At 39.4% G+C, this 124,664-nt stretch overlaps 3 protein-coding genes and 1 non-coding gene across 7 annotated transcripts; 3 read left to right on the top strand and 1 right to left on the bottom strand.

Annotated features, from left to right (window-relative positions):
* The first annotated feature begins 11,973 nt into the window (after window positions 1-11,973).
* Window positions 11,974-12,083, top strand: LOC114218560 (U6 spliceosomal RNA). Its single transcript, XR_003611214.1, has one exon. It is a non-coding gene; the product is annotated as a U6 spliceosomal RNA (small nuclear RNA).
* A 5,224-nt stretch (window positions 12,084-17,307) lies between these two features.
* On the bottom strand, window positions 17,308-90,544 carry XPNPEP3 (X-prolyl aminopeptidase 3). 3 transcript variants are annotated; one of them, XM_028115373.2, is made up of 10 exons: window positions 90,410-90,544; window positions 74,124-74,240; window positions 61,267-61,674; window positions 58,927-59,129; window positions 41,636-41,698; window positions 40,702-40,815; window positions 31,821-31,906; window positions 23,656-23,836; window positions 22,467-22,587; window positions 17,308-21,022 (listed from the first exon to the last, which is right to left on the bottom strand). In XM_028115373.2, exons 1-10 carry the CDS (start codon window positions 90,471-90,473, stop codon window positions 20,856-20,858), a joined length of 1,524 nt encoding a protein of 507 aa, XP_027971174.1. In that variant the 5' UTR covers window positions 90,474-90,544; the 3' UTR covers window positions 17,308-20,855. The 3 variants fall into 3 exon arrangements, with proteins under 3 accessions (XP_027971174.1, XP_027971175.1, XP_087881512.1); XM_028115374.2 differs by lacking the exon at window positions 90,410-90,544 and adding an exon at window positions 73,089-73,236 and having other exon boundaries at window positions 74,124-74,213; XM_088025386.1 differs by lacking the exons at window positions 23,656-23,836; window positions 31,821-31,906.
* Window positions 82,937-83,860, top strand: DNAJB7 (DnaJ heat shock protein family (Hsp40) member B7). Its single transcript, XM_028115375.2, has 2 exons — window positions 82,937-83,498; window positions 83,781-83,860. The coding sequence occupies exons 1-2, from the start codon at window positions 82,937-82,939 to the stop codon at window positions 83,858-83,860; spliced, it is 642 nt and encodes a 213-aa protein (XP_027971176.2).
* A 400-nt stretch (window positions 90,545-90,944) lies between the features above and the next one.
* On the top strand, window positions 90,945-121,313 carry ST13 (ST13 Hsp70 interacting protein). 2 transcript variants are annotated; one of them, XM_028115376.2, is made up of 12 exons: window positions 90,945-91,216; window positions 96,959-97,016; window positions 99,487-99,562; window positions 101,288-101,358; window positions 105,261-105,327; window positions 111,756-111,840; window positions 111,973-112,083; window positions 114,826-114,928; window positions 116,164-116,280; window positions 117,756-117,804; window positions 118,543-118,676; window positions 119,239-121,313. In XM_028115376.2, exons 1-12 carry the CDS (start codon window positions 91,107-91,109, stop codon window positions 119,365-119,367), a joined length of 1,110 nt encoding a protein of 369 aa, XP_027971177.1. In that variant the 5' UTR covers window positions 90,945-91,106; the 3' UTR covers window positions 119,368-121,313. The 2 variants fall into 2 exon arrangements, with proteins under 2 accessions (XP_027971177.1, XP_087881511.1); XM_088025385.1 differs by lacking the exon at window positions 90,945-91,216 and adding an exon at window positions 91,346-91,420.
* The last annotated feature ends 3,351 nt before the right edge of the window (window positions 121,314-124,664 follow it).

Genomic DNA, 124,664 nt, shown 5'->3' with positions numbered 1-124,664 from the left:
TCTGCCTTCAGCTCAGGTCATGATCCCAGGGTCCTGGGATAGAGCCTTGCATCAGGCTCCCTGCTCCGCGGGAAGCCTGCTTCTCCCTCTCCCACTCCCCCTGCTTGTGTTCCCTCTCTTGCTGTGTCTCTCTCTGTCAAATAAATAAAATCTTTTTTTAAAAAAAGGAAAAGTGAAGTGAGAGGAATCACTTTTCCTGCTTTCAAGACTTATACAGCTACAGTAATCAAGGCTGTATGATAGTGGTGGAGGAATAGACATATAGATTAATGGACTGAACAGAGAACCTGGGAAAAGATCCACCCAAATATGCCCAACTAAATTTTGACAAAAGTGCAAAAGCAATTCAATAGAGGAAAGAGCATTTTCAATAAATAGTGTTGGAGCAAATGGACATTCATAAACAAACAAAACCTTTGACCTATTCTCACACTTTATACAAAAATTAACTCAACATGTATCATGAACTTAAATGTAAAACATAAAACCATACAACTTTTAGGGACACCAGGGCTCAGTCAGTTGAGTGTCTGACACTGGGTTTTGGCTCAGGTCGTGATCTCATGGGTCCAGCTCCGAGTTCAGTGGGGGGTCTGCTTGAAGATTCTCTCCCTCTGTATATGCTCTCTCGCTCTTAAATGAATGAATGAATCAATCAATCAATCTAAAAAAAAAAAAACAACACCACACATACAACTTCTAGAATAAAACATAGGAGAAAATGTGCATGATTTAGGGCCAGAGTTCTTAGATTTGACACCAAAACACGATCCATAAAAGAAAGAATTGATAAATTGGACTTCATCAGAATTAAAAACTTGCTTTGTAAAAGACTCTGCTAAGAGGATGAAAAGACAAGCTACAGAGTGGGAAAAAGCATCTGCAAACTATTAAAACTCAACAATTAAGAAACAAACAATCCAATTAGAAAATAGTCAAAAGACAGAGATATTTCATCAAAAAGGATGTACAGACAGCAAATAAGCACATGAAGAGATATTCAACATCTAGATAACGCATTAGATGAATGCAGATTAAATTCACAATGAGGGCACCTGGGTGGCTCAGTTGGTTAAGCGACTGCCTTCGGCTCAGGTCATGATCCCAGAGTCCCGGGATGGAGTCCCACATCTGGCTCCCTGCTCAGTGGGGAGTCTGCTTCTCCCTCTGACCCTCTCTCCTCTCATGCTCTCTCTCAATCTCTCTCTCTCTCACATAAATAAATAAAATCTTAAAAAAATAAATTCACAATGAGTCAAGGTGCCTGGCTGGCTCAGTCAGTGGAGCATGTGACTCTTGATCTTGGGGTTGTGAATTCAAGCCCCACATTGGGTACAGAGATTACTTAAAAAAAAAAAATCTTAAAAAAAACCAAACCACAATGAGTTATTACAATACACCTATCAGAACGGCTAAAATTAAAAACTGTGACAACACCAAATGCTGGCAAGAATGCAGAGAAACTGGATCACCCATACATAGCAGGTGGGAATGCAAAATGGTATAGCTACCCTGGAAAACAGTTTGGCAGTTTAAAATGTACACATGCAACTACCATACAACCCAGTGGTTGCATTCCTGGGCACTTATCCAAGAGAAATGAAGACTGCTGTACACATAAAATCCATGAACAGGTCTTAGCAGCTTTATTTATATTAGGCCCAAACTGAAAACATGCAGGTGTCCTCCAATGGGTGAATGGTTAAACTGTGGTATATCTATACCATTCAGTAATAAAAAGGAACAGACTATCAGTATACCCAAGTGGCTGAATTTCCAGATAATTATGCTGAGTGAAAAAAAAAGCAATCCCACAAAGGTTACATACTGTATGATTCTATTTATTTAATATTCTTGAAATGACAAAATTATAGAAATGGAGAACAGATTAGTGCTTGCCAGGAGTTGAGGAAATGGAGGTGGGAAGGAAGAGGGTATAGCTATAAAAGGGCAACACAAGGGATCCTTGTGGTGATGGAAATGTTGGGTATCTGGACCATATCAATGTCAATATCCTGGTTGTGATATTGTACTATAGTTTTGCAAGTTGTTAGCATTGGAGAAAACTTAGTTAAGGGTACACAGGATCTCTTTGTGTTATTTCTTACAACTGCAAGTGGAATTTACAATCATTTCAAAAAAAATTTTTTTTAAAGATTTTATTTATTTTTCAACAGAGAGAGAGAGAGAGACAGCGAGAGAGGGAACACAAGCAGGGGGAGTGGGAGAGGGAGAAGCAGGCTTCCCGCTGAGCGGGGAGCCCGATGTGGGACTCGATCCCAGGACCCTGGGATCATGACCTAAGCTGAAGGCAGACGCTTAACGACTGAGCCACCCAGGCGCCCTACAATCATTTCAAAATAATAAGATTGATTAAAAGAAGACGCCAGCACCATTTTAAACCACAGACAGCACTGAACAAGGAAGATCTTATCTCTGCCTTCAAGGAGCTCACGATCTATCTAATGATGAACTGGGCACATAGCTGCATTTCTCAACACATACATGGTATTCACAGTTGTGGACTTTCCAGCATCCCCTGACCTTGTTTTGAAAGAAATGTTGCGGGGCGCCTGGGTGGCTCAGTTGGTTGGACGACTGCCTTTGGCTCAGGTCATGATCCTGGAGTCCCGGGATCGAGCCCCACATTGGGTTCCCTGCTCGGCGGGGCGTCTGCTTCTCCTTCTGACCCTCCTTCCTCTCATGCTCTCTGTCTCTCATTCGCTCTCTCTCAAGTAAATAAAATCTTAAAAAATAAAAATAAAAAAAAAGAAAGAAAGAAATGTCTCGTGTTCCCCTTTCTCCTCCCTTATCACTCATTCTGTGTGATTAGAACCAGTTGTATAATTTGTAGTACCCTGTGCAAAATAAAAATGAAGGGGTCCTTGCTAAAAGAAATTATTAAGAATTTCAAGACAGTAACAGAAGGGGTCCTTGCTAAAAGAAATTATTAAGAATTTCAAGACAGTAACAATTTCAGCTTTAACCCACATGCAGGGAGGGCCCTTCTGAGCTCAGAGCCCTGTGCTACTGCACAGGTCACACTACGATGATGCTGGCCCTACTTGTGATTCTGGTAGAGTTGCCAGTCAGCATCTCACCTCTCTTGGCAGGAGATGGTCCTAAATTACCCAGGAGTGGTCATTCATAATATCTCATTGCCCTGTTACTTCTTATGAGAACTCTTCCAGGGAAGTACTATTTAATGAAGGTGGGGGAAAGCTCTCTTTCTCCCCTGGGATGAATTATTTCTTGAACAAGTATTTATTTATTTATTTATTTTAAGATTTTATTTATTTATTTGACAGAGAGAGACACAGTGAGAGAGGGAATACAAAGCAGGGGGATTGGGAGAGGGAGAAACAGGCCTTCCACTGAGCAGGGAGCCTGATGCGGGGCTCGATCCCAGGACCCTGAGCCGAAGGCAGATGCCTAACGACTGAGCCACCCAGGCGCCCCACTGAACAAGTATTTATTGAGTACCCACCATATGCCAGGCTCTGTGCTGCATGTTGGAGTTACAATGGTAAGCAAATGTGTATAAGCAAGTCGTGGCCCTCCTGTAGCTTATATTCTACAGGTAGAGGCAGATGTCAGCAATTAATTACAAACTGGGTTAAATGCAAAATAAAAGAATAAGTAAAGATGCTGTGAGCAAAAATAATTGGGGTGGCTAGATATATGCAATTCCTATTCTATAGATGAAGAAAGTGAAGGTAAGAAAAGGTTAAGTAAATTGATTTAAGATCAGAGAGCTGGTAAATGACCAATGACAGATTCTAGCCCAAGTGTGTCTGACACCAACTACACTGAGCCAGTTTGGATAATTGAAAATTGAAGTATTTACTTGCACAAGGATGGGAAGCCGCATCATGTACTATTGTTGTTAAGGGCTCAGGTTCTGAATCCTAGCTAAATTCAAACCCTGACTTGGACAAGTTACTTTAACTTCTGTACATCTTGGTTTTCTCATTTGTAAAATGAAGAGTGTTAAGAATTATTGCTGCAGAGATTAAATGAAATAATGCCTACAGACTGCTCAGCCCAGCACATCACACCTAATAAATGCTCAGTGAGTGTTAGGTTTACAAATCATAGTCTCATATCCTCTGGGAGCCTATTTTCCACATCTGTAAAATGAAGATAATGATGTACCTCATGGGGTCATCCTAAGCATAAATGAGCTATTAATGTGAGTGAAAGTTCTATCCTAATATGGCAGTTTTATTATGAAACTCATGGAGTATCTTCTCTGACCAGTGGTCCTGACTCCCTTCTCAAATGCAGTTCATCCTTTCCTCCCTTGTGCTGCCTCTGTAACTCTATTATGATGTTATACTGCATTATAATGTTTTCCATTCAGTGTCTTGTAGACTAAGGATTCTTTGAGGGCAGGGACTATGTGTTCCTTCTTCAGTCAAAGCTCCGTGAAGTTGAATGAGTGACCACGAGTATGGGCCCAGCCCCTGGGTGTTGGCTGTGTAGGGCACTGGGCTGGAGTACACCTCACCTGGCAGTTCATGTGTCTGCCCAGTCAGCCCTGAGCTGCCCTCACGGATTTCACCCCCAGCAAAATTTCAATCGCAGGCAGGCTTCCTTCTGTTGACTAGCAGTATTCATCTGGACTCCCTCCCTCTTTGGCCAGTTGTTTGTAGAGAATACAAAACCACCTGTGTTATTAAAAAAAAAAAATCTATAGAGTTCTTTGTTGACTCTTCCTATGTTGTTCCCTTTTGTGCTGAGATGTTTATCTATTTAGCATAATTTTGGTATAAATTATTGCATCTGGTAGTTATGTTGCGCTTATGTGTGTTGCTGTGAGATTCTCGGGGCTAAGATCTATCGCAAAGAGAAATGGACACTTCTTCACTGTCTGGAAAAAAGAGGGAGGACTTCAAACCCTCAGTCAACTGCATGTTCTCACTTTCCCTGAGGAGCTGTCTCTTGCATACAGATCTGGGGTTGCCCATACTGGCTCTTGACTTCCGCTCTGTCCTCACCTTTTGCCTAATTCACGTTGGTCAAGGGCTACACATGGGTAGTCATCTTTGGGGAAGTACCAAGAACATCTGCATAGTCTCCTCTCAAGTCCAGAATCAACTTTTTAAAATTAAGAATGATTGTGTCATTCAAAGAGTTTGGGGACAGTTTTGTAAGTAATGTATTGGAAAGTCTGGGAGTAGCTGTCTGGGAATGCAGCTAGACTTTTTATGTTAATTCCTGTAAAAATAATTCCCCTCTTTGATATAATGTGGAGTTTTCCTGGAGTATAATCTTGACATAAAATGATATCATCCCATAAAAAATTCCAAAGTGAAAAATAAGTGAATTGGGGGTGCCTGGGTGGCTCAGTCGTTAAGCGTCTGCCTTCAGCTCAGGTCATGGTCCTAGGGTCCTGGGATTGAGCCCCATATCAGCTCCCTGCTCAGCGGGGAGGCTGCTTCTCCCTCTCCCACTCCCCCTGCTTGTGTTCCCTCTGTTGCTGTGTCTCTCTCTGTCAAATAAATAAATAAAATCTTTAAAAAAAAAGTGAATTGGGAATTGCTTTCTCTTTAGGATTACATATGTCACTAATCCTCTTCATGTGTATTTTTATACATAAATAATTGAAGTGACTCAGAAGATGCCTTTTTGGCTGTATATTATCGGAGAGTGTTTGGTTGTCCACAAGTGATTTAGGTGAATATGGTCAAATTGGTTGCCGAGGACCTGAATTAGATCTAAGATGGATTCTAAATGGTCTCAGAACAAAAAGGGGGGAAGAGACAGAAGGAACTCAATCAAGAGCTTATTTGTAAGTCACTAAGATGGTGACTTAGGAAGACCCTGAACTCACCTCCTCCAGGAACACACCAAATCTATACCTATTTATAGAGCAATTCCTCCTGAAGAAGAACTGAGGGCTGACTGAACAGCATCTGCCCAGCAAAATAAAGAGAGATCACACTGAGAAGGGCAAGAGAGAGAGACACACAGTAACAAAGGGAACCCCCACCCCCAGCACAGAACTGCAGTGGGGAGGGCTAGTACAGAGGGACTAGGAGCAGATTCATCTGCCCTGGGCAGGGTTGGGGGGGCACAGGAAAAAAAGCCATGGTTTATTTATTTTTTAATTTTTTAAAAAGATTTTATTTATTTATTTGACAGAGAGAGACACAGGGAGAGAGGGAACACAGGCAGGGGGAGTGGGAGAGGGAGAAGCTGGCTCCTCGCGGAGCAGGAAGCCCAATGTGGAGTTCCCTGGCTCCATGCCAGGCTCGATCCCAGGACCCTGGGATCATGACCTGAGCCAAAGGCAGATGCTTAACGACTGAGCCACCCAGGCACCCCAAAAGCCATGGTTTAAAAGAGAAACTAGAGGGGCGCTGGGGAGTGCCATGGTTTACACTCTCCCTGCATCTTGAGACAGGAGCTGGGCTCTGGCTACCACAGCTGGCCTGTGGCCTTAGTGAGCCCAGGACACCCAGAGGCACAGAAAAAAAAAAAAGTCATGGTTTAAAACAGCAACTAGAGGGCTGGCTGGCTGGCTTAGTTGGTAGAGCATGGGGCTCTTGATCTCAGTCCTGAGTTCAAGCCCCACCACACTGGGCATGGAGCCTACTTTAAATCAATCAATCAATCAATCAGTCAGCAACTAGGATATAAAAGATCCAGCCCAAGAACCCTACCAACTAGCGGGGGAGATGCTGGAAGTCTCTCTGGGCCAGAGGGGTTGGCCAGTGCTATGGTTTACATTCCCCTCCACCTTGACATTGTGGATGAGACCAGGGTCCTGGCACCCTAGCCAGCCTACTGCCTCAGGGAGCCCTGGGCCCCTAGCCCACACCAGCGCCAGACATCCAGCCAAGGTGGCCCCAGTGCAGTGCACACCGGGACACCCCTGGTCAGTGCTCACTATAGCTCCAGTCATCTTGCCAAGGTGACAAAGGTGCAAAGCACCCTGGAACACTCCAAGCCTGCACCATTTCAGCTCCAGATGACTCGCCTGGGCATTGCTGGAGCAGAGTGCCCTGGGACACCCTGGCCCATGCCTGCCTCCACCCCAGCCTCCCTGCTAGGGTACTCATGCATGGAGTGTCCTGGGACACTCCAGCTTGCACCCACTTCAGCTGCAGCTGTCCTGCCAGTGTGCCCTCTCTGCCCAGAGCCCTGAGACTACCAGGGACCACACCTATTTCAGCTCTGGCCACCCCACCAGGGCAGCCTCAGCACAGAGTGCCCTGAGACCCCCAGCCCACACCAGCCACAGCTCTAGCCAGCCAAAGTCACCAGGCACTTAAAGTCTAAACAGAGGATGACCCTACACAAGATCATTCTGTTAAGTTTAGGAGAAGTAGGTGTTCCACGTGCTTCATAAAAACAAACACAGAAAGTCAAGCAAAATGAGGAGACAGAGGAATATGCTCCAAACGAAAAAATAAAACAGAACGTCAGAACGAGAACTAAATGAAATGGAGATAAACAATCTACCTGACAAAGAGTTCAAAGTAAAAGTCATAAAGATGCTCATGAGACTGGAGAGAAGAGTGGAAGAGCTTAGTGAGAACTTCACGAAGAGACAGAAAATATAAAAAAAAATGCATCAGAGCTGAAAAACACAATAACTGGAATGAAAAACACGCTAGAGGGAATTAACAGTAGATCAGAAAACGTAGAGGAATGGATCAGCAACTTGGAAGACAGGGTGATGGAAAGCACCCAAGCTGAAGAACAAAAAGAAAAAAGAATGAAAAAAGATGAGAGTAGGTTAAGGGATGTCTTGGGCAACATCAGGCAAATAAATACTCACACTATAGGGGTCCCAGAAGGAGAAGGGAGAGAGAAGGGGGCAGAAAACTTCTTTGAAGAAATAACCTGGGGTAGGAAATAGACATTCAGGTTCAGGATGCACAGAGAATTCCAACAAAATGAACCCAAGGAGGTCCACATCACAACACATAATTATAATGCCAAAGATGAAAGATAAAAATGCTGATTCCTCACCTAGAACTATGAAATTAAAAGTTCTGAGAGTAGGCATGAAAATCTGCCTTAAATAGCAAGCCCTCCATTTGAGCTTATTTTTAAAGAGCTACTTGATTTCAGAATGATAGATTTTATAGTCTTTAAGGTTTCTTAATGCCTATACCATTTTTTAATGAAGTGTGTGTGTGTGTGTGTGTGTGTGTGTGTGTGTGTGTGTGTTGGGGTAGGGAGTGATGGATGGAGTAGGAAGAACACTGAAGTTTGATAGACTTGATAGTTTGGGAATTGATGGTTATGGAAATGACAATTTTCTTGAGGGTGGTGATCAGATAAGGTGACAGAGAGGAGGTATATGAACAGGTACTAGAGACAAATGTCTTGTTTATGGGTGCTTGATGGCTACGCTTCACCACATAAGTACCTTTGTGAAATAAACCCTGTTATGGTGATAGTTTGCATGAGAGGGGCACCTGGGTGGTATAGTCGGTTAGGCGTCTGACTCTTGACGTCGGCTCTGGTCACGATCTCAGGATTCTGGGCCCGAGCCCTGTGTTGGGCTCCGCACTCAGCACAGAGTCTGCTTGAGATTCTCTCTCCCTCACCCTCTGCTCCTCCTGCTCATGCTCTCTCACTAAAATAAATAAATCTTAAAAAAAAAAGAACTTATGAAAAATAAACTAGACAAACATATAATGTAGAACATGTATTTACATTTGACCGATTCCTAAGAGATAAAAACTGGTATTTTTAGGAATACAGTATTCTTTTAAAGCCTAAATAGGTTGTGACTCATTATTTTGGATAATTTTTATCACCATCAATCACTCTCAAACCAATATATAACAAACTTAACAAGCTGTAAACACCAGGTGAAACAACTTGAATAAACTAGCAGTTTTTCCAATTTCTTAAATTTCTCATTTTCGGTGCACATTAGTCTTAGAACTTCTCTCTTCAGAGAGAGAAATAAACTTTAAAGATAGATGATACATAGTGAAGGCTTTCTACTCTATTAAAATTTGCCACCAAGGTTAAGCTTATCTATTAAAGAGAATGTTTGTGAGGGGAAAACAAAAAAGATAACGAACATGCGCATCACCCTCAAAAATTTCTTCATGCCCTTAGGGATTCGCTCCCTCTCATCCCCCTTCACCCCCCACTTGGTTCCAGATGACCACGAAAATCTGCTTTGGTCATTGTAGATTAGCTTGCATTTTCCAGGATTTATACAAATAGAACCATACAGTATGTATGTATTCTTGCTTTGGTCTGACTTCTTTCAGGCAGCCTAATTATCTTTTTTTAAAAAAATTATATATATATATTTTAAAGATTTTATTTATTTATTTGAGAGAGAAAGAGCATGAATGGGAGAGGAGGGGCAGAGGGAGAGGGAGAAGCCGACTCACCACTGAGCAGGGAGCCCGATGCAGGGCTCGATCCCGGGACCCTGAGATCATGACCTGAGCCGAGGGAAGACGCTTAACCGACTGAGCCACCCAGGTGCCCAGGCAGCATGATTTTCTTGAGATTTACCTGTGCTGTAGTGTTCATCAATAGCTCATACACTTTTACCACTGAGTTGCATTCCTTCCTATGGCCATATGTTTACATGTTAGTCCATTCACCTGTCTATGGACATTCTGATTGATTGTTTCCAGTTTTGGGCTATTACAAATAAAGCTGCCCTGAATATTCCTGAAAGAAAAAAAAAAACACTTCTTTTTCAGGATGACCTTTTTTGCAAGTTAACCTTTAGGAGGTGTGTCGCATCAATTAGCAACCTGATGTAAAACGATAAAATGGCAGAAAAGCTGTCAATTATTACAAGTTACATTTTAGTTAGAATGGTATTGAGCTTTGTGATCTTCTTCTGTATCAGGAGATCTTCAGATTTATACTCTGGTCTCCCCTGTTTAAGAAAAAGAAAAAAAGACACGTGGGTTTTGTTGGACGAGGGTTTATACACTGTGTAACTTTATTATTTGCGCACGCATAAAACGACAAAATCCGTTGGCCTTCAGATATGTTCCTCGCCCTTTCCCTGCTCTGTTTCACGTCTTGGGTTGGGGGCAAGGCTCACCTGGAAGTCACTGTCTGCTGGCTTCTGGTTCAGCCGGAGGGAGGCCCTGGTGGGAGGTGAGGGGCGGAAGGGGGAAGGGGAGGGGTAGAAGGGAGGGGAGGGGAAGGAAGCAGAAGGGAGAGGGGGCGCGGGGAGGGGGGGAGGGAAGGGAAAGAAAGGGTGGGGGGGTAAGGGAAGGGGAAAAGGGAGAGAAGGTTGGGGAGGAGGAGGGAGAGGAGAGATGCGGAGGGGGAAGGGGAAGGGAGAGGAGGAGAAGGGGAGTGGAGGGGCGTGGAGGGGGGAGGGGAGAAAGTTGTGGGGAGGTGCGGAGGAGGGAAGAGGGGCAGGGGAGGGGTGGGCGTGGAGAGACGGGAGTGCGGGTGTTTCCTCCCTCTCCCTTTGGCACCCAGGGCAGGGTGTGCCGTCGCCTCCCGCCAGCAGGCGGGCCTTGGGCGGCGCAGCTTGGGAGCGGGCCCGAGCTCGGGGAGGTGAGAGGGGGCTGGCCGAGGCTCCGCCGCCGTGGCGGGTCTTTAGGACGCCTCAGAGCCCGCGCTCCGGCTCTTTCAGCTCCGGGGAGACCCGTTCCTGATCCTGCACGTTCTGTTTGGAATACTGAGAGTGACTTCTGTCCTCCTGCCTGCCTTCTGGCGGACAAATCTGTGCCTCGGGCTTGCGAGGCTCCGTAGGATCACGTCTTTCGTCAGCCCGGACGCCCTCAGAGCGGCCGCTACTAGCTCCGTAGCGCCGATCCTCTGACTGACTGACGCCCGACGTGCGGCGACGGAAGGGGAGCGGAGGAGCGCGGTCCCGAGAGGTCGAGGGAGGCGCGGCGGGGAGGAGGCGGGAGTCGCGGAGGAGGCGGAGGGCAGCGGGGCGGCGGGAGCGGGTGAAGGAGAGAGCGCGCCCCGAGGGGATACTTGCCCGGAGAATGGAGGGGAACTTCGTGAGCTAATTCTGAGGAGGGGAGGGCACTGAAACGCTGAACACAGTGGAAATGGTTTGCGGTGCGCTGTGGGAATCAGCTCGCCGCCCAGAAAAGCACCGGCTCCGGGCGCTAGGCTTCCCCCTCTTTGGAAACCCGAGCGCCCTCACGGGCTGTGTGCTCCGAGGCGAGTGGCTCCAGCTGTAAGGGGCTTGGACAAAGTCACTAACGGCCTTTTCACCTCTAAAATTCCGATTTTATGAGAACGCTTCCAGCCACCAGTTCGGGTTCCGCGTAATGGAGCAGCATAAAAAGGATGTTCTACGGCACGGCTTCTGGATAGGGGGAGCTAGCCGTCGTGTTTCTTCTCCACCCAAAACAGCCCTGCTCTTTCAGCCACTTTTTTTTTTTTTTTTTAGATTTTATTTATTTATTTGAGAGAGAGAATGAGATAGAGCTTGAGACGGGGGAGGGTCAGAGGGAGAAGCAGGCTCCCTGCTGAGCAGGGAGCCCATACGGCGGGACTCGATCCCGGGACTCGATCCCGGGACTCCAGGACCATGACCTGAGCCGAAGGCAGTCGCTTAACCAACTGAGCCACCCAGGCGCCCCTCTTTCAACCACTTTTTTTTTTAAAGATTTTTTATTTATTTATTTGAGAGAGAGAATGAGATAGAGAGAGAGAGAGAGCACGAGATCCAAGAGGGTCAGAGGGAGAAGCAGACTCCCCGCTGAGCAGGGAGCCCGATGCGGGACTCGATCCTGGGACTCCAGGATCATGACCTGAGCCGAAGGCAGTCGCTTAACCAACTGAGCCACCCAGGCGCCCATCAACCACTTTTTATGACGCTCTTTCCTGGTAACTCTCACCTGGGTAGATGTTTTTTATAAAAATAGGTACCTCAAAATACACATGACACCTCAGACTAGTCTGACTATGGCACAGACCAAGAGATTGCAAACTCCTGTTACTGGGTGATACTGATTTAGCATTTTATTAATTCTTATTTTAATTACTTAAATAGTGCTCCTCCTTTCAGCGGCACGTATACTAAAATGGGAATGATACAGAGAAGATTGGCATGGCCCGTGCACAAGGCTAACACACAAATTCGTGAAGCATTTAATTACTTAAATACTCAGTCTGCCTTTAGTTCCCGTCTTCCCCTTGCCCACATGCTAATGTAGTTCTTTTTCTAGTTAAAATTTCATTGTGCTAAATGTACAGTTTACCATTTCAAACATCTTTAAAGTGTACAGTTCAGTGACTTTAAGTGTATTCTGTCTCCAGAACTTTGTCATCTTCCCTGACCAGATTCTATCCCCATTAGACAATAACTTCCCATTTCCCCCTCCCCCAAGACCCTGGCAACCATCCTTCTGTCTATGAATTTGACTACTCTAGGGTAGTGCATATAAGTGGAATTAATACAGGTCCTTTTTTTTTTGAAGATTTTATTTTTTTAAAGTAATATTACACCCAACGTGGGGCTCGAACTCACAACCCTCAGATCAAGTGTCTTATGTTCCACCGACTGAGCCAGCCAGGCGCCCCAATATTGGTCCTTTTAAAATCTGGCTTATTTCACTTAGCACAATGTTTTACAGGTTCATCCATATTGTAGCATGTATCAGTTACATTTTTTAAAAGTTGAATAGCATCCCATTGTATGTATATATCACATTTTGTTTATTCATTCATCTACTGATGGACATTTGGGTTGTTTCCATCATTTGGCTATTGTGAATAATGCTATGAACGTGATACAAATATTGTTTGAGTTCCTGCTTTCAATTCTTCCTTCCTTCCTTCCACAGACAGAGACAGCAAGAGAGGGAACACAAGCAGGGGGTGATGGGAAAGGGAGAAACAGGCTTCCTGCGGAGCAGGTTGCGGGGCTTGATCCCAGGACCCAGGGCTCATGACCTCAGCCGAAGGCAGACAATTAACGACTGAGCCACCTAGGCGCCCCTGCTTTCAATGTTGAGTACATACTCAGAAGTGGAATTGCTGGAACAAATAGTAACTCTGTTTAATTTTTTGAGGAACCACAGTATTCTTAACATTTTTGTCAAGAGCATACTCTTTCAGGCTTCTGCAGGTGGACTGTATGCCTGTTGTGTTTTATGCAATGTCAAGTACAATTTATTCTGTGTAGTGATTCCTATTGTAGAGTAGAATCAATCACACATAATGTAAAGTCCACCGCCCAGAATATAATTAGTGCAGGAGTTGGCTATAGTTTATTAGAGATTTATTTTTTATTTTTATTTACTTATTTTAAGTAAACTGTGCATCCAGTGTGGGGCTCAAACTCACCATTCTGAGATCAAGAGTCACATGCTCTATTGACTGAGCCAGCCAGGTGCCCCTTTTAGAGACTTTAATCTGTGTACATGTAGATGGCATAGCCAAATACTAAGCATCGAAATACTGAATAACATTTTCAAGATGATTATTTTATTTCTTTATTTATTAATTAAAGATTTTATTTATTTGACAGAGAGAGATACAGTGAGAGAGGGAACACCAGCAGGGGGAGTGGGAAAGGGAGAAGCAGGCTTCCCGCGGAGCAGGGAGCCCGATGCGGGGCTCGATCCCAGGACCCTGAGCCGAAGGCAGATGCTTAACGACTGAGCCACCCAGGCGCCTCTCAAGATGTTTATTTTAAAAACATTTCTGATGTATCACTGCGGGCTTCCCAGTCTCAACTTTCCTAGGAAAAGGAAGACAGCATTTAGTGACAAGCATCCAGAACGACTAGGCTTTACAAACTGGTGGAAAGCTGGATCAATATTTACATAGTGCCACAAATTCTTATGTCCAAGGTAAGCTCCGGGTCAGTATAATTCTAGATTTTACAATTAAATACCCTGAGTGGTGTGCCTTGAAATCAGTGTGTGGGGAGATACTGATCCCCACTGTCTTCGGGATGGCCAGGTGGATGGAACTTGGAGCAGCCAGAGCTCCCTTATCTGTCACCTTACCACCAGGAGTCCTGGACTGCCTGAAATACGGCCAAGGAGGGGGAGGGGCACCTGGATGGCTCAATCGGTTAACTGTCTGCTTCGCTTGTGTCTAACTTGGGCTCAGGTCATGATCTGAGTCCTGGGATCGAGCCCCACCTGGTCACCCACTCTGGCAGCAGCTGCTGAGCTTTCTGTTGCTCATCAAAGACAAGAAGCCATGGCGTTGCTGGAGCCATCTGGTGTTTCAGGGACGTGAGGTGCTGCTAGCCATGCGGATCATGGGGGCTGAAGAGTAGGCCAGGGCTCCCGGCATGTGTAGCTCAAGACAGCCTGGCTTTCTGCTTCATGTATGTGGAATACTTCTGACCTTTGTGGTCAAAGCTAGGGGCAGGGTGACTGTTCTAAAAATGCATGTTCACATTCTGTGAGTTATAGCTTCATCATCTTGAAATATTTGATGTGATTTTACTTTGATTAAAAATCCACATTATAAGAAATTTCACATTTGTCAATGAAAGGAGTTAGATTCTTTAAATTTAATTTCAGTCGTAAATTATTATTTTTTTAAAAGATTTTATTCATTTATTTGACACAGAAAGACAGAGAGGGAACACAAGCAGGGGGAGTGGGAGAGGGAGAAGCAGGCTTCCCACCGAGCAGGGAGCCTGACGTGGGGCTCGATCCCAGGACCCTGGGACCATGACCTGAGCCGAAGGCAGATGCTTAACGACTGAGCCACCCAGCCGCCCCTCAGTCGTAAATTATTGAGATTTAATCCAAATACTGTAAGATTCCCTTTAAGAATATACAACTCAGGGTTTTTTAGTAGGGTCACAGTTGTGCAGCTGCCACCACCTTCTATCTGGAATATTTTCATCACCTAAAAACGAAACTCTGCTAGCAGTCAGTCTCTACTTCCTTCCTACCCTCAGGCCCTTGTAACTACTACTTTCTCTCTCCATGGATTTGTCTATTCTGGACATTTTATATAAATGGAGTCCTATATTATGTGCCTTTGAGTCTGGCTTCTTTCACTTGGCACACTTTTCAAGATTCATCTGTGTTGTAGCAGGTGTCAGTGCTCCATTCCTTTTTATGGCTGCATAATATTTCACATATGAATATATTGCATCTTTTTTATCCATTCATCAGTTGAATCGTAAAATTTTAAATGATTATAACAATGGTTTCAAGTTTTTTGTCACCTCTTTGTACAAATAAATTTGTAGATGGTGATTATGAAGAATGTGAAGATGTTACCGCTAAAAAGTCTGGATTAGGAATTGTGTATAGGGTTTCAGCCTATTATGAAAAAAAAGTCATGTTCCCACAAGTAGGCTGTCTTTTGACATTCTGAAAATCATTTCTTGGAAGTGTTACACAAATTTAAAAGTTTCTATAAAACTTAGTACATGTTAATTTTCTTATCACAATTATATAAAGGATATGGAGTGAATTTTTTTCTCTAAGTCTTATGTATACATTCCTAAGTCCTCTCAAATTTATTCCATTGTGCCATACAAAAAATATCTTTTTATGTGTGCCAGGATGTGAAAAATGTTGGAAGGCACACCTTAGAGAAAGCCTCAGATTTTACTTAAAGGTTTTAATTTTAGGGGCGCTTGGATGGCTCAGCTGAAGTGTCTGCCTTCAGCTCAGGTCATGAGCTTGGGGTCCTGGGATGGAGCCCTGCGTCAGGCTCCCTGCTCAGTGGGGAGTCTGCTTCTCCTCCCTCTGCCCCTCCCCTTTGCTTGTGCTCTCTCTCTCTCTCAAATAAGTAACATCTTAAAAAAAGATTTTAATTTTATTATTTATTTTTTTAAAAGATTTAATTTTTTAAAAACATTTTATTTATTTATTTGACAGGGAGAGTTACAGCGAGAGAGGGAACACAAGCAGGGGGAGTGGGAGAGGGAGAAGCAGGCTCCCCACCGAGCGGGGAGCCTTATGTGGTGCTCGATCCCAGGACCCCGGGATCATGACCTGAGCCAAAGGCGGAAGCTTAACGACTGAGCCACCCAGGCACCCCAAAAGATTTAATTTTTAAGTAATCTCAACACCCAACGTGGGATTCGAACTTACAACCCTGAGATCAAGAGTCACGTGCTCTACCAACTGAGCCAGCCGGGTGCCCCAGAAAGCCTGATTTTAACGAGAATTCCTATTAGAAAGAAATGGCTACACTCATGGCTGTGTATATGGCTCACTGAGAAAGTTCACAAATTTATAATTTTGCAAATTGATCCTACTTCCCTACAAAATTCATCCTTCATAAAATGTTCATGGCCAGAGTTAACAGTCTTGAGTGGTACAGGGGCTGTCTGGAGACCTGTGAGTCAGTTTTGTGGAGTCAACCTTCTCCCCCTAGCTTGCTTGCTTTTTTTAAGATTTTATTTATTTATTTATTTATTTATTTATTTATTTATTTATTTATTTATTTATTATTTAGGAGAGAGAGAACATGAGCGGGGGAAAGGGCAGAGGAAGAAGGACAAGCAGACTCCCCACTCAGGCGGGAGCGCCATGTGGGGCTTGATCCCAGGACTCAGATCATGACCTGAGCCGAAGTCAGACACTTAAGCGAAGTAGACAGTTAACTAATTGAGCCTCCAGGTGCCCCTCCCCCTAGCTTTCTTGAGGCGTAATTAACCAAAATGTAAGATACTTAAAATGTACATGATGATGATTTGATATACATTGTGAAAGGGTGTCCCACCATCTATTTAATTAACACATCTATCAACTCATATATTTATCTCCCCCTGCTTTTTTTTGGTGAGAACATTTAAAGTTCTACTCTCTTAGCAAATTTCTATCATACAACAGAGTGTTACCAACTATAGTCACCATGTTATACATTAGACCCTTGAGCCAATCTTTTAATGGGCCAGATCTAATTCATTCATTTTTTCCCCCTCTATGACTGATAAGATCATCTTAAGTTTGAATCATGATTTTGTGACAGCAGTTAATACTCCGTATAAAATATACGTATATTTTATTTTTTTAAAGATTTCATTTATTTATTTGATAGAGAGAGGGAGAGCATAGAGGGAGAGTGAGAGGGAGAAGCAGACTCCCCGCTGAGCAGAGAGCCCAATGTAGGACTCGATCCCAGGACCCTGAGATCATGATCTGAGCCGAAGGCAGACGCTTAACCGAGTCACCCAGGTGCCCCTAAAATATATATTTTTAAAGATTTATTTATTGAAGTAATCTCTACCCCTAATGTGGGTGCTCGAATTCACAACCCTGAGACCAAGGGTCACATGCTGTTCTGGCTGAGCCAGGCAGGCGCCCCTCTATAAAAAATATTTTGTAGAACAAAATGTTCTCACATTTAAAGCTGTAAAGTCTAGATTTGAAAATAACACACACACACCCCACATACTTTTCTATTGTTTTACAGTTTATTTTTAAAATGATAGTAATAAATGCTTTTCCCTTGTTGGGGAATGACATACCTATTTTCAGTGGATAGAGCCTTAAAAAGTAACAGCGTTTTGTCCAAACTGAACTTATATAATTGCACAAAAGTCATACAAAGCATTAATAAATGCTAACAAAGACTGCAGTTCCCTCAGATCCTCATGAAGCATATACCCCAGGAGGCCTTGATTTCAGTGGGGATCTGAGCCTCAAGTTCCTCAGTGACACACAGGCAGAAGAAGAGCAGCCAGGAAGATGCATGTACTTTGTTACAATGGGCTTCTGCTCTAATTAAATGTCAGCATTTAATGATGTATCACCTTCTCATTATATTAGGAACATTAAACACTTTGGCTTGAATTATATTTTCCCAGGATTAAAACCTAACACTATCAGCTTAAGTTTTAGGTTACAGATCCCACCTTGGGAAACTAAAATTAAAAAAAAATTAACCACACCATAAAAATCTCTTGCAAGCAGTCCTTTATGCTGCCCCCATCCTGGGCCCTCACTTGGTTTCTAACACACACACACACACACACACACACACACACACACACAAATGAGCTCTATTATCGCTCATATGCCAGCTGAGGGATGGCGGACAGGGTCTAACGCAAATCCCAATTTTGTTTTATTGGTAGCAGTTACCGGAAACACAGTGTTACAAAGGACTCTGAGGTCACAGCTGGCCTGGCAGGGCAGTCCCTGTGCTGTCCTTATGATCTCTGACACAGACACAGGAGGAGGCAGCCCTCCTGCATCAGATCTGTAATCTTTCTATTATTGAGAAAGCTAAAGAGGATGTTGGTTATGTCAGCTTTGAAAAATATAACACAGTCCAATTTTTCTATTTTAATGAGTTACATTGTCTTCATGGGATTTTCTTAAACTTCATGGGATTTTCTTATTTTATGGATCTTTATCTCAAATTAAGATATAATGTCTGTGGTAGGAGCTTTCCCCTTCTGACCTTACAAAGACAGTGAAAAAATAAGGGTGTTTTGAAAGAAGACCCAGAGAGAACTTTCAGTCACCATGAGAAGTGCCTTCCTGGCTTGGATACTATGGATGTGGGAAGAGAGGGGTTTCTACTCCAGCAATTGCTACTACTGCGTTTCAAATAAAAAACACAACAGTCTGTTTCCTGATTATGAGGAAAAACACAGATTTCTGATATAAACACACAAAAGTAAGCAGCAGAGGCTATTGAGCTATGCTTCCTTCGTTTACATGGCATCATTAATGACCCAACCATCTCTCTCCACCTGAGGGAGAAAAATCCCAGTGTAACGTCTGAAGGACTTCTGAAGAGTAAGGTTTCCATTAGGAGAGCCTGGTGCATATATAAAGTATTATAGTTAGACATGGAGGAAATGCGGGGCTTGTCTGTGGTATGGCTAAGAATGAACAAGATTTTTGCCCTGTGCACCACTATCTGCTCAACAGGTGCATATATAAAGTATTATAGTTAGACATGGAGGAAATGCGGGGCTTGTCTGTGGTATGGCTAAGAATGAACAAGATTTTTGCCCTGTGCACCACTATCTGCTCAACAAATCCTGAACATGTCAGACAGCCCTGAAACACTATGCCATCCATCTCTTGATGGTTCTGATAGTCTGAGGCAATGCTTAGCTACTGAGGTTAATCCGGGACTCAAAGAACAATGTACTTGGCTCAGGCATTAAAAGTCACTAGAAGAATTCTGCCACAGCCATTCTAAGCAGGACTCACATCTGCAGAACTTGACTAGAATCTAAGCAGAAGTCTGTTTCGTGTCCAGGTGTGCTGCTATACATAAAAGCCACCTAGAATTTTAGCTAGAAAGTTGAAGACCACAAAAAAATGATTTACAGAAAGAAAAGGAAATTTCTTTTTCAGGATTGTAGATGAACTAAGGGCACTCAATCCAAGGAAAGGGTTGTTGGGGCCACAGAACCCCAAAGGGTGAGAAACTAGAGTTACGGATTTTCAGTCCCCTTCTTTTAGAAAGTAGCATGGGACTGAGAAGTTGGAGGGAGGGGGGTTGGACAGGCCCAGGGATAAGACACCACCTGTGTGGCCACCCACTCCCACAGCTGCTGAGCAAAGCCAGAGCACTCAAGGGTGAGTCCTGGCAGGACAGCGTGTGTATCACTCTGCTTTATACCATTATCTTTGTCTCCTGATGAAGTTGCTGCTTGTCTGCTTTTGGCTCTGTACCTTGGGTTTTCCTGGTAAGATGGGCAAACCTCTAGCACTGCAGGGAGTGTTAATCCCCCAGCTCGTTTCTTTCTTAAAATCCCTCGGATTTATGCTCTAACAATCAGCATGTTTTGTACATCCTGGGCCCATATCCAGGTTTAAAGGAGGCGAACACAGTAGTTCTATGACAGAAGCTCCTGAATAAACCATCTGCAATAATCTAGCCCGGTTCACTCTGCAAAGTGAGTTCTTGTATGAATGCAGCCAATGCTGTGTTGAGGGGAAATATGACTCCTTACTACTGCCCTTCCAGTGCTAATATAAGAGAAATAAAAGGATCATAGGATGTTTACAGGTACTGGGTGAGTTCCATATATTGCACTAGACACACTGTAGAATGATAACAGGAGCATCTCACTGAAACCTGGGTGCCGTTCCTCTGACGTCAACAGGGTAAGGAGAGGATCTACCCTTGGCCAGGGCAGCAGCTTCAAGGGTGTGCTATGAGGGTCAGTGCACTAAGAATCTACAAAGAAAGCATGGATACCTGGAAAAGGAATCTTCTTCAGATTGAGAACAGACAGAGGTGTAGATCTATAGCAGATACATATATGCTTTTCTTTCTCTTCCACTTCTTCCTTCATCAAGCACTAAATACTTTCCAGGCCACAAGCAACCAAATAGCAAGAAAAACTCAAAACTGTTTTGTTTAATAGTTAGTGTTGCTAGAATCTGGATTGGAGCTGAATGGTGGGATTGCAGGACACCAGTGCCCACAAGGGCTCATATGGTTCCAGTAGATATACAGGGTCCGGAAGAGATGGATAGGAGTTATGGAAGATGTGTATTGGCCACCCACAGTCACTGACAGGTGGCTTTTAGTATAGGCAGAGACACTGGTGGTTAGCTCAAAATATAAGCTTATGATATTAAGTAGATCTCAGCAAAAGTGTAGAAAGGGAAAGAGTTGGAGAGAAAGAGAAAATTTTCTGTATGTTTAATTGTGTTAACTGGAATGCATGGACATATATAATCAAGATCTTTCTGTACATTTAAAAATTAAACCTGCCTTGGTCATTAATTGTACAGAGTTAATGTTACTAAAGTTGTAGTAACATACTGTTCAACAATTCAATTTTCCAGATTTTTAGCTACTTAAATAAAGATCACATACACAATTTCATACATTCATACAGTTGCCACACTCCCAAATGGAACATGTGTAGAAGCATACACGCACAGATGCGCAGTCGGCACACGTGCACAGATGCGGACGTATACCCTCTCTAAACCTGAGAGGCATGTGGGCTGCAACGAGGGTCAAGAGGCCCTGTTGCATATCTGTTCGATGTCATTCATCTCTTTGGGGCAATCTGCAGAAAGGATGAGAGGTAAATCCTGAGTCACCAGTACATCATCTTCAATTCGTACACCAAGACCACGAAACTTCTCTGGGGCATCTCTGTCGTCCTCTGGAATATAAATGCCTGAAAAGTAGAAAAAAGAATGTGCTTTTCCTAAGTGGCAGTAACTGGATGATTTGGGACAAGCAAGCTAACCTCTCTGTGCTACAAATGATCTGTAAAACTGCGATCCTAAGAGTATCTACCTAGAACTGTGGATATTAAGTGGGATAGTACATATATGTAAAAGTGTGTGCCACATAATGGTCAATAAATGTTGGCTGCTAGAACTACTGGGGTAGTTGTTTGGTATACCAGACTACAGGCTCTATCATGATTCTGTCATATTCTGGTGGTTTAAGCAGGCCACTAAAGTTACTTATGAGTATGTCAACATATGCTGGGAACCAGTAGATTATATAAATGCATTCTTTCTCTGCCTAATCATCCCTTGGGAAAAGGGAACTGCTAAAACAGGGATATAAAGTATTTTAAAATATATTGAAAAAACCCACTTAGCCTGAACAACAAGCTGTAGAGATACTCAAAGAAGCCATAAATATAACTGATGCACACGATGCAGAATAAGAAATAGGAAGACTTTAAGGAACATTTGGAAAATTCTAAGAGCCCAAGGTACCCTTTCTAATCACAAAGTCAGACAAGAACATGTCTTTTCATATTTAAGAAATTGGAAACTTCCTCCATTATCCGCACAGATGCTGCCCTCTGATAAAAAGAAAAAGATCAGCAAAGGAATATGTAGCCAAAGCCTAAGGAAGCACCCATGCACCAACCAGACTGGAATGAATAGTACATAAGGCCACAGATAGCAATGTAGGCCTGGGTAGTATAACAAAGTCAGGTCCCAGCTATAATTTCTATAATTTAGAGAGGAAAACACTTGAAATCAACAGCTGAAATCCATTTTCGTGACAAAAACAGAGTATTTAAAAATTATTCTTTTAACGTCAATCCTTACACTCCACTGTGACCACCACTTCTCTGCTGAATTCTGCCCACTGCCCAGGATCATCAAGCTGGGCAGCCATTAGATCACCAGCTTTCTCTGAAGCTCAGGAAAAAGGACTTAGATCCGAAGGAGAATAATGTGGACAGTTCAATGCAGTTTGCAGAGTGGAACATGGTGAGTCTGAGTAGCTTTCTGCAGGGAAGCACCTGGGCCTCAGAGGTGTGAGCAGCCCACCACTGCACAGGAGACTAGTATAAGTTGGCCCTGGCAAAGGCAGGTATAAAAAAAGATTTATTTCTTAATATTTACTTATAAAAAGTATTCCCCATCTTTATTGTTTATTGGAGAAGTCAATTTAACAAATTGTGTGACGTTAAATAAGAAAGATCAAGAAAAAAATCTAAAATAAAGTTCCCATCTACACTGAAGAAATCCATTTTCCTGTCTCTCCTAATTTAACTATGTTGGTTCAGGTAAAAATAAACAACATTTACCTTTCTATCCGCTACTATTATGTGCCCCAAGGGATCACAGGCTGCTAGCACCTGCCCTTACCTGGCTCCACCGTGATTACCATACCAGGCTGTAGAGGGAGGGAACGGGGCATGTCTGGAGTGTCATGGACATCCATCCCGAGGTAATGGCCAACATGATGAGGGCAGTATTTTCGAGCAGCCTGGAAAAGGTAATCACCACAGTGTTATTAGCGCAATGACGCCTTAAGGGGAAAGCTGAGCATGCATACATAAGTCAGTGAGATATGTGTTAATACTTCCCCCACGTTTCTGCCATTTTGCAGTTTAACCTACCCTCGGGCTAATGCTCAAGAGACTTGATAAACTGCTACCTCTTGAATGCAATTCTACTGATGGCCTTTGAACTAATCCACATTTCCTTTCCCATTACTTAATATACTACATACATGCTGACTTGGGTAACCCCAGTAATGACTACGGCAAATGAAAACCTCTTTTCTTGGGGGAGGGAGGATGATTATGTTAGAACAGTTCTCTTTTCAGCGTTCACAAGTCCTTCTCAGAAAGCCGGCTCTAGAGATCCTGAGTGTCTCACGGCAACTTGTGGAGTAGGCACAGAACATCAAAATTAACACAATAATTATTAGGCATTTACCGGCTTGGCTATTCCTATCCGTTAATTAGATTTGTTGGCTTCAGCAGGAGGAATTTATAATGTCTTTCCTACCGATAAAAGAAACCCTGGCAGCCTAAACTTGGAGATGAGATGCCTTAATGGTCTGTTTGGCGTGGCCACCTGGCATCTTAATTTAAAGCTAAGGTTTTACATTCTTACTGAACATCATTACATTTTGGATGTAGATGAAATTCACTAAAGATATGGCCCTTGGGGATACGGTTCATCTCACCAATGTCACTGAAGCAACAAACACCCTCCCCCACGACTTCTATCTTTTCAAAATCGCCACAAAGGGATTGAGAGTTAACCTCTTCTCCTTTTTTTGTGTCCATTTCCACCCTGTCGGCACCAGACTTCATTTTCTGCAGCTTGAGCTACTTAACACAGGATGCAACGAACTAGAATGTGCTGCCATCTTCTGGGAGAAGTAAGTACTGACTCCTTTTGTTTTAATCCATGTTCACTCTAAATCCCTCTCGAAGGCGAAGATCACAAAGACCATTTCTAAATCTAATTAGTTTTCCATAGGATAAAAACCCAGCAGCACATCAGGTGTTTTTGAGAGCCGGTGTCAAAAGAGGGGCAGTACCTTGAAGGCATTATTTCCCTTAATGTTCTTCACGATCCCTAACTCCTTAAGCTTCTGTGCAATCAGTGTCAGCATCAAGCTGTAGATGTTCTCCAAGCTTGTCCCAGGGGAGCAGAGGGTCAGACAGTCTCTCTGTATCTCTAGAACAGCTTCATAGAGTTCTGCCTGAGGTGCTGTGAACCTGGGGACAGGAAAACCAAATAACTCACATTTGGAATAATCTGATATTGCAGGAAGTTTGCTTCTAAATTTGATTAGGAAAACTCCAAGGTGCTGATGATGGGGCATTGTTGATTACTTCATCAGTACCAGTATATCAGTACTGACAGGACCTTAACTGTGCCCTCAACACTCAACAAGAAGAGCAATAACTCTTCAAGCTGGGGCAGCAATAGTCTATCTTTCAAATGATCAGCAGCTATACATGAGGTGAGGCTAGCAGATGCACGCTCCCAGCAATGGGAGGGCGAGATCAAGCTCACCCTTGGTCCATTCCATTTTTTTTTTTACCATAAACAAACAAACAAAACAACAAACCAAAACAAAGGGATCCACTTCTTGTAGGTAAAGCAGATGTCATGAGATAAACTAGTAGATACTTTGGCTACTAGTAACATGTAGTTTTTAGGTGTCCTTAGAATAATAATTTCTTTAGCAGTCATGGGGAAAAATGAGAAACTATTAAGCTGGCATAGTATATGATATGGATTTTCTACACTGTTGATGGCAGTGCAAATTAGTATAGCCAATTAAATGAAGGGCCTTAATAACGATACTCGTAAAATTTGAGCTTGTAATTCTGCTCTAAGATTCCATCCTAAGAAAATATTTGAAATAAAAAAAAGCTGAATATATAAAAACATTCAGGTTTTTTTTATAATTATGACACACTCTAAATGTCCCCTAATAAGAATGGTTAAAATAACAATATAATTGAATAATGAACACCTTCATATCCATCTCCAGGTTCAGCCATTAGCAACACTGTTATATTTGTGTCATCTATAAATGTACCTATATTCCAACCCACCACAGTATTACTAAAGAGTTAAGGTTTTTTTTTCATGTAAATTTTATATATACTGAAGTACAGAAATCTGAGCTGTACAATTTTTACAAATGGATGTACTGATCCCAATAAAGTTGGGAACATTGAGCCCTAAATTCGGTTGAGTCTTTGCCAGTAGAAGCAGCCCTTCTACCCCCAGCTAAGGAGATTCACTCTATTTTGACTGAGAACCTACAGGAACCTCCCATGGGGGAGTTGCCTTAGCAGATGGTTCTAGACCTGTGATCAGATTCTACTCTCAGCAGGCCCTAAAAGGTTAGGTATAAAGTGTGACCCACCAGGAGGTGCACTATAATCCAAACAAACAAAACAAAACAAAAACCGATGTGATTTTTCCTCTTTACATAGACAAAAATCTAGGAATATGTATGGGAATGTATATGAACACTGCAGGATAATGATGGAAGGAACATAAAGTTGGATAAGGCTGAATGTATTGATAAAAAGTCCATTAAGCAGAGGGGTGCCTGGGTGGCTCAGTCAATTGAGCGGCTGCCTTCGGCTCAGGTCATGATCCCAGGGTTCTGGGATCAAGCCCCACATCAGGCTCCCTGCTCGGTGGGGAGCCTGCTTCTCCCTCTCCCTCTGCCTCCCCCCTGGCTTGTGTTCATGCTCCCTCTCTCAAATAAATAAAATCTTTAAAAAAAAAATAAATAAAAGTCCATTAAGCAGAGATTCTGGATTCAGTGTTGCAGCTCCAGGGTCAAATAAGGCTCTAACAGTCTATTTGGTTGGTTGGCTGAAACACACACTAAAAGGTAGCAAAGGTAGCCTACACTAAATGAGTTCAAATGCCAGAACTGCCTTGCTATAGAGAAGGAATTCCCACATCTGTAACATCCATTTTTTGCTGGAGTTTCTAGCCTGCTGGCCTACCTCACAAAATGCAGACATGCCAGCCCCAACTGCACGAGCCAATTCCTTAAAAAGCAATCAACCAACCTACCTACACATATACCCACATACATAATATATCCTAGTGGTTCTGTTTCTCTGGAGAACTCTGACTGATCCAGATCCATATTCCCATCATGACACAGAAAGTTTCCTCACTGTTATTCTAATCAGTATTCCCACAACCAGAGGCAAAGGCTGTTCTGATTATTTTATATTTTTATTTTTTTAAAAGATTTATTTATTTGGGAGAGAGAGAATGAGAGAGAGAGAGCATGAGAGGAGTTTTGATTATTTTCACCTTAGTTTTTTTTAAGATTTTATTTATTTATTCATGAGAGACAGAGAGAGAGAGAGAGAGAGAGAGAGAGAAGCAGAGGGAGAAGCAGGCTCCCCGCTGAGAAGGGAGCCTGATGCGGGACTCGATCCCAGGACCCTGGGATCATGACCTGAGCCGAAGGCAGACGCCTAACCATCTGAGCCACCCAGGCACCCTTCACCTTAGTTTTCTATAAGTATAATGGAATCATACGTATAAATGGAATCATACAATATATACTCTTTTGTGTTAAGCTTTCTTCACTGAGTACAATGTCTGTATGATCCATCATGGTGTTGGTTCAATCAGTAGTTTGCTGCTTTTTATTGCTAAGTGATATTCCACTGTATGAATAAACTACAACTTGTGTATTCAGTCTCCTGTTGATGGACATTTAGGTTGTTTCCAGTTTTGGGCTACGGTATGAATAAAGCTGTCCTGAGTATTCTTGTACAAGTCTTTTTGTGGACACATTTTCATTTCTCTTTGATCAATACCCAGAAGTGGGTTTGTTAGGCCAAGTAATCAGTGTTTATTTAACTTTATAAGAAACTAGCAAATTTTTTCCCAAAGTAACTGTAGCATTTTCTGTCACCACGAGCAATGTCTGAGAGTTCCAGTTGCACTGCATCATTGCCAACACTTGATATGCTTGGTCTTTCTAAGTTTAGCCATTCTAGTGCATATGCAGAGGCTTAATTTGCATTTGCTCTGTGACTAACAATAAGGACTACCTATAGTTGTTCACATTACCTTATTATCCTTTATTTATTTTTTAAGTAGGTTCCAAGCCCAGCGTGGAGCCCAAGATGGGGCTTGAACTCACAACCCTGAGATCAAGACCTGAGCTGAGATCCAGAGTTGGATGCTTAACCTACTGAGCCACCCAGGCACCCCTACCTTATTATCCTTTTGATATCTGAAGACTTATAGTGATATACCCTCTTTCATTCCTGATTACGGTAATTTGTCTTCTCTTTTTTTATCTTGTAAGGGAGTTTATCAATTTTATTAATCTATTTAGGGAACAACCATTTGGCTTTGTTAATTTTCTCTACTCATTATCTTTTTCCTATTTCATTGATATTTTGGTTTTATCTTGTTTCCTTCCTCCTGCTTACTCTGGGTTTAATTTGCTCATCTTTTTAATAGCTTTCTAAGGTGGAAGTTTACATTATTGATTTCAAACCTTTCTTTTAACTTAAGCATTTAAAGCCACATATAAATTTCTGCTGTAGCTCTATGTGACACATTTTGATATATAGTATTTTTATTATCACTGATTTGAAGTACTTTGTGGTTTCTTCCCTTTCCCTTGTGGTTTCTTCTTTGACCCACTGGTTATTTAAAATATATTCACTAATTTCCAAATATTTGGAGATTTAAAAAATATCATATTATTATGACATTCTAATTTAATTCCATTGTAGTCAGAGAACACATTTTATAAGCTTCAGTCTTCTGAAACTCATTAAGACTCATTTTATGGTCCAGCAAATGGTTTTGGTGATGTTCCATAAGTATTTGAAAAGACTATGTATTCTGCAGTTGTTGGGTATAGTGTTCTACAAATGTCAATGTAATTAAGGTGGTTAATAATGTCATTCACAGGGGCACCTGGGTGGCTCAGTCGTTAAGCGTCTGCCTTCGGCTCAGGTCATGGTCCCAGGGTCCTGGGATCGAGCCCCGCATCGGGCTCCCTGCTCCGCGGGAAGCCTGCTTCTCCCTCTCCCACTCCCCCTGCTTGTGTTCCCTCTCTCGCTGTGTCTCTCTCTGTCAAATAAATAAAATCTTAAAAAAAAAAAAAACCACAATGTCATTCACGTCTATAAGTTGTTGTCTTTCACCACACTTGGGAAGTTTTTGGCTATTATTTCTTCAAAGGTTTTTTTCTGCTCTGTTCTCTCTTCAATTTCTGAGTCTCCAATTAGATGTATGTTAATTTGCTTGAAAATGTCTCAGAAGTCTCTGAGGTTTTCTTCATTCTTCTACAATATATTTCTGTTCTTCAGACTTTTTTTTTTTAAGATTTTATTTATTTATTTGACAGAGACTCGATCCTGGGACCCTGGGATCATGACCTGAGCTGAAGGCAGATGCCCAAGCGACTGAGCCATCCAGACGCCCCTATTTACCACTTTTCAATATAATGAATTGATTCCCATCATCCTTTGAAGATGAACAATTTTTTAAAAATTACTATTATAAAAAAATTATGAACTCATGGTTTTGAATGTATTTGATGGGTTTAAGTTATTACCATTATCAAATCTCAAAGTTTCCTATCTTTGATCTGTGGGACCTCTTCAAGTTAGTTCCTGAGTCTTTTTGACAGGACGCTACTGGTTTTTGCTCATTTCCTTGTTATCTGGTATTTTTTTTTTCTTTAAAGATTTTATTTGTTTGACAGAGAGAGACACAGTGAGAGAGGGAACACAAGCAGGGGCAGTGGGAGAGGGAGAAGCAGGTCTCCTGCAGAGCAGGGAGCCCGACACGGGGCTCGATTCCAGGACCCTGGGATCACGACCCAAGCTGAAGGCAGATGCCCAATGACTGAGCCACCGAGGCGCCCCTGCTATCTGATATTCTAAGATCCAGGCTTCATTTTATAAATTTCTTGATCCAGACGTGGAATCAGCCAACTCTCCAAGAAGCTCTCATTTATTTTAGGGAAAAATTCTATTTCAAGATCATAATCAGGGCACTGGTGATACTCATTGCTACTAAGTTGGTCATAGTTTCTAGCCTTCTCGGTGGAAAGAAAAAGGCGAAAAATCATATAAAGAAAAAAAATCATTTGAGTTCATACTGATATTTCAATTAAAATTTGAGACTACAGAGCTTTTACGTAACCTCTCTATATTTCATTTACTTTTTTTCTTCCATACCATGCATCCTGGTTCTCAAGGACACAAGGAAGAAGAATTAAAATGATCTCTTACTCTTTTGTTTGTATTTATTTATTTATTTTCATTGCTTGTTTATTTAAGTAATCTCTACACCCAACATGGGCTTGAACTCATGACTCTGAGATCAAGAGTTGTCTGCTCTTCTGACTGAGCCAGCCAGGTGCCCCTCTTATTCTGTTTTAACCCCCTATCACAGACACACACACCAATTTCAGAACAACAATACAAATATTATAACAAATATAACTGCTGGAAATAGTGAGGTTTTTTTTTTCCATATGCTCCTCCCATTCTCCATTTAAAAAAATGTTGTACTACTCTACATGATCAGAGCATACAGCTATTACTACAACGCTTAGTTCTACAGTGAACTGTTTCTCATGTTCACCAGCAATCCTTATGTCAATGTCTCTAGTCACTTTGGTCAACTGAAGCTCTGCTCTAGCACAGTACTGACCAATAAACCTTCCTGTGCTGATGTGTTGTCCTGTGTATCTGTTGGTACCCACTAGCAACATGTGCTAAATGTGGCCAGTTCAAGTAAAAAACTAGTGTAAATTTGATTTGATATTAATTTAAATGTAAGTAGTCCCATGGGACTGGTGACTAGGTTTCATATTGGATCACATAGCTCTCTAGCTCTAGCAGATTCCTCATGGGAGGAAGCCTTAAGTTTCTACATAGGAATCTGTGCCCTTTACAGCTGAAAGTTGCTTTTGCTGCATATAAAGTCTTTGGCTTACACTTTTGTTCTTTGAGTATCTCTAATATGTTACTCTATTTTTCTACTTGTATAAAGCACTGCTTTTGAAAGTCTGATAATAATCTAATTTCCTTTCCTTTATAAATCACATGTTCTTTTTTTCTGGATCCCAAAGGAGTTTTTCTTGTAGGTTCAGAATTTTACTAGAATATGTCTTGGTGCCGCTTTTTCTGGGCTGATATTCTCAGGTACATCATGTGCTCTTTCAAAAGTAGTTTCAAAGTTTTTTTCATTTCAGGAAAATTTTATTGAATTATAGTGTTTAGGATATGTTCTGTTTCCATGCTTTCGTTTTCTTCTTCAGAGCTTCCTTTATGTGTATGTTCTAACTTCTTTGCTTATTTCAAATATTTGTCATTTTCCCTGTAATCTTTTTTCTCCTTATTTCATTTTGATATTTAAAATTTTCTTCCCTTTCATCCTTCCTATTTGTTGTTAAGGCTTTATTGTGCTTCATTGTTAGTGTGTACCTTTCTTTTTTTTTTTATTTTTTATTTATTTATTTGAGAGAGAGAGAGAGAGAATGAGAGATAGAGAGGACGAGAGGGAAGAGGGTCAGAGGGAGAAGCAGACTCCCTGCCGAGCAGGGAGCCCGATGCGGGACTCGATCCTGGGACTCCAGGATCATGACCTGAGCCGAAGGCAGTCGCTTAACCAACTGAGCCACCCAGGTGCCCTAGTGTGTACCTTTCAACCCAGTCTTTTTTCTGGTATGATTTTTTATTTTATTTCTAGTTCTTTCCTGAGTATTGTCACTTTGTTTCTGAATTTTCCAGTTTTGATTTGTGTTGTTCTTTCATGTCTTGAATGATGTGCTTAAAAAATTCTAGCTTGCTTTAACATAGTAGGTCACTGTTTTGATCTCTTTTGTAGCCATGTCTTTCCGGTATGCTTCCATTATCAGGAGGGATGTTGATGTTATGTGCTCCTTATTCCTTTTTTTGCTTTTAATTAACTTTGTATGAGATTAACCAAGATACTTTTTTGTTGCTTATTTTATATAAAATTAATTTTCCTAAATTTTTAGAATGAGGCAGGATTTAGTAAAGATTTTTTAACATCACAGAGCTTACCGGTACTCTTACTGTTTCAGTGTAGTGGTAAACAATATGGCAGCTTGCTTTCAATTCCTCTCCCCCTCTCTGATTTGGGTATTTCAATTTCTTCCTCTCTCTTGTTCTTAACCTGCTTACTTTCGATTCTACTTCCAGCAGTTTCTTCTTAGTGAGAAGGGAGCATAGCACCCTCAAACTTCCTCAGGCCTCTGGAGTGACAAATCTTTCCCATTTTCAGTTTCTGTTCTCAAATTGGCTCACCATTCTTTCCAGTGAATAGCTGTTGGTTATCTGTGAGTTCCTTTGTTCCCAGGTACGTCAGATACCTTCCTCTACTACCGCTGCCTCCTTCTTTCTTCCACACAGATACTGGTATCATCCAGGCCTTGTAGTTGTGCAGTGTATTCATAACTGTTTGCATTTTACAGTTTAAGTGATATCCTATCACCCAGTGTTTGGTTTTGTTACCTAGTCGCTCTGTTATTTGCCAATTTGGAGAGAGCAAAAAACTATGCTTTTGCTACCATCTCCCCAGAATCTCTGGTTATTTCTTACTGAGACTCTCCATTGGTTCACTCACTGTACTTATATATGTTCCTTTAACTCTGTGAACATATCTATAATAGCTGCTTTAAAGTCCTTGTCTACTAACTGAAATCTTAGGGTTATTCAGGATCTGCTTTTATTGACTATTTTTCTTGATTATGGGTCATTTTCTGATTCTTTTCCTGATTCTTCTCATGTCTATTGATTTTTTTTTAACTGAAAACTGGATTACTTTTGTAATCAGAAAATAAAAACTCCAAATTTATTTTATTTATTTTTAAAGATTTTATTTTTAAGTAATCTCTACACCCAACATGGGGCCTGAACCCCAAGCTCAAGATCAGGAGTCACATGCTCCACTGACTGAGCCAGCCAGGCACCCCTCAAATTTATTTTTTTAAATGTGAATGTGTGTGTATTAACTAGGTGTGTCTAGATGACTGATCCTATGGTTTGGTGAATAAAACAGTCTTGGAAAGTAATCAGGAGTTTTGCAAAGGCAATTAACCTGCGCTAGAGGGGACCTGTATATTTTTCAGTCATTTATTCCTAATATACCCATATTCCAACTCATACTCCTAAGCAGCAATGGGAACTGTAGAAGTCCTACCTGCCATTGACAGGCCAGGTACGGGTTATGTCACTCACATAGCAAGAAGACTCACAACCTCCATCCAGCAGCACCATTTCCCCATCCTGCAACAAAAGTATGGTATGTCAAAGTAGGTGACCTTATGATTGTCAGTTGTTTTTTTTCTAATTTAAACTCTTTGTGTCTTTCATTTTATATATATATTTAAAAAGCTAACTTAAAGGAGACTAATCTTCTCTGGTTCCTTCTTATAAGAAACAGCATCTCGATTTTTCAAATGAATTCACATGACTCAAGAAAGTGGCTGTTGCGTAGTAGTGTAGTGCATAGGCCCACACTGGAACCACACTGCTTAGGTCTGAATTACTAGGTGTAAATAGCACATCATAAATGGTATCTTTATCACCATTATGTTTAAAATTCCTATATAAGTTGGTATCCAGGGCCTTATTCAAATACGATTACCCTTAACCATTTAACTTTTAGAATATCATTTCCCCTTTTGCTCCCCATCACAATACATGTGGGGAAAGAAAAAAAGCTTTAGGTTTATCTCTCTCTTATTACTTGTCATATTATATTGAAACTACCTATTTATGTCCTTAAAGACAGGGTACATCTTATTTATGTATAAATAAACACACAACTTGGCTTGTAGTAGAATAATGGTTCAATGGGTATATATATTTAATAATGGCAACTTTGACGAATGGATGTGGGTTTTGTTTCTGGAAAAATGACAGAATACATTTCTTGTTAGAAAACAACCAGATCCTATGGGTGTTATATGCAAACAATGAATCATGGAACACTACATCAAAAACTAATGATGTAATGTATGGTGATTAACATAACAATAAAAAATGTCAAGGAAAACAACCAGATCCTGGATACAGATATATTTTATGAAAGGTTGACATTACATAATGTAAGAGAGGTCTTAAAGACTTTTTCTCTCTTGAAAAAAGGTACCCCAGAACTGAAACTAGAGCTGAGAGTAGTGATAAGGTAAGTGGTACTGTAGACACAGAAAAGGAGATGTTGCCCTGAGGTCCTGCAGCAAAAAGTGGGGATAATGAGCCAGCGATTCTCACATTAATCCAGGATTCTCATAGGGGATACAAGAGTCCCAGGTCATTAGGACCACTTATCTTTTGGCAAAAGCATATTCAAACAACTTCTGGAGGAAATTTCCCCCAAATTTGGGCTGGCATGATTTCAAAAAAATAACATCAAGTAAATAAATGTGAGCTCACAACCAAAGGTCGTCAAGCACACAAGATAGGTCACTGTATGTGAGAGTCAGCAGGAACATATACCAAATTTAGATCTGCCAGGACTTCAGGTAAGGGAATGATTAGATACAGAATAGCTATCATGAAATGTTTTTTTTTTTTTTTTAAAGATTTTATTTATTTATTTGAGAGAGAGAGAGAATGAGAGAGAGAGAGCACATCAGAGGGGATAGGGTCAGAGGGAGAAGCAGACTCCCTGCCGAGCAGGGAGCCCGATGTGGGACTCGATCCTGGGACTCCAGGATCATGACCTGAGCCGAAGGCAGTCGCCCAACCAACTGAGCCACCCAGGCGCCCGCTATCATGAAATGTTTAAAGGGATAAGGAACAGAACCACAAAGATGAATAAGCAAAAAGAGACAATTGAAAAGAACTATGCTGATTTGAAAGGAACCAGAAGGAAAGAAAAAACAACTTCTGAAGTCAATCTCTCAGAGGATGGCTGAAGAAGCAGATTAGATAACCAAAGGGAAACTGGCTTCCTGGAAGACAGACATACCCAAGTCCCCTAGAATATGACAGAGAGAGACAAGGCAAATGTAAACATGGAAGCTAGCTTGCTGGAAACAGAAAAAGGTCTAACACACATCTACCTGAAGTTGCTGAAGGAGTGAACAGAATGTAGGAGAGACGTATCTACACCAGTGTCTGAGAATTTCCTAGAACTGATGAAGACACGAATGCAGATTCGAGAGGGGGAAGGTATCATGATGACTGTATGTAAAAATAAATCTACTCTTAGACACACAATAAAACTGAAAAATAGCAAAGGAAAAGAAAACTTTTTTTAAAAAAATTATTCATTCATTCATTTTTTAGAGAGAGCACATATATGCGCAAGTGGTGGGGGAAAGGGCAGAGGGAGAGAGAGAATCTTTTTTTTTTTCTCATTAAATTTTTGTTTTAATGGGTCTCAAAATTCTGTGACAGATTTTTGGTCAAGTTGTTTCCATTAAAAAGTACTGATTTTAAAAACTAATAACTTAAAACTGCCACACACACACACAAAAAACATGGTCCACAAAACATTCTCCTTTCCTTCTGAAGTTTTTACGATGCATTGTTATCATTAACCAGTCTTTTACTATTAAACTTAAATGGCCAATTGACACAAACAGTTCTGAGACCGTTCTTCCACCACTGATTAAGACTGGGGTGGCAGGTATTGGGGATAATATTCATTTAGCCTTCTGAGCTTTCTGGGCAGACTTGGTGACCTTGCCAGCTCCAGCTGCCTTCTTGTCCACTGCTTTGATGACACCCACAGCAACCGTCTGTCTCATGTCATGAACAGCAAAACGGCCCAGAGGAGGATAGTCAGAGAAGCGGGAGAGAGAGAATCTTAAGCAGACTCCACATCGAGCACTGAGCCCATGATGGGGCTAGATCTCAGGACTCTGAGATCATGACCTGAGCTGAAATCAAGAGTTGGATGCCCCCCAGGCGCCCACCCCAAAGGAAAAGAAATCTTAAAATAGTCAAAGCAAAAAGAGATTTCCCATAAAGAATGATAATTAGTATTTTTGTTTGTTTTTATTTTGTTTTAAAGATTTTTTAAATTTATTTGAGAGAGAGCAGGGCGGGGCGGGGGAGAGCCCATGAAAACAAGCACAAGCAGGGGGAGGGGCAGAGGGAGAAGCAGATTCCCCGCTGAGTAGGGAGCGTGATGCCAGGCTGGATCCCAGGACTCTGGGATCATGATCTAAGCCAAAGGGAGACGCTTAACTGACTGAGCCACCCAGAAGCCCCTCGTTTGTTTGGTTTTAATCTGCAACACTGAAAGTCAGAAGAAACGGGAATGATATACTAAAGATGATGATTGAAAAGAATCTAGGATAGTTTCCGTGGCATAGCCTTCATCAAGAATTGAGAATGAAATAAAGATATTTTGACTAAAGAAAAATAGAAAATTTTATCAGCCACAGACCTTCATCTAAAGGATTTTCTTCAGGTTGAAGGAAGCTGATCCCAGGAGGGCCATCTAAGATGTAAGAGGGAAAGGTGAACATGCACGTAAATCTAAACAAACTGTCAGAAGAGCTCTGCTTTGGCCTCTTGCTGACAGTGCCATATAGCTGTGGTTAGAGGCAGAAGCACAGAGCAGCCTGTTCTGATGACACTTCTATCGGATGCCTACTACTGAGTCCACTAGAGCTAACTAGAGCTCTCCCCGATGCCCCAACGGTACCCTGCGTTTCTCACAGCTTGTTGAGGACCTTGCCCACAGACTTCACCAGCGAAAGCCCTTGCAAGCTTTTGGATAACCAAAGCAAGACTATGATCTGGAAGTTCTCAACTTGTTTTCTCTCAGGCCAATTTATCTAATAATGGGAATACTTTTCTCTCCTCGGACGGCTACAATGGAGCTTGTTCTCCAGTTTTTTAAGAATGGGCAATATATTATTTAGGGATAGACACACGTGGTAAAATTATGAAGAAAAACAACACAAATGATTAAAACAAAAGATGGTGGGAGATAGAAAGGGGGATGTGCTTGAGCTTGCCCAGGGGACTACTAATGTTCTTCTCATCCTAGACGATAGATATATGGTTATTCATTCAATTATTTTTAAACAGTACATTATATTTATTGTTTTTAATATATGATATATTTAACAACTTAGGAAAACCTTGGAGAATATAATCAAAGTGAGAAATTTATCCTTAGACCCTTAGAGTAAAAAAAGAAAGGATGCAAATTAATGAGTTTAGCATCTAATTTAAGAAACCAGAAAAAGAACAAGAGAATAAACACAAAAAGTAGAAGGGTGAAATTAATAAAGGCAAGGGCCCAGTGTAATGAAATAATAAAGAAAGATAAAATAATATTAATGATGTGGAAAGTTGGGTTTTACAAGAATAATAAAACCCAGTGAATCTCTGGTGAGATTTCTTTTTCTAGCCAAAGTTTTTTGAGATTTAATGTATGCACAGTAAATGCACAAATCTTAAGTATATAGAGTTAAGTCAGTTTTGTCAAATGCCCTCAGGCCCCTTCCCAGTCAATATCCCCATGAGGAGCAACCAATGATGTGATTTCTATCATCATAGATTAGTTTTGCCCATTTTAGAACTTCATACAGATGGAATCATATAGTTTATAATTTTTTGTGTCTGGTTTATTCACTCAGCATAATGCATTGAGATCATTCACTGGTAGTACAGTGGTTTGTTCCATTTTATTTGAAGAATACACCACATGGCAATTTCCGTATCTAATATCCTGGTGATGGACACTTGGTCTATTAGTAGTGAACTTGCTATGAACATTCTTGTACAAGGCAATTTGTGGATCTATGTTTTAATTTTTCTTGAAAAATACCTATAAATGGAATTGCTGGTGCACAGGGTAAATGTATGTTTACTTTTTATAAAAAGAGAAAAGGCATCAGCTTCAGGCTGTCCTTTCCCCTGCAGCCTCTGCTCTGGCAGGAGTACCCCGGCCAAGCTCCAGAAATGTGTGGAGGGGACAGCTGTGGGCTTTGGACAGAGGAAGCCCCAGGATGACTTGAAAGTAGGGCATCCTGAAGAGAGAAAAGTAGTGGCTGGTGAGCAGTCTGTATGGCATTCTCAGATGCCTTGACCTGAGTGAGAAATCTGCCTCCATCAGGACCTCAGATGTCTGACAGCCCTATGTGAGACCAGGATGGGATATTCCTGTAAATATGCTACAGGTCATGTGGCACTCTACAACACTGACAACATTTACTGCATGTTGATGATGTGCCGGGATTGGTAAACTCATTCTACATATCTTAACCCTCTCAACAGGCCTACAAGGTACTGCTGTTATTTGCCCAAGGTCACACAGTGGGTCCAGGAACTACTGTGGTGTTCAATTAATCTAGCTCCAAAGCTAGTGTTTGATTTGGAACTTTTAAGTATGGTGCCCCAGGTCTTTCCAACTAATTCTAATAACTAATTGCTTGTCTTCTTGAATCAAAAAAAGAAAAAAAAAAAGAAAAAATGCAAAAATATATCAAGAATGTAAAAAGGTACATAACTATAATTACAAAAGATTAAAAGGTAGAAGATGCTGAGTAATTTTAAAAATGTAGACAAAATGGTAGAAAAATATAACCTACCAAATCGTCTCAGGAAAAGTGAAGTATAAATTGATATAATCAGGACACCTGGGTGGCTCAGTCGTTAAGCGTCTGCCTTCGGCTCAGGTCATGATCCCAGGGTCCTGGGATTGGGCCCCGCATCGGGCTCCCTGTTCTGCGGGCAGCCTGCTTCTCCCTCTCCCACTCCCCCCTGCTTGTGTTCCCTCTCTTGCTGTGTTTCTGTCAAATAAATAAATAAAATCTTAAAAAAAAAATTTGATATAATCACTTTGGAAATGTTTTCTACTAAAGTGCAAATAGGCATACCTATGACCCATCAATTCCATTATTATGTGTTCCTTAGACAAATTTGATAACATGTATACTAGGAATAACATATAAGAATGTTCACAGAACAGGGCGCCTGGGTGGTTCAGTTGGTTAAGTGGCTGCCTTCGGCTCAGGTCATGATCCCAGGGTCCTGGGATCAAGTCCCGCATCGGGCTTCCTGCTCAGCGGAGAGCCTGATTCTCCCTCTCCCTCTGTCTGCTGCTCCCCCTGCTTGTGCTCTCTCTCTCTCACTATCTCTCTCTCTGTGTCAAATAAATAAATAAAATCTTTTTTTTTAAAGATTTTATTTATTTGAGAGAGAGAATGAGAGATAGAGAGCACGAGAGGGAAGAGGGTCGGAGGGAGAAGCAGACTCCCTGCTGAGCAGGGAGCCCGATGTGGGACTCGATCCCGGGACTCCAGGATCATGACCTGAGCCGAAGGCAGTCGCTTAACCAACGAGCCACCCAGGCGCCCAATAAATAAAATCTTTAGAAAAAAAAAAAGGATGTTCACAGAACATTGTTCATAATGGTAAAAACTTAGAAACTGTATAAATGGCCACCTATGGATACTTATTTATCACACTAATAAATTAAAACTGAGAAAGCTTTACAGTATTTGCTAATTTGTTTAAAAATAACAATAATTACATATTAAGATAAATAACATTTTTAATGAAAAGTAACTATTTTTCTAAATAAAAACATGCAGTTAGAAATGTGGCATTGTTATCCAGTTTTACAAATCTCTTTGTCTAGCATAACAGAAAACAGCTAGAATCTCATATCTACTTATCCCCCTTCAATCTGGTGTGATATTGCAGGTCATAAAGCCGCTGGGTTACTTCCTTGTACACTTGAGAGAATGAAAGTGGAAAAGACAAGTAATGTCTGGGTAGTCTTATAAAAATGTATTTAACCTCACAGATCACACTTCAACTGCTGTTCTATACTACAACAATTAAAATGAACAAACTGCAGTGGTATGCAACAACATACTGTTATTTGAAAAAGACACAGACATAATATTTCAAACATGACCAAAGCCAAACTATGTTAAACCATATTGTTTATTAGTAGTAGAATAAAATGAAAAGCAAAGAAATGATGACCATCAAAATCAGGAGAGTGGTTATCTCACCAGGGAGAGAAGTTATCATTGGGAAGAACCACGTGGTGGAAAAGCTTCTTAGGGGTGGAGGGATAGTAATGTCCTGTTTCAGGCATTCACAATTTTTTTCTGTAAAGGGCTAGATAGTACATATTTTTTTACTTTCTGTACCATACTGTCTCTGGTGCAACTACTCAACTCTGCCATTGTGGGAAGAAAGCAGGAATAGCTGTATTCCAATAAAACTTTATTCACAAAACAAAAGGGCAGGCTGGATTTGGTGCAGAGAGCTACGGCTTGCCAATACTCATTTTATTTGACAAGGTAATGGTTACACGGGTGTCCACTTTATAATTATGAAACTGTTCCTTTATGTTTTAAGTACTTTACCAGTAGTTGCATTTTAAAATAAGAAATGTCAAAAAGGAAAAAAAAAGAAACAGAACTTTAGTATATTAAAGAAATTGAATCAGTAGTTAAAAAAAGTTTACACAGGAAAATATCAGACCCAAATAGTTCTATAGGTATATTCCACCCAATTTTCAAAAAAAACATTAACTCAAATCATTTCATAATATTACAAAAAGAAACTACTCATTTTATGAGCTTAATTTGGACTTGATATGAAAGTCAGAAAAAGACAGTACGAGAAAAGTAAGCCAATCTCACTCATGAACACAAATCAGAATATCCTAAACAACACATTAGCAAGTTGAAACTAGTAGTGCTAAAGATAAAAAAGATGCTTAATTTCACTGATAATTAAGGTAACAGAAATTAAGACCACGATGAGATACTGTTTTATACCAATTAGAATGGCAGAAATTAAGAAGTCTGATAACGCCAAGGGATAGAGAAGATGTGGTCAGTAGAATTACACACCACTGGCAGGAGTATAAACAGATACAAATACTTGGGGAAAAAATTTTGTATTATCACACTTGCGAATAAAAAAAATTTCCAAAAAACTATATATAGCAGTATAATTTTTATGTAGTTCACAGACCAGCAGAACTAATTTTTTTCTTTTTACAAGCAGAACTAATTGTTTGGGGAATCATGTATACATGATACAACTGCCTTAAAAAAAAATCAAGGGAAGGGGCGCCTGGGTGGCTCAGTCGTTGGGCGACTGCCTTCGGCTCAGGTCATGGTCCCAGGGTCCTGGGATCGAGCCCCGCATCGGGCTCCCTGCTCAGGGGAGAGCCTGCTTCTCCCTCTCCCTCTGCCTGCCGCTCTGCCTACTTGTGCTCTCTCTCTATCTGTCAAATAAATAAATAAAATCTTAAAAAAAAAAATCAAGGGAAGACAAAAATTTAGGATAACCAGTTAGTTACCTCTGGGAGGGAGGCAACAGGATAGCAAAGCATAAAGACACATAAGTAGATGCAAAGAATTGGTAATGTTCTAGCTCTTCAGCTGAGTGATCAGTTCATGGGTATTCATTTAAAAAATATGCTGTGTTATTTACATATTTGCTATATTTATTTTTCTGAAATTACTGAAAATTAAAACAGATAATTAAAAGTGGACTTTGGGTGCCTGGGTGGCTCAGTTGGTTAAGTGTCTGACTCTTGATCTCAGCTCAGGTCTTGTTCTTAGGGTCATGAGTTTAAGTGCTGCACTGGGCTCCATGCTGAGCACTGAGGCTACTTAAAACAAAACAAAACAAAACAAAAAACCCCTTTTCCCACCTTAAAAAAAAAAAGTGGACTTAATAAAGGCATATACAATTCTTTACTTGTATAGTCACTTGGGGAGAAAACCATAAAAGATACTCCCTCACAGCTAATAAGGTACTGTTAAAATCTGTCTGCTCCCAAAATATGCATGGCCCACTGTTGCCCAAGTCCTTTGAGAAAGAGTGTTATTAAAAAATATGAGCAGGGAAAGAAATGAGCAGAGGCTTTAGAGTAGAATTCTCAGCTCTGCCCTAATGAGTTGCCTAATTTTTTATTTTCCTCATCTGTTCAACAGGCATGTTAATAATTGCTCCTATCTCACAGTGCTAACGTGAGAATCAAATGAGATAATGTCTGTAAAATCATTTTATAAACAATAAAGTGCTTTAGAAGTGGCACCACAGGAAGTGGCACTGAAGGGCATTTCGTGTACCTTGATGAGCTGATTATTCTTCACATAGTGCAAAGTGTTTGACCGATTACCTCCAGCGACCACGGGCGGGTAGGCTAAGATGTCTGCACCACGGGCCCGGCATTCAAATTCAAACTGAAAAACAACATAGAAGACAGGATTTCCTCAGGGCTGTGCCAGCCCAGGCTCTCTCCAACAAACAGCCTATCCCTCCATTCAAGTACGTCTTTTCCGTCATTACTGGAAAACAAGTTATCAAATCTAACCAAACTTCTCATGCTGTAATTCCAGTCTATTTTTTATTCTCCCCCCATCCTGTTACTTCACCCTATTATTAAGTCTCTTCTGTTTCTCTGAGTGCTCCAAATTTCCTATGATTTTCCAATTAAGTCCAGAAGAGAACACAGAAAACCTACGATCAAGGCTGAGTACAGAGACACAATTGAGTAGAGTTCCTGTTTTTTCTTCATATTTAGATAAACACTGGAATACAGCTTGCAATTTTAACAACAGCTCTGAATTACTAAATTTCAACTTTTCAAATAGCTACCTACCTAAATGTGCTGGAAAAGTGAAAAAGGATGCTAGGCAAATGGCAAATGCTAATTTCACTTTGTTCAAGGATGGAGCTGGAGACTGGTGAGCAGCGGCTGCTCTTTCCAGTACTACTCCGATTCTCCTCCTTTACATTTACTTAAACAGTATTCTCGCTCACATTTGACTAAGTCTTTGCTTTTTCATCTGTTCTGCTTTGCAATTTTCATTTAACTGTAGCTCTGTGTATTTTAGACACATCTAATAAATTATCAGTGACATTTAAGAACCAAATCCTCTCCACTGATATCCTGGTCACTTACATGAAAGCCAACTGGATGTCATTGGCAAATCAATGAAATTACTTTACTTATTACTATTTTTGTCTCCAATAAAACCTTTCCAATCTTTTAAAGCTCACCTTCGCATAAAGGAAGCCTTCCTCCATGGGAGCTTTACTGGCAAACATGGTCTCTACGAAAGCCTGTAAACAGAATGGAGGATGAACAGTCTCATTTTAAATACATTGCTTACTCAAACATTCAAAATACTGCAGCTCAAATGAAAAGCACCCTTCTCCCCAATTTTGCTGACCTGAAGTTGTGACTTTGTGACCCGATAATATAGACTTCTGAAGAGGAAACTATTGCTTTCAGGACTATTTGACTGATAACAGATTTAGTGGAAGGGTGACTCAACAATCACACTCAGAATATACATTGGTATGCCAGAGTAAGCTACATGGGAACACATTTGTCATTTATGTAACAAAGTAGCCCAGAAATGTATGAAATTATGGATCGAATGGTCCAGTCTACCGTAAGGTTTCCCAACCTTAGCACTGTCGACATTTTGGACTATACAGCTCTTTTTAGGGTGCCAGCAGCACTCCCCAACTGAGAATCAGATACTGCAAGATATCCCCTAAAGGACAAAACTGGGGCGCCTGGGTGGCTCAGTCGTTCAGCGTCTGCCTTCGGCTCGGGTCATGATCCCAGGGTCCTGGGATCAAGCCCCACATCGGGCTCCCTGCTCAGCAGGAAGCCTGCTTCTCCCTCTCCCACTCCCCGTTTGTGTTCCCTCTCTCGCTGTCAAAAAATAAATTAAAAAAATCTTTGAAGGACAAAACTGCCCCAAGTTCAGAATCAGTGACCTATAGTAGAAATACTTTATTTCTCTGTGACAGCCATTCCACGTGTTTCCTTTTTTTTAATGAACGTACAATGTTTATAATTCACCACTGTACCTTATTCCAAAAAGATTTTGACTAGTTTACATGGATACACAAAATACAACAAGATGGCACAAATTCATGGCAGAATTAAAGAAAAGCAAGCCTTAAGCAGAATGGAGCTCAAAAAACTAAGAATGCATACCATAATGACCTTCACAATTACTACGGCAACTATGGATGGGCCACAAATTTATCTGAGTTTTCTAGTAACCAGTGTGAAAAGGGAAACTGTCAGCTATATTTCCCATGTCTGTGGGATAAAAACAAATCAGCTGCACAGGGATAGGATTATACGATTCTACCACTAGAAAGGAATTTCTCTCGAGTTATGTTCTAAGAGTGAAGGCAATATGGGAAGGAATGTTTTTAATAACATTTTTCCAAATATAAGGCAATGACATCATCGTAAAGCCCAACAGAGGGAAAGCAAGTGGGCTGGCCATGAAATAGCTGTGTGGCTTGCCCCTGTTCTCATTCTGATCCTTCCTCAAATGTTTCTTCCTCAGAGAGGCCTTTCTGACAACCCCACCTCACTTAGCACTTCTACCACACTTCATTCCCTTCTACTGCTTCCTTTTCTTCACAGCATTTAATTCCAGCTAACTATACAGCATGTTTGTTTACTGTCTCTCCTCAACTAGAATGTACACTGAGGACATGGACATTGATTTGCATTTCCTTGATGATGGGTGATGATGAGCATCTTTTCATGTGGTATCTAAACCTACTCTGTTGAGGGTTGTTTTTTTTTTTAAATTGGGTGGGTAACTTTTGCATTTCTTTCTTTCTTTTTTAAGATTTTTAAAATTTATTTGACAGAGAGAAGAGACAGCAAGTGAGGGAACACAAGCAGGGGGAATGGGAGAGGGAGAAGCAGGCTTCCTGCTTGAGCAGAGAGCCTGATGTGGGGCTTGATCCCAGGACCCTGGGTTCATGACCTGAGCCAAAGTCAGACACTTAACTGAGCCACCCAGGCGCCCCTTTTGAGGGTTTTATCATGGATCAATGTTGTACTTTATCAAATGCTTTTTCTGTGTCTACTGAAATGATCATATGGTTCTTATCCTTTCTTTTATTGATGTGATATATCATGTTGATTGATTTGCAAATATTGACCCACCCTTGCAACCCAGGAAAAAAATCTCACTTGATTGTGGTGAATGATTTTACGTATTGCTGTATTCAGTTTGCTAGTACTTTGTTGAGGATATCTGCATCTATGTTCATCAGAGATACTGGCCTGTGGTTCTCTTTTATTGTGGGGTCTTTATCTGGTTTTGGTTGCAGGGTAATGCTGGCCTCATAAAATGAATTTGTAAGTTTTCCTTCCTTTTCTATTTTCTATTTTTTGAGAAGAATAGGCATTAACTCTTTTTTAAATGTCTGGTAGAATTCACCTGTGAAGCCGTCTGGTCCTGAACTTTTTGTTGGGAGTTTTTTGAGTACTGATTCAATTTTTTTGCTGGTAATGGGACTGTTCAAATTTTCTATTTCTTCCTGTTTTAGTTTTGGTAAGTTATATGTTTCTAGGAATTTATCCATTTCTTCTATGTTGTCCAATTTGGTGGCATTAGTTTTTCATAATATTCTCTTACAATTGTTTGTATTTCTGTGGTGTTTGTTATTTTTCCTCTTTCATTTGGGATTTCATATATCTGGGTCCTTTCTCTTTTTTTCTTGAGGAGTCTGGCTAGAGGTTTATCAATTTTATTGATTTTTTTCAAAGAACCAGCTCCTGATTTTATTGATCTGTTCTATTGTTTTTTTAGTTTCTATATCATTTGTTTCTGCTCTAATCTTTATTATTTCCTTCCTTTTGCTGGTTTTAGGCTTTGTTTTTCTAGCTCCTTTAGGAGTAAGGATAGGTTGTTTGAGATTTTTCTTTCTTCTTGAGGTAGGCTTGTATTGCTATAAACTTCCCTCTTAGGACTGCTTTTGCTGCATCCCAAAGATTTTGAAATGTTGTTTTCATTTTCATTTGTTTCCATGTACTTTATTTCTTCTTTTATTTCCTGGTTGACCCATTCATTGTTTAGTAGCATGTTATTTAACCTCTATATATTCGTGGTCTTTCCAGATTTTTTATGGTTGACTTCTGGTTTCATAGTATTATGGTCAGAAAATATGCATGGTATAACTTTGATCTTTTGGAATTTGTTGAGGTTTGTTTTGCAACCTAATATGTGATGTATTCTGGAGAACATTCCATCTACACTTGAAAAGAATGTGTATTCTTCTGTCTTAGAATGGAATGTTCTTAATATATCTGTTAAGTCATTCAAAGCCATTGTTTCCTTGATTTTCTATTTAGATGATCTGTCCATTGATGTAAGTGGGGTGTTAAAGTCCCCTACTCTTATTGTATTATTATTGATTAGTTCTTTTATGTTTGTTATTAACTGTTTTATGTATTTGGGTGCTACCATAAATATTTAAAATTGTTATATCTTCTTGCTGGATTATCCCCTTCATTATTTTAGTGTCCTACTTTGTCTCTTGTTATAGTCTTTGTTTTAAAAGTCTATTTTGTCTAAGTATTGCTACTCTAGCTTTCTTTCTTTTTCAAAGATGTTATTTATTTGAGAGAGAGAAAGAGAGAAGCAGACTCCCGGCTGAGCAGGGGCTCAATCCCTGGACCCTGGGATCATGACCTAAGCGGAAGGCAGATGCTTAGCGACTGAGCCACCCAGGTGCCCCTACTCCAGCTTTCTTTTTACATCCATTTGCATGATAAATGTTTCTCCATCCCCTCACTCCCAATATGTGTCTTTAGGTCTAAAATTAGTCTTTGTAGGGGCGCCTGGGTGGCTCAGTTGTTAGGCGTCTGCCTTTGGCTCAGGTCATGGTCCCAGGGTCCTGGGATCGAGCCCTGCATCGGGCTCTCTGCTCAACAGGAAGCCTGCTTCTCCCTCTCCGACTCCCCTCTGCTTGTCTTCCCTCTCTCGCTGTATTTCTGTCAAATAAATAAATAAAATCTTTAAAAAAAAATGAGTCTCCTGTAGACTATCGATATAGATGGGCTTGTTTTTTTTACCCATTTTGTCATCCTTTGTCTTTTGATTGGAGTGTTTAATCCATTTACATTCAGAGTAATTAATGGTAGATTAATTGCCATTTTATTACTTGTTTTGTGGTTGTTTCTGAAGATTTTCTCTGACCCTTTCTTGTCTTTCTCTCTTTCATGGTTTGCTGGTTTTCCTTAGCGATATATTTGGATTTCTCTCTCTTTATTCTCTGCATATTAGTGGTTTCTAATTTGTGGTTACCATGAGGTTTGTATATATGATGGTTGTTTAAGTTTGAACCCATTCTTTACTCCTCTCCTCCGCACATTTTAGGTATATGGTGTTATATTTGACATCTTTTTATTTTGTGAGTTCCTTGACTGATTTTTGTTTGTTTATTTATTTTTTAAAGATTTTATTTATTTGACAGATAGATAGAGAGCACAAGTAGGCAGAGTAGCAGGCAGAGGGAGAGGGAGAAGCAGGCTCTCTGCTGAGAAGGGAGCTGGATGCAGGGCTCGATCCCAGGACCCCAGGATCATGACCTGAGCCAAAAGCAGCCGCTTAACCAACTGAGCCACCCAGGCGCCCCTCCTGGCTGATTTTTAACAGAAATACTCATTTTTACCACTTTTGTGTTTCCTACCTTTATATTGTCATTTTTGGTCTTTCCTTTCCCCTTTAATATTTCTTGCATGGCTGGTTTAGTGGTCATGAAATCCTCTAGTTTTTGTTTGTCTGGGAAACTATCTTTCCTTTTATTCCGAAGATAGCTTTGCTGGATAGAATATTTTGGCTGCAGGTTTTTCCTATTCAGCACTTTGAATATATCATGCCAGTCCTTTCTGGCTTGGAAAGCTTCTGCTGAAAAATCTGATAGACTTATGGGGTTTCCTTTATATGTAACTGTCTTCTTTTGTCTTACTGCTTTTATTTTATTTTTAAAGATTTTATTTATTTGACAGAGAGAGACACAGCGAGAGAGGGAATACAGCAGGGGGAGTGGGAGAGGGAGAAGCAGACTCCCCACGAGCTGGGAGCCCGATGTGGGGCTCGATCCCAGGACTCTAGGATTATGACCTGAGCCGAAGGCAGACACTTAACAACTGAGCCACCCAGGCGCCCCGTCTTACTGCTTTTAGTATTTTTTCTTTATCACTGTACTTTGCCATTTATTTATTATTTAAAAAAGCAATCTCTACACCCAATGTTGGGCTTTAACTCATGATCCTGAGATCAAGAGCTGCATGCTCTACCAACGGAGCCAGCCAGGTGCCCCTGTATTTTGCCATTTTAATTACAATATGTCTTGGTGTGGATCTACTTTTGTTGGTTTTGTTGGGGGTTTTCTGTGCCTCCTGGATCTGGAGTGGTTTCCTCTTCCAGATCAGGGAAGTCTTCAGCTACTGTATCTTCAAAAAATTCTGTCCCTTTTTCTCTCTCTTCTTCTTCTGGGACTCCTATAATATGTATGTTATTATGTTTGATGGAGTCACTGAGTTCCGTAAGTCTATCCTCATTTTGCATAATTTTCTTCTCCCTTTTGTTTATCTTGATTACCTTCCATTACTCTGTCTTTTAGGTCATCGTTTCTCTGCTTCTTCCAGCCTGCTGTTATTCCATCAAGCATGTTTCTCATTTTGTTTATTGAGCCCTTATCTCTGCTATGTTATTCTTTATCTCTGTGTTAATGGTCTCACTGTCAAGTCCAGTGAGTAACCTTATGATCATTGCTTTAAATTCTCCATCAGGCATGTTACTTATATGTTTTGTTTGTAGCTCTCTGGCCATGGCCTTGTCCTGTTCTTTCACTTGGGTCAAATTCCCCTGTCATTTCATTTTGTCTAAGTCTCTGTACCTGTTTCTGTATGTTAGGAGAGTCAGGTACGTCTCCTGTTCTTGAGGGTATTGCTTTTACGAAGAGGTCCTGTAATGCCCTGCAATGTAGTGTCCCCTGTTGCCCAGGGCTTGGTGCTTCTGGGAGTATCTCCAATGTGTGTGCTTGCACCCTGCTGTTGTGTCCTGGCTGCTTTACCCTTCAGGCCAGTTGTCTTCAGGGGCTCTCTGCCTTTTGTGAGCAGTGTCTTGTCCCTGGCCTGAATGTGGTACATTTCACCTAGGTGTGCTCGGGTTTGGTTGTGAAATGAGATCTGTTGCTGATGCCACTGGAACCAAGGCCTTATAAAACTCCTGGGCCAGGAGACATGGTGTTGGCAAGGGTTTGGGCCAGTCTTCTGGGGGAGGGGGCCTAATGAGCTAGGACTGAGGGGAGTGTGAATGAGAAGGGCAGTTCCACCAGAGCACTGGGGGTGGGACTTGGTGTAAGCAAGTTAGGTAGCAAGTGCTGACGCTGTGCTGATTCTCACAGGTGGCCCCGTGCTTATGCTGAAACGTAGGAGAGAGAAATGGGGCCTGCCAGTTCCTTTGTTCCCAGAGGGACCTCTCCGTGATTGCTGCCTCTCTGGGACATGCTCTGAGATGAGCAACAAACCCCCCCGACCCCCAGTGTGTGCCCTTCAGATAGCTCTTTAGATAGCTGTTTCCATGCAGTATGTCCACAGGCTGTTTGCCCTGCCTTTTCTCCAAGAACAGCCCCATTGTCCTCTGAGCTCTCCCAGAGCCAAGCCTGCTAACCTTTTGAACTCCAGGCTTTAAGCCCTTCTGGCTGCAAGAACTCACAAAATTTGGGCCCTCCTGCTTTCCAGGCCAATTGCTATGGGGATTGTTTTCCCCATGTGCTCCCTTGTGTGCTAGTTTGTCTCTTGCCCTTCACTGGGACTGTGGCTCCCTCCCCACCAGAGCGGCCACAATCTGATTATCTCCCAAGCCGTTTCTCTGCATTTCCTACCTTCTTTGATGTGGCTTATTCCCTACCTTTAGTTGTAGAGTTTGTCCTGCCAGTCTTAACATCAATTTCTGGGGTACTTAGGATGATTTGATAGTTATCTAGTTGTATTTGTGGGATGAAATGAGCCTAGGGTTCTCCTATTCCACCAACATCTTCCCCTCCTGTGTATTTTGTTTTTAAATTATAGTCATCTTACTGGGTATGAAGTAGTATCTCATTTTGGTTTTTATTTGCATTTTCCTAACAGCTAATGATATTAAGCATCTCTTCATGTGCTTATTGGTCATTTGTATATCTTCTTTGGGGAAATGCCCATTTAAGTCCTCTGCCCATTTTTTAAAAAAGATTATTTATGGGCCACCTGGGTGGCTCAGTTGGTTGAGCGACTGCCTTTGGCTCAGGTCATGATCCTGGAGTCCCAGGATCGAGTCCCGTTATCGGGCTCCCTGCTCAGCAGGGAGTCTGCTTCTCCCTCTGACCCTCCCCCCCTCATGCTCTCTATCTCATTCTCTCTCTCAAATAAATAAATAAAATCTTTAAAAAAAAAGATTATTTGAGAGAGTGAGAGCGAACGAGACCGAGCACAACCGGTGGGGAGAGGCAGAAGCAGGCTCCCTTCTCGGCAGGGAGCCCAACTTGGGGCTCAATCCCAGGACCCTGGGATCATGACCTGAGCTGAAAGTAGATGTTTAACTGACTGAGCCACCCAGCCTCCTCCTTTATCCATTTTTAAACTGGGTTGTCTTTTTGTTTTTGAGTTGCAGGAGTTCTTTACATATTCTGGATACTATACCTTTACTGTATAAATGGCTTGCAAATATTTTCTCCTGTTCTGTAGGTTGTCTTTTCACTTTTTTGATAGTGTTGTTTGATTGATGCACAGAAGTTTTTAATTTTGATGAAGTCCAATTTATCTGTTTTTCTTGTGTTGCTTATTTTGATGTCATACCGAAGAATCCATTGCCAAATTCAAGGTCATGAAGATTCACATGTATGTTTCTGCTAAGAATTTTACAGTTTTAGCTCTTAAGTTTAGGTCTTTGATGCATTTTGAGTGAATTTTTGTATATGGTGTGAGGTAGGGATCCAACATCATTCTTTTGCATGTGGATATCCAGTTGTTCTAGCATATCTGAATTATTCTTAATTAAATATATGGTTAAAGCATTATTTTGAAAGAAGAAATGATTCTGATAAGGAGGATGAAAGTACTACTATGAGCTTGGGTGACTGCCAAGCCATCCTTGGTTTGAATTAGCACTGGCTTTGAAATCAGTGGAATCAGGAAATAATAAAACCTGAACTTCAGCAGCTAGCAAAATAGATTGGAAGGGAGCTGCAAATCAATGACAGTTCTATTAAAAACTCAGTGGTGGTGGTTGCTCTTTGCTGAAAGCAAGACGACTCTCCAGGAGAATTTCACCTTTTCACAACTAATTCAAGACTGATGATGGAGGACAAAAGATCATGAAAGGGATTATTCAGTGAAGGAAATGAGCCATTTTGCAGATTTAGATACAACAACCTGATGAATTCTTTTTAAAAATGGCTCCTGAGAATTTTAGATCAAGGAACAGTATCTCTGGCTTTAAATACTGCTGAGGGTAGGGAAATGTTAGTGTTCACTGTGGTTCACATGACAATCCCTAGTTTACTAGAATGGATTAAGGGAGGGGTCCAACATAGAAGGACAATTGCTCTTCCTCTCCCTTGTTATATAAATGGTCACTGCGTCCTAAAGCTGCATCAGTGCTGTGGATGCAGGTACTACTGCACTGGCTATCTGATGAAGAAAATGAACACCCTTATAGGATCCTCCTGACTCAGGTTATGACTGACACTGTAATAAAGGATTTCATATATGACTTTGTTGTTGGACCCCAGGAAGACGTAAAAAGATAGTTTCAGATCTTTAATCTCAACTTCCTCCTATGGATAATAAAAAGATAATAATGAGTTTAGGACTTCACAGGAGAAATAAAATCCAATAAGAAAGAGGACATGCAAAAGAATAAAATCGGACCCTTGTCTTTTTGTTGTTGAGTTGTAAGAGTTCTTTATATATTCTGGATATTAGATTGTTATCAAATATAGATTTGCAATTACTTCTCTTGTTCATAAGTTATTTTTTACTCCCTTGATAATGTCTTTTGATGCACAAAAGCTTTTAATTTTGATGAAGTTCAATTTATCTATTTTTTATTGTTGTTGTTACTACTGCCTTTGGTGTCATATCTAAGAATCCATTGCCAAATCCAAGGTCATGAAGATTTACCCATATGTTTCTGCTAAGAAACACATACAAAAATTAACTAAAAAAAAAATGGATCAAAAGACCAAAACATAAGAACTGAAACTATAAAACTCTTAAGAGGAAAACATAGGGGAAAAGCTTCATGACCTTGGATTTGGCAATAATTTTTTGATATGACACCAGAAGCATAGGTAACACAAGAAAAAAACAGATAAATGTTGTATGATTCTAGTAGGCAAGTTCAAAGTAGGTTTGAGGTTACCAGGGGCTGGAGGGAGGAGAAATGGGAGTTATTGTCTAATGGTTACAGATCTGTGTTTCTATTTGGGATGATGAGAAAGTTCTGGAAATAGATAATGGTACTGGTTGTACAACAATGTGAATGTACCTAATGCCACTGAATTGTACACCTAAAAATGGTTAAAAAAGTAAGTTTTATGTTATATAAATTTTACAACAAAAAAATAGCAAATGGAAAGAAAATAAGGGGGTAACAATTCAGATCCTAAAACAATTGTTTTTTTTTTAAAGATTTTATTTATTTATTTGACAGAGAGACAGGCAGCAAGAGAGGGAATACAAGCAGGGGGAGTGCGAGAGGAAGAAGCAGGCTTCCCGCTGAGCAGGGAGCCCGATGTGGGGCTTGATCCCAGGACTCTGGGATCATGACCTGAGCCGAAGGTAGATGCTTAACAACTGAGCCACCCAGGTGCCCAACAATTCAGTTTTTTATGTTTAATTAAAAATGAAATAAAAAGGCAGAAATTGAAAGTGCCAAGCTTTGATAATTTTACAGTAAGGCAGAGAATTGGCAACTGCCTGTCTTCAAACTTCTCAGGATATAAAAATCCCAAGGCAGATATACTCAATTTATCTGAGTTTAGAGGAATTTTAGAAAGAAAAAGATTCCAATGAACCACTATCATCAGATGCCAAAATACAGGCTTTTAATATAAAGATAATATGGAAAAAGAAGATTGTTATGCTTCATATCATGCCAGGTCATCTATGGCAGGGAACTCAAGACATTTTAACAAATTTGTGAGTGAATGGCTGGATGCAGAGAAGAAACTCTTTTAGATCTACTGAATACAGGAACACTATGCAGCACTGCCTAGGAGACTGCAAATGAACCTCTTAGGGATGACAGAATTAATTCAAGGGAATGTGGGGATGCTACTCTGAAAAGAATAAAAATTAAAGTCTATTTAGAAGTTAGAATGTATAATAAAAAAGGATACTGTGATGTCTCCCTAAACTGACTGTATAACTGATATGAATATAATGTTTGAATAAAAATTCCTCCGCCTACTGGGTAACAAGGAAAAAAGGAGTAACTTGGATCCTCTCTTCACCCAGTACTCATCAGACATGCAACATGGGAGCCTTTAGAATTAACCCAAGCCAATTAAACTAGTAAATCTGAAACATTATTGGATACCTGGAAGGCAATAAGAAATAACTATCCTAAATAAAGAAATGTCAGATACAAGTATATTAGTGTCCATAAACTCACTGAAATAAGCCAGTGTGGCCAATGAGGAAGACTGTTGAATCAGGTCACAAACAGTAGACTACAAGGGGGCTCAATAAAACCATAACCTGCTGCTTCCAGTACAGTCCAGACTATTCAATTCATACAAGCTAAAGGTGACTGGTATTCTCTACTATCTGGCAAATGCAGTTTTCTCATTATTAATCACCAGTGAGAGCCTACAACAATTTGCATTCTTGTGGATTGGTTTAAAATATACAGTATTACCTCAAAAATATTAAAACTCTTCTGAATATTGTCACAATCTGATGAGGCATGACTGAGATCTAATATAGCTGGACAATACAACATACTGATGGTATTATTTTCTTTTTATTTCCCCTTTATTTAATTTTTTAAAGTAGGCTCCATGCCAAGTGTGGAGCGCAATGTGGGGCTTGAATTCACGACCAGGAGGAGATCAAGACCTGAGCTGAGATCAAGAGTCAGATGCTTAACCGACTGAGCCACCCTGGCGCCTGGGTATTATTATTTTCATCCGAAACTGCAGATCAAGTTAAAAGAGACTTTACTAAGGTCATAAATCATATGACTGATTGGGGATGACTAATTAACCTTGCTAGAAATCCAGGGCTCCACATAGACTATGGAATTTTGGGAGATTACATAGGTTGGAGCAATCTGTGACATATCAAACCACTAGGAATAAATTGTTATCAGTCCCTGACCCTCAGATTGAAGAGGTTCAACAACACATACTGCACATACTTGGTTTTTAGAAAAACCATACTCCACTTAGGGATGTTCTTGGCCCCAATTCATAAAATCACAATGAAAAAGGCCTTATTTGATTAGGGGCCTTAACAAAAAAAGGCTTCTTAGACTGCAGAAGGCTATGACTTAAGCTATTATGTTAGAACCATATGATCCTAACACTGAAATGATATTAGAAAGTGTCAGCCCTTGCACTCATACCAACTGGAATTTCCAGCAAAAGCCATAATCACTACTCCAAGATGACCTCTGGCTTTGGTGTTAAGACATTATTAGATGCTGCTTTCCACTCTATGTCTTTTGAAAGACAGTTGCTGATTTATTTTGGGGCATTTGCTGAGATCGCCCCAATAACTAAAAGACTTACAAGAGCAAATTAGGACCTGAAATACCTATCGTATCATTGCTAATGTCAGAAAAACATTCCAGTAAGAAGAGAGAGGCCCAAAAAAGTTGCATCATGAAATGGAAATGCACTATATAAAGCATGCGACCAGGGGATGGGACAGACTTATATTTATGAGCCTTTTTTCCTTGGGTCTCTTCTTTCAACCAACTGCCCAACGATGCCAGGTAATTTGTCTGGTTCACAGATGGTAGTTTCAGAATTGAGAGTAATTCTGTATGGAAAGGAGGTGCTTTGAGTCCAGCAGAAGGTAAAATCCTCATGGAAGAAAGTAATAACAGGTTGATCCACTGAGCTGGATTACATGCTGTGTTCTTACCTGTGATAGAACTAGATACAAATAAAAGTCTTGCTATTTGGGTAAATACTGATCCCAGGCTGTTGCCAATTGGCCTAATAAGTGGGCCATAAATAACTGGATAGTAAAAGATCCCCACATGTGGGGCCGCTGTTCTTTGGAAATCTCTATGGAAATTCTGAGGGCAAATCAAAGCAGGCCATAATGATGCTTACCAAAGAAACCCAAAGCCAGGGTTTGTAGGTAACTGCAATCAATAAATTGATGGCCTCATTCGTTCTCTTGAAATGGCAATGAAGGTCCATGACATGAATGGACATGGAGGAACTCAAGCCAGGCAGCAATGTACAAAACGACATAGACCACTGGCCCCACTGAAGCTCAAAAAAAATTGCCTTGGTTGCCAATGTCCCATTTTTCTGTACTTATCCAATCTGTCCCCCTTTTATTGGAGATGGACTAACCAGAAAATTCTACTTCAGGGGGAAAGGTGTGGGTTAAACTTAGTGTTGAAAGGAAGAAAGGCCAGATTGTCACTGAGGGGAAGGGAGCCAATAAATGAGTGCCACAAAAGGGAAAATCTAACATAATTTTGGTGCCTAAAGAGATGCTTAAAGCAAGAGAATAATATTTTCTCTTAGCTTTGATTCAGAAGCCTGTTGGGGCAAAGGACTCTAATGGAGTCTCCTTGTCAGAAGAGCCAAAAAGAGAGCTGAACAATAGCTAACCTAACAAATACACTTCCCAGAGTGACATATGTCCTCAAAATGGATGAAGAAATAAATGGGAGCTCTGTCAACAATGCAAATGTTTTTAGATTCTCATTTCACAGGATGCATCTATTATAGAGGAGCTGTGCTGGGAAGCAACCTGTGGAAAATGTTTAGCGGGCTGAATCTGAAAAACATTGACTAATAATCTCAAAGAACATCATGTGCCATTAATCATGATGATGGCTTTAAAAAGGTACCAGAGGGGCGCCTGGGCGGCTCAGTTGGTTATGCCTCTGCCTTTGGCTCAGGTCATGATCTTAGGGTCCTGAGATCGAGCCCCGCGTGGAGCTTCTTACTCAGCCGGGAGTCTGCTTCTCCCTCTCCCACACCCCCACCCCCGTCCCGCCCATGGTCTCTCTCTCTAATAAATAAATATTTTTTTAAAAAAACGAATTTTATTTATTTATTTGACAGAGAGAGAGAGATAGTGAGAGCAGGAACACAAGCAGGGGGCGTGGGAGAGGGAGAAGCAGGCTTCCCACTGAGCAGGGAGCCCGATGCGGGGCTGATCCCAGGACTCTGGGATCATGACTTGAGCCAAAGGCAGACGCTTAACGACTGAGCCACCCAGGCATCCTAAATAAATAAAATCTTAAAATAAAAGTGTACCAGAATATGGTGGTAGAATGTTATCTACTGCATATCCCTTTTGTCAAAATAATATTATGTGTAAAAACAGCTATTTGCCCTGTTATTGTGAGTAAATAGGCACAAGAAGGAGGAACAATTGGGACACTTGGATCACTGATAAGGACAAGCACTAGGTATAACTTGGTGGGCCCATATTCCTAAGAATTCTGAAATGTGTTTGGTTATGGGAAGTGCTACGAAACACTCAAACCAAAGTCTATCAGGAGTGACTACTACTCATGTGATCTAAGCCTGGGGGAATTAACATTTTTGAAGTACCAAATGTATTTCCTAATTGTACAAAGTCAGTTAGTACTCAATGACAACACGTCTGCTGTTGGCCGATTTGAAATAAAGAGAGCTTTAGTGGAATTAGGAGCTGCTTAGGAGTATTTGGTCAGGCAAATTTGTTGTTTTTTTTTTAAAGATTTATTTATTTTGAGAGAGAGAGCACAGGAGTGCACAGGGTGGGGGGGAGGGGCAGCAGAAGGAGAGACTCCCTCAAGCAGACCCGCCATGCAGCACAGAGCTTGATCCAATGACCCATGAGATCAGGATCCTAGCTGAAACCAAGAGTCAGATGCTCAAAGGACTGCGCCACCCAGGCACCCAGGAATATTTGTTTTTGTTTTTTTTAAAGATTTTATTTATTTATTTGAGAGAGTGAGCATGAGTGCGGAGAGGGGCAGAGAGAGAGGGAGAAGCAGGCTCTCTACTCAGCAGGGAGCCCGATGCTGCGCTGGATCCCAGGACCCCGGGATCATGACCTGAGCTGGAGGCAGAGGCTTAACCAACTGAGCCACCCAGGTGCCCTGGCATATTTTTTAATGAGGAAATGCATACTGCTGGAAAAGACCTACTAAGGGGCACTGGGGTGGCTCAGTTGATTAAGCATCCAAGTCTTGATTTCAGCTCAGCTCATGTTATCAGGGTTGTGAGATCACGCCCCAGTACTGGACAGATAATACTGTTATTAATGATCAAATATAGAGTGCTTCCTGTAGTGGATTAATGGGTTCTGCTGCAGGTTTCTTCTATTGGAAATCAGTATCTGTCAAACTATGTAACTGGTTATGTTCTCAAGATGTTTTGAATCCTAAAAAAACAGAGATATGGCCTCTGATCTATATTCATATGAGAAATAATATACTGTACATAAGAAAAGACAGATTGTAGGGGCATCTGGCTGGCTTACTCAGTGGAGCCTGCGGCTGTTGGTCTCAGGGTTTTGAGCTCGAGTCCCATGGTGGGTGTAGATACTACTTAAAAAAAAGAAAAGAAAAGAAAAGGTAGATTGTGTTGGAGAGGACAAAATAATTACACCATGATGGGGCATGGTAAGCTGATGGTGGCTCAGTAACCTGAGCATTTGACTTCGGATCAGGTCGTGATCTTGGGGTTCTGGGATTGAGCCCAGCGTTTGGCTCTGTTCAGCGGGGGTCTGCTTCTCCCTCTCTCTCTCTGCTTCCCCCTCCAGCTCATGCTCTCTCTCTCAAATAAATAAAATCTTAAAAAAAAATTACATGAAGATTTTTTTTTTGAAAGAGAGCGTGTGCGCATGCACACAAGAGGGGGAGAGAAGGGTCAGAGGAGAGAGAGAAAACCTTAAGTACACCTCAATCTCACGACCCTAAGATCATGACCTGAGCTGAAACCAAGAGTCAGATGCTTAACCGACTAAGCCACCCAGGTGCCCCTATAACAAAATTTTCTGATTTATACTGTAACTACAATGGTATTGCTATATAGGGTATAAATAGGGGGCATAAAGAAATTAATATTGTAGATACTAATAAACTTAGATAATACTGAAATTAATGATCAAATATAGTGGGAAACTGAATTAAAGCTATCTCAGGACATTATCCCTATGGAGGAGAACTGGTCTGAGAAATATTTAGAGTTGATTAATGATAGATTAATAATTCAGCAGATGTATACCATAAGGAGCAGACACTTACAGATCCAAGAAGCAAAAGAACTGTATAGTTACAAAAACATGGGAAAGTATAAATGGATGTTTAGCTATCTGTTTAAATTCCTACCAACCCCACATTGGATACTGTAAATGTTTGGATTCTGCATGTACATTTTTATTATGATTATGACATATTGCAAGGCAAGTAAATGATATCACACTAAGGATTACTGTTTTATTAGAAATAAGACTTGACAATGGGTTAATGGGGGTGGACTGCTCTGTGTGGGTTAATTCCTGAAATTAGCTTGAGCTGTTTTGCTAAATTCCTGTATGGCACTGACTTTGGTAAAGGCACAGCATGAAACATACTCATTAAAAGAGTTGTGAGGGCAATAAACACATGAAAAGATGCTCAACATCACTAACCATTAGGAAAATGCAAATTAAAACCATAGTCAGATACTCTTTCATACACTAGAATGGCTATTATCAAAAAACAGAAAACAAGTTGGCATGGATATGGAAAAATTGGAACCCTTGTCCATTGCCAGTGGGAATATAAAATGGTACAGGTCCTATGAAAAACAGTATGGTGGTTCCTCACAATACTGAACACAGAATTACCATTTGATCTACGTTCTACTTTTGGGTATATATCCAAAAGAAATGAAAGTAGGGGTTTGAAAAGCAGAATGTGCATAGCAGAATTATTCACAATACCTAAAGACAGAAACAACCCAAATGTCCATCAACACAAGAACAGATAAATAAAATGTAGCATATACATACAAAATGGCATATTATTCAGCCTTAAAAAGAAGGGAAATTCTGATATATACCACAGCATGGATAAATACTGGAGACATTTTGCTTGATGAAATAAGTCAGAAATAGGGGCGCCTGGGTGGCTCAGTCATTAAGCATCTGCCTTAGACTCAGGTCATGATCCCAGGGTCCTGGAATCGAGCCCCACATCAGGCTCCCTGCTCAGTGGGAAGCCTGCTTCTCCCTCTCCCCAACTTGTGTTCCCCCTCTCTCTGTCCAAAAAAAAAGTCAGAAATAAAGTAAATATTGTATGACTCCACTTATATGAGGTGCCTAAAAAGTAGTCAAATTATAGACTCAGAAAATAAAATGGTGGTCAGCAGAGGCTAGAGGGAAGGAGAAATGGGAAGTTATTGTCTAACGGGTATAGAGTTTCAACATGGGATCATAAAGAAGTTCTGGAGATATGTAGTAGGGGTGGTTGCACAACAATGGGAATGTATTTAATGCCACTGAACTGTACACTTAAAAATGGCTAAAGTTTAAATTTTATGTTATATATATTTCACCACAATTAATGAAAAGTGTTACAAGGAATTTTGGGTTAGTGTACCAGGTTCTGAATACTGATAGCAGTGAGATTAATGGTTTATATTTGGTCCCTCTTTGAGCTCTCTGAAGGGCTTTGCTGTTGTACAGCAGGAATAAGCCAATATGACCAAAACCGCAAAAATCTCTAGCTGAGATTCCATTTTGGGTCCCGTTTCCAAGGTGTTCTGTGTGTCCATCTGTGGTTCCTTATCCACAAGAGGAAAATGCATCCTGCCCGGCCCTTACTGAGGGAGGACAATGAGAGCCTGCACCTGGCTTCTCTGGACCCTTCTGTGAGACAGCCATGGACTGTGACAGGAGTTCTTACTTTAATGCTGTTGCTGTACTATACCCCTTTCCTATAATAAATTACAGCTTTGTAAGCATTGTCATTTTGGGTCCCGGGTCTTCTTTAGCAATCAAACTGTGTTTAACTGCCACTATTATTGTGGTTATTATTAGGAAAGGAAATACAATGAATTAATTTATGTTGCTCCAAAGAGAAACAACTAAGATCATGGGTGAAAGATACAAGAAGGAGATTTATCTTGCCTTGTGAGGTATTGAGCAAGTGTCTAGACATGTTCACTAAACATTAAAGTAGACGGTAGATGCTCATCTACTTTAAGATCACTGCATTGGGTACCTTAAGCTACCCACTGAACCCTAAGAACTTAGATTTTTTAATCTGGAAAAATTTTTTCAATAGAAACCATACCTGTGATGTTAGCTTCCCAGCAATCTGCATTCGCTCAATTTCTGCAGGAGATTTGATCAGCCGGAGGCGCTGTACCAGCTGCTGGACAGCCCGAACTTTATTCTTGCTCCTGGCTTTGACCTCAGTCAGATGCTGCATGTAGTCAGAGTGAAGCTGTGCATGAGAGGGCCTCATCCAGTCATACCAGACCATATTTGTCTCATCTTAAAATGAGCAGCAAAAAATAAATAAATAAATAAAAATTAACAAGAAATACCAACTGTTATAATGACTTGAACAAGAGTGAAAACTATAAAACCCGTGACATATAACTCTCTCAGGACTGAAGCAACTGAAAGGTTGATTATGTATCACTGGAAAGGCTATTCCCTGCAAATGGCAAGATATTCTGACACCAAATATACAGCTTTTCTGCCCCCAAACTTCAGGGTTCCCTATAAAGATGGTAGATGGGACTAAAGCTTTTTCTCCAGCTTTGATTTCATTCATTATTTATTAAACATTAAAGAACTCCATACCACAACTGAGCTAGAGGCACTGCTGAATAACTGAACATAAGAGGAGTGAAAAAAATACTCAGATCTTGACCTCCTGGTTAAAAGTATTCTCTTCCTTTCCAATCTCAGTGTTAGTGAAAGGAGGTTCTTATCTCATTTGGGAGCAATTCTTCATGGCTATGGAAACACTCTAGTGGATAATGTGTGCTAACCCATCTGCCATATATTCTCATTAGACAACCACCTTCTCCTTTGAACTCTAGAGACCCAAGGAACTATATGTGCCTGAGATGTAAGATGTGAAGGCCCATGATGAAAATGTTCCCACTTATACCACGTCTCCATTCGTCCCTTTCTTTTTCCTGATGTGGCCTAAGAGCAGCATTCCCAACAACTGAAGTCTGAAGGTTGTATGTTTTATACAAAGTATTTGGGACAGAAGAGGGGAAAAATCTTACAAATTTTGATTGGTTATATATCAGTGATACAATCTCCTAAATATTTTCATTTTAAAATAAAAATGGTTTTAAGTGTATATTACATGTCAAACGCTAATCTTATATTTAATAGAAATTTAACTACTCTTAAGACAGTAAAACCACTTCTACTACCTGTTCTTAGTGTATGAAATCAAAGCCCAACTTTTTTTGGTTTTTAAACTTTTAAATACATATGATTTCACAAATCTTTTCCTTTGCCTACTGCTTTTATCTAGTAAACTACTAACATTAAGAATGGTGAATGAGAAGTACTTTTGAGAAATACATTTGGTGTAAGGCTTTATTTAACAATACTAGGTTGATGAAATTTACACTGTTGAATAGGACAGCTAGAGACTAATTAAAAAAATAAAAAAGCTAAAAAAAATGATTGACTTTGTGAAGATATAAAAAAGTTCCACTAATTTAGCTGAGTAATTACCTCTGTAAAATAGAGAAAACTTGCATAAAGCAATGAAAACAATTCAAACATATTAGAACTTGCATATTCAAATGAGTATTTTCTTTCAGAGGAGTCTTTGCAGGAAACAAGTCCAATAAATTCCATGATCACTGGAAACAATTTTGGAATTTTCTTTTAGAAACTGACTTCAGAAATGATTTATAAACCATACAAGAAAATCAGACTATAATTTTACAACCATCCATATTTTGTCTAAAACTAGTACTTTCCAACTTGATCAGCTATTTTATTTACCAAATTTGGCGACTAAGTGACTTTTGGACACTTCAAAAAATAAAATGCTTCCCAGAGCTGTAGATTTACGAGAATCACTAAAGATAGTTTATAATGTAGTGTAGGTTCTGAAAAGTTCCAGAAAAGGAATCCTAAAACATTATGAGTGATTATAATTTTACCAGAATAAATGTAGAGAAAAACGACCTTTTTGAGGGGAATGGACTCAACTGTGTACTATACGAATCACCTGAGAATCCTTTTTAAAGTCAGATTCTGATCTAGGAGGTATGGAGTGGGGGCCTAAGATTTTACATTTTCAATTATCTATTATGTATTTGTAATCCTAATATGTGTCACCAGGTTATTCTGATGCTGGTGATGCACTGATCATTCTTTGAGAATACTGCTTCTTTCTGAAGACTTGGCAGAAGTAATAAGCAGTGATCAGAGGTCAATAGACTGGTCAGTGATCTTGAAGAATGACCTATGCTCATTCTGTACTTTAAGTCTTGTGGAAAAGATTTATGATCCTTTCATGGTGCTCAAGGAAATGCCGCTACAATATTCATTTTAGAAAATTAAGAACTTTGTCTAAATAGGCAAGGAAAGTCTTAATCCAAAATCTGGCCTGTGATTTGATTTGACTTCTGCTCCCATTTGTTACCTTTCAATTTTGGTATTAGATGTTGAAATTCCTCCAGTGTATAGGCTTCATCCACTCCCGTTAAAGCTATTGCTCCATCAGTGCCAGATCGTGGGCCATCCCAAAGTTCTCGACTAGGGTCTCTCCGAGGCACAAAAAGCATGGCCTTATGTGCTGGTAACTGCTTGCCAGGGAGGCTTTGAAGGACCAGAATGCTATCCGGCTCTTGGAATCCACACAGGTACAGGAAATTGTTGTCTTGGTGGAAGGTATAGGGGATATCATTGCTCATGTAGTATGTAGGGTTGGACAGCAGAACCACTGTCTGGTCTGTCCCACTCTGCCCTTCTGTTTCCTTGTGGATCAGAGACATTAGTTTGTGCCTGCGAAGTGCATATTCCACTTGAGATAGTCCTGGCGTCACCTCTCCTAGAAATGACAAATAACAGTGATGCTTTGCATTTACATAGTGCCAAACTACTTTTAGGGTAGCTTAATATTAGATGAAGACACCCAAGTTCATTTCTTCAATTTATGCCAAATCTCCTCAGAGCACACGGGGAATTAAGGAGATGACCCAGGTTTCAAATTTTCTATTCCACTGCAAAAAGGTTGGAAGAAATGATAGTTAAATGTGTTCCTGCCAGAAACCTGGAATCATGACCCCATAAGAACTCTTTCATTCTTTTACTCATTCAATCAAATCTTTATTGAACATTATTATGTGGAAGGCATTGTTAGGCATATAATTAAGGTTGACCTAAAGTGTCAATATAAAAGGTGAGAAGGATGACATTATCCGTGTATGACTTTCCTGAAAGAATGTAAGCTCCATGAGGACATAGATTTTTGTCTGTTTAATGTTATATTCCCAGAGCCTAGAATAACAACTGGAATGTAGTGGGCATTTGATAAATATTTGTAAAATGATGTATAGTTTTTAACATAATAGAGTTTAGGGCCAAAGAACGTCCCCCAATTTCAAGAGCTAAAATAAATTTCTCCTTCTGAATTTCCAGTGCATAATAATACCTTTCTAATAGGACTTTTCACTCTCTACTTTGCATTTTTTTTTAAAGATTTTATTTATTTATTTGAGAGAGAGAGAATGAGAGATAGAGAGCACGAGAGGGAAGAGGGTCAGAGGGAGAAGCAGACTCCCCGCTGAGCAGGGAGCCCGATGCGGGACTCAATCCCGGGACTCCAGGATCATGACCTGAGCTGAAGGCAGTCGCTTAACCAACTGAGCCACCCAGGCGCCCCTCTACTTTGTATTAACAGTAGAGCTGGATACACATAACGTCCCTGAGGGTTCCCTCCCTGAGGGAAAATCTTTGTATTTTCCAAGTGGGACCATCTTTGTATTTTCCAAAAACTCTAATAATATTATCTACCTCTTGGGGCTGTCATGAGAAGCAACCTTGATAAAGCATGTGGTTCTTAAGGAATGAAGACTCCCCAAAGAATCTTTAGAAGCTATGGATTCAGGGGCACCTGGGTGGCTCAGTCGGTTAAGCTTCTGACTCTTGATTTTGGCTCAGGACATGATCTCAGGGTCGTGAGATAGAGCCCTAGGTGGGGTTCCATGCTCAGCAGGTAGTCTGCTTCTCTCCCTCTCCCTCTGCCCCTCCCCTTGCTTGGGCACATGCACTCTCTCCCTCAAATAAATAAATCTTAAAAAAAAATAAAATAAAAGCTATAGAGTCATTGTTTATTAAACTGCACATAGGCACACACAAACTTCTGACATATATTTCAAGAGCTGTCTGATTCACTTAAGCCCACTCACAAAACTCTTATTAGGAACATGTGTTATTAAGTGTTACATATTAGTTCTCAGTATTAGTACCCAGCATACTGCCTGGTTCCTTGCCCAGTGGTGACTGGGTGAGTGTTTCCCTTCTGTATTGGAAATTATGTGTGCTTTCACTTTAGGTTGCAAAATAAAAGAACTACTAAAACAATCACTCATGAAAGCTGTATCCCTCAGCCTACACAGAGGAATAATAATAGTAAAACACCACCTAATGCTTACTGAATGCTTCTTATGTGTCTGGTACTATTCTAATTACTTATAGATATCAGCTCATTTAATCTTTACATTGACTTTGTGATGTGGATTACTATTATTTCCTGTAGTAGCCAGTCTCCACATCCAAGTATGGAAAGATAGCCATGAAATACTGCTATATGAAAAAGTTACAGTACAAGATGGGTGATATGATCCCAATTATTAAAACAAAACAAAACACAAAAACAAAGAGCGAAAAAATAATTAGGAAAAAAAAAACCAACTTCTGGGGCACCTGTGTGGCTCAGTTGGTTAACTGTCTGCCTTTGGCTCAGGTCACGATCCTGGGGTCCTGGGATCGAGCCTTGCATCGGGTTCCTTGCTCAGTGAGGAGTCTGCTTCTCCCTCTCCCTTTGCCCCTCCCCCTGCTCTTGTGTCCACGTTCTCTCTCTCTCAAATAAATAAAATCTTTTTTAAAAATGGAACGAATCCCAAATTTTATAGTGGTAATCTATGGGGATTGAGTTAAGACTGAGATTTTCTTTTTAACATGCTTTATTTATTTAGAGAGAACACATGCCAGTGGGAGGCAGAGGGCAAAGGGAGAGGGAGACAGAGAATCTTAAGCGGGCACAACGCCCAGTGCAGAGCCCAACATGGAGCTCGATTTCACAACCCTGAGATCATGACCTGAGCTGAAATCAAGAAGTCGGTCACTTAACTGACTGAACCACCCAGGTGTCCCTTTCTAACATCTTTTTAATATTACTTGAATTTTGTTTCAATGAGTATATACTCTCAAAATTAAAATCCCAAATAAAGAGAGACATCATGGGCAGTCCATGTCATACTCATAACCTACAATGGTTCTTTGTTGTCCATTAGATCAAATTCAAACTCTTAAGTAGATTTTAATGCTCTCTACCAGGTGATTCCAATTTATCTGGTCAACTTTTAAAGAACAGCTTGAGATATTATCTACATAGCATACAATCCACTCACTTAAATGTACAACTTAATGGTTTTTGGTACAGTCACAGAATTGTACAAACATTACAAAAACCAACTTTAGAGTATTTCATCACTCCCAAAATAAACCCCTGCCCATTTCCTCCCAATCTGCCCAAGCCCATGGCAACCACTAATCTATTTTCTGTGTCTATGGATTTGTCTATTGTAGAGATTTCACATAATGACATCACATAATATATGGTCTTCAGTGATCTGGCCAACTTTTTTTTTTATCATTTCTCCAAGTATTCTGAAATTAATTCCTTCTTATGTCTTACATGGGTCCAATCTGTTCTTTCCCTATTACCTTGCTTACAATGTGTCCCTTTTCCAAAATCTCTTCTCCCTCCACAGCAGTTCCATTCCCAAGATTTCAGGCTCAATGCATGTTTGTTTTTAGACTCCTCTTATTCAAAAGGCTCTCCTGATGGGCCCAGGTCATGTTGATTTGTCCCTCTTATTTTTTTTAAGTTAATGGTTTCATTTTCTTATACATACATCCTATAGTTGTGTATAAAGGTAATCACATCATACTGAACTCTTTCTCTTTTTTTTAAGATTTATTTATTTATTTGAGAGAGAGAATGAGATAGAGAGAGAGAACATGAGAGAGGGGAGGGTCAGAGGGAGAAGCAGACTCCCTGCCGAGCAGGGAGCCCGATGCGGGACTCGATCCCGGGACTCCAGGATCATGACCTGAGCTGAAGGCAGTGGCTTAACCGACTGAGCCACCCAGGCGCCCCATACTGAACTCTTTCAATAAATATTTTCCCCCTTTTCCTTTGCTGTTTGATTCGTCACTTCCCTTCCCTCCTTCTACCCACACAAACACCTCACCCACACTGGTAATCTAGCATGTATCCTTTCCTATTTTTCTCAATACTCATATACTTGCATTTAGGGTTTTTTTTTGGTCACAAAAAGTGTTTTACAAACAGGGGATACTACACATTCTTCTGTATCTTGCTTTTCTATCGCAGTGACACCTTATAGAAATCCCTCCCACCAAGTCATCTTGCATAGCTTCAATTCATTCCGCTTGATGTCTCCATATATTTCTTGGGGTGATGTATCATAACTTACTGGTCCATTTCTATACTGGTGGGCATGTATATTGTTTTCAGCTTTTTGCTGTAATAATAAACATCCTTGTACTTATCCTGGTACCTTTATGCCTTATGTACTGGTGCTTTCTATGGGATGGTCCCAGGACAGACATTGCTGGGTCAAAGACCTCTGAATTTTCTTAGTACTCATGTTCAGTACATGAAACTCAGCTGTTTATGATTGCCTTGGAAGAGTCCAGTTGTTTTACCTATGTATAGTTTATCTCTCCAGCAAACTCTATAGTTTGCATTTCATTAATAAAATAACTTTTATTTATGTATAAGAGAAAAAAATCTACATTTTTATTGATGAAGTTGGTAAGAAATAAAAGGTAAATAAGCCAACAGAGTCAGTCCTGGAAGAGCTCACATTGCATTCCGTCCCCCCGCCCACCGAATTGAACTGGCTAAGAGTCCTCTAGGGTTCTTGGGCAGAATACCGAACTTTGTACCAGAGCCCAGAAAAGCTTAACTATTTATCTCTCTGATAATTATTCATGTTAAGTCTACCACTGTTAACCAACACTGGAAATTTCCCAATGTACCAAGCAGTAAATACCCTCTTATAAAAGCAGAGGCTGGCTGTAACTGGTGGATCATCCAAACTTTCCTTTTTGTCTTCTCTTTTCTCCCTTTCCTGTGCTTTGCTTTGGTTTCCTCATAGCTATAGTCCATGTAATAAAGTTAAATTAGAAATCAGTTCATTCTGTGTTTTTTTTTAATTTTGGGAAATAAGAAAATTCACAATTTTAATGACCTTAATATATGTGTTCTCTCCTGTTCTCATTAATAACAAAGCATATACAGAGATATATTGGAAACAAACTTCTGAAAAAAGATACAATTATTTGGAAATCAAAAAAACAGCATTGGAAAACTATCTTTTACTCCCTTCAAGATACTCCTCTCCCTCTTCAATCCAATTTCATACAAATGACTACATGAGAAACATCTAAAACACTGGCTACCTTTTCCTAAGCTTATGAATCATCAACGCTATAGAGTGATCCATTAACTAAATGCTTCCAAACTTCTGAAATCTCAAAGTAACAAAGAACTCTTTGGTCATGACAAAAAATTATCCAAGGGAAAAAAGACATCTTTTCTTATCATTTGAAGGAGGAAATAAAAAAGGTGTGATAAAGTAATGAACTTTAACCCTAGAGGTAAACCTGGCAGTTGTTATGGCCTTTGATCATAAAACTAACCATTGTAATGGTCAAAATGGCCTGAATTTCTTCCGATAAAACTATATCTGAATAGACATTCTGGTAACTTTGTCACATTGTAATGTAGTAAGGAACAAAGTTAGTATTTTATCATGTGGAATCAGTTAAGGATAGAGGGGCTATTCTAACAAGCTTCTTTACCAATCAAATCCCTACATGTCACAATCTGGACTCTGCAAATAGCAAAGTCTCACAATCAATTCTGAGACTCTACCGCTAAGAGGAAGAGCTCTTTTAGGACATTTGGGATTGCTCTTCTTAAGAGAGTAAGAAAAATGTTCTTCATATTTAATCAGCCAAGCAGAAAACCCAAGAGGAAAGTTTTACAAAGACTGAAAATGGACGGAAAGATGCAAGTCTTTGCTACAATCCAGGTATGTATTTTAATTATTTCCCAAAAATAACTAGATTAGGATTTTAATATGGTCTGATTTTTGAACCAGCGTTCTTAAAAATCAATTGTTTAATATTAGGTAGTTTTTATTGTCTACAAGAAAGTAGTTTATAAACTGATCTATAACTATGTAGCTGGAGAATGGGGGTAAAAAAAGTTAAATGTTTCCTTTATAAAGTAAAACACAGACCTCTCTGAAAAAAATGAAATGACCAAATAAACAATTAAAGAAATACTCTAAATAGATTTTATTTGCATATATTGAGCAAAACAAGCCTGACAGAAAGGGTACATACTGTATGATTCCGAGAAGAGACCAAACAATCCATGTTGATAGAAACTGGAGCAATGGTTAAGGATGGAGAGGGGTTACTGACTGGAGGGGAGAAGACTTTCTGGGGTGATGAAAATGTTCTATATCTTGACTGAGGTGTGTGGGTTATATTGGCATCTACCTTTGTCAAAACTTACTGAATTGCCAACTCATGATGTGTACATTTAAGATCCGTGCAATTCATGATATGTAAATTTCATGACATTTAAAAAAGTATACTACTCTCTAAACTTGAAATACCTTTTACACTAAGACTTCCCTCAGGTGAATTTCTTCTTATTAAAAACCTATGACAAAAATAGACTTTTCAGAAGTTCCAGATAGTATTCTTTGGCACAAGTGTTTTGTATTGTTTTGTGGTTAAGTATGGACTCACAGTCAGACTTCCGTTGAGTTGGAATCCTGGCTCAACAACTTACTGAGTGACTTGGGGAGAGCTACCAAACTGCTTTATGATTCAGTTTTCTCATCTGTCAAATGGACATAGTAATAGCAATTACTTCTCAAAGTTGTCAGGAGGATTAAATAAGTTAAAATACTTAGAACAGTAAGCACTATATAAATAGTAGATAGAATTATTACCACCATAAAGAATTACACTTAAAGGGGTGCCCTGGGTGGCTCAGTCATTAAGCATCTGCCTTTGGCTCAGGTCAAGATTCCAGGGTCCCCGGATCAAGCCCCGCATCAGGCTCCCTGCTCCGCAGGAAGCCTGTTTCTCCCTCTCCCACTCCCCCTGCTTACATTCCCTCTCTCGCTGTGTCTCTCTCTGTCAAATAAATAAATAAAATCTTAATACTTAAAGATGTCCTTCTGGTAATCCAAAGCCAGGGAGGACACTGAAAGAGTAAACTTTACTATCCCTATCAAAGTAATATTTACACAGAAACCCTGAAAGTCTTTGGCTTTCTCCCACAATAAGAAGGAGTCTCATGTGATTCAGAAGCTTTTTATTATTCAGTTCTTTATAAGTTTCCCGATTCTTGTCTAGAGCAGATTCTTGCTGATCTTTACTTCAGAGATTTTGCTCAATATGAATGAGAAATATGCACAAAGGTTAAAGAGAAATAGAAAAGTCATTTATTTCTAATGTATCAGTATTTAAACCACAGGAAAATTATCTCCAATTTTCTTTTCTCCCAGCATTAAAAAAGAAAGAAATACTCCATAATTCTGCACTAGATGGCAGTTTATGGAATTTCTATAAGCTAATTATCAGTATAATGGTAACTTGAAATGAGTAATCAACAAACACCATACATATAGGCTAAATATATAGGTTTAGTCACCTGTAAATTTATATATGTAACCACTCCAGTCTTTATTCTGCATTAAAATCTATTTCAGAAAATGAAGACAAGAGGAAAATGCACAATCAATACAAATAATGTGGTCATTTAAAAAATTCCACAGGTACAAAGGAAGTGAGAAAAGAAAATATATTACTTTATTCAAAAAGAGGTAGGGGCGCCTGGGTGGCTCAGTCAATTAAGCCTCTGACTCTTGGTTTCAGCTCAGGTCATGATCTCATGGGTTGTGAGATCGAGCACCCGTCCCCCTTGGGCTTTGCGCTCAGTGGGGAGTAAGCTTGAAGATTCTCTCCCTCTGCCCCTCTCCCCCAGCTCATACGTGTGCATTCTCTCTCAAATAAATAAATCTTTAAAAAAAACAACAACACAGGTAGACTTCATGGTGAAATATCTATTAAAAAAATTAGACCCTGAACTTAAATTTAAAATCCATAGAATGCAAAACTTTTTTTAAAGATTTTATTTATTTACTTGAGAGAGAGAGAAAGATCAAGAACACAAGCAGGGGGAGCAGCAGGCAGAGGGAGAAGCAAAATCCCTGCAGAGCAGGGACCTCGATGCAGGGCTCCATCCCAGGACCCGAGGATCATGACCTGAGATGAAGGCAGAGGCTTAACCAACTCAGTCACCCAGGCGTCCCAAAACTTTTTTTTTAAGATTTTATTTATTTGAGAAAGAAAAAGAGAGAGCGAGGGAACACGAGCAGGGGTAGGGGCAGAGGCAGACAGAGAAGCAGACTCCACACCTACCAGGGAGCCCAATGTGGGGCTCAATCCCAGGACACTGGGATCATGACCTGAGCTGAAGGCAGACGCTTAACCAACTGAGCCACCCAGGTGCCCCTCTAGAATATAAAACATTTTTATACTACTATTCTGCTCATCAGGTGTAATCTATAAAAAGTGTTTTGAAACGGCTACATAAATGTAAAGTCATCATTCAGTAAACTCTGTGATGGTGGTGATGATAAAGCTATGAATGAGTTTAAGAACTGAGTGTTTGGGGATAAGGATGTAAGAGAGGTGTGGGGAAGGCACACTCTGCTTCAAAATGTGACCTGTGGCCAAAGATCTGGTTTTAGGCATCTCATGCACCCACATGAATGAGTACCCATTAGGCAAGTGGTGTGCATCAGAAACACCTAGGGAGCTCTTCAAAACATATGGCCTAAGCCCTTCCCTTGAGATTCTGATTCAGTAAGTCTATAGGATCATGGCATGTATGTATATTTTTAAAAAGCTCACCCAGCAGTCTAGGCAGATTCAGACCACCTGGAATTTCTGTCATTTCTTGGACATATATTTTAATCTTTTATATAGTATAAAAATCTTACCCCACCAAAATAAATCTTGATCTTTTAGATACTGAAGTCAACCATTTTAACAAAACTTAAAAAAAAAAAATACACCCCTTGCTCAAGGCAGAACTACAACTAAACTATGACTGAAAGATGGAGACCTAATTGGTTTTGACACTTCTTTTTTTTAAGATTTTATTTATTTATTTGAGAGAGAGAGAATGAGAGATAGAAAGCACGAGAGGGAAGAGGGTCAGAGGGAGAAGCAGACTCCCTGCTGAGCAGGGAGCCCAATGTGGGACTCGATCCCAGGACTCCAGGATCATGACCTGAGCTGAAGGCAGTCACTTAACCAACTGAGCCACCCAGGTGCCCGGTTTTGACACTTCTAAGGGAAGAAGATTCAGGAATTATTATCTAGCACCCACTCTAGAACCAACCTTTTCATCATTTTAAATATTATACTTGACAGTAACTGTAGAGCCTCAGCCATTATATTTGATGATAAGGGACAAACAGCTAAATGGTAAAAGCATTCCCTCATATTGTAGGGCCACACAGCTATAATCTGAATACTTCCCAATGAATCTCTTTAATATTGTAGTTGAAAGAAAAACAAGTGGTTCTGGGTATGTTGGACAAGTCATTCTCACAAGCCCAACTCTCTTTCTTAAAGCGCTATAAACTATATCACATATTCCAAAATTAATTGTGTCCAGGAATGTAACACTGTTAGAAATATAGGTTCTTGGAAATAATGCTTCATTAGGCAGTAGTTCTTCCTATTCTCTGATAAGTTGCAGTGTTTATGTGAGTTGAACACCTTGCTGTTCTGTTAATGACAGCATTACTCCTGTGGCAATGTCCGGGAACTATGTAAGTATCCATCTGCACAGATATTATAAAAAGTAGATTCATGGGGCACCTGGGTGTTTCAGTTGTTAAGCGTCTGCCTTCGGCTTGGGTCGTGATCCCAGGGTCCTGGGATCAAGCCCCACATCGGGCTCCTTGCTTGGTGGAAAGCCTGTTTCTCTCTCTCCCACTCCCCCTGCTTGTGTTCCTGCTCTCCCTATCTCTCTCTATCAGATAAATAAATAAAATCTTTAAAAAAAGAAAAGTAGATTCACACTATATAGCTCAGAATGCCACTTGCCTTCCTGCATGGAATCACTTTTTCCTGCTGGGGAGGTAAGTGGCAGGCATATCAGTGATCAAGGAGGATGAACTGACATTTTCTGTCTCTACAAATACAGTCCTTAGCACCGGTATGGCAATGTTAAAAAAGAAGAAATGGGGGGTGCCTTGCTGGCTCAGGCAGTACAGCATGTGACCTTGATTTTGGGGTTGCGAGTTCAAGCCCCATGTTGGGCCTAGAGATTACTTTAAAATAAATACATACATACATACTTTAAGGAAATAAGTTTTAGAAATCTCTAGGAGACCTTGGGGGGAGTCAGTCTGATTTTTTATTTCCATCTCAAGCAGTAGTAGCACGGTTAGAATTCCTTTATCTCTAAGCCATTCTGCTGAGTATTTTCCAGGTTACTCTTGCTTCAGGAAACTTGGATGGATATGGCCAGGAGAAATCGAGAGGAAATAGCTCCCCAGAATTCAGAAAGAGCTGAACCCCAGTAATTTCATTTCTAAGAATTTATTTTTAGGAAATAACTGATTGGTATACAAAGTATACACATGTGTATACACACACACACAGACACACATACTTCTATATAAAAAATAAGTCTAGAAAGATACATATACCAAAATTTCAACAGTGATTTTCCATGAGCAGTGGAATTATGAGTAATTTTTTTAAAAAATATTTTTACCTGTATTCTCTAGTATTTCTTTAATACATATGGATCTTGTGTAATAATTAGAGAAAGGATTGAGGTATTTCCCAAAAGTTTTAAGTACTTCCAAGTACTGGGAAAACAGCTATGCCAAACATGAAATTTTTTGAAGAAAACCAAGTAACAGATGATATAATTTCATACTCCAAACTAACCAACTGACTGCCTCTGTGAAGGAAACTTTTAAAAAAATATTACATGCCTTTTATTTTTTCTCAATAATTTACTCTTTCTCCACTCCATAATCATTTTAACACTTCCATGTCTACCTAGAGAAAGACAATTGATTAATACTTTGGATACTTACATAAGGCAAAAACTGTATACCTGCTTTCTTTAACACTGATCATTCTGTTTTAAAATTCCATCTACTTCTGGTGAAATAAGTCAATCAGAGAAAGACATGTATTATATGACCTCACTGATATGAAGAATTCTTAATCTCAGGAAACAAACTGAGAGTTGCTGGATTGGTGGGGGGTGGGAGGGACGGGGTGGCTGGGTGATAGACATTGGGGAGGGTATGTGCTATGGTGAGTGCTGTGAATTGTGCAAGACTGTTGAATCACAGATCTGTACCTCTGAAACAAATAATGCAATATATGTTAAGAAAAAAAAAAGAAGATAGCAGGAGGGGAAGAATGAAGGGGAGTTAATCGGAGGGGGAGACGAACCATGAGAGATGGCCTCTGAAAAACAAACTGAGGGTCCTAGAGGGGAAGGGGGTGGGAGGATGGGTTAACCCGGTGATGGGTATTAAAGAGGGCACGTTCTGTGTGGAGCACTGGGTGTTATGCACAAACAAACAATGAATCATGGAACACTACATCAAAAACTAATGATGTAATGTATGGTGATTAACATAACAATAAAATTCAAAGTAAAAAAAAAATTCCATCTACTTCTAACCCCTCTTACCCCAATGTCTAAAACCCTATGTCCAGAAGAATAAAAATTAAGACAGACATCTCTTTCCCCCCCACAGCTGATATGAACATAATACATTTATGAATATGTATCATTTGTTTACAAGCATTTTTTATACAGTTATGCACGTAATACACACAGAGAACAGTTTAGATAGAGGCCATCACCTTGACAATATGATTACTAGTTTCAAGGCCTAGAAAATGCAGCTCACCATGTAAAAATATCTCACCACGAGAAATCAGTAATTTTCAAAGCTGGTAAAACTCAATGTCAATTCAACTTTTTTTTTTTTTAAATGAGGCTATAGGTAGGTTGATAGGTTAGAGAAATACTTAAATTAATACTAACTGGAATGCTAGTAAGCTTACCTTACAGCTTTGAAAAACTCTGATTTCTTGTGTATTTCAGTGGTGAGCTGCATTTCCTGAATCTCAGCCGATTTCCCAGCAGGAATTCCAGTCTGATGAAGAATCAGCAAAAGGAAGCCCTCACTGAGAGACACACTGGTATCATTCACTGAGTGGAGATAGTGAAAGAGTAACGTATTTCTAAAGGCAATTTAGATTATTAGTCCATATACTTACATAGTAAATACAGATTTAACTTCCCTTGGCAGAAGCAACAATTAATTTCCCTTGAAAATCTGACTGCTTTTTCTACAAAGCATTTGGTTTTGCCCTACCTACCTCTTTGGAATGGTATTCATTTACCACAGTTCACCCCTTAACTGCCTTTTTATCATTGTTATCACCTCTCAAAGCTGTGAAAATCAAATCTGGAAATCTAATGTAATCTACCTAGCAATATTTTTGTTAAATGAAGTGAGCATTTAGTACTCTCAAGAAAAACATGTTTTCTTTTTTTTTGAGTAGGCTCCATGCCCAACACGGGGCTTGAACCCACAACCCTGACATCATGAGTCTAATGCTCCACTGAGTGAGCCAGCTGGGTGCCCCAAGAAAAACATGTTTCCTAAAGTGTCTTTAACATAGCACTTTACAGGGAATCAATCGTTTGACTGACCTAGCAACTATGTCTTAGAAAGTAATGTAACTTTTCTTTTAAAATATCCTGAAATACATACTTTTCATTGATAATTCTGAATTGCAAGACTTATTGTATTTATTGCTCTAGATAGTGCCATCGACACAGTACCATTAGCCACATGTACCTTTTTAAGTTTAAAATTTAGTTAGCTAAAAAATAAAATAAAATAAAACATTAAGTTCTTCAGTTGTACTAGCAACATTGTAAGTATGCAATAACCACTTGTGGCTGGTGGCTACTGTATTGGGCAGCACAGATCTAGAACACTTACATCATCAAAAAAATTCTATTGGATAGCATAGTTCTAAGTAAAGCATCTAAATAGAGAGACAGTTATTATAGTTAAAAGGGCTTACCTGGTCTGAGGAGGTGTGGGTGTGTAAAGGGGCTGGGCTGGCCTAAGTACCGGTTTGGAATTCTCCTCTCTGGGATGGGCTGGAGGGAGTAGCTTCGCTGAGAACATGACAAGCATCCTGAAGGAAAAATAAAGTGAAATGGAACAATAATGCAGATAATCCTCACAGTATGTATACATTGATCTCCAGCAGATGGATGCTTTAGAAAAATGCAAGTTAGGATCTCCTTCAATATTTTTATTGCCCTTCCTCTGTGCCAGTCAGGGCCTGTGTTGGGCCCTAGGAATACAAAAATGAGATAATTTTTACTCTTAGCAACCTCAGTCTACTGCAGCATAATAGAGGTACATACACATAGAGTATGACTATGGTATGAATAAGGAGCTATGGGAACAGAAGGAAGGCAACAAACAGCAGCAAGGAAGGGCTAAGGGTATTTCACAGAGGTAGTGTGAAGCTGTGTCCTAAAATTCAGAAAAAGAGGGACACCTGGGTGGCTCAGTTGTTAAGCATCCGCCTTCGGCTCAGGTCATGGTCCCAGAGTCCTGGGATTGAGCCCTGCATCGGGCTCCCTGCTCAGCAGGAAGCCTGCTTCTCCCTCTCCCGCTCCCCCTGCTTGTGTTTCCTCTCTTGCTGTGTCTCTCTCTGTCAAATAAATAAGTAAAATCTTTAAAAAAATAAAAATAAAAAATAAAATTCAGAAAAAGAGAATTAACATTCTTATTGAGAATATGTGAAGTATGAGAAAATATGCACATGCTATCTCATTTAACCTTGGAAATGTTAGAGCTAGATTAAATCATGTCTGAAAAATGCTTAATCATGGTATACAACAAACACTATTATTAGCATTCATTCAACAAGATTTAAGCATGTGACTGGAACACATGCTAGAAAAAGACATGAGCAGGAGGACTATGTGCTGTGGTCTTCAAAGAATATACAGTCTACTGGAGGTAAAACAAAATGACATTATAACATGACATGGTGAACACCGGGGTGGATTCATTCACAAGGTTTTTTTGAGGGCAGAGACTAATACAATGTTGCGGGATGGGTACAAAGACAAAGATAAGCACACAGTGCTCTGGGGAACACAGAGAAGCACACAAAAGGTGCTGGCGTGGGACCGTAGAAGCAGGGGATGCCTACCCTGAATAAGAATTACTCAAGTGAAGGGCATCTGGCTGGCTCAGTTGGGAGAGCATGCAACTCAACATTGTAAGTTAAGAGCCCCATGTTGGGTGTAGAGATTACTTAAAGATAAAATCTTTTTTAAAAAATCAGTCAATTGAAAGAGAAATGGGTCTGGAAGGTGTTATGAATGAGATTAAGAAAGGGAAGGCATAGAAGGCACTGTGTGTGTGTGTGTGTGTAGCAGGGAAAAGAGTTTCAGGTCAGTGTTGCTGGAGGAAGATGAAAAGATTAGAAGACTGGGAAAGGCTTTATATGTATACCAAATTACGGAATTAGGATTTTAACTGCCATCATCATGGCTTTTTTACAAATAAGGAACTGGATTCAAAGAATTTGTGCCATGTTACACATTACTGGGGAAGCTGGAGTTCAAACCTAGGGTTTTTTTGGTTGTTGTTATTTTAGACTTTATTTATTTGAGAGAGGGACAAAGCGTGCACCAGCAGTGGGAGGGGCAGAGGGAGAAGGAGACTCCTCACTGAGCAGGGAGCCCTAGGCCGGGCTTGATCCCAGGACCGGGAAACATGACCCGAGCTGAAGGCAGACGCTTAAGTGACTGAGCCACCCAGGCCCCCCCAAACCTAGGTTTATTAAACTCCAAAATCTTTGCTCTTATCCCTCCACCCTGTTGCTCAGTAGGTGTTCTCTGCTGATCCCAACAACACAGTCACTACTATACAATCTCCTCGTGAACGTACAATCACTACAACAGGAGGATGTGATGTCTGGATCAAGTTAAAGGTTTTTGTAGGGACTATGTAGTATGAATGAGGTGTATACATTTGGTGAGTGAGGAGTCTTAAATGTTAACTCTGAATTAAATTTACAGAGGATTACTGAAAAAAATTATAGCTTCTTGGATGATTAGAAAGACAAAATGGTAAAGGTTTCTGGGCAGTATGAAAATAGTTAAGAACAGTGAAAAATGAGAATAGGAAAAACAAGTATTTCCTGGAATCTAGCTTTAGAAAATGTACAGAATACATATTAGGGAATATGCCCAGTCTATATATATCGAAAGCTTAACAAAGATGAGGCAAGTGATTTACAGAAATACAGAGGACGGAGGAACTAGCTGGAGGACAACATAGGAACACAATCAACAAAGTCCTAACGTGGGAACACTACAGGACAAACAACTCTGTTTCTTCCACATAAATTTTATGGCAGGTAGGGCTGCTAAGAGATGGAAAGAGGAATTTGTAGGTTAAAAAAAAAAAATCTTAAAAATTATTATCAATTATAATTATGTGAACCTTATATGGATCCTGATTCAAGCAACAAATTGTAAAACAAGTATCCACTCATGCTGTTTATTATATTTATGAAAAAATTGGAAATTTGAATAATTGCATATTTGATGGTATTTGGGAAGTAATGTTTACTTCTTTAAGGTGTGATAATAGTGTTGTGGTTATGTTATTTTTAAAAATTATTTATTTATTTGTGGGGGGGTGTACAAGCAGGAGGAGCAGCAGAGAGGGAGAAACAGGCTCCCCACTGAACAGAACAGCCCCCCATGTGGGGCTTGATCCCAGGACCCCAGGATCACGACCTGAGCCAAAGGCAGATGCTTAACTGACTGAGCCATCGAGGCACCCCTGTGGTTATGTTAAAAAGGAAGAACCTTACCTTTTAGAGATATAAACTGAAATATTTACTGATGAAGTGATACAATCTGGGATTTGTCTCAAAATAACACAGGAGTGGGGTGGGTTGGGGAGAGGATGAAAGGGGTTTTGGATGAAAGAAGACTGGCCATGAGTTGGCAACTGTTGAAGCTGGGTGATGGGTACATGGGAGTCCATTATATACTACTCCATCTACTTATATGTTTGATATTTTCATAATAAGAGGTAAAAAAGATGAGTTTAGAGACAAATGAAGGAAATAAGTATGCATTCTGAAAGGCAATCTAAGACAGAGTTAAAGCTAGCAATGGTATAGTAGAAAAAAGTGCCAATTCTATGATCTATGTGATCTTGACATGTTACATAATTCCTTTACGCTATTTTTTTTACCTGTGAAATAATGCAGTTATAGTAGATAGTGGATTTCAACCTTTTAAAACCAAGATCCACAGTAAGAATATATTTTACATGGTAACCTAGTATACACAGACATATAAATATGATACATATAAAAATTTCACTAGGGGCGCCTGGGTGGCTCAGTCAGCTGAGTGTCTGACTTGATTTCAGCTCAGGTCGTGATCTTGGGGTCATGGGATGGAGCCCTGCATTGAGCCCCATGCTTGGCGTGGAGTCGATTTGTCCCTCTCCCTCTGCTTCTGCCCGCGCTCTCTCTCTCTCAAATAAATACATAAAATCTTTAAGAAAAATTTCACTAAATATTATTCTTTCTATGACTGATATTTGTCTGCCCTATTCCATTAAAAAGTTTCTCAGTACACTACAATGATTTTATTACTGCAATTTCTCGAATGGTGGCCCCCAAAAGATATGTCCGTGTCTTAATCCCCAGAACCTGTTAATTTACTTGGAAAAGGTGTCTTTGCAGATGTAATTAAGGATCTTGAAATGAGGAGATCCTTCTTTATCACCTGGGTAGGTCCTCAATTCAATGACAAGTGCTCTTATAAGAGAAATGCAGAGAGAGATTTCAGACAGACGATAAAACAGAAGAGGAGGAAGTAATGGGACCATGGAGGCAGAGATTAGAGTGATGTGGCCACAAGCCAAAGAACACCTACAGCCACCAGAAGCTGAAAAGGTAAAGAGCAGATTCTTTCCTAGAGCCTTTGGAAGGAAGACAGCCCTACTGACACTTGATTTCAGACCTCTGGCCTCCAGAGCTGTGAGAGAATTCTATTATTTTAAGCCACCATGTTTGTGGTGATTTGTTATGGCAGCCTCAGGAAACTAATACCATGACCTACTAAGATTACAACTTGCCATTGGAAAACACTGCACTAAAATGCTATCTCCGTACTGAGAGAAGCTCTAGTTCAGGAGGAGGAGGGATGTGAGGATGCTCAGTAATTTTTAAGAGCATAATGGGATCCTGAGAACAACCCCTGCCTCAACCAAACATCAGATTCCCTACAGTATTACTTGCAAACACCTGCAGAAATGACCTTCCCCAACACATAGTAGCTTTTGGCCCACTTTGGTTTTTAGTTATTTGATCCTTGATATTTCTGTTTCTTGAAAGCACAGAAGGCACAAGGAGGAGATGATAATGGGTTGGGTTGTCCATGTACAAGACTGTGCTGGTGGAGTGACTGGGATGGAGTGTTATGAAGAAAAGGAAGACAGTTAGGAGTTTAGAACTACCTGAGTTTTCTTCACCTGTAAGCAAACTTTTTTTTAAAAGATTTTATTTATTTGAGAGAGAGAGAGACAGGGAGCTCACACACCAGCAGGGGGAGGGGCAGAGAAAGAGGGAGAAGCAGACTCCCCTGCGGAGCAGGGAACCAGACGCTGGTCTCAATCTCAGGGCCCTGGGATCATAAACTGAGCCGAAGGCAGACGCTTAACCGACTGAGCCAACCAGGCGCCCCAGCAAACTCTTGTCCTAATCAAAGCTCACAGAATATAGCATAAAGCTCCATTTTTCCTTATTACAACAAATAGTAGAGGCACAGTGTATTTAATACTTCCCAATCCCAGCATCACTGATAATAATGATCATAACAGCTAACATTTTACTGTTTATGATATTGCAGAAAGTATTCTAAGTACTCTACATGTATTAACTTATTTAATCTTTATAGCTGTGTGAAGTAAGTACAATTCTAAATTTTTAACTAATTTTTGAACTGGTAACATGTTCATATGGATCAAAGTTCAAAAGATATAGAACTTACAGGGAAAAGCCTTCCTCCCACACCTTTCCCCAAGTTACCCTGTACCCCTTCCTTGAGACAACCACTATTACCACTTTTTTTGTTGAAACCACATCTATTTATTGGTATCCCCTTCTTTAAACAAATAGTAGCATGTATGTTTGAGGTAGATGTTACTACAATACTGCCCATTTAAAGATGAGAAAAAAAGATACACAGGAATGTTAAGAAACTTGCCCAAGATGAAGAATTACTGAGACAGAACTAGGATTTGAACAATCTATTTATAGAGCCCATAACCATTGGACTATATTGTCTACACTACTTACTTTTACTTTGACAGTAAAATAACTTAATATAAAAAGTTAACCAATTCTCTTTTTCTGTTTAAATGAAATAATACTAGAAAACCCAATCCTTCTATTTTGGTCCACTTCCTAGCACAGTAAGCTTAAGTCTAAAAGATGTAAATAAACAATACTTTTACCTACATTTAAGTAAACAGGATTTTTTGCCCAAATGACACATAATTAGTTGGTAGCAAAACTGGTAATGTTGAGTCCTATTTCTAAAATCCAATTCAATTCAAAGTAGGGCCATTTCCTTAGTATAGACCCTCCTCAATTCACCTGGACTACTACGTCTCCAAACTGGTGTGCCTTTCTTGGATCTTGTCCTTCTTTAATTCATCCTCTATAGCTATACTATTTCCAAAGTACCCCTCTAGTCCTTTGCCTCAATGTCCTCAAAGGTATTGTCACCCAACTCAGGTTTAAATTCAGGATCTGTCCTTAACCTTCCAGCTTCTCACACAAACACTATATACCTAGAATTTTCTACCTTTCAGAATGCACTTTAAACCCTAGCTTAGCACCCTTCATGATCTGGCTCCTATCCATGCCTCCGCCTAATAATCCTCAAAGAAACATTATTGCAGCCACACTTTAAGAGCCCCAGCTAATTAGTCTGTACTGTAACAGTATTTACCTTTGAAAACACAGTTCTCTTGTCTAAAATGGCCTTTGCCTGCTTCTGTGAGCTCAAACATCACTTACTCTAGGATGCCTTCTCTTATAATTCCCCATCCTTGCGGATTCTGATGCAAATGCCCCTCCTCAATGCTCTCATGCTTAATTCTGTTTTAATACCTATGACACTGCACATAATTCTTAATTAGTTTGCCAGTCTATTATAAACTTTTGGAAGGCAGGGATTATTTTATTTCCCACTGATTAGATTGGGATATATTTTTAAGGTCAAAAGGCAACCAGGCTGCTTTTTGATTAGATGCAGAGAGTAAAGAAGAAAGAAATTAAGATGATTCTCAGGTTTTTTGGCTTGTCTCAGGTTTTTTGGCTTGAACGACTGGCTTTCAATGATTACACCATTAAACGAAATGGCAAAGACTGAGATACTTATTGGATATTCCAAAAGAGTACAAATAGTCAATCTGAAGTTCAGGGGGTAAAATAACAGGCTAGATATATAAATTAAGATTTCATAAGCACATCGGTGGTATCTAAAGCCTTGGGACTGGATATTACCTACCAAGACTATGTAGATCAAGTTTAGTTACATTTTAGTGTGAGAAGGAAAAGCACAGGAGAAAGGAAGAAACTAGAGGAATGTGGTATTTAGGAAGTTAAACAAGTGTCTTAATAGAGGGAAGTGCTCACCCATGTCAAGTGCTGCTAAATACAAGGAGGCCAAAAGGAAAACTACTGGATTTGGCAACATAGAAGTCACTGGAGACCTGGACAAGAACAGTTTTAGTAGAATATAAAAAGATAGAAGCCAAAATGGGTAAAGGTGGTCAAAAGGTACAAACTTCCAGTTATAAAGTTCTGGGGGATGTAACGTACAACATAGTGACCATAGCTAACGATTCTTCATTGCATATTTGAAAATTGCTGAAAAACAAAGATCTTAAAAGTTCTTATCACAAGAAAAATGGGGTACATGGCTGGCTCAATCAGTAGAGCATGAGACTCTTGATCTCGGGGTCGTGAGTTCAAGCCCCACGTTTTGGGCAGAGTTTACTTGAAAAAAAAGTTCTTATCACAAGAAAAAAAATGTAACTGTGAAGTAATGGATGATAACTAAACTTCTTTTGGTAATCATTTTACAGTGTATACATATATCAAATCATTATATTGTACACCTTAAACATATATGTCAATTACATCTAAGACTGAGTAGTCTTAGAAGCTAGATTGGAGTGTGCCAACAAAATAGGATGGAAGAAAGGAGAAACATCAAGCAGAGACAATAATTTTGAGAAGTTTAACTGTCAAGAGATCAGAGAAAATGGCAGAGCAGCTAGAAGGGGTGAGAGATCAAGGGAGGAAGAATAATTAGAAGCAAATCCTTGTTATACCTTAACACTCTATTGAAGTTAGTTTTTCAGTGTTTCTTATATAAATTCCTCGAGAGTGGAATTTTCTGTTTTCTAATTCCTATCTGTATTACAGGTTCTTAATATATATTTGTAGAATGTCTAAAACCTGAACTCTTAAATCCTGGTCCAGGAAATGCAATATAGAATTTAGAATCAGATACATTCAAGTTCAAGTATCAGATTTTTCACTAATAAGCTAGGTAGCCTTAGACAAATTTACCTTTAAGAACCTCAGGTTTCTTATGGCCACAAAATATTCATTTTCTTGGAATGCTATTAACAATTACACGAGAAACTGTAAGTCACTTGGTATAGTATTTGACTTAAAGATGGTGCTCAAATAATGTTCAATATTATTATTATTTTCAGTGGCATCATGTGTATGCCATTCACACATACAGGTATACTGTAGAGAATTGAAAACCAATCTGAAGTAGCTCTCTGCCCCAATCACACTACAGTTTTTTGTTTTTTTTTTTGAGGGGGAGCACATATCACATTATTTTATTTGTTTTCTTTTTTATTTATATTCCGTTATAATGTGAACCATGAAAATCAGAATTTCTTGTTTAATACTATTAACATCTGTGGTTAAAACTGTGTCTCGCACAAAGTAGGCATTCAGTAATTATATACTGAATACGTAAGTGTACAATTTTCAAAATCTTTAACTACATGTTTTAAAGTAGTAAACTTTGAAGTCGGTAGACACTGTCATCTCAAATCATTCAATAGTGGCATGCAGAAAGCTTGTGTATTCTACTTCAGGAAGCCTTCCCTGAAACACCCCAAGTCTGGGCTAGGTGTCTCCCATGATTGCTTAGCATCCAGGGCTTCCCCCATCAGTCCTTATTACACTGTAATTGAGTTGTATTTCCTATTGAATTGCCTCTTGTCTGAAATAAACAAAAATGTCATCTACTTGAATACTTTTCCAGGTAGTTCACGATTTCTTCATTTTTCAAAATGAAACACAGAACTGGGAAATAAGTTATTAAGGCTCAGTAGCCTAGAGGTAATATTATGCAAGGGGCATGCTGTGGACATCAACAACAGGTCCCACTAGTTTATGAGGCATTGTTTGAGGCTTCCAGGAGAATATAGGAGAAATAGTCCAGAGGATGATCTGGTATGACTCTAGACTAGCTCTATTTGGAAGGTCTAGTCCCTACCCCAACCCCAGAATGACACCATCATGCAAACCTCTCTGACATAAGCTTATAACTCTGCTTGCCAGATAATCAGTGTCCTAATGTCTCCTAGCAGTGTCTAACATTGTCTTCAATGTAAAAATGTGCCTATTTGCGGTTACTGCCTCTACCACCACCGCCAGGAGAGCTTGAGCTGAGAGGAAACTATGGTTCTCCCTACTCAGACCCAGAAAACCCCTTTTCAACAATCTGTTAAAACATGGTGGATTACTATGAAGTTCTAGGAGTGCAGAGATATGCTTCACCTGAGGATATTAAAAAGGCTTATCATAAAGTGGCACTTAAATGGCACCCTGATAAAAATCCAGAAAATAAAGCAGCAGCTCAGAGAAAATTCAAAGTAGCTGAAGCATATGAGGTATTATCAAATAATGAAAAACGGGACATTTATGATAAATATGGCCAAGAAGGATTAAATGGTAGAGGCAGAATTCATTTTGATGATTTTGAATATGGCTTCACATTCCGTAAGCCAGATATTGTCTTTAGAGAAACTTTTGGTGAAAGGGACCCATTTTCATTTCATTTCTTTGAAGACTCACTTGAGGACCTTTTAAAGAGTCCAAAAAGCTCCCACGGAAGCAGAGGTACAAGATCCTTTTTTGCTACCTCCAGTAAATATCCGGTTTTTGAAAGATTTTCTTCATATGATACAGTATACACACCATATGGTTCACTGGGCCATGAGGGCCTTCATTCATCCTCCTCCCTGGCATTTGATGATAGTGGGATGAGCAACTACATATCTGTTACAGCTTTAGGTAAGGTTAGTAATAGCAGAAATACAAATACACAGAGAATTACTGAGAATGATCAAGAAAGAGAAGTTGACGATGATGGTGAGTTGAAGTCCTTCCTTATAAATGGTGTGGCAGTTGAAGAGGGCTTTGCAGAAGAATGCAGTTGGGGAAGAAAGTTATTCAACAGTTACTCACCAAAGTCCTACAGCCCCGAACATGTAACTCAATATACTTTGGTGGATAGTGATGAGCAAGATATACCTTGGGTCACCAGCAACTAGAATCCCTCTATTTTCTCAGCAGGATTCAAAGAAGGTGGTAAGAGAAAAAAAAAGAAGCATAAAGAGGTGCAGAAGAAGAAGTCAACCAAAAGGAATCGTTAAATTGACTCTTCAGACACATTATGTTCATATAACAATTGAACATGACTGTGTGTGTTTTGGTTAATCAGAGTTTTGTAGATAACATTTGTTTAATACTATACTAAGATTATGTTTTAACACGTTTAGCAGCATTGTGGACATTTGGTCAAAGGTTGTTTGGATTAAGTATGTCAGAAAAAGATGAGTTTGTGGTGACAGTGATGTTAAGAATTTGGAAAACAGCAAATACCATTTTACTTTCTTTTGAGCTAAACATTTACAAATCACAGAGTTTTTCTTTAGCAGAGCTTATGATCTATTTCATTCCTTTTATCTATTTGAAACTACTGTGCAAACTTCTGAAATGTGTATAGCATTAGGAGCTAAAAACATTAAGATACACAGGTTCAGACTATATAATTATTCATGAAATGAAATTTTTCCAATAGAGGCAGAGCATTTGACACATAAACACATTATAAATAAAAATTAAAATACTTTAAGTTAAAAATAGCCAGAATTATATTTGCACCCCCATGTTTACAGAAATTATTCACAATAGCCAAGAGGTAGAAGCAACCCAAATACCAATCAATGGATGAATAAACATACATACGGTGAAATATTATTCAGCCTTAAAAAGGAAATCCTGTTACATGCTACATGGGTAAACTTTGAAACATTATGGTAAGTGAAATAAGCCAGTCATAAAGACGAATCTTTATGATTCTACTTACATGAGCTAAGAAATTGATAAAAACAAAGTAGAATCGTGGTTACCAGGACAAGGGAGGGAGAGGTGTTCTTAATGGGTCTACTTTTAGATTTCAAGATGAAAAAGTTCTAGAAATCTGTTTCACAAAGTATATTTAAAAATGATTAACATGGTAAATTTTATGTTATGTGTATTTTACAATTAAAAAAGAAAACTAGACTTATCCTGGATTTCTCAGAGCAATGTGGCTATTTCATGTATGGTAGGCCTACAGTGAATCACTCCAGACAGGACATTTTCTATTTTCTTTTTTACTATATATTATGTACACAGGATATACAAAGACATTACTCTAAAACACCAACTTTAGCCAATGTAATTTAGGGTTATGATGGAAGAAAAATTAGTTACAGATACATCAGACATTGAGCAAGTGGTCTTAGCTAAATGCAGACATTTGCTTATTTTAAATGAATTTAATTTCAACACAATTACTTCTTAGCTTCCTCTAATTATTTTATTTTCAAAATATATTACTTTTCAGCCTATGGTATTTATTCATTCATTCATTCAATGGTATTTTTTGAGTACCTACTATTTGTCAGGTACTTGGGATACAGTAATGAACGAACACCAAAAATCTTAGCTGTTCCAGAGCTTACAAACTGGGCAAAGACAATAAACAAATACTAAGTAAAATATAATGTTAGTCATAGGTGCTAAAGAAAACAGAATAAAAGGGGACAGAAGTTTTGGAATACAAGGGTTGAAATTGTAGTTAAGGTAGCCAGAGAAAAATGATGGTTAACATCTGAGTAAAGATGTAAAGAAAGTAAAGGAGTTAACCATGTGGATATGAGGTGAAAGAGTATTCCAGAAGGAACAGCAAGTGAAATGTCTCTAAGGCTAGATGTGTAAGGTGTGTCCGAGGCTCACAGAGGAGTTCATTGTGAATAATTAAGAGAACAAGCAGATGAAGTTAGAAAGGTAACAGGAGGTCAGATTATGCAGGGACTGCTAGATCACAGTATGGACTCTTATTATAGGTGGGCCAGGAAGCCACTGGAGGCTCTGAGCAGAAGAGTGACATAATCTGACATATTTGAACAGGCCCACTCTGGCTGTTATTGTTTTTTGTTTGTTTTTTTAAATGATTTATTTTAGTAGGGTGGGCAGAGGGAGAGGGAGTCTCAAGCTGACTCCCTGCCGGGTGAAGAGTCTGACATCGGACTCTATCTCACGACCATGACATCATGACCTGAGCCAAGATCAAGAATTGGATACTCATGGGGCGCCTGTGTGGCTCAGTCGTTAAACGTCTGCCTTCAGCTCGGGTCATGATCCCAGGGTCCTGGGATCAAGCCCCACATCGGGCTCCCCGCTCCGCGGGAAGTCTGCTTCTCCCTCTCCCACTGCCCCTGCTTATGTTCCTTCTCTAGCTGTGTCTCTCTCAGTCAAATAAATAAAATTAAATAAAAAAAAAAAGAATTGTATACTCAACCCACTGAGCCATGCAGGCACCTCTAGCTGTTGTCATTAAGAAAAGACTCAAAGCAAGCAGATGTAGAAGCAGGGAAATCAGGATACTGCGAGAATCCAGACAAGACACTGTAATAGCTTGGTCCACAGTGGTAGAAGTAGGGGTGGTGAAGAGTGATCACATTCTGGATAAGGTCTACAGGCAGGGCCAAGCAGAATTTACTGACAGGCTGCATATTGGGTATTATAGGAGTCAAGGTTTTTCGCTTTAGCAACTGAGAGAAGGGATTTGCCATTATCTGAGATAGGAATGTAGGTGTTAAGTTTTGGATGTGCTACGTTTGAGATTCCTGAATTTATTGACTGAAAATAATTTCCTGGATTGACTTGCATTCTGCATATTCCTCGCCATTAAATTTTTTTTAGCGATCTATTGATATTAATCTTTTATCTCTTAGAAATGCAATGACTGCACATTTTAATGTGACTAAAAGATGAGAGCAAATAATCTAGCAAAACTAAAACCCAATCACCTTTGGCAAAATACAGTTCAGTGGCATATAGCAATGTAACAAATCTGGAAACCACAAAAGATTATAACAACTACTCTTTAAATGACTGCTACAGTAAAATGTGACCTTTTGCTTAATTTTGTTTGATTTTTAGTTGGTCGGTGGAGTCTATAGGAGGGACTGGGAACGATTTGCATTAACTTATTTTCAGGGGGCACCTGGGTGGCTCAGTCGGTTAAGCGTCTGCCTTCGGCTCAGGTCATGATCTCCCGCTCCCTGCTCAGCGGGGAGTGTGCTACTCCCTCTCCCCCCACCCCGCCCCCTGCTCAAGCTCTCTCTCTCAAATAAGTGAATAAAAATCTTAAAAAAATAAAAAAAATGAACAAAACTTATTTTCAGGAAATAAAGTCATAAGAGCTTAGAGTATTTTCTTTTATTTTTTAAAGATTTATTTATTTGAGAAAGAGAGAGCACGCACAAGCAGGCGGAGTGGCAGAGGGAGAGGGAGAAGCAGACTCCCGACTGAGCAGGGAGCCTGAGCTGGGGCTCAATCCCAGGACCCTGGGATCATGACCTGAGCTGAAGGCAGATGCTTAACCGACTGAGCCACACAGGTGCCCCGGCTTAGAGTTAAGCCCCAGCTTAATGCTACTTTTATAAAATGTGTTTAGTAAAGTTTATCTGTCATGTATCTGGGACTACTCAGAGTTGAAAAAAAAACCAATTTTCCAACAACAAAACCAAAAACCACTGTCTCTGAAAATTTAAGAATGCAACAAACAACATGCCCTCCAGTCCGTTTTTCCACTCTTAACAGATAACTAAAAATTCAGATTTAATCTTACTCAATAGCTTAAAATTATCCAATGGTTTCCCACTGCCTAGAGGAATGAGAATGTACAAGCCCTTTCATGAGCCAGCCACCAGCTTTTCTTCCTAACTTGTTTTTCTTTTTTTTAAATTTTATTTGACAGAGACACAGTGAGAGAGGGAACACAAGCAGGGGGGAGTGTGAGAGGGAGAAGCAGGCTTCTCATGGAGCAGGGAGCCTGAGAGGGGCTCAATCCTAGACCCTGCGACCTGAGCCGAAGGCAGATACCTAATGACTGAGCCACCCAGGCGCCCCCTAACTTGGTTTTTTAATCACCTCTTCCTACACCTTATGCTTGAGCCCAAATTTTTCCAAAATGTGTTCCAAGGGATACCAGTTCACCACAGAAAAAGGGCCCCATGGTCAAATACACTTTGCAAATTACTGCCAAATACCTTTTTTTTGGAGACTTAGAATTAGTCTATTATGGAGATGATGAAATGCAGCACTCCCCAAACTTATCTGACCACAGAACCATTTTAGTGTAACACCTACTACATGCCTATGAACATATTTCAAAAAAGCTCCTCCAGGCTTACTGAGGATTGGAAAGCTTTGTTCCATGCCTTTGCATATGCTCCCTTTGGCAGAATGACTGTTACTCTAGTCTGCTTGATAAAAGCCTTTTTCAAGTCTCAAATATCTCCTAATGTTTAAGGGCATGCCCACATTTCCTCTTGGCCTCTCCCTGCTCCCAGGAAACATCTATCACTTTTTCTTTTTCCCCATCACTGTTATTAAATTTAGTATGTTTTATTACAATTACTTGCTTCTTTGTCTACCACGATGGTAGAAACCATGCTCCATGCTTACATGTGGTGCTCAATGTTTGTTGAATGAATTAACTGCAAACAGGCTTTAAAAAAATTACTTATTCTTTAGTCAATGTTTTCACTTTAGGATTGCACGACTTTCACAGATGAGAAAGTTTCCTATGGTACTCAATACTCTGTACTACAGAGCCTTTCTAAAGAATGGCAACCAAGAGCACCACAGACATGCAAAGTTCTATTTATGAGCATATCAAGACAGTAAGATTTTCAAACTCTGAAACTTAGTAAAATCCCCAAATGACATTTTTTACGACCCATTACTGCCTTTCTTGAGCCCCTATGCCACTTGAGTCAAGACTCTATTAGAATCTATTGCTATACTGGCATTTATCTATTGCTTGTCTATCACCCTGACAAGACAGTGAGCAACGCCAGGGAAGCGGAGAGTCATCCACAGGGACTACTGAAGTTATTGAATGAAGAGAACATTCTTTTTGGCTCAATAAAAAGTTCCAAAAGGACTCTAATAAGCCAGAGTTAAGACCTAGTGGTGGGATAACAGAAAAAGGACTAGACAGCAATTATAGAACTAAAGTTGCTGACTTGCAACTTGTGATCCTGTGTTGGTTTCCATTCAGTAAAATGAGGACACCTGCCCTAACTTATTAGACTTGTGAAGATCCAAGGAGATAATCCATTCAAAACACCAATATATATATATCATGGTGTTAATGTTAGGAAGTAGTTAAATTTACTTATTGCTTTAAGGCAAAATGAAGCATAACGAATATATTTTTCAAAGATCTTGGCATTTATAATCCAATGTCTAGTGTTAAACTTCCACGGGGCACCTGGGTGGCTCAGGTCATGATCTCAGGGTCCTGGGATTGAGCCCCATATTGGGCTCCATGCTCAGCAGGGAGCCTGCTTCTCCCTCTCCCTCTGCTGCTCCCCCTGCTTGTGGTCTAATAAATAAAATCTTTAAAACAAAACTTTCATTAATAAGGTTTTACACAGAGCCTCAATTAAAAAAAGTCACAAGCAAAAGATGGTTCCAGCTCTAAATCATAGGTTGTGGCTTCTGTGATTAAGACTAGGTATCTCTTCATCTACTCCTATGGAGAAGAGCTTTCTGCAACTTAACTATTAGAATCAAAGAGCAAATTCTGTGCACTGGACAGTAGTTACTTTTTATTTTTTACAGGAAAAAAATCTTATAATTACCATCCCACTTTCATTAAAGTAGATCAATGTAAGAAATACACACCAAGGGGCGCCTGGGTGGCTCAGTCGTTAAGTGTCTGCCTTCGGCTCAGGTCATGATCCCAGGGTCCCTGGGATCGAGCCCCGCATCGGGCTCCCTGCTCCGCAGGAAGCCTGCTTCTCCCTCTCCCACTCTCCCTGCTTGTGTTCCCTCTCTCGCTGTCTCTCTGTCAAATAAATAAAATCTTAAAAAAAAAAAAAGAAGAAATACACGCCAAGCATGTGCTCTGGTTCACACATTGTGCACCTATTGGCCAAAAACCCTGAAATATGATCCAATGGCAGATCCGCCCGCAAGGTAGTTGATTCAGCTTTCACTGATCGAGGTTTATGTTCATCAGATTAACTGTTCACGATAGAGTACACCCTACAAGAATGGTCCCCATTATTCCTGGACTCCTTCATCTTGCCTTTACGGACAAGGCTTTCAGACATTAAAAAGCCCCGGGAGTATTTCCAAGCATTCTCTCTTCCGAGAGGAACCGCTCAAAGGATTTGTGTTACTAAACATGTTTCTTGTACATGCTGGAGCCAGCTCTAAAGTCAACTCTTTGAAAACACGAAAATGGGATTTTATGATAACCTAACAGAAACACGAGCTACTTGATTTGAGACACTGTTATCTACGCAAGTGAAAACTGACACAACTTCTAGGAGTCCGAGAACTTTGAAGACAGCCCCTCTGGGGGATGACACAGACTTTTCTCTCTCTCTGCAGTCATTCCGGCTTCCCAGAATACCTCAACGGTAGGGAGAACACAGGGCCCACCCTTTTCCAGAAGCAGCAGGTAAAGAAGAAATCCGAGGAGCGCACAAAGGATCTGGGAGTGGAGGCCCCAGCAGGAGAAGGGTCCGCCGATTCAGAGATCGCCTGAGACCAACTTGGATCCCCCGGGGGCGCCTCAGGTTTCTCAGAGAGCACGCCCCGGAGGGGACACCGTGGGAGATGAGTCTAACCTGAGAAGCAGCGGGCGCTTGCTACGGCGGGAACCAGCTTAGTTGCTGAGAGTAACCAAAGCATGACGGCCTCGCTCACGCGGCAGAAAGGAAAAGAGAAAAACAGCCAGAAAGGCGGCCGTCCGCAGAAATGCGTCGCCAGGAAACCAGGCCAAGCGCCCCTCCCCTTCCGGCCAGCACCGCTCGCCGGCCTTTCCTTCCATAGCGACGCTGAATGCTGACGTCACGCCCAGAGCTGTGACTGATGTCCTTGCGGGAGGGCCTGTTTGCTGTCCTGTTGTCGTGCTCCACTTAATGCCCACACGAACAGAATGTCTGATTCTAAATGATTCCCTGCAGGAGTTGATATTTCCCGTCTCCTTGAAAGCACCATGTGGGGGTATTGATTCAGAGAACTTGATCAGATTTAGAATACAAGAATGCATGCGTAGAGAGGCAGGCAACAGCGTGAACAGCCACACTTCTAGAAGGTTCTAGGAAGTGCGCAGGGGCAGAGGCGGAGGGAGTAGGTATGAACGGGCGTAGGACCCGGGGTCACGAGACCGTTGGGTAGGAGGAGCCAGCAGCCGGGGAGGTTCTAGTCTGTTCTGCCTCGCGGCAGCCGCCCCCTTCTACACGATCACGCTGAGCTAGTACACGGACCTGGAATCGGGCCGCAACCTCAGCCGCGCCTGCCGCCTGCCACCGCCTCTGGACCATGGACCCCCGCAAAGTGAACGAGCTTCGGGCCTTCGTGAAAATGTGTAAGCAGGATCCGAGCGTTCTGCACACCGAGGAAATGCGCTTCCTGCGGGAGTGGGTGGAGAGGTGAGACCGGGGCCGAGGACCGTTGGGGGTGGGAAGAGGGACGACCGGAGAGGGAGCTGGGCGGGAGCTGGCGTGGGGCGGAGGAGCGGGGAGCTCCGCCACGAGGGCCCGCCGAGTCGCCGCCTATTTGTGGCTTTCCCTGGCCAGGAACCGGAGGCGACTTCGGGGGCAAATGGAGGATCGGGAAGCTTAGATTGTACAGAGGTGGGGAAGGAGGAGGCACAGCTGGGTTCTCTCACCCTGAGGTCGTTAGGGGTGTGTCTTGGATGAAATCTAAAAGCAGAGATTGCACGGACTTGGGCACTGTAGACGTCGGGGGGGGGGGGAGGGGGCTGCAAGATTTCGCTTTCGCGTGGAGTTTTCTTGAAATCTCGTGTCCTGCTTAGGTCGCGGTGGCACATAGCTCTTTTATGCGCTACGTCTTTAAAAATAGTGTTTTAATAACGATAGTTTGTTACATAATGAGTTACAATAAAATGGTAATTATTAGATTATTTTTAAATTTACAGCGATTCTGACTGCGTAGAATTATTTTGGGAATCACTTATTGGTACCTCCGTAATATCGGTGCCATTACACGAAACATTTGAAGAAAAATGATTTTTCAAGGACCAGCATGTTACCATGATCTCTTCTTGTTATCCTTAAATCTGGAGTACTTGGGTACGTGCACAGAATTAATTGAATAGGCATTGTGCCAGATGCTAGGAAACCGTGTAAGTGCAGTTTATTTAGTGATACAGATGAATAAATACAGAAATTTGTTTTGATATTTACTGTCTAATAGAGATTAAAATTCTTCACATTGGAGGAGAACTTAAGGGAGAAAGGGAAATCTTCCCCGAGACGGTTTTTGAAAAATCACTACTACTGGTGTGGAATTTAAATGACACACAAATCGTACCTCATGGTGATAATAGCGACAGTGCAAAGCAATGTGACTCCTTAGAGGTACTACCCTAAACATCGATCTTCTTATTTTAGTGATATTTTTATAGGGGAAGATGAACCCATGATTATCATACATTTTAAAGAATATTTCTTTCAACAAACTCTTCTAAGGAAGAAGTTTGTTAAAATCTATTAACGCTGTATGTGGTGGTACAATATTTTCCCTCTAAGAAGTTTCTCAGTTTTTCTCCACTAGTTTTCTAGCTATGGTAAGATTTTGCTCCTGTTATAAATGTAAAATTCCGAGATCACTTACAGTTACTGCAGTAATTTAAAAACTGTTGTTGATAATAGTTAACAAGAATACTATTTTGTAACAGGAAGACCTACAAGATGCTAATTTCAGGACTAGGTGTTTAGGCCTAGATTTTAGTCGTTTTTTTTCTCTTGAATAAGTTGATAATCCACATTCTTCACTTTAGATATTTGTATGTTTTTAACCTGTTTTATTTATGAGAGGAAAGTGCCTGCAATTAAATTGTTTATAGAATTCCGGGTAAAGCTGACGTGTATACCACAGGAAGAAGGGGTTAATGCTGACTGAACATTATACTGAGTATATACATTGTTTTGTTCCTCTGCTGGAGAGGAAAAACGGAGTTGTGAAGAAAAAGCTAAAACAAATCTGCTGGAGTGATTATGGCTATCTACAGAATTCCAGTTTAATGTCTGGAAAATATTGTCGGATATTATTTCCAGAAAATACTTAACGTGTCTTTTTTTTTTTCTAAACGTTTCACATGGGTAATTCTATTTTTTTAGTGGTCCAGCTATATTTTTCTTGTGGCATCCTAAATTTTTGGTTTAAGTATAGGATGAAGCATCTTGGCACGTGTAGGGGCCCTATTGTGAAGCTTTCGTTATCTCTATTTTAATGTAACCTAAAATTTTTGTAGTCTTTGAGGCTTTTGCTTGAAGTGCATCAATTTCTCTCTGCCTTCATGTCAGCTGCCTTCTTTTTTTTAAGATTTTATTTATTTATTTGACAGAGATAGCACAAGTAGGCAGAGGGAGAGGGAGAAGCAGACTCCTGGTGGAGCAGGGAGCCCGATGCGGGGCTCGATCCCAAGACCCTGAGATCATGACCTGAGCTGAAGGCAGACGCTTAACCGACTGAGCCACCCAGGCACCCCTCATGTCAGCCTTCTTAAGTGCAGGATTATAGGAGATTGGGCTGAATGTGGAGACTTGTGGGTCCAGAAATATTCCCAGGCCTAATCCTACCGTAAGGGCTCCTCAAGTTGAAAGCATATCAGAGTTCTTCTCTGTTCATACTAGATTAATCGTAGGTGTCCAGTCTTAGACATTGAAGAACAGTTTATTTAATCTGTTTGCGTATTTGTGAGAATTTTTACCATTTTTTATAGTTTAAAATTTTATTTGGTGTTAAGAATTTATTTAACAACCTTTTAAATTGGACAGAGAGAAATAAAGAATTTTTTTTTTTTGGCTCAATGAGGATCCAAGGAGACGATCTTTTCAACAAATACGTTTTGGGGTATTTTTGTTTTTCTTTAGGAAGAAGCATTTTTTGACACTATTACTTCATTTTATGGTAATTTAAGATCAAAGGCTGTATGTTTGTGTTATAATCTCCAGCACAGTGCATGGCACATGGCTTTTCAGTAAACATTTTAAATGAAGTGAACAGGATGCACTAATATTCTCAATGAATTCAGAACATAGCACCCAGTTTTTTGTACAGGTGCTTAATAACTATTGCTCAAAGCAATTTGAGCAATTAAGAGAATTACGAATGGGGTCTTGGAGTTTCCATACGAGGAAGGTCTCTGCACTAGCCCTACTTGGCAACATAAAAGCCTATACTGACAAAGTCCAGTTTGCAGTGTTGGGCATGGAATTAGCGTGTTTTAAATCTTGGAAGCATTAAATTAAATTTTTGTACTTACAAATTGGTGTTAACCTTCCAGTAGTGAACTAGAATTTGGAAAGTGAGAAACTAAATGTAGCTTATGAATAACCTTCTTGTGTTCCTTCCCTCCCTGTTTTAAAATTTTAAAAAAATTTCGAAACTTGTAGGAAAATTGCAAGTACAGTACATTTTTCCTGAAATGATTTCCAATGTTGTGGCCTCAGCGCCATTGTGTATTTCCTACAAGGACAGTCTCTTCAACCACCAAATTCAGGAGACTAAGAATGATGCATTAATGCTATCTAGTTCTCAGAATTATATATTACACTTTATTGTGGAGACTTCTAATCTCTATTTTAAAGAATTCTTTGATCTTTCCTTGACTTTCATGACCTTGGCAGTTTTGCATATTACAGGCCAGTTATTTTGGATAATTTCCCTCAATATGGGTTTGTCTTATCTTTTGTAAGGATTAGATTTAGTTTAATACATTTATTTTTAAAGATTTACTTACTTTAGTGAGAGAGCGAGAGCATGAGCTCGTGCGAGCAAGTGGGGTGAGGGGTAGAGGGAGAGGGAAAGAGAATCTCAAGCAGACTCCAAGTTCAGCAGAGAGCCGGGGGTTTGATCCTACAACCCCGAGATCACGACCTGAGCTGAAACACCGGATGCTTAACCGACTAAGCCCCCCAGGCACCCCTAGCATAATACATTTCTTGGTAAGAGTGTCCCTTCCCAAAGTTTTAACATAAGTTAGACTGTTAGGGCTGTGTCCTGAAAGTTGCATTTTGAAACTTAGGGAAAACACAGCTTAAGAAGCCCTGTGTTTTCATTAAAATTTAACTGCAAAGAACTATTGTTTGATTACTCCTTTTTTTTTTTTTTAAAGATTTTATTTATTTCACAGAGAGAGACAGCGAGAGAGGGAGCACAAGCAGGGGGAGTGGGAGAGGGAGAAGCAGGCTTCCTGTCGAGCAGGGAGCCCAATGTGGGGCTTGATCCCAGGACCCTGGGATCATGACCTGAGCTGAAGGCAGACATTTAATGACTGAGCCACCCAGGCACCCCGATTACTCTTTTTCTTTAAGATTTTATTTATTTATTTGACAGAGACACAGCGAGAGAGGGAACACAAGCAGGCTTCCTGCTGAGCAGGGAGCCCGATGTGGGGCTTGATCCCAGAACCCTGGGATCATGATCTGAGCCGAAGACAGATGCTTGAGGACTAAGCCACCCAGGCACCCCTATTGTTTGATTACTCTTTTGAAAAGTGGTTTTTCTGTAGATCAGAATTTTAAAGAATTTTATTTATATGCCTGTTTCTTATCAAATCATTTTACTTTGCTGAATTACAAACTAAGAAAAAATTTTTTTTTCACGTGGGAACCATTTTTCTTTATTAAGGGTACTGAATAAGTAAAGATTTTTTTGTAACTGTCACATTAAACTGAATGGGGAAAGTGTGCACATTTTTCTTCATTGGTGCTTAACAAATTCCACACTTTGTCTATTATTGCATTTGTTGTTTTCGATTTATAGTTTTGCTTCACGCTGGCTTCATTTTGTAAGTGAAAAGGCAAGCCACGGGGTGGGGGAAGATCTTTGCAACACATAAAACTGACAGAAGGCTTGTATGCAGAGTATACAAAGAATACCTACAGATAAGTATGACAGATAATCTAACAGAAAGCTGGACAAGAGTTGAACTTTACACAAAAGGCTGTTCAGAGGGCCAATAAATAAATGAGAAGGAACTAAACTACCCTGAGATACTACTATACATCTACCAAAATGGCTAAGTATTTAAAAGATGGACAATAGCTAAATGTTGGCCGAGGTGTGGACCAACTGGATTTTTAAAAAAATTACTGGAATTCTTATGCACCGCTGATACAAGCGTAAATTGGTAAAAGGACTTTGAAGAACCAAATCCATTTCCCATTTTGAAACCAGTATCCATTTAAATCCAACATACACATGCCTTGTGTCCAGAAATTCCATCTACCTGAAAGGAATGTAAACATGGATATAACTTTAGTTACAAAGAATCAATACCTAAGGGTGTTTTGAAGTAGATTTCTTTGTTTTCCAAGTGAATATATTCCTCTTTTTTACATAAAAGTTAATGCCTTTTTTTTTCTTTTTCTTTTTTTAAAGCAAATTTTAGTTAAGTCCTTGTGACTTCCGGTTTTCACTATTGTGGAGGAGTGCCCTTAATCCATTGAACATTTTAGTCACTGGACTGCTGCTGCATGGGGCCCACATACTGCAGAGTCTGGCCCAAATGGAGCATATAGCACTAATTCTTCATAGTCTTTTTTCCTCCTTGTTTTTAAGTTATTTGTTTCTCATTCATGGTATTGCCATGGAATGTTTGAGAAAGGACTTACAAGGCCAAGGGGAAGTATTAATGGGTAGATTGTAGAAGGGATAAGGAGAAAATATATATTGTGAGGGGCATATGAAATATAAGCAGAAAGAGTCTTTGGAGGTCCTAGTCAGAGGAAACAAACATTTTGAATTATTATACTATGACTTCATAAACTGATTAATTTAAGTGAGTGCTTAAGTTGAGGTTTTGGATTCAGTATACCTACTGAATTCTAACTTGCACAGATGATTTTGTTATTGCATGTTTTTCTGCCTCTTCCTTTGGGAATGGGCACAGAGAAGCTACATAATTAATGTTTATTAGGCTTATTGAGGCAAGGAAAGGATTAGATTTTCATTAACCAGTGAAAAAAAATTTTAAGCTGAAAAAAACTTAATACTGAAGCATTCAAATTAATTGAGTTTACTCGTAAAGGTTTGAGAAAGTAACCATTTAAATGTCTTGTTTTTCCAGTGTAAGTAAATGTTGCTTTGCTCAATGAATTTTAATTTTCTAAACAAATATCTTTTTTCTCATCTTCCTCAAGCATGGGGGGTAAAATACCACCTGCCACTCATAAAACTAAATCAGAAGACAATATCAAGGTAAGTTACGAATTTCTGTATGTTTAGTGTTAAAGTACTATAAGGTTTTTAAAGTGCTGCTCTCAAATTGCCACTCCTGATTTCCTCAGGATCACTTGGAAATAAGATCTTTGTAAAATTTCTATTTGGACATAGAGTATCTGGAATCTGATTTAACACTGAGAATTTGAGGTTGAATGTTCACTGTGTTTGAGAACAAAAGCTTATGTGTGTACATGCATGACCTGTGGGTGGTAAGCTCTGTGACTGTGTGCCTTATGTAGTCTTCATCATCATTGCATCTTTAGCACCTAGCACAGGGTTTTATGCGTTGTAGGTACTTGATGAAAATTTGCAAAGTAAATGAAAAATAGTCCAAATCAGTAATTTTTGTTTCTCTACCATATCACCTGAGGGTTATTTCTGAGTATGAGTCAGCATATTTGCCAAAAAAAGATGCCGAAAGATTAGGAGGAGCTTACCAGTAGCTGAAGTTTAGAGATGGGGGTGGGTATACCCTTAAGAATGCTTCCTTCAAGAGAAGATCAGGGTGGAGGGAACAAAAAAGACTTTGGGTGGTTCGCGAGAAAGAAAGCAGAAAAGAGCCCACTACACTCCTTTAAAGTGGGCAGGAGGGGTGCCTGGGTGGCTCAGTCATTAAGCATCTGCCTTCGGCTCAGGTCATGATCCCAGGGTCCTGGGATCGAGCCCCGCATCGGGTTCCCTGCTCGGTGGGAAGCCTGCTTCTCCCTCTCCCACTCTCCCTGCTTGTGTTCCCTCTCTCACTGTGTCTGTCTCTGTCAAATAAATAAATAAAATCTTTTAAAAAAATAAAGTGGGCAGGAAACCAGCCCTAACAATGGACAGAGGAGGGGGTTAATGCCAAGCCAAGCTTCGTAGCTCTCCAAGCACCCATTTTAATTTCATTTTTATTTCCGATCCTCCAAAAACCCTTCCCATTCTTTTTTCTTTCCTCTTTTTTTCTTTCTTCCTTTCCTTCTTCCCTTCCTCCCTTCTTCCCTCCCTTCCTTCAAAAAAATGCTTCCTTCAGAATTCTTACTTCTCCTATTTTGTGTTTTCATGTCTAAAATATTTTTCCCGAAGTTTACTTTCTCCCTTCCTTTCTTGTTTTAGAGAGAGAGAACACGAGGGGTTGGGGAACAGAGAGAGAGAGAGAGAGAGAGCGCGAGAGAGAATCTTAAGCAGACTCCGAGCTGAGCATGGGGCCCTACACAGGGCTGAATCTCCCAACCCTACAGTCATGACCTGAGCCGAAATCAAGAGTCACACTGAGCCAACCAGGCGCCTCTCCCTAAGTTTTCTGGTTAGCAGTCTTAAATTGATAAGAAAATTTACTGTTTTATTTCTTAGAACCTTAAACAAGGTTTATCTATCTGGATATGAAATCAGAAGTTCTATCTTTGAACAAGTGAAGTGAGAGAAGTTAAAAGCCCCAAAAGTAGTTATTTTAGAGGAGTCATTCGTAGAGTTACTGGTTCCTGATAGGATACTTTGATAGGGTACCTAGATAGGATATTTTGCTATATGCTAAATATGTATGAAGACAAAATTATATTTAATCTATGTCCCTGCTAAAATATTTTTGTAAGAAAACATTCTGATTTGGAAGTACATGCTAAAGCATCTGACACCTTGCACATGGTAGGGTCTCAACATATATTTTTGTAATGAGGTAGGGTTTTGAACCTAATTTTTAAGAATTACAAAAAGTAGCAACCTAAATCACTGGTTGTATAATATATACTAATATAGTTAAATGAATAGATGGGGGTGTGCCAATTGTGATATATTCTTTATGAAACAGAGCATTGTGAAATGGAAAGGTCAAAGTGCAGAATTGTCTTATCTATGCATTGAGAATATCTAATGGGATATACCAGAAACCACACTGGTTACTTACAGGATGGGAAGGAAATTTGGTTTTCATCATGTGTACCTTGAAATTCTTTGAATTCTCATCATTTGTGTATTATACTTCCATTGTTTCATATTTGAAATTCCAAACTCAAAACCCTTGAAAATGCAAAGATTTTTTAGTGTATTTGTTTGGCAGTAAAGCATAATCTGAACAGATGTGAGGCTATTTATAGTTTGTATCCCACTTACGAATGCTCAGACTTTATTTTGCAGAAATAGTAATGTGTTGATTATGGGGAGTTGTGGATCACAGTGCCTGTTCAGGGTGCAACATATGTATGGGTTATGTATTTGTATTAGGTTCCTACAATCCAGCATTTTTTAAATTCTAAAACTTGTTTAAAAGGTTTGGAGGAGGGATTTTACCTATTCTTTCTTTAAAAAGAGAAATGAAAACAAAACTAAAACAAGTTTACCAAAACAGTGTAAGAAAGGGTATATTAACAACTGAAATACAATGTATGTGAACAGTTTATATATGTTTTTATAAATTAGTATATATTTTGGGCGTGTTACCGAATACTGAAAGCATTGTTTGCCTTCCCTTTGCTAGGAAGAAAAAACAGATAGTAAGAAGGCGGAGGAAAACATAAAGACAGACGAACCATCAAGTGAGGAAAGTGATCTAGGTGAGGAGATGGTGTAGTTAGTTTGTATTTGATAATCTCATGATGAGATCCTGTGCTGATTTTTACTAAATTGACTAAATGAAGGCTAATAGAAATGTAATGTAGCTGAGCTACATATGAAACTTAAAATTTTCTGGTAGCCACATTTAAAAAAAATAAACAGATGAAATTAACTCAATATATCTAAACTATCTAAAATACATTTCATCGTGTAATCAATATGGAAAAATTATTAGTGAGATCTTTTCCTTTTTTTCATACTAAGTCTTCAAAATCCAGAGTATATTTTATACTTACAGCAAATTTCAGTGCAGATGTTACATGTTATATTTTTGTGGAAATATTTGCCGTATATTCAGACTTAATGAAATTTGTAGTTGGGTAACATACCCAAGTTGTAAATATATGTAAAAGTGTTCCAATAACTGAATCAAGTACCAGAAAATTATTCTATTACTACTTGGATCCGCATTGATAAAACTTGTTCATTTTAGAAGAGATGATATGCCATGAGTTTTGTTTTTTTGTTCGGGAGTTTTTTTAGGCTGCAAACTGACAAAAATCTTTTCCTAAATTTGTAAGTCCTTTGAGACTATATATATCCCAGTTATTAAATGGGCAATCTCAAATGGAATTTTTCAAATTTTGAATCAGTTGATCTTTGATACTGTTAGAAAGGACTTCTTGTTTGTGGGCTTAATTGATGATCTTTCACTTTTTGTAAAATACCTTTTTCAGTCTTACTATTTTCCAACAATTTCCATAACTATGATAATGTCTTACCATCTCTTCATCCAAAAGTATTTTCTTTTTTGTATATGAATTAAGCTGTTTTATAGTTAGACAAAGGTACAGATTCAGTTCTTAGTAAAATGAAAATTTTTTTGTTCGACAATTCGAATTTCAGGTAGCTAATTACAGTTTCATTCTTTTTTTTTTTTAAGTTTATTTCTTTAATCTCCATACCCAATGTGGATCTTGAACTCACAACCCTGAGATCAAGGTCACATGCTCTTCTGACTGAGCCAGCCAGCTGCCCCTCAGTTTCATTCTTTTTTGACTGTCAGCAGTAAACATTAAATTCACTCTATTTGCTAAAAATGTCTCTTAATATTATCTATTATTTTGAAAAGTTTTTTTTATATTGAACAGTTACTATGTTTTCCTTTACTGTAGCAAATTACAGTTGTCTGTCATGAAATTTATGACCTATATCTCTTTCTAGTTTCTTTCTTTGCTGTTTTGGTTATAGTGCTAGCTTTTGATTTAGAGTCTGCATCAGCATTGTGCTTTATCTTAAAATTTATCTGTAAAAAAAAATTACGATTTACATCATCACTATAACTTGTGCTATCTGCATAAAATATTTTTGAAAACATTACATTGATGTGTAGAATAAAATATTTGAATCATTTTGCTGACACTGACTAAATCAGTGGTGTCTCTCTGTGTAATACTAGAAACTGCACTTGCCAACATTCCCACTACAAAACAGTGATAAATATCCTAGATGATGCAACCGTTAAAATGAAATGTAATCTTAACAAAACAATAAAGTAGTATTTAATGGGGAAATATTTTACAGTGCATCAGTTTCAGTAAACATAAAATACTTAGGTTATCAGTTGGAGTGGCCATAGTTCATTCAGTTTTTGAGTCTTATGCAACTAGTGGCTGCTGTATGGGACAGCCCAGGCCTTATGGTAATTTTCTTAATTTTGGCAGAAATTGACAATGAAGGTGTGATTGAACCAGATACTGATGCCCCTCAGGAAATGGGAGATGAAAATGTAGAGGTAAGTTCAGTGGCTTATTTTCTGCTTGTTGTAAGGAATGTGAAGGTCCCACCTATTGCAATGATTTTATGACATAATTCTGCCAGGAAAAGAACATACTAAATCTTTCTCTGACTTAAGGTATTTAGGAAAGCAACTTTATTTTACTACTTAAAATATTTGTGAGAATTCCCGTTATTTTTAATCATACTCTAATTGTTACTTTCTGTTTACTTTTTCAATTTGCATCTGTTTTGACTACTCTTTAGACTACAGAGTTCACTTAACATTTATATTTAGAAATGAAATTGCTTATTAATGGGATATCTAATATCCCATTGTTTTCCAAAATGGTTTTGTCACATTGGGTATAGTTTTACCCTTAAGGTAGTGAGAATTGGTTCTTGGGAGAGGGCTTGCAAAAAAACTTATATATTACAGTGGTTAGTGGTCTTCCAAAGGTTCATAACGTATATGCAATGTATCTGTGTGGTATTAAAATGGAATGGGGGAGTATTAAAAAATGTCTCAAATGGCTCTTTGGGGGTTGATAATGAACAAAGGCTTGATAAACACTGAAATAGTGTAGTAGTGGTTTAGAAGTTTGGTCCATGTCCTCACCAACACTTGATACTATCAGATTTCATGTTTGCCAGGCTTATTGTGTGAAATGGTACGCCCTTCTGGCTTTTAATTTGTGTTTTTCCAATTTCTAATAAAGTTGAGCATATTCTGATGTTTATTGGTCCTTCACAGGTATTTGTGAAGTCCTATTGTGACTTTTCCCATTTTTCTTCTGGGTCATCTTTTTTCTTACTTAGTTAACCTTTTCACCTTTAATCTACTTGGCAGCACTATTAAAGAATTCCTTTCCTCACCAATGCCAAATTACACTGTTTCCATATATGTGTGGGTCAGTTCTGGTGTTGTGTTCTCCTTGTCTAATTTTTTTCCATGTGCTTATAACACATTGTCTTAATTGGCTTTATATTAAGTCTTGTTTTCTGGTAGGGGGACCCCCAACAATTTAGGAGTGTTTTGGCTGCTTTGTTGGCCTTTCTTTTTCCATATAAATTTTAGAATATTATCAATTCCCTCCGCCCCCAGTTAGAAGTGCATTAATATAAAATCAAGTTAGGGAGAGGATATGGCTCACTGTTGAGATTAACTACCCATGAATATATATATCTGCCTAATTTTTAGGTCTTTTCTGATGTTTTTAGATAATTTATTAGCATTTTCTCCGTAAAGGTCATGTGTATCTTTAAGAACAAATATAGGTACTTTTTGTCACTGTTTGTGAAAGGAATTTTTAAAAATTATGTATTGATGATGCTGTATCACTTTGACTTGTCTAGGTTTATAACACTGTATTTGTGCTACTTGGGATATATTGGGCATTTTAAATTCTAGGGTTAACTTTCTTTAGCTCTGGAACATTTTTGTCTAGTATCTTTCAAATATTTCCTCTTCCCCATTCTCTCTACTGTCATTCTGGAGACCTAGTTGGATATGTATTAGATTTTTTTCACTATTAAATTCCTTTTCTTTCTTTTTATTTTTTTTTTTTAAGATTTTATTTATTTAATTGACAGAGAGCGAGAGAGGGAACACAAGCAGGGGAGTGGGAGAGGGAGAAGCAGGCTCCCCGCAGAGCAGGGAGCCGATGCGGGGCTCGATCCCAGGATTCTGGGATCATGACCTGAGTGGAAGGCAGACGCTTAACTGAGCCACCCAGGCGCCCCTTAAATTCTGTTTCTTTGTTACTGCCGAATTATGTATGCTTTCAGTCATTTGGCTGTTAATGTTTGAATTTGAATGCTTATGTTTTTCATCTTTATGTCTTGCTTTGATTCATTTTAAAGTATACTTGGTTATTTATAAGTCCCTTTTTCCTTACTCATTTTCAGAACTTGCCTTTATTCTCTTAAACACGTTATAAACTTTGTCGAACTCTTCCTAGTTTTATTCTTTTATTTTTTCTGACTTGCTCATTGAGGGAGGTACCTTGTTTACTTGTGGATGGTTTGTGTGTGTGTGTGTGTGTGTTGGAATTTTGACCATGAGTTCTTTGATACTTAACCTGGAAAAGTTTTTAAGGCCTGAGTAGAAGGTGTATTCCTCCAAAGAGGAAAGTGTTTGCTTCCATCGAGACTCTTGAGTTGGAGCTACCAAGTCAAGGACCACTTTAAATTCTCAGCATGTTTTTTTGTTGTTGTTGTTTGTGTAACTATACAAGTAATGGGAATTCCACTGGAAAACCTGGCTTATCATTATGAGTTTACAGGGGAATTTTTTTTTTCTTCTTGCTACTTGGCTATGCTTTTCTTTGTGACAGGTTTATTTTTGGTTTGCTATTATGCTTGCAGGTATAGGCATTGGGGATTCCAGATTTATTGGAGGGTGTCGATTAGACAATATGCATTCTCTTCTAGACTTTTTTCATGTGTCCTGCAGTACATTTGAAAACAATTGCAAGGTCACCAGGTTTGACACCTGCTGAAAGGGTGAAAGCAGATGGAGCATTCGGCTCCCATACTGGATTTCAGGTCTTCTTTTAATCTTGTTCTTTGAGGTTTTCTACATTCTTAGGTCAAAGATGGCTTTTACACTTAGGGCATCATGTGTAACATATTGCCACAAACTGAAGTCTCCCCCCCCCCCCCCAATTTGGCTTTGTTAGGATGTCTTACTATCTGGTAAAGTGTGTCTTTGTTGTTTTCTTCTTTTTCTTTTCAAAGGATTTTAAAATTTTTGTTGGAATTACTTCAAATTTATTGAGTAACTTGGGGTTAGGTTGAAGTATTCAAAAAAACCTTTCCATGAACATAGTATGCATCTTGTGTTCTTTCGTAGAATTTTACTTTTTTTCCCCCTTTGAAAGTCTTTTTTTTTTTTTTTAAGATTTTCTTTATTTGACAGAGACAGCAAGAAAGGGAACACAAGCAGGGGGAGTGGGTGAGAGAGAAGCAGGCTTCCCACTGAGCAGGGAGCCCGACGAGGGGCTTGATCCCAGAACCCTGGGATCATGACCGCAGCCGAAGGCAGATGCTTAACAACTGAGCCACTCAGGCAACCCCCCCTCAAAGTCCTACATGTTCTTAGAATGGCATCTTGTTCTGTCCTATTTTGTAACTGATTTTTGCTGATGTGGAGGAACTCTGGTTTTTTATGTTGTTTCTGTGTTTCTGAGGACTATTGAATTGTTTTGGTAGCTCTAATAGCTTGTCATGTCTTTGAGTTTTCGAGGTAAACTTGAAGACAGCTTGGTATTTCCTTTCAATTCTTAAACGTGTCAAATCATTTTCTTAATGAATTAGCCAGCACCAGTAATATTTTACACGGTGGTTGGTGATAGAGTAGATCTTTTTGCCTTTTGTTAAAGAAACTCTTAACTTTCCATTTAGGTGGGATGTTTGCTGTAAGTTTTTGTTACTAATGATCTTTGTACTGTCAGCATCTTGTACGGTGTTCTGTACAGTATAGGTACTCCGTAGTATGTTTGTTGGAACAAAAGAATGAGACATTTCACTTAAAATTTAAGTCTAACAGGAACTAGCTTTAGTTACATCTTTACGAGGAGATTGAGTTTTAGTATTTGTGAAAAACTAGAAAGGAGTTGGTGGGACAGGAGCAGGAACATCCTGCTAAGGTTGGTTGGGATGGAGGGAAGCAAAGGTCATGTCTAAAGTAAAGGGTAGGGAGTGAAATTTATTGTTTATATTGTTTATATGAAAGATTAAAGCTCATCCTGTGTAATTTCTTACTAATCACTTACCATAGTTATCTTCTTGGTCCCTGGAGACTAGAGAAGAATGAATGAAAATGGGGGTTGTGTCTACCCCATCCCTAAGAAAGCCCGAGCTGCTTCCTTCTCTTTGCTTTCTCTGTTACTTCTAAGTTGACCTACAATTTCCCCCTAGATAACCGAGGAAATGATGGATCAGGCAAATGATAAAAAAGTGGCTGCCATTGATGCCCTAAATGATGGTGAGTGATTTTTTTTTTCCCTCTTTGCTATATTTCTATGGTAGTCTGAATATTCTCTTTTTCTCTGCAGCAACTGTTAAATAGTGGGAAAGTGGAAGGGAACTTAAATTTATTAAGTATCTTATACTGGAGAAGAAATCGTCTTATTCTCTACCCACCCATTCCCCCCTTGAAAAAGGCTGAAATCACTCAGGTATTAATTACCTTGCCTCAGGGCACGGACACATCCTGATGTGACTGAAAGACTCCTTTCCTGACTAATCCTGGTGTTTGTCCACTGAGGAGAGGCTTTAAGATAAAGGTAAACATTTTTCAAAAAAAATAGTATTATTAGAACAGTGGCTCTTAACCTTTTATATAGCAACACCCTTGACAAATGATGTCCGTTGGCATAATGTTCTTGTTCTAATCTTCATGTGTTAGATCCTCTTCAAAAAATCCTTTCAAAGTGGGAGAATGCTGGTAATATAGTAAGCATAATATTTAATCAGTTAAAATTTTTGAGAACAAATCATTTCTTAGCTTGGGTAGTATGCAGACCCTTTCATAGCTTTGTGGTAGTGTGTCACACAATGCCATTGTGGGAGAGCTGCTGCTCTCTAATGCTCATGTGCATTTGGACTTCATCCGTAGACTTAGAAGATGACTAAAGTTTTAAAAAGTTCAGTATTGATTGCTGTTCCAATTTGGAAAATAATACTTGCTTTCTTTTTTGTAATCTTACCACCTTCTTAGTTTAGGTCATTATCACATGTTTATGCCATTGCATTAGCCTTAATAGTTTGCCTATCTGAAATATCTGTTTCCTTTATTGCTTTCTATTCACTGCCTCTAGATTATTCTTTCTTAGAACCGCTTTTTATTTTCACACATTCCCTTGCTTGTAACTTCTGACTAGCTTTTTGAAGATCTTCATCATAGCGTTAGACCTGCTAGAGTCTGATCCTATGTATTGCCTTCCCAGCCTTGTTCTCTTTTGAGTATTAACCTTCCATTACAGCCAGACCTCGCTGTCCTAGAATTTTCCTATACTTTTGTGCTCTGCTGCTTCTTTCTAAAGCTCTTCACCTATTAATTCATACCCATCAGTTGATCCCAGCTACTTCTCTTCCTGGCCATTCCTTTCCCACACTTATCTTTTAATTTTACTACCACCTAAGATTTCTGTTTATCCAGCATTTATTTTGTGCCTTCTACTTACCTGACAGTTTTATTATATGTGTATTATTTTATTAAAATCTCATATTACTATCATTTCACAGGTTAATGAATAATTTGAGGGATCAGAGGGGTTTTGACTTGTGCAGGATCTCACTGTGCCATAATATCAACTAATTGTTTTTGTCATTTATTTTGGCATATTCTTACATTTTTAAATTTGTTTTATTTATTGCCTAGCAATTTTTAAGGAAAATGAAGCTGTTGCTGCCATCTAAAAAGTCATGTTCTTGTTTTTTCTACATTCTTTCTAAACTATGTTCATGTATAAATTTAACCATGTTCTAATTTTATTTCATTAAAGATTGATTAACTTATTTGAGAGAGAGACATCACTGATTAACTTATTTGAGAGAAACAGCACGAACAGGAGGGGCAGAGGGAGAGAGGGAGAGAGCAGCTCAAGTGAACTCCACGCTGAGCATGGAGCCTGACTCTGGCCTTGATCCCAGGACCCTGAGATCATGAGCTGAACCGAAATCAAGAGTTGACACTTAATTGACTGTGCCACCCAGGCGCCCCTAAGCTAGTTCTAATTTTAGAATAAGTGCCATTTTATAGTACATCTTAAAGGGATAAAACATTAGTATTCTAAGCCAGGGATTGTAGATTCAGGCCCTACCTGGGGTTGGAGGGGCAGAAATATAATTAAATACTGAACTTTGGAAGCCAAAGTGCCTGGGTTTAAATCCCAGCTCTGGCACTTACCAGCTAGGTAAACTTAGAGAAGTTATTCTTTGTCTCTGCTTCTGTTTCCTCCTCCTTTTTTTAAATGATTTTTTAAAAAAGATTTTTATTATTTATTTGAGAGAGAGTGTGTGTGTGTGTGTGTGTGTGTGTGTGAGCAGGGGGAGGGGCGGGGGGAGAGAGAATCTCAAGCAGACTCCACGCTGAGTGAGGAGCTTGATCTCATGACCCTGAGATCATGAGCTGAGCCAAAACCAAGAGTTGGATACTTAACCGACTGAGCCACCCAAGCACCCCTGTTTCCTCCTTTGTAGGATCACCCCTGTTTCCTCCTTTGTAAGATAAGGATAATGTACCTACTGAGTATATTGAGTCATGAGGGATAAATGAATAAGTATGTGTAATGTGCCTAGAATAGTATCTGGCATCGTTATTTTTAAGGTCCTGGTATTAACTAAAATGTCAGTAGTCGTAATTTAAGTAAGACCTTAGTAAATATTTTTAGCTGTCACATTATTAGTAACATTATTATGCTTTTTTCAGTTTATTTTGTCATTTATTTTGGCATATTCTTACATTTTTAAAATTTGTTTTATTTACTGCCTAGCAATTTTTAAGGAAAATGAAGCTTTATATTTATATACATATATTTATCAATATTTATTTAAAACTTACACGTTCTAGGCAGTGTTTAGATGTTGGATATACAGTGAGAAAAACAGAAGAGACCAAGTTCTTTACCTCATGGACCTCATGTATTACTGGGGAACAAAACCAAATTTATAATTTAATATTAGGTGGTAATAAGTGCATGAAGAAAAACAGAGCTGAGTAAAAGAATAGTCAGTGATGGAAGCTGTATTTTGCAAAGGGTGGTCAGAAAAGCATACGATGAAGTGAAGTGTGCAAGCCATGTGAGGGAAGAGCCTTTGAGACAGAGGGAAGAACAAGTACAGAGGCTAACTGGGGGAGCATAACGGATGAATACATATTCAGGGAATAGCAGAAAGGCCTTGTACCAGCTACAGGTGGAGTGTGGTGAGTGAAGGGATAAGAAGGTAGAATTGAGGTCAAAGGAACTCTTCAGAGTAGGAGATAACGTGGTGGGAAGGTGGTGAGGAGGATAGGTCACCAAAGACCTGTAGTAGATGTACAAGAGCACTTGTAGACCATACTAAGGACTGAAAATTTTAACCTTAAGGATGATGGGAAACCACTGAGGTGGTGGTGGTGTGGGGTGTTTTTTGTTTTTGTTCTGTTTTTGTGTAGGAAAGCTTCATCATGAGATACATTTACTTTTGAAAAGGATTATTTTTTTCTATTTTCTGTAGATCAGATTCTAAGGGCAAATAAGGGTATGTTCATTACAGAAGAAGCCAAAACATGAGTTGATGTGCCAGAGATATACTTAAGAAAATGCCTGAAAGGAAAAATAGGGGAACAGGGAGAGCCAGAGGAGTCTGGTGGAAGTCATTTATACAGTCATGTAGGTCTTTACCCCCCTGTATAGGAGAAGTCTTCAACTATTGGTGTGTTTCTAAAAAGTCAGGACAAGCCGAAGTTGCCTGCTGGAGGATTTAACATGTCTCACGATAATGGACCAGTCTTGGTATTCTTGCTGTACTTAGTCATTAACTGGGAGCAGCTTATGAAGTGTAGCCTTGAGCACAGAATATGGGGTTCCCGGTCAGTTAGGTTCCACCCCAGGAGATCTAGGGTACATTTTCATGATCCTACAGAGGGAATGCAAGAAATTGAGTCCAAGTGGCTAATAATCATGGCCTGGATTAGGGCAAAGGTTCCCAGACTTTTACGGTCTTGATTTTTTTTTTCTTTTTAACAGAACTTTTAAGCCAAAAGAAAGACATAAGGGTTTCATTGATAATGTAGTTAGGTCCAAACAATTTAATAAGTATGTTGTAACAAGTTAGTGATTGGAAAATAATACACACAATTGAAAGAATATATTTAATCTTATTCTTAAGTAACCATATTTATTTTCTAATAAGATGTGTACATATGTTGGGCACTAAACAACTTCTCAAATCTTGGCATCATATTGGACACTGCCACCCTCATTTCCTGTTCCACAATCTGTTTTTCTGCAGTTCTTGATTTTTTTTTTATCATAACAGCCAGTAGAAACAGTTTTTCAAAGATACCATCAAAAGGAATGTAGTGATGCAGTGTTGAAGCTGTGAACTGTATCAAGTGAGTAGTTCATGCAGTGCTGACAAACTGTCCTTGGTGTGGAAACGTCAGGACTAGGGTGAGGAGTGGTTAGATTCTTTTTCTTTTTTTTAAATATAGATTTATTTATTTTAGGGGGGGAACGAGAATCTCAAGCAGACTCCCTGCTGAGCGTGGAGCTCAACCATGGGGCTCGACCTCATGACCCTGAGATCATGACCTGACCTGAAATCAAGAGTCGGATGCTTAACCAACTGAGCCACCCAGGCGCCCCAGGAGTGGTTAGATTCTAGGTATATTTTGAAAGTAGAGAGAAAAGGATATAGGTTTTAGATTGGGGAGTTGGGAATGACTCCAAGATTTGGGCGTTGAGGTAGATCAGGAGTTAGCCAAATTACAGCTTCCTGTTTTTGTAAAAATGTAATGGAACATAGCCTCACCCATTTGTTCATGTGTTGTTTGTGGCTGCTTCCCCACTATAGTAGAGTTGAATGGTTACGATTGGTATGGTCTGCAAAGCCTAAAATAATTCTTATGTGGCCCTTTCCAGAAAAGTTTACTGACCTCTAAACTAGATTGAATGGAAGAGCCATTTATTTAGTTGGTAATATAAGGAGAAATAGATTTTAGAGATGGGGTTGGAATTAAGAGTTCAGTTTTGAACATGGTAGGTGTGAACTGCTTATTAGATATCCAAGTGCAATAATTTGTAACATCTGTAGTACTTAATAAGACTCAACGTTCTTCTGCATTGTTTTATGAGTTCTGTTAAGGTCCTTTACAGATTTATAGCTGGGTAAATGTATTTTCCAAAGTGAACTGTGATGTTTACTTTAAAATTCTGTTTGTCTTGTCCCCCCCCCCCCCACCGTGTTTCCTGTGTCCAGGAATTAGATTTCATGCAAAGAACTATTTTTTTTTAAGATTTTATTTATTTTGACAGAGAGACAGGGAACACAAGCAGGGGGAGTGGGAGAGGGAGAAGCAGCAGGCTCCCCGCTGAGCAGGGAGCCCGATGTGGGGCTCGATCCCAGGACCCTGGGATCATGACCTCAGCTGAAGGCAGATGCTTAACGACTGAGCCACCCAGGCGCCCCTTTGCAACGAACTATTTTAATTGTATAGTATGTTTAATTTGTTCAATGACTTCGCTGAAGGCACTAATACACAAAGAAGCTAACTGTGAGAATAGAATAGAATAAATGAATTTAAAATGGGGGTTATGGGCTTCTTATGAATTCTAGTTTTCTTGAATTTTATACCATTCCTGTGAATTCAAATAATAATTTTTTAATCAACCCTGTAAATTTAGTATGAGTATTTTTTCTTTTATAAGTTTAATTTTATCCTTTTAACCTAATGGATAAAAGAGAATTAATGGACTAAAATTGATTATCCTTTATTCTTTTATTTTTTATTTTTTTTTCAAAGATTTTATTTATTTGAGAGAGGGAATGAGAGAGAGAGCATGAGAGGGGGTAGGGTCAGAGGGAGAAGCAGACTACCTGCTGAGCAGGGTGCCCGATGTGGGACTCGATCCCGGGACTCCGGGATTATGACCTGAGCCGAAGGCAGGCGCTTAGCCATCTGAGCCACCCAGGCGCCCCTCTTTTATTTTTTCTTAACTAAAAAAAATCATGAGTTCTAAGAATGTGGTGTTCTACTGTTAGGGAATTACGTATCCAAAAATGGTCGCTGTCTTGAGTGATTTACCATATAGGTGTGGTAAGACTTGCTTTGAAGAGCCGTTTCTGCTTTTTGTTTTTTTAAGAATTTATTTATTTATTTAGGGAGTGAGCGGGGGGGGGGGGGGGGCGGGGAGGGGCTGAGGGAGAGGGAGAGAGGAGAATCTCAGATAGACTCTGAGCTAAGCGTGGAGCCTGGCGGAGGGCTCGATCTCATGACCCTGAGATCATGACCTGAGCCGAAATCAAGAGTCAGATGCTTAACCGACTGAGCCAACCAGGCGTCCCTGAAGAGCCGTTTTTGTATATTAATTTAGAAATTAGTCTTTTTTTTATTGGACTAAAAGAAGAATGTGGAAGATTAATAGGTTAAGGATCAACAATTTTTGTTAAGGGCACCTGGGTGGCTCAGTTGGTTAGGCGGCTGCCTTCGGCTCAGGTCATGATCCTGGAGTCCTGGGATCAGGTCCCGCATCGGGCTCCCTGCTCAACAGGGAGTCTGCTTCTCCCTCGGACCCTCCCCTGTCTCGTGCTCTCTCTCTCTATCTCATTCTTTCTCTCAAATGAATAAATAAAATCTTAAAAAAAAATTTTTTTATTAATATTTTTTATTTTTTATTCTTTATTTCTCAATTTGTTTTACTTTAGGCGAACTACAGAAAGCCATTGACTTGTTCACAGATGCCATCAAACTGAATCCTCGCTTGGCCATTCTCTATGCCAAGAGAGCCAGGTGAGAACTGTACACAAGAACCCCTAGTAAAGAATTTCTGCTCATTTATTTAAATAGAATTGCTTCTGTGGTGATCCCAAAGGTGTTACTGTTTGAAATGAATACTTTTTAATATCACACTTATTTTTTTAGTGTCTTCATCAAATTACAGAAGCCAAATGCTGCCATTCGAGACTGTGACAGAGCTATTGAAATAAATCCTGATTCAGCTCAGCCTTATAAGTGGCGAGGGAAAGCACACAGGTAAACACAGAATTTCATTATTTTCAGAACTTCTGAATTTTAAATCTGATGTTTTAATATGCTTTGAAAAAAATGAAATTGCTTAAACATTTAGTTTCAAAGTAGTATGTTCTTAATAGGAAGAATTGAGAGAGTATAAGGAACAAATAAGAAAATAAAAATTCTTTTTATTCCTTCAAAGAAAACCACTATTTAACAGCTTTTGACCACATATAGCCAAATTTAAGGTAAGGATCAGAATTATTTCTAAAAAAGAGCATAACCTTATAAATTTTCTCTTAGTTTTAGATTTTTTTTGTGTGTAACCTAACATTAAACTAGTATATTACAGAAGAAGGAATTCTTTATTTTCAAACTACTTGAGTTGCTGCTAAGTCACCTGAAAAATCAGAAAAAGGGGACAATAAAGAGGTGAATATATCTTAGGTTAGTCATCATTCCTGGAAATGAAACTTAATGTTAAACAAGTGGGTGTTGGTAACTTGTGGATGAGATGTCCAATGACACTCACATGTTACATGGATTAGAAAGGTGTTGTACTCCAAATACGGATGGATATGCTTGGGATAACTGTATTAGGTTACTCAAAAAAGGAACTCTGGTGATTATGAAGTCACATGTCAAAGATAGAGGTGAAAGATTAGCATTAATACATCTATATTAATGCTCTGGGGGTCATAAAGCTCATGAGCATTGATGAGTGACCCCAGTAATCTTTGAGCATTTCTTTGGTTGTTGTTATTTTTTAATTAATTAATTAGCCTTCTGGTAAAAGATAGCATGAGCTCATCTTGTGTTTTGATTGTCCCAGACTCAATTAACCATTTCTCAAAGAAACCAGGGTTCATTTTTGTGAGCACTATATTTACAGAAACTAAAGTTTGGCCACTAAGTGTGTTCGTTGCCTGTGGAATATCATTACTTCTGTCATTTCAATGAAGAGTTAGAAAAGACATTTTTTATTTTTTTTAAAGATTTTATTTATTTGAGAGAGAAAGTGAGCAAGCACGAGCAGGGGCTGTAGGCCAGAGGGATAGGGAGAAGCAGACTCCCCGCTGAGCGGGGAGCCTGACATAGGGCTCCATCTTAGGACCCCAGGATCATGACCTGAGCCAAAGGCAGACGCTTAACTGACTGAGCCACCCAGGTGCCTCAGAAAAAAACATTTTTTAAATAATGACTTTAAGGGGAAAAGTTATTGAATCTTGAGCTTATACTGATATTTTCAAAAAATTCAATATTAATATTTTCCCTTTTGCCTTTTTAACACTATTCTCCTATACTCAAAATCTTTATCCATATTTTTTTTAAAGATTTTATTTACAGTTATTTGACAGAGAGAGAGACAGCCAGAGAGGGAACACAAGCAGGGGGAGTGGGAGAGGGAGAAGCAGGCTTCCTGCTGAGTAGGGAGCCCGATGCAGGGCTTGATCCCAGGACCCTGGGATCACGACCCGAACTGAAGGCAGATGCTCAACCGACTGAGCCACCCAGGCGCCCTATCCATAATATATTTACTTGTGTTATTCTGTGATAATATAAAATTGTTTTACAATCCTATCGAAATAATATTCTAAGTAAAGTTGAATGTTTTTATGTTTGTTGCAGCTTTTATCCTTAGAATATATCCCATTTAAGATACACAGTCAAAATACTGTTTTAAAAGTTATGTGACTTTTGGGGTGCCTGGGTGGGTCAGTCCCAAATCTTTTTTTCTTTTTCTTTTTTTTTTTTAAGATTTTTCTTTGTCAGAGAACAAGCTAGGAGAAGCGGCAGGCAGAGGGAGAAGCAGACTCCCCATTGATCAGGGAGCCCGTTGCGGGGCTCAGTCCCAGAACTCTGGGATCATGACCCGAGCTGAAGGCAGACGCTCAACCGACTGAGCCACCCAGGCATTCCAAGTGTTCCCGAGTCTTGATTTTGGCTCAGTCATGATTTCAGGGTCGTGGGATTGAGCCCCATGGAGTCTGTTTGGGATTCTCTCTCTCCCTCGCCCTCTGCCCTTCCCCCTGCTCTACCACGTGCACACTCTCTCAATAAATAAATAAGTGTATATATGTATGTATGTGTGTAGCTTACCTTTTTTTCTATATGCTGTGTGCTCAGTGTGGTAAACAGACTTTTTGTCCTTTTCTTTTTTTCCTGTTTGTATTCAGGTTTAGGGGTTGCTTTATTTCTGTCTTTTCTGGTTTAATTTTAGAAGATTTGCATGTTTAAAGAGTCAAAACTGACTTGACACGTGTACCCAGAGAAGTCTAATATCCATTGCTATGCCCTCTACTCCATTCTTATCTTCTCCCACCAACCTTTAGTTTCTGATTTATCGTTTCTCTTCTTTCAATAAAATGTGCACACATGTATTGTTTTCTCTTCCATGTTATAGCATGCTAAGTGTACATTATGTTAATCCTGTTTTTAAGGAGTTGAAATTGTTGAATGAGTTTGAAAATTGTAGCTCTACATAATTTTTTAAAATTTTATATTTTGAATTAAGAAAGTAATTTTTTAAAGTTTTTAAACAGTTTTTAGAAAACAGCTTTATAGTTGCCAAGGAGGAAATTAAACTCCCATGTTTTTATAGAGTATAGAACATACTAATTGAATTGGTTCGTGAAAATTTATAGTCAAATATTTAATTTAAACCTCTTCTGTAACAGTCCCTTTTTTTAATAAGGAGGAAAGACACCACCACATTAGTGGATATGTATAAAAGGCCCCTAAAATGAATTTAATCTGTTTCAGACTTCTGGGCCATTGGGAAGAAGCAGCACATGATCTTGCCCTTGCTTGTAAACTGGATTACGATGAAGATGCTAGTGCAATGCTGAAAGAAGTTCAACCGAGGGTATGTTCAAGTAGGGAGAGGGAACGTCATCACTGTGATGTTCCGTGGCTCTAGTACTTAGCCCCTGGCAGTAATTTATCTGGAGAACAGATACAAAGAAAGAAATGTTTGGATATTTCCATCTGTAATTACTGATGTTGGTGTTCAGCTCAGGAAATGTCAATAGTTTGTCATGCCTTTATTTCTCATGCTGCATTACAGTAAGCTCTGTTACTTTGTTTGCAAGCCTCCAGTAGAGTTATAACCAGAAAGTTAGAAATGGAAAAGGGGGCATCAAGTTCACAGCAAGGAAAGAAATAGAAAATCTATAAAATGTGACCCAAGGTTGTGCCTGGTCTGTCCTTGTTTATCGTAGGTATATGCAGCCACTGTATAAAGCATGAGGGCCTTGTGGAAGTTAGCAAGTTTCATCCTTTTAAAAATGGTAATATTGACTCCAAAAGCCAGAATATTTTTTAAGGTAATTGTTAAAATAATTTTAATGCATTATTTACATGGTAAATTCCTCAGCTTTGTGGGATGTTACACTACCAAGAATTTATTCCCAAAGGTTATAAGGAAATTTTATTGAATTTAACTTATCTATAGTCAGAGACTTTTTGATTTTTTTTCCTCATAACAGGGCTAACTCCAAGGTTATGGTGAGAGAGTCTAGAACATGAGATTCTTAAAAAATAATGATAAACAAGCTGAAGTAACAATTGAATATGACTTTCTTACATTTACTTAATTTCTGAATAATAGATTCCAAATATTTGGCCCAGGCTATGTGCTAGTGCCTGTAACATACATTTTCTCTTAATGTTCATAGCATTCTATAAGACTTAAGTATTTCTCTTCCCCGCCCCCTCATTTTGTGGATGAGAAAACTTTAGTGTGGTTAGACTGTGGCAAATAACTGGTGTGTGCGTTCCCAATCTCTGCCTTCCCTTGGCCAGTATCAGGCAAGAATTGTGCAATTTGAAAACTTGTCATCCTTGCAGTACTTTTTTGAAATTTATAACACTCCTAACTTCACTTTTTAGCCTCTTTCCTTTATTTCACAGTGGACTTGTTAAAGTGTGAATTATGTGAGGTCTTTTTCTATAAGGTAAATCTGTCATTATTCAGAACTGTTCATTGAATTTAACACCTCTCCACAAAGAAAAATGATTCTTTAACAAAACTGGTGATTTGGGTTGCCCTTATTCAGCTTTTAAAGAAAACATTTTTTCCTGTGGCTTTCTTCCCCCTAGGCCCAGAAAATTGCTGAACATCGGAGAAAGTATGAGCGAAAACGTGAAGAACGAGAGATCAAAGAAAGAATAGAAAGGGTTAAGAAGGCTCGGGAAGAACATGAGAGAGCCCAGAGGGTAAAGTTTCTGTAGCTAAACCATTAAAGGGAAATAAAGTAGATTAAGAGTTTGAGGATATCATTCTAATTCCTGGCTCTTGTGTAATGCTGGCCTCTGTTCTGTAGGGTAATGATACTACTTAGAGTTTCCTTCCCTTCATTATCTCCAATTTGTAGGGATATTTTTTTTCTTAAATTCCTAAGCGAGCTTATATATCACCAGTTTATATTCTTGTTTGTGTCCTAAAATTGGGAGTTTTTTTGGACAGGTAATTAAAACTTGTCAGTTTCCTTGTGGATGCTTGCCCTGATTTTTTGAGTTTTATGATTCCTTCTTTTCGAATAGTGGATTCATAGTTATTTAAAATAAACTCTAGCTATTTTTTATTTTTAGTCACAAAGTCATAAAATTTAGAAAAATTATTCCTAATTCATTCACAATATTGTTGCTGTTCTTAAGATTTCTCGTTTTTTTCTAGAGTAGCTTTTTGCATTTTGATGCTATCCGTTTTCATCTAGTTATTTCCAATATTGTTGAAGTAAAAGGACATAAAGCTATATTATAATTATATAGCATTACTTCCTAACTTTGTCCTTCAATGTTAAATATTAATACTTTACAAAATTAATAAAATTGTAATTATATTGGATGAATTTAGTAAGATTTAATAAAATTAATATTAAATGTTTTTAAAGCATCATGCTTGGTTTTTAGGATTATAGTTACTGTATTCAAAAGTAATTTTTACATTTATATATCCTTGATGACTTTATAACTGGTTATGAGGCAAATTTATTTTCTTTTACTTTGTTTGCTGAATAACAAATTCGTAAACCCCGGTTGTATTTGTTAAGTTATGTAGAGAAAGTATGGAAAAGATGAACTTGGGAAACAGAAGTTATTGGCAGTCTTTGTAATCTAACCATGTGCTTTCATTTTGGAGTTTTAACAACATGCAGAATTTATACTTTGCGGGGCGCCTGGGTGGCTCGGTTGGGCAACTGCTTTTGCCTCAGGTCATGATCCCGGAGTCCTGGGATTGAGTCCCACTTTGGGCTCCCAGCTCTGCATTGGGAGCCTGCTTCTCCCTCTGACCCTCTCCCCTCTCATGCTGTTTCTCTCTCTCTCTCTCTCAAATAATAAAATTTTTTAAAAAAATTTATACTTTGCATAAGCATAGACAGACATCAGTACTGTATATTGCTTTCCAGGTGTTGTTTTTTTTTCCTGCCCCAAGTAGAAGTAAAACACTACTTGACATCATTACCAGAAGTAATGCTTATTGACAACCTAGCTGGAAAATTTTGAAAGGAGATTTGGGGTGTGTGTCCTTTAATTCAGTATTGCCATTTGAAACTCGTGATTCTCTTAAGTCCTCTGACTAGCTGATTTTACAATTTTTTTCATGGTTTTGCATGGGTAGGTTACGGGTGGACAGTAGACTCACCACCAGCACCACCACTATATGATTTCTTTATTTCTTTGTATTAAAGGAGGAAGAAGCCAGACGACAATCAGGAGCTCAGTATGGCTCTTTCCCAGGTATTTTTAAAGAAAATTGAAAGCTGTTAAGATTGTAAATAATTGGAGAGTATTCTGATTTGGGGGCTCAAATATGTCTATTATATGTAGTACTATTAGTCCCTGGAAATATCGAAAAGAAAAGCCTTTAGAATGTAAGCCTCTAGAAATTTTCATTCTCCTTTAAAAATTGTATGTTAGTAGAAATACAGTATATTATTTTCCTCACACTTTTGAGCAATACACTTTTTTATAATAGCTAACATTTAGTGAGGTCTGAGTATTGTACTTTTCTAAGAGACTGTGAATTGATTATGATGTATTTTAAGTGTTTCTAAATTAGAACTTTAAATTGAAACAAATAATGTTAGAGAATGAGAAAATATGACCAAGATGATTTATTAGACTTTTTAGTTTTGTAATTCCAAGGGATTGTTAGCTTTCTCTTTAAGGGTAAGGTTAGTTTTCTTTTCTTTTTTTTTTTTTTAACAGTTTTATTATTAGGAAAAAATAAATGCAGAAGGTAGCAAACTTGATTTACAGCCTTATTTTTTAAGAAAAAATTTGAAGATAAAATTACGTCCTGTTAATATCCTGTTAGAATGTTTAGACTGCTTTGTGTTTAATAGCCCCCTTGTTCATTGCATATGCATGTGTGAGTGTGTGTGTGTGTGATTTTCATCAGAAGGAAATAGTCTACTATCAGACTACTTGAGAATATGGTTGGTGTCTAAGCAGTTACTTCATTTATTCTTGCAGGTGGCTTTCCTGGGGGAATGCCTGGTAATTTTCCTGGAGGAATGCCTGGAATGGCAGGGGGGATGCCTGGAATGGCAGGAATGCCTGGGCTCAATGAAATTCTTAGTGATCCAGAGGTTCTCGCAGCCATGCAGGTAAGACTTGGAAGAACAAAGTTGGGCTTTGTATCACTAAGGCATTTCTTTCATTAATTCTTTGTAGAGACAAAGGTTACTCTGTTAGCTATGTTTTACTTATCTGAATTAACAAATAGCTAATGATGCAGTTAGACCTTTTTTTTTCAGAATGAGTAGCTTAAGTTATTAAAAATTGGTTTATAGGAAATACTCTGTAACAGTTTGATTATATCCAGTTGTCCTTTTCTTTTTTTATTTATGTTCCAAGTTTTTATTTAAATTCTAGTTAGTTAACATAGAGTGTAATATTAGTTTCAGGAGTAGAATTTTGTGATTCAGTTGTCCTTTTTATCAAAATTGTGTATGCTTTTTTTCATTAGTTAAAGTGACATAAATTGGCATTTGACTTTGAAGTGCACGTTAGTAATATTTACACTTCAGGGACTTGTCCAGACCCCATTTAACTTGGCTGTGACAAAGTCATCAGTCTAAATAAAGACCTAGGATTTCGGATCATAAACTTGTTAAACCACAGAACTCTTTTTTAAATACTAAAAAAACCCACCACCTTTCTTTGCAGGATCCAGAAGTTATGGTGGCCTTCCAGGATGTGGCCCAGAACCCAGCGAATATGTCAAAATATCAGAGCAATCCAAAGGTTATGAATCTCATCAGTAAATTGTCAGCCAAATTTGGAGGTCAAGCATAACGCCCTTCTGACAAATAAAGCCCTTGCTGAAGGAAAAGCAACGATCGCCTAATGGATGTCGCAATAATACAAACCAGTGTACCTCTGACCTTCTCATGAAGAAAGCTGGGGTGCTGTGAAGAGAATCCCTACCCCTCTGCCCCACATGCAACTGAAACATTCTATAGTGGTTTGCCATTAGGGTATTCATTCAGATAATGTTTTCCTACTAGGAATTACAAACTTTAAACACTTTTTAAACCGTAAAAATATTTAAAAACATATTAAAAGGGTGTGTTAGTCCCTACATTTTTCTTTACTAATCATTTCAGTTTTTTTCCTTTGGATTAATTGGGCAAGGAAGATACTTCAGTGTGGAAGATTTATTGCTCAGTTTGAGTGAAAGGTTTATTAGTGGGAGGTAGATACAACATTTAAATAGATGAAGTCTGAGTTGGAGATATGGTTTCTGAGGCATTTTGACTTGTCTTTTTAAAAGCTTTATTTTTTGAACACAATTTATTTGGATAAAACCATTGGGACCACCAGTATTGCAGTATGACCTGGGTAGGGACCGGAAGTGCTTGGCAGGGCAGCAGCAACCTTACTCCTTTTATATAGTGTGCACCCTTGTGCAGATGCATTTAAATCTTACACTGTGGTGAAGGGATAATTTTTATAATGCTGCAGTAGAATTGGATTACTTAGCTGTGTTCTTGTCTGATATAGAAAATAAATGTTTGCATTATTTCCACATAGGGGAAATAAGGGAATACTTTTCATTTTATATTTCTGTGTTTAGAGTGACCTTCCTGGTCAGGAAATACCCATCTTTGTGTGCTTTCTACTTGTTTTCACCTCCCCCCTGCTCCCCCCATACTCTTTTTGGGCTAAAGATAGTCCTTTTTCACTGGCTTCATCACTACTGTATCATTCACAGCATAATTGTGCGAGTATATGTCATGCTGGGTTTAATATGTAATATAGTGATTATATGTAAGGTAATACCCATAACAGCTGTAGTTTCTTACTTGGCCAAGCGATTTCATTTAAATTATAGGTTTCCACTTTGGTGAAATCTTACCATGTCAAAAGATGTTGGAAGGAGGGATTCCCTTTGGTGTTCAGTCTTCTACTTGGGAAATACTGTTGCAGTTGGAGTTTATCTTACATTATTCATCTTCATAGTTTGGAGAGTATGAGGTTTGAATTCATTGATACACATAGAGGGGAACCAAATTTCTTGATCCAACATGAATTATAAAATTGTTGAGATCCATGGTTCTTCATTTTGGGGTTGATGAGTCATTGTGCTCCTGTTTAGCTCCTAAATACTGCACCATATTCCCCACCTCTCCTTTTTCTCCCTCCCTCTCCTCCAAGGATAAAGAAATGATAAATTTTCTGTTGTACATTCAACTCTCAACATTAATTAAGACAAAGTCCAGGCACTGTACCAGGAATTGCTAGGGTTCTACCTGTCTTTCAGTTTAAAGTGCTGGTGTTTATAAAAACAGTTTCAAGGGTAGGGATGAGACCCTCTGTACTTTGCTTATTTTGAAGAATCAGTGGTAGGAGCAGTGAAAAAAATTCCATGGAATACATTTTTGAAGTAGCACATTTCTGAAGTCATAAGTAAGTTGATTCAGGTTCTAACCCTTTGCTGTACACAAGCAGATAGAAATGCATCTGTTATATGAGTGAGAAAAGGCTGTATGCTAACTGAGCATGCTTTTTAAACCCTTTAAAAATACTCAGCATATAAACTTGCGTTTGAGCTTGCCAGTGGTTTTTTTTGTTGTTGTTAATGTGTGTTCTCTCAGATTTTCTAATGTGTGCTGTGAATAACTCAAGAAGACCAGTTCCTTTTGGGTTCCTTATTTGATTTACTTAATTATATATTAAGTACATTCTAACATTGCAAACATTACCATAAGTGGGTAAAAGTAAAATTGGTCTTCTGAAAATGTGTCCTGTGCTTTTAAGTTCCACAAATACAAAGTACATTCATTTTCATAGAAACTCAGTATCATCTCTAAACCAGAAGTGTTTTTTCTTGTGCTAACAATGATATAAGAAGGAAAAGTAAAGGAGTTTTTTTCTGCTTAAAAATATATAGTTATTTGATTTCTAGCTACATTAAAAATAAAGTATGGTTTCAAACTGGATATTGACCCCACCACTTTTTTTTCCCTAGCACATGTTCTGTTTCTTTTAAAGGTCTTTAGCACTCAAGTTATTTGCTGGACATAGTAGGCTTCAGGTTTATAATGTGCTGTTAACAATGACTTCTGAATACTTAGACTGTTAAACAGAACTTTTCTTTCAGGTAGCAGTCCAGAGGTAAGCCATTCTGCCATCTGTTTCTGAGTCCAAAAGTGCTTGCTCTCATGCTCATCTCTCATGCTCATCTTGTAGATTGAGGAGAGGGCGCAAGGGAAGCACGTACTGAGATACTGATGCTGATACCCATAGTTAACATTTTATTACTTCTCATAGCCCATTGTTTTTTTTTTTTTTTTTTTAATTCTTGAGACCATATTTACCTGCAAGGAATAGTCCACTGCTGTATGGTCATGTGCCCAGTAAAAAATTACACTATAAAAGAAAGGGAGAAAAGACATGGGGTAACAACTAGCAGGCTGCCACTTTGGGAAAAACTGGCCTAATGGGATAAGGGAGAAACAAATCGTATTTTAGAGATTTGTATTATCTAACATTAATGCACCCAAGTAGCCACTTAGGTAAGTAGTACTTACTCTGTGCCAAGCACTCTTTAATCAGTTTGAAAGCATTGACTCCATTCTGATAATGACCATAATGGTAAGTGCTCTTCCCATTTTATATAGATGAGGAAACTGAAGCACTTAAGTAAATTGCCCAAGTTAACACCCTTGATTATTTGGAAAGCTGGTATTCTCACTAGGTTTGTTTGGTCTTCCTCTTTTATGTTCTCCTGCCCTCTCTGTACAAGGTTGCTTCTTGGCAGAATTGTTCATGACTTCAAGAAATTGGAAACAAAATATTTTTGAAGAGGATTGATTAAGGAATATCACACATCATTGGGTGTACTGATATGCACACCCAACGGATTAATAGTAAGGGATGTAGCATAATTGAAGTGCTTAAAACACTTGTGACAGGTCCAATAATGACAAGAAAAATTAGGTTTTTAAAATTGTGCAATAATTTTAAAGTTCAGTATTTACAATCTATAGCATACCTGTTAAGAATGCATAGTTTGGGGAGGAAAATACCCTGAAGTAAATAGGCAACAGATATTAAGATAGCTGTTAAGCTTTTGATAAGAGTAAATTTAAACTATGGCGTATCACATTGGTGGTTTTAAATATCTTGGCAATTCAGTGAGACCTTTAGTGTTGGTAGGAGTGTAACAATTTTCTATAAGGTGGTCTCTAAGAATTTTGACATTCTTTCTTGGTGGAATCCTAGTGTTAAACTACATTCTAAGTATAAGGAAAAGCCAGAGTAGCAAGGAGGTAGATAGAGCTAGTGTAAAAGACGTGTATGTGGCTCTGAAAATCTTGGTATCTGGCACATAATCAAGAGATCTTTAAGTAGTTCACTCTCCCCCAGATCACTAGGAGGTTGTCAGGTTGCAGTTAAGTAACCTGACCATAAATCTGCCAGTGTAGAAGCATCATACATGAAATGTTAAGTTCTGGATAGGTTCCTTTAATCACTTTGTGTTCGATGGCATGGGTGTAAAAGAACACACATAATTTTTTATATACTATTTATATAGTGGGGGACTTGATGCCTCTAAGGGAGCCTTCTTTAAGGAAAATACGTAATTATGAATACTAAAGTAGATGTAAAAGTGAATGGTTAGAACAAAGGAAGCAAAAATTGCAGGTCTTAAAAATTGGAAATCTCTCAAAATCACAACTACAGAGACAGTTTTTGTTTTTTAAGGATTTGTCACAGCATACAAGCAGGGGGACTGGCAGGCAGAGGGAGAAATGGGCTTCCCCGCTGAGCAAGGAGCCTGATGGGCTAGATCCCAGGATCCTGGGATCATGACCTGAGCCAAAGGCAGACGCTTAACGACTGAGCCACCCAGCGCCCCTAAATAAAATCTTAAAAAAAAACGGGGGGCACCTGGGTGGCTCAGTTGGTTAAGCATCTATCTGCCTTTGGCTCTGGTCATGATTTCAGGGTCCTGGAATTGAGCCCCGCATCAGGCTCTGCTCAGCAGCAAGTCTGCTTCTCCCTCTCCCTCTGATCTCTCTCACTTTAAAAGAAAAAAGTCTTTTGCTTAAATTGTATCTCTGTTTTAGTGCCAGCAAACTATTTTCATTTGATGTTTGGACCTCCGCTTTTCTGTCATGATCCTAGGGATTGGTGAGAGTGTTCTGGAAGCCATTTCTACAACAGGAGGTCTAGCAGTAACCATACATATAAGTAGATACCACTAAATCTGGTGTTCCCAACTCACCTTTCATTTAACTTATGGTCTGCAGCACCACCCTAAATGAAGGGGAGTTTAAGTGGAAAGCTCTTTTAAGATATTTTATGCAAATTTTGTGAAAAGATGGAGGGAAACATTGTTAGGGCCCTCTCCTGAGCAGTAAATATAATGGGCATAATAAAGCACGGAGCAGGCATGTAGTAAGCACTCAGGAATTATCACAGGGTGTATTGTAAGGGGAACCTGGAGGAGACATACGGCAATGGCACTCCAGTAGAGTGAAGTTGGAGTCCTGAGACCTTGGGTCTCACAGTATGATCTAGGCTATAGGTTGGAAGTGGTTTCTCCAGTTCTTTGTAGTACAATTGGTTCTTCACTTTAGAAGATGTGAAGATTTAAGTACGTCTACATAAATTAGCTTTTGTAATCCTTACAGCAACGGAGTTGTATTTTAACACCGTCACTTAAAGAAAACCTGGGCGCCTGGGTGGAACAGTAGGTTGGGCGACCAACTTTTAGTGTAGGGTGGTGAGATCGGGCCCCAGCCCCATAGGGCTCTGTGCTCAGCAGAGTCGGCCTGAGATTCGCCCTCTCCCTCTGCACCTCCCGCTCGTGCTCTCTCAAGTAAGTAAACCTTAAAAAGGGGGGGGAGAAAAACCAAAGGAGTTAAATGACTTTCCTAGTTGCTAACAAGTATAATACTGCGGGGTGTGGGGCTTCCGTGGGCCCAGTCCCGGGATATGGCTGCCTTGGATCACTTTGATCTCAAGTTCCATTTCGTCTACCACACGCGGGGAGAAACTTGCCCAGTTAACGTTTCCTTTCGGGTAAAATGTGACTTTAAAAATACCGTCGAGAGAAAACAGGCGTTAACTTGCAAAGAAGC

The sequence above is a fragment of the Eumetopias jubatus genome, unplaced genomic scaffold (genome assembly GCF_037043125.1).
Source record: "Eumetopias jubatus isolate StellerSeaLion01/CBP00866 unplaced genomic scaffold, mEumJub1_p1.0 scaffold_8, whole genome shotgun sequence".
Lineage (NCBI taxonomy): Eukaryota > Metazoa > Chordata > Mammalia > Carnivora > Otariidae > Eumetopias > Eumetopias jubatus.
The sequence above is the reverse complement of the archived record's forward strand: the minus strand, read 5'-3'. Positions and strand labels throughout refer to the sequence as shown.

What these genes read in the sequence shown, in the direction of transcription:
- ST13 (XM_028115376.2), top strand. Translation starts at nt 91,107, where the DNA reads ATGGACCCCCGCAAAGTGAACGAGCTTCGGGCCTTCGTGAAAATGTGT. An exon ending in CATTGATGCCCTAAATGATG is followed by an intron (nt 105,328 to 111,755) that starts GTGAGTGATTTT and finishes GTTTTACTTTAG; the next exon opens with GCGAACTACAGAAAGCCATT. An exon ending in TGGCGAGGGAAAGCACACAG is followed by an intron (nt 112,084 to 114,825) that starts GTAAACACAGAA and finishes AATCTGTTTCAG; the next exon opens with ACTTCTGGGCCATTGGGAAG.
- DNAJB7 (XM_028115375.2), top strand. Translation starts at nt 82,937, where the DNA reads ATGGTGGATTACTATGAAGTTCTAGGAGTGCAGAGATATGCTTCACCT. An exon ending in CATATCTGTTACAGCTTTAG is followed by an intron (nt 83,499 to 83,780) that starts GTAAGGTTAGTA and finishes TTTTCTCAGCAG; the next exon opens with GATTCAAAGAAGGTGGTAAG.
- XPNPEP3 (XM_028115373.2), bottom strand. Translation starts at nt 90,473, where the DNA reads ATGCTTTGGTTACTCTCAGCAACTAAGCTGGTTCCCGCCGTAGCAAGC. An exon ending in AAGGCTTCCTTTATGCGAAG is followed by an intron (nt 40,816 to 41,635) that starts GTGAGCTTTAAA and finishes GTTGTTTTTCAG; the next exon opens with TTTGAATTTGAATGCCGGGC. An exon ending in GGTAATCACGGTGGAGCCAG is followed by an intron (nt 21,023 to 22,466) that starts GTAAGGGCAGGT and finishes TCTACTTTTCAG; the next exon opens with GCATTTATATTCCAGAGGAC.